General features: G+C 35.4%; 11 protein-coding genes across 13 annotated transcripts in view; 4 read left to right on the forward strand and 7 right to left on the reverse strand.

Moving 5' to 3' along the window:
- Positions 1-3,421, reverse strand: part of LOC132308505 (universal stress protein PHOS32-like) — a 7,544-nt gene extending 4,123 nt beyond the window's left edge. The window contains exon 1 of the mRNA XM_059806599.1: positions 2,564-3,421. Within this exon, the coding sequence (XP_059662582.1) occupies positions 2,564-3,269 (706 nt within the window). The 5' untranslated portion in view covers positions 3,270-3,421. The remainder of the gene's footprint in view (positions 1-2,563) is intronic.
- Positions 3,422-20,741: 17,320 nt separating this feature from the next.
- Positions 20,742-22,815, forward strand: LOC132308506 (cytochrome b6-f complex iron-sulfur subunit, chloroplastic-like). Its single transcript, XM_059806600.1, has 5 exons — positions 20,742-20,900; positions 21,016-21,266; positions 22,014-22,131; positions 22,241-22,423; positions 22,552-22,815. The coding sequence occupies exons 1-5, from the start codon at positions 20,862-20,864 to the stop codon at positions 22,651-22,653; spliced, it is 693 nt and encodes a 230-aa protein (XP_059662583.1). The 5' UTR covers positions 20,742-20,861; the 3' UTR covers positions 22,654-22,815.
- A 2,195-nt stretch (positions 22,816-25,010) lies between these two features.
- Positions 25,011-39,577, reverse strand: LOC132308507 (uncharacterized). 2 transcript variants are annotated; one of them, XM_059806602.1, is made up of 6 exons: positions 39,333-39,577; positions 36,439-37,774; positions 34,999-35,268; positions 27,852-28,007; positions 25,261-25,383; positions 25,011-25,072 (listed from the first exon to the last, which is right to left on the reverse strand). In XM_059806602.1, the coding sequence occupies exons 1-5, from the start codon at positions 39,344-39,346 to the stop codon at positions 25,264-25,266; spliced, it is 1,896 nt and encodes a 631-aa protein (XP_059662585.1). In that variant the 5' UTR covers positions 39,347-39,577; the 3' UTR covers positions 25,011-25,072; positions 25,261-25,263. The 2 variants fall into 2 exon arrangements, with proteins under 2 accessions (XP_059662585.1, XP_059662584.1); XM_059806601.1 differs by having other exon boundaries at positions 25,011-25,383; positions 39,333-39,576.
- Positions 39,578-43,707: 4,130 nt separating this feature from the next.
- LOC132308509 (transcription factor MYB102-like) lies at positions 43,708-45,784 on the reverse strand. Its single transcript, XM_059806603.1, has 3 exons — positions 45,649-45,784; positions 45,350-45,479; positions 43,708-44,841 (listed from the first exon to the last, which is right to left on the reverse strand). Exons 1-3 carry the CDS (start codon positions 45,782-45,784, stop codon positions 44,025-44,027), a joined length of 1,083 nt encoding a protein of 360 aa, XP_059662586.1. The 3' UTR covers positions 43,708-44,024.
- A 13,803-nt stretch (positions 45,785-59,587) lies between these two features.
- On the forward strand, positions 59,588-72,044 carry LOC132308510 (diacylglycerol kinase 5-like). 2 transcript variants are annotated; one of them, XM_059806605.1, is made up of 14 exons: positions 59,588-60,076; positions 60,181-60,240; positions 61,103-61,313; positions 62,134-62,256; positions 62,335-62,463; positions 62,944-63,029; positions 63,628-63,751; positions 64,305-64,353; positions 64,956-65,038; positions 65,701-65,768; positions 67,374-67,448; positions 69,362-69,443; positions 69,580-69,696; positions 71,272-72,044. In XM_059806605.1, the coding sequence occupies exons 2-14, from the start codon at positions 60,203-60,205 to the stop codon at positions 71,590-71,592; spliced, it is 1,506 nt and encodes a 501-aa protein (XP_059662588.1). In that variant the 5' UTR covers positions 59,588-60,076; positions 60,181-60,202; the 3' UTR covers positions 71,593-72,044. The 2 variants fall into 2 exon arrangements, with proteins under 2 accessions (XP_059662588.1, XP_059662587.1); XM_059806604.1 differs by having other exon boundaries at positions 59,589-60,076; positions 69,356-69,443.
- A 620-nt stretch (positions 72,045-72,664) lies between these two features.
- Positions 72,665-73,294, forward strand: LOC132310476 (uncharacterized). Its single transcript, XM_059808647.1, has one exon. It carries the CDS (start codon positions 72,863-72,865, stop codon positions 73,121-73,123), a length of 261 nt encoding a protein of 86 aa, XP_059664630.1. The 5' UTR covers positions 72,665-72,862; the 3' UTR covers positions 73,124-73,294.
- A 16,678-nt stretch (positions 73,295-89,972) lies between these two features.
- LOC132308511 (vesicle-associated protein 4-1-like) lies at positions 89,973-94,588 on the forward strand. The gene is made up of 7 exons (XM_059806607.1): positions 89,973-90,596; positions 91,060-91,130; positions 91,620-91,701; positions 91,839-91,957; positions 93,811-93,888; positions 93,976-94,095; positions 94,199-94,588. The coding sequence occupies exons 1-7, from the start codon at positions 90,347-90,349 to the stop codon at positions 94,256-94,258; spliced, it is 780 nt and encodes a 259-aa protein (XP_059662590.1). The 5' UTR covers positions 89,973-90,346; the 3' UTR covers positions 94,259-94,588.
- A 2,570-nt stretch (positions 94,589-97,158) lies between these two features.
- Positions 97,159-99,961, reverse strand: LOC132308512 (uncharacterized). The gene is made up of 2 exons (XM_059806608.1): positions 99,098-99,961; positions 97,159-97,773 (listed from the first exon to the last, which is right to left on the reverse strand). The coding sequence occupies exons 1-2, from the start codon at positions 99,551-99,553 to the stop codon at positions 97,414-97,416; spliced, it is 816 nt and encodes a 271-aa protein (XP_059662591.1). The 5' UTR covers positions 99,554-99,961; the 3' UTR covers positions 97,159-97,413.
- Positions 99,962-104,094: 4,133 nt separating this feature from the next.
- Positions 104,095-110,724, reverse strand: LOC132308513 (cyclic nucleotide-gated ion channel 4). The gene is made up of 7 exons (XM_059806609.1): positions 110,051-110,724; positions 107,942-108,157; positions 105,947-106,263; positions 105,720-105,828; positions 105,231-105,467; positions 104,941-105,027; positions 104,095-104,767 (listed from the first exon to the last, which is right to left on the reverse strand). The coding sequence occupies exons 1-7, from the start codon at positions 110,579-110,581 to the stop codon at positions 104,252-104,254; spliced, it is 2,013 nt and encodes a 670-aa protein (XP_059662592.1). The 5' UTR covers positions 110,582-110,724; the 3' UTR covers positions 104,095-104,251.
- A 2,138-nt stretch (positions 110,725-112,862) lies between these two features.
- LOC132309953 (uncharacterized) lies at positions 112,863-114,341 on the reverse strand. Its single transcript, XM_059808202.1, has 3 exons — positions 114,020-114,341; positions 113,699-113,896; positions 112,863-113,548 (listed from the first exon to the last, which is right to left on the reverse strand). Exons 1-3 carry the CDS (start codon positions 114,339-114,341, stop codon positions 112,863-112,865), a joined length of 1,206 nt encoding a protein of 401 aa, XP_059664185.1.
- Positions 114,342-117,645: 3,304 nt separating this feature from the next.
- LOC132308514 (uncharacterized) lies at positions 117,646-123,237 on the reverse strand. The gene is made up of 6 exons (XM_059806610.1): positions 122,757-123,237; positions 122,071-122,135; positions 121,928-121,957; positions 120,943-121,810; positions 120,333-120,605; positions 117,646-117,913 (listed from the first exon to the last, which is right to left on the reverse strand). Exons 1-6 carry the CDS (start codon positions 122,865-122,867, stop codon positions 117,845-117,847), a joined length of 1,416 nt encoding a protein of 471 aa, XP_059662593.1. The 5' UTR covers positions 122,868-123,237; the 3' UTR covers positions 117,646-117,844.
- Positions 123,238-144,179: the final 20,942 nt, after the last annotated feature.

Genomic DNA, 144,179 nt, shown 5'->3' on the forward strand with positions numbered 1-144,179 from the left:
TGAAGTATTTGAGACATGTCGGTGAAGTGACCAAAATGAATTATGAATATGTTTATAAGGTGTCAAACATGTGTTTAAGACAGCACATTCGCCTCTATTGTATTCCTACAAAATGGAATTTTTAAGTTGAGAGCCCCTAACCTTCGATTCGATCCCACACAGAAACAGAACCTTAAAAGAAGGGTTTATAAATTTTAGAGTCTATATAAACCACCCCTTACATGCATTTCTTTTATAAATACTACAATATGCTTTTTCTATAATAGGAAGCCCGTCACTTTAATGAAATTTTACTTACTAGAAAAAATAAAATAAAAAAGAAAGCCCGTCACATTAACTGACAAGTCAATTGCATCTTGATGACCGCTAGAGAAGTGTTGGCTACAGGTCCTAAATTAGGGATGTTTTTTTAAACTATAGACGTGTCTTAAAAGTGGTCAGATATACATCCACGTGTGTCCATAAAGTGTCAATGGCCACTATAAGTATAAATATAAATAGCACATACACAAATCCAAGAGATGAACATAATACAAGGATATGCTGACACAAAAATAAAAAGAAAATAAAAAATATGAAAAGGGCCATGGACATGGCATAGACATGGCAATACATAAATGTAATATTTTTACAAGATACATCTACTATACAAGATGATTATCCAAATTTGGTAATTTTCTTTCTATAGCAGGAATTGTACAATGTGGAAGATGACACTAAACAAATATCATAAAAATAGTAACAATATAAACTATTATTCTCCTACAAACTTCCATTCTTATAATTATATTCTTATTATAAACTAAAATGTTTATTGCATACTAGACTGTTGGCGATCCATCAAATGTCGTATTTCTCAAAAAATAAAAATAAAAATAAAAATAAAGAAGAAAGGTTGGATACTTCTGGGCAAGTCCATTTTTGTTTTCAAAATTGTTGTATATGAAACCTTCTACAGATGTGCATGTGCTACATAAATTGTTTGTTAGGAATGTTTAACATGTGACATTCAAGAGGTTTCAGACACATGCCTAGGGGTGTTCACAAACCATCAGTGTACAACACGAGTGCAAAACCTTACTGTGTTCGTGCTTATTAAATACAACTCCTCCATAGAACTATTCATATGCAAGTCATATATTGATGCACAGCCACCGTGACATGAATAATACTCGCTAGGCAATTACTGAAGCTTATCCATTCAAGCATCCAGCAAAAAAGTTACTTTGGAAAAATTACAACTTAAAAGCATTTCTTTACTGCTATAAGAAGGGCAATTACTGAAGCTTATCCATTCAAGCATCCAGCAAAAAAGTTACTTTGGAAAAATTACAACTTAAAAGCATTTCTTTACTGCTATAAGAAGGGGAGTCCACATCTCTATCACATAAGATTCAACATTCATGGCAATCTGGGTAAAATTGGCCTGACTGCAGATTAGCAGCAATCAAATTCATCGAGTTCTCAAGAAAACAACTAACAATTTTACATCAAAGTGAACTGCAGATTAAAAGCATTTCTTTACAGCTATAGGAAGGGGAATCCACAATTCTATCACATAAGATTCAGCATTCATGGCAATCTGGGGAAAATTGGCCTGACTGCAGATTAGCAGCAATCAAACTCATCAAGTTCTCAAGAAAACAACTAAAAATTTTACATCCAAGTGAACTGCAGATTAAAAGCATTTCTTTACAGCTATAGGAAGGGGAATCCACAATTCAATCAAATAAGATTCAGCATTCATGGCAATCTGGGGAATATTGGCCTGACTGCAGATTAGCAGCAATCAAATTCATCTAGTTCTCAAGAATACAACTAAATTTTTTACATCCAAGTGAATTTCACCATGTATATTTGCCATCGCAACTGCTGAAATTGAATCTTATTGAATTTTCTAAAGGATTTTGAATCTCTCATCAACACAACTGATGAACTTTAATCTTATTGAATATTCTAAAGGATTTTGACTCTCTCATCAACCACCACCCACACTCTCTCGCAATAATTTTAGAGATGGATGTGGCACTCATCAAGCAGCAAACACCAAAGTATAGGACAATAGGCACAATTTAAATCAACTATCATTATGTTCCAAAGCCACTTTCTCTTTCCTCTTAAGCCTGATTAATTTTCTTTTATATCTTGGTTCCAAGCAATATAAATGTGAGATTTTCTTGCCGAAGCACTATACTCTTCTCACTTGCATTAAAATCACCACAACCTACTCATATGAAAAGGTCAATATATCAATGTCCTTCCCACCATGAACATAACAGAAGCTGTCCGTGCACACTATTGTCACAACTACGGATATAGTATTAATCATTTCTGAAGTAACAAAAAGAACAAACTGAGTGTGTTTCAATTTAATAGATCACTTGTAGAAAACATAAATATTTGACCTCCTAATCACTAGGAGAAAGTAATGCATTCAATTTAAGCCAAATATATATATATATATATATGAGAAACCACAATTACCAATAATTTTCAACTATACCAATGCAAACTAGAATAACAGCAACAGTTTTTTTTTATCAAAGTGTGACAACAATCTAACCTTTCCTATCATCAGTGGCATCATGATACACGAGTTCCTCCTCATCCTCCGCAGCGGATGCTACCGAGACAACAGGATCACCACCAGCATTATCCGCGTCTCTGTCCTCCGGATACCTCACAACCACCACCGGACACACACAGTGACGCACGCAGTAGTCGCTAACACTCCCGAGCCGCCTACTGTTTTCACCCCTTGTCGCCCCAAACCCACGGCTCCCCATGATCACAGCGCTCAACCCAAGCCTCTCAACCTCCAAGCAAAGCCTCTCCTTCATGTCGTGGTCCTTCACGATATGGATCTTGAAAGGTATATGTGCCTCCACCAATGGTTGTGAGAGATCGGAGGCTTTGGTGGCGGTGAAGGCGTCAAAGTCATCTTCCAGCTTTTGCTTCTCCGTTGTGTCGTCGACCATGGTTAGGTCGACAGATCCCCAGTCGGCGCCGTAGAGGACGGAAGTGGGGCGGACGTGAACGAGAATCACAGCGTCTCCTGGGCGGAGATAGTGATGGACCGCCCATTTGACGGCGAAGGCACTTTCGTCGCTTAGGTCGACTGCTATTCCGATCCGGCGTTGGGCGTTAGCCGTAGGGGTGTTGGTGGCAGAAGTGGTGGTGGGTTGGGGAAAGCGTGGAGAGGATGTTCTGATTTTGATGGCAGCGATTGGCGGGAAGTCAGATTCCGGCGGGGTTTGTTGAGGTTGCATCGTGTGGAACAAAAAATTAGGGTTTGTTCTTCACCTTCCTCCGATCGTTGACTGCGTAAGTTAGGGCTTTCTTTGGGGTGGCTTTTCTTCTCCTAGTGAGTAGTAAGAGTAGTAAACATGAGAATTTAGTTGTGGCGACGACTCAGTGGCGTAATGGCGTTGTCTACGTCTTCTTTCTTTTTCTGCAATTTTGGGCCTAAAAATAATTCTTTGGGCTGAAACTGACATAAGAGATGATGGTTTGGGCCACCTCCATAACACAGTAAAGCCCATGTAAAAATTGGCCATGGATATTGTCCTGTTTTGTTTGGTATGGTATGTAATAGTGCCCAGTTCATGCTTTGTCAGCCATTAAAAAATAATAATAATAATAATAAATTATTCAATGATTTATTATTATTATTATTATAATTATAATTATTATTTTTTACCATCTTTCAGTTCTCTGGTCTGTATTGTGTGTCTATATATTCCATCTTCTCCCTGTGATGGCACGCTTGAATTAAACCACTCCATACAGGAACAATGCAGTCAGTGGATTTACTCTTCCAACATGGTCATCTATACCAATTACTAGACTCTCATTTGAATATTCGAAGAAAGTCAAAAGATAAACATCTTAAAACGAAATACAATGAAAACACTGGATCTCCATTTTAGGCTAAGCAAGATAAGTTTTGTATTCCTCAACAAAAAATTCCCAATACTCCAAGGCTTTTAGTATACACTTTGATAGAATTCAAAAGCGAAAGTGTGTTTGGGAGATCTGTAATGCAAGTTTTGATCAGCATTTTTAGTGGATAAAAAAGCACTGCTACAAACTGCTAGTATCTGAGGTCTTGTGATTTGGGTCACATTTCTTGGCTTAGTCAACGTGGCATTCTTGCCTTACAAGTTTGATGGAGAGACTAGGACGGGAAGCAAAGAGAAGTAGGAGAAATTCTTTGTAGGAAAGAAGTGAAATGATTCTGCATATATGTCTATCATTCATAAATCATGTAAAAGATCTTTGCCTTTCCAGCATTGCATCACAGAGCCTTCACATCACCCAAACGTTATGTACTATCTCTTACAATATTTGCACCTTCAGAACTCCAGCTAGCAGTGACAGCAGCAACAGTTGCTGGATCTCTCTCTCGACAACACCCATGACAGACCTTCCTTCTAACCATTCCCATAATTGGTTTCCAATCTATCTTTCCGGAGTTGAGATTCACCGCCAAGTTTCTCGATCCCATGATTCAAAAACTCCACCAGAATGGAGAATGGGCTGAAAAGAATGCCAGCATGCAACGCTCTCACTATCTGTGGCTGATATATCCCACTATATCCATCAACCGGGCCATTACAAATGATTTCTCCCAAACTCTCTCTTGGGGATCGAAGGGTAAGAGTCTCAGAAATAATCTTTAATTTTCCATAAAACAATATACCACCCAAGTCTATTGGTCTTGGTCCGTACCTAATCCCATTAGTTCTACCCACCTCCTTTTCAATTTTCTCAAGTACTCCCAATAGTTAATGAGGCCCAAGTTTTGTAACACCTGCAGACTTGAGTTTTTATACACTGATTATCATGTTGACAATACATATATGCACAAATTAAAATTATAGGAAAAATAAATTATTAATAATAATGAAAAGGAAGAATGTGTGACTTTTAGAATCTGGACTCAATGAATCAATTTGAATATATATGAAAAGAATAAAAAACGAAACAGACACAGTCAGAAAAATGAAAACACTTTTTGTCCGCTTAAAGTTCATTTCATTGTATGCTCTCTCCAATGGCTAAAAGTTCATTTCATTGTATGCTGTCTCCAATGGCTAAAAGTTCATTTCAATATTTGCTCTCTTTCAATTGTTTCTCCTCAATATTTACACCTGATTGAGAACAACCGTTTCAATTCTTTCAATTGTTCCAAGTATGAGAACACCCATTTTTTTGCCAAATACTAGGTTTTCTGTAGTCTTAAACTCCCAACACACTGCAAAATGGGGAAAATACACTCGTTACATTATTCTAACCGCCTAAGTTAATTATTTAAATACAAAATTGGCACAAGTGATTTCATATCCAGTATGACCAATTGAGGTGTTCATAGACAAATTTTAGGATTAAATTTCTCTCTTTGAGTAAATTCACGAGCTCTTTTAGGCCTATATGTCTAATCTGACAACTCTTTTGTGGTATAATATGACTTTAAAAGTAAAGAAACTTAAAATTAGATTTTGAATTCGGATACAATATTGCTTCCAATTTATGGAATATCAGCAAATAAATTCTAGCTGGAGCTGAGTTTCCCGATTAGATAAAAACACAAATCAGAGTCATTATGGTAATCAAATTGTCAAAGTTGAATAAAGGTTACTCTACAAGAATTCATCAAACCTCTAAACCCACATTTTGTGGGCGCCAGCTGCTTGAAGATCTTCATGTCTAAAGTGGCCTTTCAACAACAAAACGTTGAAATTGATACGCAGCTGCCTTTTCACACACTGATCGAACACTTCAATCGCAAAATGCACAAATAGAAGTATTGTATGTATTAATTGATTCAAAAAAATTTCACATACCAACACTAAGATTCAAAAAACCATCTTGAAATCCTAATTCTTAGATTTGAAAAGGCCGAAACAAACACAAAAATTGAAAAACAAAGCTAGTACTAACCATAAATATATATGTTCAGCATATCCAAGATTCAAGAAGATCAACAAGAGACCCCAACAAAACAGCTCTGTAAAACAAGAAAAATGAATTCAGTATAATAATGCACATTGCGTTTTGCAAGGAACTAGAGAGAGAGAGGGGGGGAGGGCGAGTAGCTTTCCGGCCGGCGGTTTCAGGCTGTAAAAGTACAGCACAACGGCACCTCTGAAGATGTTGGATTTTTTGTTCCCGGGAAAAGAGACACCTAGTGGAATTGTTGTTACCACGGTAAATTGAGTGGCATTCATTAGTCAAGTACCTAAAATGCCCTTCATCCCCATGCAAAAAGATACTTGTAAATTGAGTGGCAGAATAGGGATGCAAAATTTGTTCACGTTGAAAGCCCGTGTCCCTGTAATTATCTTGAAAAACTCTATTTTAGAATAAACTTATATTTTTTACTCCATATCGGAGTAATTACAAGGACAAAACTCCATGTCAGAATAAATGTCCCCTTAAAATAAATTAAATTAAATTAAATTAAAAATTAAAAATCAACGTAGTGTCAACTACACATGAGCTGGAATCCTCAGCATTGGCCCAACCCAAAAACAAAATGTATGAGAGAGTGCGGTTTTTAGTGAGGAATTACTAAAAATAGTGTAGGAACATTTTAAAAATTTTAACAAAATTTGTAAGTAATACAAATTTTGTAAATTAAAAAAAAAAAAAATTCAATAGGGTGAGGCCCCCACCAGGCCATTAATGAGTCCGTGCCTAGTTGGGGCCTAATAGAATTGTACAACAAATACAATGGTCTCAACTCATAAGTACGAGTGTTGAGATTTATCCATACAACAATACTATCACTTCCTAAGAATGTTCCATCCTCTCCTCTCTCTTGAGCTCTCAAATTGACATCTCATGTACTCATCAAACCAACTTCACAGGTCTCCCTCATGAATACAAATTTAGTAAGTTTCTCTTTTATTTTCAATTTTTTGTGGCATATTTTGTACCATTTTTATTATTAAAAAAATAATTAAGTTGGGATTATTAAATTTTGATATCAATTGGATAGGAAGTCCAATTATTTGATAATGGAGTGTAAGTGAAGTTTTTCTCTTCTGTGTTTTTTTTTTTTTTTTTTTTGATAAATTAGGGGAGTTAGGCACTCTACCAATTAGGACATTAAATGAGCAATGCGGAGTTGAAGTGAAGTTAACTTTGTAAAGTGGATTAGGACTGGGTCTCGAACTGCAACTTTTTCCAATCCAAGAGAGAATCCCAAATATGTATATATATATATATATATATATATATTGTACGTAATTGATACTCACACACAGTTGTCTTTTCTATATCGCTAGGCCACTGACCCGTTGGTGTTTATATGAATATATATAGTTCTAAAATAAATTTGTTTTTAAAAAAGAAAAAACACAAAAGTCATGGGTTGTTAAGCGTTTATTCATTATTATGTCAACATTAAAATTTTATTAAAGGTTTCATTATTTTATTCAAAAGTTTTAATCGGGAGAACAGGCAGCAGGGCTCTGTGTTTTGTCAATCCGTAACTGATCAACTCGAGAAGAATAGGAGGACTCCTTTTTTTCTTTTTTGGGTAAGTCACAGAACTCTTATTTTAATGGTTTGATATAGTCATTTTACGTATTTATTTATTTTGTGAAATTTTAAATTGTTTATTGAACAGTAAAAAGAAAAGAAAATTGATCTGAATTTAAATAATGCTTATGATTTGCGAGCAATCATTCTATCCATCTTAAATATTCATTTTCTTTTCCTAAATCCCATTTTAACTCTTTGAATTAAGACAACGTACTCATGCAACTTAATTTTCTTTGCTAAAAATTAAAAAAAAAATAAAAAAGAGAGAGAAAAAATTCCTTGAGAAATCCGACCGATGGTTCATTTGAATGTTTAATTGGATATCAGTACTTATGGTTCATTTGGATGTATGATTACGTAAATAATTGGTTATTGGTGTTAGATTTGGAGTAAAAGTGAAGGTAGAGCTACATTTGAAAGGTATATTTTATATAAGATCATTGTGTAGTTATAAATAGAATTTTACATTGAGATGGATTTGAATAATATTTTCTATATTACGATTTGAAATCCACATAATAAGACGCTAAAATCATTCCAATTGAAAGTTAAATGAAAATGATTAAACTAAACCAAAAATATTTCTTGGAAGATTAAATCAAAACCAGCTCATTTAAAGTATTTTGATGTTATGTTTGATAACACCGAATCGGCCTCTTGAATTTAGAATTAAAAAATATTTGTATCAAATTTAAACTAACTCTTCTAATTTCAAATTTAAGACACCAATTAGAACCTCTCAAACTTAACATAAGCCATGATGTAACTTTAGGATTTGACACAAAATGAGATCACACCTCGTAAATTATCGGATTAATAGTTTGAAAAAAAAAATAAAAAATCAGGAGAATGGTGATCACACAATAATAGTTTTTATTGTACCTTCCGGGAAAAAATAATATTAATAATATTATTGTAGAAAAAAGATCAGGACACAAAATTTATTAAGTAAAGTATATATGTTAATGATCGCCAAATTAAACAAGTTCATCTACCATATGTGTATAGCTATATATATATATATATATTTATATATATGTCTGACGTTGATCTAGCAGAAAGATATCTCAGCCATTACATGAAATGTAGAAAATATTAATGAAAGAGTATAAAAAAAGAACAAAAGAAAAGAAAAAGATAAGCTGGTCAGTAGTAGGGACTGGTGATGACTGAGCATCCAATCAAAACGGAGTTGGAAAAGCTTCCATAGCTTTAGTTCTACTGAAACTACACACTACCAGTCTCCTGCACATTTATATACTAATTACATATTGTACTACTGTATAAAATTTGTACGTGTATATATATATATATATATATATATATATATATATATATATATATTATAGTAGCTGATAGAAGCCTGGTGCCAAGCAGCAGTAGTAGCAGGGAGAAAGAGCAGCCACTCAGTCTGGTGGTTATATATGCTACACTGAGTGTTAGGCTTCCTTTTATTAATCTTTTCACGTATTTTGAAGCACTACTAAAGGGGTTTGTTGACTCCCATAAAAAGAAAGTGCAGAGAGGCATTCCTTGTGTTTCAGGCTTTCAGCACATACAACATATATATAACCCAACTCTCTGTAACTGCAAATCTCGATCCCCTGCCCCTATATTACTTTTCAAACCAACAAATTCAATTAAGAGAGAGAATGTGAGTGAGTTAGAGAGAGAGAGATAGAGAGAGAGTGCTACCTAGGGTTTTGAGGGTTGCAGGTTTTTACTGTACGTCCAATTCTGTTTTCCAGCTAGCTCTTCCAACCATTTCTTTTTTTTTCTTTTTGTTAATTAATTTCATTAGTTTTTAAGAAGTACCATAAAACTAGACAGATAAAAATGTAATATATGCTAGCTTAATTACATATACCTATATAAAGTACATATAATGCGAATACAATATTATAAATATTATGGCTAGACTACTGAACACATGTTACACACATAAAAATGGTTTAGATGTACTTGGTTCTCAAGACCAAACAAATAGTAAGTACTTTTGGTACCTTACAACCCCAGAAGATGTTGAATAATAGATTAAGTTGATTTCAATAGTATTTCCACAACTTGCACTGAGCCCTAACTTACAGAGTCACACACACACACACACACACCATAGCTCAAGAGAATCATCAACATGCCATTTTGAGACAATTAACGGCCTCATGCATGAGGATTAGCAACTCACTGACACAATCTGGGAGAGAGAGAGAGAGAGAGAGATTTTTGTCATATCAAATTAAAAAAGTACTTCTGTTTTAAATTCACTTGATTAATATGGCTCACAACTGATCCTATATAGGAAACAATGAAGATCAAGTACTAATCGAAGACCAATTTTAATTAACATCACAATATATATATAGCTGAGAAAAGTAAAAGCAACTCACTGACACAATCTTGGAGAGAGAGAATATGTGTAACTCTATTCTGGAGGTGATAATACTTTTAACAGACAAAAGGGTAAGTAGAAAGCTGTGTTTGGGTTGTTCAATCAGATTCAATACACAGAAATATGATAAGACAAAAAAACCAAAACAGGCCAATTTTGGGTAATGCTAATAAGAAAGCTTGAGAGACAAATCAATGGAATTAGAGGGATCAACACCAGCAGCATATGTTGTAGGGAAACAAGAAGCTTCCCCAGCAACTGAAGCTTCTGAAAACCCCAGTTTCAAGTCCTCGTGACAAGTGCTTCTTCTACTGCCATCTTTCCCAGCTGGAAAGAACTCATACTCCATGAAAACACTTTCTTTCCCTGCACTTGAACAACTTCCCTTCCTGTGAACCGCCACAACCTCTGCCTCCTATATATATCTCACCCATTAAACACAACCCATCAAAATTTCTTTCATATATATAAATACTAACTACACCAATCTAAACATCCATTTATATATGTGTGTGTGTGTGTGTGTGTGTTTATTGCATATATATATAAGTGAAAGTTGCAGTTATATATATATATGTGTGGGATTTTGAAATATATTCGTGACTGCTATGTGATCTGTTTTTAGGGGCCGGCTATGTATACCTTGTCAACATTGTGACCGGAGTAACCAGCAAGACCAGGTGCTCTTCTAGTACTCTCTCCATTGATGTTTTGGCTGTTTCTAGGGCTGAATCCGAAAACATTACAGCCATTCATTGGAGATATGTCTCTGTGCATGTCTCTCATCACTCCATTACACACTAAATTTTCACCATTCATGCGCTTTTTCTACAACAAATAACAATAACATCAAAAACCCAAAAATCAAAATCAACCAATAAAATCTAACATATGTAATTTAGAATAAGATGTAACGTTTATCAGGGTTTAGAAGACCTTATGGCAAACACCACAACGCTCAGAGTAGCAGCCTCGCATGTTTGGCATTGAAGAGAGCTCCGTCGAGGTCTCAATGCCATTTCCAACCCTGAAACTCCGAGTCGAAGCTCCAACTCCAAATGGATCTACAACCAGCGAATCAGTATACACACCACTAACGCCAGAACTACCGGAAAATCCATGAAAACCACCATTTCCGAATCTTTGGATCAACAAAGCCTGGTTCAAACCTGACTGATCACCGACGCCGTTTGTAGACGAATAGGGACTGTACTTTGCGAGCTGTACTGGAACACCGATCCGAGTCGGATCAGGGAACGAGGATGGGAGAAGATGAAGTGGGTTGATCTCAGTCATCTTCTTCCACCTCTCTTGCAATCTCAGCCGTTCAAGCTGAGCCACACCCATACCTCTCTGAGGCTGCTTCTTCTTCTGAGTCGACTCGTTCAGCTTCGATTTTCTCCTTCCACTCAGTTTCCCGCTTTCAGACCTTGCTTCTTCAGACCCATTAAAGCCATTTGTGTTCTCATCATCACAAGCCATAAGAATAGAAGTAGCCATCAACAACCGACGATGAAAATGGTTTTTAAGAGAGAGACAGATGGGTTTAGAGAGAGAAAGGGAGAGGGAGTATTTTCTGTGCAGAGAACCAACCAGATCAAAGTACCGATGAGAAATGCGGAAGGACATAGGCATCCTCTGCTTCTTGTGTGTACTGTGTATATACATAGATATATATACACACTAGAAGTTGATATTCTCACCCCTATTTTGACTAATTCCAGGAAAAATACATTTTTGTCATTCTCTTAAAAGCAATATTGGCCCAAACGCCTTTAACCAAAAAAAATATTGGCCCAAGCGGTTCTAAAATAAAAATACAAATATAGGTGCATTGTAGCAGTGTTAGTTTAGCCAAAACTAGTAACAAATCATTACTTCCAATTTTATATATAATTTTATTGACTGATAATTATAATATCTCAGCCAGCAATATTACTTTCTGGATGTGAGAGGAAAGTGTGACCTACAAGTTCAAACATAGACCTAGACCTAGATCTAGTTGCGCACAATCATCAGTTCATGCACTACACTCAACGGCTCTGATCTATGCTCTCTGATCATGGGAGGTTTGTGTCCATCGGATGGGACGAAGGTGCTCAGTTACAGTTATGATTTACTGAATAACTTTATAGCAGTATATCACATAAAAATCGGCTTTTGGTCTACACTGGTAGTCTGGTAATAATACATTGTTTACCCATCTTCCGAATTAGTATAATAAAAATGATGTGCATTTGAAAAATGAAAATGAAACAAGCTTTACTCAAAAAGTAATACGGAGTAATTAAAATATAATTACAGCTTCTCCTATTTTTGTTACAAATTGCATTCACTAATAATAGCTTAAATGTGAATTTCCCACCAATGAAATTTTAAATTGAGTAATTAAATTTGAATTATATGAAGTACTAGAAATTTTTTTGCTACAGTTCTGAAAACATAATCACTTTATTGAGTTTGTATGAGTGGAAGACCAAAGTTAAAGGATATGGCTTTGAATAGATGGGACAAGAAACATAAGATTCATGTGGTCTATTCTAATTAGCAATTGAGAAAAAATTTGATTGTTTTAATTATTGAAATTCATGTTAAGTAGAAATAATAATTTGAATAAACAAAATAATAAATTAAATTTGTACTAAAAAAAGTTTTCAAAAAAAATTATACTACTTAATAAATTTAGTTCTTTTGTCTCTTCAAATTAATAAAGTGTATACGGACAAAGTCCCGGGACCAGAGACTTGGTGATGGTGGCAAGGAAAGGGGCTGGGTTCTGATATGTTTCGATTTTGAACTCCAACACCTTATTATAATTTCTGATTTAACTAATGTTTATCATTGTGAAGCCGGTTACAACACACTCGGTTTGCAGTTTGAAATGGATCCAAATTCTCAATTTGTAACTTGGTGTAGGGCCTTGACCAAGGGAGTAACAAGTTGGAAAAAAAAAAAGTGTATATGAACGAGAAGAAAGATGAGTCGGCATAAGTTTTTTTTTTTTTTTTTTTTTTCGGATTAAAATTCGCAAAAGTTTTGTTGCTTGAATTCATTAGACCTTAAATTAACAATACTTGTTGAATGATACGTAGTACAATCTTTGGGATTGATAAAAATGTTGAAGAATTGGATGGAACAGCAAATTCAAATCGCGTGACCCAACAACGCGTGTTGAAACGATTCGGGTGAGATCTCTCGAAGATCGGAGCGGAGGGTAGGGAGTACGGTACAGCGCCGTCCTCACCAGTCCCACCCACGCCATAACCATGAAAACAGTGGGAACACTAACTAATAACAGACTGCCACATAAGCAGTTGTAGGTCCCACTTTCCAAATATAGTTCTTCTCATCCTGTAGATCTCAGGCGAAGCAAGGAAAGGATCGGTCTTGATGCAATCTCATCATATCCTGCAAAAGGGAGGCGTTGTTCTAGGTAGAGAATCTGTGGTCCCCATTTGCTATGGTGGGGCCCACATAAAGAGTGAGGTGCGGTGTAGGTGATTCTGCCCGTACGAGGAGGAAGCTGTGGGTATATCTATACGGAACATAAGCGGCTGGGAAGGGGACACGTGGAGGTCATCAGGAGGTGTTTTGGCACGAGTGGAGATGGCAATATGGGGTTTGATGGAGGTGACACGTGTAAGGGTCGAGGAGGTGTGATGTTTGGTTGCTGGTTTTGGGCAGACATGGTGGATTCTGGGTTTCTGGGACGCGGATATGGCTCTGCATGGAATGATTGGGATTTGTGCCAACTGAAACGGCGCGGCTAAAGTGTGATTCCTATGGCTTGGAGGACCACTTCACACGTGCCAGCTCAGCTAATCTGCATTGAGAGCTTTTCTGCCCCCAAACAGCCTTTCTTCCACTCTTTCCAGAATTACCTGATCATCTCTCTCTATAGATTGTATACAGTACTAGATTATATAATATATATATATATATATATATATATATTATATTTAAAATAATTGCTATATAGTAATCATGGTTATTGTACTGTAATAACTTAAATGTAAGTAACATTGCTAGACAATAATTATCTTTTGTGTTTGGGCAGTAAATTATCTAATTTTTACCTTGATCCTAATTGCAAAGATGACGTAAGATGGACGAGGGTGATTGAGTGCATGACTGAAATGGCTTTTCATTGAGCCTAAAGAGCTTTTTGGAAGTGAAGAAGGAAAGAAGCTTTTAGGTGGACATCTTTTTCCTTTCCCTTTGTAAGGAACCATAGAAACAATTCATTCCTTATTTCTCCAAGAATATGAGTTTAGCCTAATAAAATTACTCCTCCCTATCCCCTTCCCTCTTCCTTCCAATATTCATTCTTCCCCCTCGTACCAATCACAACTTAAGACCTTAGCTTTTGATTATTTACAGTTTTAATGAAGTTACTAATTTTAGTTTCAAAATAAATGTATCTCCATCATTTATTCAACAATTAGGTACAAGGACGTGAGAAACCCTATATATAGAAGCAATAAAAGTTGCTCTAACAAATAATAGCATTACCTTAAATTAAACTTGGCATCTAATATAGTTATATATGTTAGCGTCAAAGTTGGAAAAAGGCTTAAAACCTAATGCCTCATAAATAAAGAAAGTATCAGGTCCTACTATCGATTCTTCTTAGGCGTAAACAATTCCTTATATAACGTATGTAACAAAATGTTTTATACAATTAACACATGTAACTGGGGTATTCCCGTGATTCGGACTTGTAATTTATTGAGAAAAATTCTCTTTTATGGTATTTCATGAAAATGTGAAAGATATATTAACGAGTAGAATTGAAGAAATTCCAAAAGTAAAAACCATAAAAGGAAGGAGCAGAAGTCCCTTTTGAAGTTAGTAAATAATATATAGGCAAGTTGATGTAGGGTGTGTGAAGCCAAAACTGTGATACATATACATATGGTGGTGGTACATTAATGTTGGAAATGAGAGAGTCGGTGAGAGCATTGTAGTTTCCTAGTGGGTTGCTATAAGGAAACCAGTAGTTAGAGTAACTGTTAGTTGGGGCTTTATGCAACTTGTGTGAAACCTAATCTGTTTCTGGTAAACATCCCCCCATCCTGTTGTTTGTTTGTCTAGAGGGAGAGAGTGAGCATATCTCACTTCAGATTTCATATCTATACCATTATCTCACTCTGCCACTCCTGCAATATTAATACTCTCTCTCTCTCTCTCTCTCTCTCACACACACACACATGCATGTATATAAGTTATATAACTGCATGTATCTCTCAAGCATATATCATGACTACTACTCACACCACATGGACCATTTGTTGTGACCCTACCCCACACACACACACACACACACACATATACATACTGGAATAGTGTATCTGAGTTGGGCAGAGTAGAAACACCTACATCTCGTACATGTCTCACACTGACATTTTATCATTTTATGGATGGATGGATGAGATCAATGCCAAACAAATTAGGGAGAACCAATCTGGACCACCCGATCAAGAAAAATCAGTGTATCATATCAAATAAGTATTAATCAATGGATATATTGTTTCTTGAACGTAGCTATTTCATACATAAACAATTAGTCACCATCACACCTGTTGGTTGTGTTTGTACCATATAACACTAAATAACAAACTCCCTGGCAGAAAAAGCAAGATATGTACAGGACATGTCTGGGTTTTATATAAGAAACTTGGGCTGCATTTCTGTAGTACATGTTCATGTTCATACACACAAACACATAATTGACATGTATCAATATATATATTAATGACCATAAAAAAAACAATAAGCATTTATTACATGTTTATTTATTTATTTATTTATCTGGTTCTCTGATTTATTATTTCATTAATTTCTTGAAGCAACAACAAATACAAATAAAGCAATACAGAACTAAAGTGGAGGGGACTAAATTAACTGGAGCCTAAACAAGAACAGAGAAGTCAAAATTAGCTGATACAAGAGCTACGGAGCGAGCACATGTCTAGCCTGATTTACAAAATGTAAAGGAGAAACACAGAATATGGGACGGATTGGAGTCCAGGCATGAACAATGTGTGTAGTACTTACCTCATTAAAAAATTATAAAAATTAGTAATATGGGTTAATTTCAGTATTTCACAAAAGCCTCCTAAAATACCTGAACCGTAAACAGCTGTCAACTTACTAAGGGACCACGCCCATGTGGGAGAGGTATGGGTCCCAAAGATTAGTGACGGCAAATCCTGAGATACCCTAGTTAATCCATTTAAAAAAAAAAAAAACCTGGGAATAGTTCCATTTTTATGTCCAAAATAAAAAATAAAAAACTATTGAGTACTAGCTAGAGATTAGCTAGTGATTACCAGAAACTCTTGTTTGCTACTGGGGACTTTGACCTAACCGTAGAACCAACGGTTATATGAAGAACGGGCCTGTAGTGGGTATTTTAGCTGTGGTTCACTTCCCCGCCATGTTAGATCTTTCGTTCTGTTTACTAAGCTATTGGGCCACTCCACATGTCCTCATTTCCTCTTGTAATTTCCCAATGGGCTATATGCCCAATCAATGTTGTACGGATAACTTTACCCAAAAAAACAAAAAAAACAAAAAAAAATGTTGTACAGATAACTACTTACCCAAAAAAAAAGAAAAAAGAAAAAAAAAAAAATGTTGTACAGATAACTACTTACCCAAAAAAAACAAAAAAGAAAAAAGAAAAAAGAAAAAAATGTTGTACAGATAACAACACTTTACACTTGTATATAAAAATTGCTTGAATTTTCAGAAAACAAAAATATTAAAAATTAAAAATAATTCAAGTACTCCTTAAATCCATATTTACGATTATACGAAGTACAAGGAAGCCAGTCATGTCTTCCTTAATTCCACAATTATTTTTAAAGCTCTTGACTCTAGTCTTGGGTCACTAATTAAGGGCATGTTTGGCTAGTATTAATTGGACTTCACGAGAAAAAACATTTTGAGGGAGGATTCTGAGTTCTAACTAATGAGAGCAGGGGGCTGTTAATTGGATTTGCCAGGAAAAACCAGTTAGAGAGTGTAAATAAATAATGACCGTTGGATTGTTTGACCGTGTAATCTAGTGTATGTCGCGGGAAGAATATATTAACTCAACCATTTCCATTGAAACCTATAATATATTAAATTAAATAAAGAATTAAAAATCATCCTCTCTCTTAATATGGTTATTCCTTTTTTCACTTGAGGAGAAAAACGCTCTACCAACTAAATTAGTAGGTTGCCCTATTCCTTCAATTCTCAGGGTCCATTAAATTGCACTAAATCATGGTCAATAAAAAAGATATGCTAATGTATTACTACAATCCATGGCAAACCGTTCTTATTTGATCTAATGTGCAGAAAATCATATTGATAACAATAGATGGATCATAACATGAACTTAATTTGTTCAAATCTGACTAAATGTTTTAAGTGTAGGTAGATCTAAAACAAAAAATGAACATGCTGATCGATATGAAACAAAGTTTTCTACACTTATTTGGCTTAATATTTGCAAATCCGATAGAAAGTTTGACAGTGATAAAATGTTTGAAGGAAATGGAACCAAAATGGACTGTGCGACTGTTTTGAGTTACCAAATGTCAACCTTAGGGCAAAAACGTTGACAAAACGAGGTCGTTTGACTAGAGTTTACCTTGTCCAAGACTCCAAGTTCTTCTACCAAACGACGGATAACGATTCCTCTCCAACACTCCTTCCATAATGACCCTCTCCTTATGCTCCTCCGAATCTATCTCCGGCCAATCAACCTCGTTTTTCGGCGAGTAAAAACAGTTGTTGAGACAAGGAGCACAGAAAAACGACGTCGTAGTGCAGAATATAGCACAAATCCTACCCCAAAAGATCAAGGCCCATAGAGATATACTGAGAAGCAAACACAATCCAATATCTGAATAGAAGTGTCCGCCAACTTTGTTGATTGGAATCATCTGCTCATGCACTTGTTTTGATTGTATTGAATTTGCTCCAAATGATCCGTTTCTTTCGGTTTCAGACGAGGAACATGAGTTGGAAGTTGAGGAAGATGTACATGAAGAACTAAACGATGTCCCACCAATTGTGGAATTGGTTGATGATTCTCCATTCAGATTACTTTCATCAACTGAGGTTACAATTTTCTTGTTTTTGGCAGATAGCTCCGCTATTCCAGCCTTTCTCTTGCGAATCTTCTTAGCCTGTCAATTTCAATGGAAGATAATTTTGTTAATTTAATTAATTTTAAGGAGCGTATTTCATATTTGGAAAGGCAGTAAAAATGAATGAAACTGAAAATCAAGCAGTTCATCACAAGACAAGACTGAAAACAAAATATATTATCACACCCTGATGAATTTGATCTAAAAAACAAGAATCACGTGATCAGACATATATAAAATTGAAGATTAGAAAATGAGACAACAAATTAAGACATCAAAACAATGAGATTGATACTGAAAAATTACCATACAAAAATGAAAAATAAGATTACTAATACCTCAAAAAACACGGCCTTGAGAAGAGAAAAACGTCGGCAAAGCCCTTCCTTGGGACGAAGAACATCTCCGGCGGAAACCGTGGACTTATCTTGAGAAAGAGGTGTCAAAATATTGGGAATCACCATACACTCTTTGCCTCTTACAGAGTTAATAGCCGTACGGTGTGGTTTGAGCGAACTGTCCTTTTTAGAGACCGGTTGATAACACAAAAACAACTTCAACTTGATTCTATGCTTCTGTCTCTTCTCTACAGGCTCCATTGTAAGAATTCACTCAAAAGGTTTCTTGAGAGAGAAAGAGATCGAGAGAAATGCTCAGTGTGTGTGAGAGAGACACAGAGACAGAGAGTGTCTGAGAAACCGAAAGAACGTGTGTTGTATGGTTTTGAGATGGCCGGCTAAGCTGCTCTTAGTCTGCTCCGCTATTTAACCGGATGTGTACTAAATTTGATAATAATAATTAAGACAGATTGCATAAATACAGAGTAAATTATTGTAATAATAATTGTTTCACATTTTCAAAAATACCACTCCCTACTTTTAATACATATTAGAGGATTGTATAAGAGGAACGACTTTGAATAATAAAAATCTATAGCCAAGTTTTCTAAAAAATGAAGTGAGGACATTTTAAAAATTTTAATAAAAATTATAGGTAATTTTATAAATAAATAAAAAATAGAAGCCCCCATTGAGCAATGAGCCCTTCCTGATTGTTACTTATCAGCTTGTTGCCATTGATCAACAGTCCATCTCATATCAAAACACACACACACACACAATAAAAATTATAGGTATTTAACCGGATGTGTACTAAATTTGATAATAATAATTAAGACAGATTGCATAAATACAGAGTAAATTATTGTAATAATAATTGTTTCACATTTTCAAAAATACCACTACCTCCTCTTAATACATAATAGAGGATTGTATAAGAGGAACGACTTTGAATAATAAAAATCTATAGCCAAGTATTCTAAAAAATGAAGTGAGGACATTTTAAAAAATTTAATAAAAATTATAGGTAATTTTATAAGTAAATAAAAAATAGAAGCCCCCATTGAGCAATGAGCCCTTCCTGATTGTTACTTATCAGCTTGTTGCCATTGATCAACAGTCCATCTCATATCAAAACACACACACACACAATAAAAAGAGTTTGACAGTATTATAATTTGAAAAATAATGTAATAATTAGGAGCACTTCAAACGTAACACATTTATATAAAAAATATAGTATAAGATATTAAATTGAAAATATTTGTTACATTCTCAATTTAAGGAAGAGAAAAGTGCAAAAAATCTCTTTGAATTATGTCCAAATTTACAAATAACTCCCATAAGTATTTTATTGTGCAAAAACTCGCGGCATTATCACATTTAGTTGCAAAATGTCATATTACCTTTATTTTTTTTCATTAAATGACCATAGTACCATTTCTTTATTAAATTACACTTTGATAATAATGAAGACAAATTACATAAATACAAAGTAAATATATAGGAAATTGTAATAATAATTGTTTCACATTTTAAAAAACACCACTGACCTCCTTTTAAAGTTTTGATGCAGTTGTTACAAGCAACATATACTAGAGGATTGTATAAGAGGGACGATTTTGAATACCAAAAATCTATAGTGAGGTATTTTAAAAAATTGAGTGGGAACATTTTAAAAATTTTAATAAAAATTATAGATAATTTTATAAATAAAATTCAGTAATCCCCCATTGAGCCTCAGTTAAGAAATACCTAATTGTTACTTACCTGCTTGTTACTATTGATCAACACACGCAAAAAAAATAATAATAATAATAAAATAAAAATAAGAATTTGAAAGTATTATAATTTGAAAAATAATATAATAAGAGCACTTCAAACGTAACACGTTTATTTAAAAAATATAATACTTGTGTAATATATTATATCAAAAATATTTGTTACATCCTTATTGTGCAATGTTGCATGCACAATCTTTTATGTGGTGAACATAAATCATTCTTTTGACAACCTATTATCCTTGAGTACATACATATATTATTTTATGCCCCCAAATGTTATTTTTATATAATTTTTATTTTAGGGACAATTAAACAATACTTGGAGAGGAGCTTGACTTGAGATTATGATAGAAAAACATGAATCAATTGTGAATTTTATAAATAAGAAGGAAAATTTTGGAATTTAATTCGTATCATATTTCAAATTTTAAAAATGTCACATGTCACACGAGTGAACTGGAGGAGTTGTGCTCACACGTGTGAAAACAAGTAACAAATCTGCACAATTGGTAATGCCCAATCTCTAACATGTGGCTCTGTAATCATCTTCCATCAACCACTCATCTAAACTTATCCACATTCCCAATTGTTTACATTCTCTCTCACATAATCAGACAGAGCCAACACTCTTTGTTTCCCAATTCTATGCTCCATGGCTGCCTCTACTCTCTCTCCTGTCACCCCTTCTCAGGTAAACCACTCTCTCACCTCCAAAACTCTCTTTCCAACTACATAACATAACATAAAAATGGGTATTTCTTCTTCTCTTTATGATGTTAATATATTAATTGGGTTGTGGATTTCAGCTGTGTTCGAGTAAGAATGGGATGTTCTCACCATGTCAAGCTCTAATGGTGAAGTCCACAAGGACTCATCATCAATTGGGTGCTGGAAAGGAAAGAAGCATGAAGGTCACGTGCCAGGCCACCAGCATCCCGGCCGACCGTGTCCCGGACATGGGTAAGAGGGAGACCATGAATTTGCTTCTTCTCGGTGCCATTTCTCTCCCCACCGGCTTCATGTTGGTCCCTTACGCCACCTTCTTTGCTCCACCCGGGTCAGTACAATATTATTATTGTGAACTACTAGGTTTTTTTTATTTTTAAATTAACAAGAAACACACACTACTCACACGCTCATTCTGCCCTTTTAAAAACTATAATCATCACCACTCAAAGTGGGTAGAGAAGACACCACAAGGCCCTTTCTAAGTACTAGTATATGTAGTAGTACCCTTGTAGTTGTATGTATATGAATATATTTTTTGAATCAACTCTTATAACAGTGCAAAATATAGGGATTTTCTGTTATTTGAGGTAGATATGTTCTCCTAATCTTTATTAAAGATGCTGTTGATGTTGAAGCGTCTTGTGAATTATAGCGGACTCTTTTTCGTTCATATTGTACGCACTACGATATCAAATTTATATGTTGTATTCCTTGAAAATCATTGCAAATTTTATTAACTTTGTTCCTGAAATTTCATATATTTTCAATTTGATTGATTAAAAATTGTCAGTCTCCTATTCATTGCTTTTCTTAGTTTAAATTCTAGATGGAAGAAACGTGAAAATGGGTCTTTTGTTAATGCTATTCAAGGTGCTAATTGTGCAAAGTGAGCATGGCACACGATGAGATGGCCTCACTAAATCAGAGTCTTTCAATTTTAAACAACTTTACGTAACAATTTTAAATTTGCAAGGGTGTAAAAGTTCATCATTATCAATCAAATTTACAAAACTAGACAACTTATTTATAGGTGTTTGATGGGCATCCATGTGATGGAAATTTTTTATTTCAACAGGTCAGGAGGTGAAGGAGGTGGTATCGTGGCAAAGGATGCTCTTGGAAATGATGTGATTGCAGATGAATGGCTCAAGACTCATGGACCTGGTGACAGAACCCTTACTCAAGGCTTGAAGGTGCTCTCATTTCTTACCATCTTTTTTTTTTTTTTTTTTTGATACCTTCTCTTTTTTAAGAAAATTGTAATCTGATATCTCTGTATTGTGTTGAAATGAATGGCTGCAGGGAGATCCAACCTACCTTGTGGTAGAGAATGACAGAACCCTAGCCACCTATGGCATTAACGCAGTCTGCACACATCTTGGCTGTGTGGTGCCTTTTAATAGTGCCGAGAACAAGTTCATCTGCCCATGCCATGGATCTCAATACAACAACCAAGGCAGGGTTGTTAGAGGTCCTGCTCCTCTGGTAACCAACATACTACTCTCTCTCTCTCTCTCTCTCTCTCTCTCTCTCCATGTGTGTGTGTGTGTGTGTGTGTGTGTGTGTGTGTCTTAAAATGCTAATTACTGACTTTTGATCCTACTTTGGAACAGTCATTGGCTCTGGCACATGCAGATATTGATGATGGAAAAGTGTTGTTTGTTCCATGGGTTGAAACAGATTTCAGAACCGGCGAAGATCCATGGTGGGCGTGAAGTCCCTCCTTAATATTCATTTTACTCATGGCCATGTACTCATTCCAACTGAGTCCACCCTAAATCATTTGTAAAACCGAAAGGCTTAAGAACTGAAAAATATATTCACATAAAATTTCTCTTTGTTGATCTTTAAGAATCAGATTATGATGTTTATGTCTAGTTTTCCTTTGTCTAGAATTTTGGATGAAACAATATGTGCATATTAGAAATTTGGAAAAGCTATAATGAAAGCAATCTCCTCAAAGCAAGTAATTATAGACCTGCTTTTGGAAAAAATTTAGTACATCATAATCTCATCATGCATATGAACATTTTTAGCAATTCCCTACTTCTTTGGGTCCTACTGCTAAATTTATATCAGGAATAGAGTGCAAAACCTTAGCAAGATTAGATAAACAGCGATCTTCGGATATAAATATGCTCATATAAAGGTAGTTATTTCATCTGTAATGTCTCCCATATTCTGGAGAACATCAACTCTTTTTTTAATCAGCTCCGTCAACCTATAAAGATTTACATTAAGGAGCCTGTATTTCACAAAATATAAGGCCGCCTTTCTCTATACCTGCATCGCCCTGAACTTCCAATCAATAGCCTTCTTCTTGTTATACTGAAAATTAAAAATCTACACAGGTGGCTAAAGTACTCAACCTCATTCAATGAATCAACTGGCCTTGATGCCCATAAGTTTGTATTTATACTTGTGTTTGACCATATAGATGGTACTGTCTAGTGGTGTTTTCTTAAACAAGACATATGACAGTCCTCAATTTTTACAAACAAGATCAGACAAAAGCTCTACCATGGAGATGACATTCTTCCCTTAAACACAGCTATTTTCCAATACAAACACTTTGAAAAGATCAGCCTACAGTACCATACTGTAAATCATTCACAAAAGCCCTGAAAAGAGGCATCATTGGCTGGTTTCTAGCCTGCCTTTAAACTGTCCGCTTTCTATCAGGAACTGTTCCACCAATATTATGATGAATCTCCACAGTTCTGTTTTTAAAGACAGTCTTGAAACATAATTTTTCTGCATCTTTTAACAAAATGCTGTATAGAGCCCAGTACGTAATTATCTAATCATAGAATTGACATATTTTAAGTGGTCATCAATAGCATGGAAGTGATCAAATTTTTTAGAAAGGAGGTAAGCCATGTTGATATCATAACCTTAGGAGGACAAGTACATGTACTACATATTTGTATTACTCTGGCTTTCAATCTGCTAATGGATCTTCAACCCATCCAACAAATTCGAAAATGATTCAAAACCATCACCGAGTACTCAATTGTTTCAACACTTCTTTACTATGGGTTGATAACACTCAATTTAGCAATCTTTAACAAAAATGTATGTCTTCGACTCAATAAGAGTGACCACAATCATCAAAGAGAAATGAAACGATTAAGAAGCAGAGGCTGAATATTCTCACCCAAAACTTTTCTTACAAAATCCTACCATATACAAAACAACAAGCCTTTTTCCCAACTACTTGGGGTCCACCACTTGAATTTTACGTTTCCATTCCGCTCTATCTAAGGCCATAGTATTACTCAAACCACATGCTATCATATCCTTTTTTACCAACTCTACCCACGTTAACTTTGGCCTTCCTCTTCCCTAGTATTACCCTCAATGTGGATTATGTCACACTTTCTAACCGGTGCATTTAAAGTAACAAGCTATTGTACTTATTTGTCCAGAAAGTATACTTTCTTCAACTAACAAGGGAAAGCTACTGACAGAGAAGAGTTGCAACCACCACAATGTAACACCAGCCAATTAGTTGTACACACTAACTTCTCTCTCCCCTCTTCCTCCTTTTCCTCTTCTTTTTCTTCCAACGAAACCCTAGCATCTTTTTTGTCCCCTCTGAATTTCTTTTTTCTTATTTCCTTGTTCTGTTACTAGTTTCTCAAAAGGAAAAATGGGAAGAAAGTCCAATGCCAAATTTGGCTAGTGATATTACAAAATATGTGTTCGAAAATAATGTTGTCTCAGAGTATTAGGTGTACTTTTATATGAAGAGTATATATATTAAGACTTGTGTTGTAAAGACACACACACATATATATCAATACTAATTTATTAATTTTAAAAGTGTCCCCCACCCCACCACCCCCACCCCCTCTCTCTCTTTCTTTCCTTCCAAACCACAACTCTCAGAGAAAGGGAAGAGAAAAAAACGGGCTTGACCCTGTTAAGAAGAGAGTATTATCATAATATCTGATCCATTAACTAAATGAACCCCATGTAAATAATTGCAGTACCACAGTCATTCAGGGAAGTACGTTACAAACCTTGAACATTGCAACATCACATGAACAAAAGGAACACGACAATAAAATCACAAAGAAAAAGAATGCCACTTTTTACTCTTCCAACAAACAACTTCATATTGATGGGTTCCTAGAGACAATTAAAGACAAAAACTATAAGAGGTGTGTGAAAAAGGAGAAAAAAGAATAAATTTGACACACTTTTTCTCTCAGGACAGCTATATGTATCATTATTTCTCGAGATTGCATTTGGTATCATTTTGTTCTAACAATAACCTTGCGAAAATTGGTCAAGAATAAAAAGGAACAAATGGGCACCTTCTATGGGGCCATGAGCCCTTCAATTGTGTAGAAGAGAGACTCCGCCCAGTCAACTTTGAATAACATTGTTTGCAGTGTCTGCATCACATCATACTCTGGATCAAGCTTTCGCTGCCACCCCTACGAGAGAAGAAAATAAAAAGATAAAAGCAATGGGAAAAACATAATTTAGAATGTGATTAAATCAGATGTCTAACCTTTCTATTTTTTAAATTATAATATAGTTTTTTCCAAGGCAAAAGGATAAAAAAAGAAAAAAGGTAAGAAAGAAAAAATTATGTGCGAATTCTGCAGCTAAAAGAAATTCTACCAGATCATGGAAAGTAAAAAATTTCAAGCATTCTTTTTCAAGGAAGATAAACACCTACTGTAACCTAAAAAGATAACTCGTGGCAGCAATTTTCTTAGAATTCTATTGTTAGAAAGGCAGGCAGCAAAACTAAGAGCTCTTGTGTTCAACGAATGAATATCAATAATGTCGTTTAACATTTCTAAATATTTAGTTCAAAAAACTGCTAAGATTTTCTTCCACCAAGTATTGTCAAGAGTATAGTGCTATTGCCACAGCATAATTTGATGCTTAAGGCATCTTCAAATTAATAACTGTTAAAGGACAATGCTGTCCCTTCAAGTCAAAATCCTTGCTACATCTTTTCCTAGGCTCTGAAACTGCCCAATTCTATTTATGAGAAAACACATTCTGTTCCCGAGAGCCACAAACTGTAGACGGATTTGCAGATCTTGCATATTGGTTCACAGCCTCAGGCAAGCATGCGAGCACAGAGAGAGAGAGAGAGAGAGAGGGTGTGAGGGGAGGGAAAGTATGTTTGTGAGGGTGCATATACAGGTTCTAAAGGGAAATGTTGCTGAAGCTAAATTTACAAGAGAACCCAAGTTGGAAACCAATCCCCTTGAAAGGAGAATTCTGCATTGCTGTTACAGTAATAATAGGATCCCTTTTCCTTTCCTCTATTAAACACATGCACCCACATACACGACATAATATATTGAAAAAGATGAAAGTTGAGCTAAATGGCTCTGAATGATCTATTGCAACTAGTTGCAAAAGAAATTCATGGATAACATAAAAATATAGTACTATTGCTAATACAGTTGTTTTCCTTTCTTTCTTTCTTTTTTTTTTATTTTTTATTTTTTATGTTGTTTGTATGTATAATCTAGAAAACTTTGGAAGACAAGACTGAGAGGACTTATAGTCAATGCTTGATGGACTCTCCTATTTCCCCCAACGTACCAGCATCAACAGCATGACATTGGTGGGAGATTGGAATACCTGTCCAGCATATGAACCTCAACATGTAATTTTTTTTTTTTTTATATAAGTAAGATTTCATTAAAGATGCCTAAAAGGGGAGCGCTCTCAAAGAAACAAAAGACGATTACACCAACACTATAAAATATCAACATGTTACTATGGAAGAAGAGAAAATTCTCAATTTTCATTGAGAAGGATCTCAGGAACAGAGTGCGTCAACACTTTGGGAGCAACATAAATCAGTGCTAGATAGACTCCCGACTCTCCTATTTTATTAAAATTATCTAATTAATATAGATATATATTTTGGGGGGCGGGGGAAGAAAGGGAGCAGTCTGTTTTGCTTAAATATTCATTAGTCAAAATTATGGATCTCCCGTAAGTGTTGACACCTTAGATTGTTAACTGTAGCTCCAATATGAATATTAAGTGTTAAAAGAATGGCACTAAAGTTTACTCAGATGTCAAATGGGTGTCAGCATTTCATGGACCCCAATACCCAAAGAAGAGGAAAAACTAAGAGTCTGACTTGCAATGACCCACCATTAGTGTGCCTCGTTTCACGCCCAAAGGGGAAGATGCTGCTTCCTAGTCACACTTTGAAAAGAGTGCCTATGTCACATGGAAGAAGTGAGACTTCCAACAAATGAAGGAGTTCACTCCCAGTCTCTCACGACCCAATTGCACTAGATAAAAAATTAATGTTTCACTGGCCAATAGGTTCTAATAGGGAATCAGACAAAATATATAGAAATGGTAACCAGTTGATTTATGATCCAGTTTTGGAGATTGACAAATTAAGCAACACAAATTACTAAAAGGAGAGATATATCTACTTGCTATAACATTGTAAATCCCAAAGAAACTTGATGACATGGCAAGATACTTCAGTTGATTTATGATACCAAACTTGCAATACAAGAAAGTATTACTGATAATGATTTTATCGAGCATAGTGTTGCAGATTCCACAATTAGTCCACCACAAGTTGGAAAGTGATGCAATGGCACTAGAAAGCCATTAAATAAAATCAACAAGCCAAATTGTGGGAAGACAAAGGGGAATATAAGAGCCTTTAAGGGTTGCAGAAGAACGTTGCATAAAAACATATCATAAAAGTTAGCAGTCATAGAGCAACCAAATAGTTAAAATTTGAACTTTTTGAGTCATTAAATATGATAAAAACTTCCCACAAAGGAATACTGTAAAACAAAAGTCAAGTGTAAATTCTAAGTTTCCTTTTTTTCATTAATTTTTCTTTTTGGTAGGTATGAAAGCCAATAGTGGTACTTTAATGAAGGCCAGAAGATACCTCTAGGATCAAAGTGGTTACCATCACAGTGCAAACATTGCCATTAATATTAACTTTATGACGTCTAACTTGCTCAAGCAATTGTTGCATACACTCAGCAGCATGAATGCCATCACCATCTACAGAATCCCAGAAATTAAAAGATTTCTCCATTTCCTGTTAAACCAGTAAAATCTCTTTTCAGAAGAGAGAGAGAGAGAGACTAAAAAGAAGACAACTACAGAGAATTGATTTTTTAGAGCTATTCTTTAAGCAGAGATAACAAAAAAGACAACAAAATAAATTGAACAATCAAACTGCCCACTTTGAAAGGAAGAACCTGCGCTCAGTTTGAGATTGGTTAGTTAAGTCAATTATATAGATATTAATTGGGTCTAGTATTGTATACTAACAAAACATTATAGTTTCCTGATCTGGTTAAGGGTTTAGATTTATTAAGATTTTATAATTTTTTTTTTAAGAAAACATTATAAAATAGACTCTCCACTCTCGAACCCTAATCACTCCACTCTCAAACCCTAATATTAGGGTTTGAGAGTGGAGTGATTAGGGTTCGAGAGTGAAGAGTTTATTTTACACGAACTCATAATTCTATTTCTGTTTTTTATTAAGAAAAAAAAAAAATACTAATTCTAAACCCTTAACCACATCAGGAAACTATAATGTTTTGTTATTATACATTAATAGACCCAATTAATATCCAGATAATTGACAGAGACACTCAAGGTCCCCATAGGACCCTAATTATGGCTTCATGTAAACTTGATCACAAGAAAAAATGTTTGGATGGCAATATAACACAAATGCGTGCATAACATAGTGTACAATCATTTCAAGAAAGACAGCCAAAGCTGCAAAACTAGAGTTGTGAAGGAAAAATTAGTGTGCCTAAAGATGGTAAGAGCCTAAATACATCTATTAGTTGAAGGATGGGCCGACATAACAGCATTGGTTGACAAAAAACCCAAGTCACAAAATTGGGAGCGAAGCTCACTCCACTCTCCCTGACACAAATTGACATCTAAGAAAGGGTGGGTATACACAAATCTTTATGGGAAGCACCATCCCATATAAAGCAAAATAATTATAATCCGGAGTCTCAGATTTTAAATTTGCTGGTGCATATTCTATAAACAGTGGATATCCATATTCATATAAGTTACTGTTAAGTACACCAACTTATATTCAATAACGATTTTCTTCCCCTGTTAATGCAAACATGAGATCTATTGATCTATGCATGGTATATGTTGAAACACTTATATGTATATATGTATTTATGCTGGGGTCTTATTGTAATTAGATATAGGGTTTGTGGCCATTATGTAATTAGGCCTTTATTGTATTGTATATATCTCCCTTTATGTTTTAGGGTTAAAGATATATGAGAAAATGGGCTGAGCAATTTAGTCTCTCTCTCTCGCTGTCTCTCCTTCTCTCTGTATCTCTATATTCAATATATACAAATCTTCATTTCTACATCGTATCAGAGCGGATCGAAATTGTGAGTGTGGGAAATTGCAATTGCATTGTTCTTGTATAGATCTAATCTGTAGATCTATTCAGAGCTCGTGACGGTGGTGTTGCTGCCGTTTTTTGGTTGTCGACGAACTCGCAGCCTTCTCTTGTCGTCGCTGCTCGTTGCTCGTTGCTTGGTCTCAGATCTGAAACCCAGTTTGGTTACTCGCGTTGTTGCCGTTTCAGTTGTCAATGAATTCACCGCTTTCTCTTGCCGTCGATGCTTGCTGGCTTGCTGCTGCTCACCGGCGGCTGTCGTCGTCGTTGCTGCTGGTTGTTTGGTCACCGACGGCTATCGCGAGGTGCATCGCTGCTTGTGATTCCATCGTCGCTGCTGCTGCGTACTTGCCGGAGAGCTGAGAGACGAATGGTGTTTGGCTACAGGGTGCTCGCTACCCTAATCCAGATTAATATAATCCGGATTTGTTCCGACCCGGTTTAAGGTCCGGCCCGTTTGACCCGATCCAAGATCCAGACCGTCCGATCCAAGATCCGGGCCGTTTGACCGGCTCAAGATCCGACCCGTTTAACCCGATTCAAGATCCGGCCCGATTTACTTACCGGGTCTATTCTGCTCCGAGTCTTCTTTTGTTCCCGGTTCAACTCTGGTCTGGCCTTCTCAGGTGCAACAACTTTTTTGGTTCCTCGCTACAGATTTGGCATCTTAACTTGGCGGAGATAAGTTTTTTTTTCTTTCCATATTCATATCTCCATGTCGGACGATTCAAATGTTGCTTCTGGGTCTACTGGAGTTAAATCTTCTGCAACATATGTTGATCCTGTTGGGCTGCAAATTACATCTATGAAATTAAGTAATTCCAATTACTTACTATGGGCTCAAGCAGTAAAGATTTCTTTAGGTGCCCGACGAAAGCTGAAGCTTATTACAACTGATCCTCCATCAAAAACATCAGCAACATATGAGGAGTGGGAAACTGATAACTATATGGTTATGTCCTGGTTGTGGAACAGTATGGAACCTTCAATTGCATCCACTTTTATGTTTGTCAACACTGCCAAGGCAATCTGGGATGCAGTTAAAGAAACTTACTCTATGGACACAAATGTTTCTCGCATATATTCATTATATGAAAAGATATTTCATTCTCGTCAATCTGACTTCACTGGTCAAGGCCTTGGTGAGTATTACAGTAATTTCAAAAGCCTGTTAGATGAATTAAATCAGTACCACCCCTTGACTACTGATCCTGATGTTCTCAAGCGACAACGTGAGGAATTTTCTGTTTCTATTTTTCTTGCTGGTTTACACCCGAACCTTCATAATATTCGGGACCAGATTCTTGCGGGTGATGGAGGACTCCCATCTTTGGGTAACATTTATTCCCGTTTACTTAGGGTTTCAGAACAATCACATGTGACGCCCACTGGAGTGAAAGAAAATTAAGCTATGATGATTCCTTCTATTTTTCCACAGTCCTCTAGAGGTCGTGATAGTCCTAGTGGCAACAGAGGGTATGGTGGAAATTCAGGTAGTTCTCGTGGCGGTAGTGGCCGTGATAGAAGTCGCAATCGCCGTGGTCGTGGACATAGTGACACTCGTATGTGCAGCCACTGTAAGGGTACTAACCATTCTGTTGAGAACTGTTGGACTCTTCATAGGAAACCAGCATGGGCAAATCAAGCAGTGTCTTCCTCTGACCTTGCAGGGTCTCATCCCTCTCTCGGTCAGACTTCTGGATTACCATCACCTGCATCTACTAGTGACACTGTGACACTATCACTATCACAAGTTGAGTTCAGTGCATTGGTCAACCGGACACATCCCAACTCTATTGATGTAGTTAATTTTGTGCAATCAGGTAATATTGCATGCTTGTCCGATTTACAGACTTCAGCATCCCCTTGGGTTATTGACTCTGGGGCTTCTACCCATCTCACAGGTGATGCCTCTCTATTTTCTAATTTTCAGAAGTCTAGTTCCTCATCTTTTGTTACTCTAGCTGATGGTAGAACATGTTCCATTATTGGCCAAGGAACAATTAAATTAACCCCATCCATTTCTTTATCCTCTGTGCAATTAGTTCCAAATTTTCCCTTTAATTTATTATCTGTAAGTAAATTGACTCAAGCTCTGAACTGTTTTGTCACATTTTATCCTTCGTCTTGTGTCTTTCAGGACCTCAACACGAAACATACGATTGGTGGGGGCAGTAACAGAAATGGCCTTTACTATTTGGATTGCAAACCTTCCACTGTTGCTTTACATTCCTAGATGTCTGTGTACCAGTGGCATTATCGGTTAGGTCATCCCTCGTTGCGGTATTTGAAGTATGCTTTGCCTTACCTTGAGTCGGTGTCTATTTTAAATTGTGAATCTTGTCAGTTGGGTAAGCACCATAGAGTGCCTTTCCCTCCTCGTATTGTTAATCGTCGGTCTTCTTTATTTGAATTAGTACATACGGACATTTGGGATCCCGCTCGTCACACTAGTCACTCAGGTTTTTCTTATTTTGTTACCTTTGTTGATGATTATTTAAGGATGACTTGGTTGTTTTTAATAAAAGACCGTTCTGAACTGTTTTCCATATTTCAAATATTTTTAAAAGAAATTGAGGTCCAATTTGGGTGTGTTATACGTACTTTACAATCTGATAATGCTATGGAGTATGTCAAAGGTGATATTTCTAGTTTTTGCGACTCTCGTGGTATTTTGCACCAAACTTCTTGTTCTTATACTTCTCAACAAAATGACATAGCTGAACGGAAAAATAGGCATTTAATTGAAATAGCTCGTACATTGATGATACATATGCATCTACCAAAAGCATTTTGGGACGATGCTGCTTTAACTGCTTGCTATTTAATTAATCGTATGCCATCTTCCGTTCTTAATTGGAAATGTCCTTATTCCTTTGTTTTTCCTACTCAACCATTATTTGCATTGCCGCCTCGTGTTTTTGGGTGTGTGTGTTTTGCTCACATATTACGCCCTGGCGCTGATAAATTGTCTCCTCGTGCCATCAAGTGTTTCTTTATTGGATACTCTCGGACTCAAAAAGGTTATAAATGTTGGGATCCTAGCACTCGTAAGGCTTTTGTGTGCATGGACGTTACCTTTTTTGAGGATACTCCTTATTTTTCTTCACATAGTTCGTCTTTAGAAACCGAGCTACTGCTTCCGTTGCCTGTTGTGTCACATTCATTACCCTGTGACCCACCACAATCACCTCATGTGCCACCGCCACTTCAAGTGTATAGCCGTCGATCACGAGTAGCCCCCCCCCCCCCCCCCCCCCAATTGTCTACTTCCATTGAGGCTCCTCCTGCTACTGATGATCTTCCTATTGCATTACGTAAGGGTGTTCGCTCATGTGTCACTGCACACCCCATATCTAACTTTGTTTCCTATAAAAAGGTATCGCCCTCATTTTCTTGTTTTTTATCCACGTTATCTGCTACTGCTGTTCCCACAATTGTGCAGGATGCTCTATCTGATACAGCTTGGCGCAATGCCATGATAGATGAAATTGATGCTCTTCATCATAATGGGACATGGGATTTTGTTTCCTTACCCCCCGGTTCCAAAACGGTTGGTTGTAAGTGGGTCTACACTGTCAAATATCTCCATGATGGATCTGTTGAGCGATTGAAGGCTCGCCTTGTTGCAAAGGGATACACACAAACCTATGGTATTGATTATGATGAGACTTTTTCTCCTGTTGCGAAGATTTCTTCTATCCGAATTCTTATCTCTATTGCCGCCAATCGCAATTGGCCATTGTTTCAATTAGATGTGAAAAATGCTTTCTTACATGGTGACTTACATGAAGAGGTTTACACGGAGCAACCACCTGGATTTGTTGCTCAGGGGGAGTCTCGTTATGCTGTATGTCGGCTTAAAAAGGCCCTGTACGGATTGAAACAATCTCCAAGGGCTTGGTTTGAAAAATTCTCCGAGGTGGTACTTTCCTTTGGCCTTAACAGATGCGAGACAGATCATTCGGTATTTTACCAACATACTAAGACTGGCTTTATATTTCTTGTGGTATATGTAGATGATATTGTTATAACAGGTGATAATTCTGACGGCATTGCAAAGTTAAAATTGTTCTTACAGAATCGGTTTCACACAAAGGATCTAGGCAAACTCAAATATTTCTTGGGTATTGAAGTTGCTAGATCCAAGGAAGGTATAAGTCTATCTCAAAGAAAATATGTGTTGGACTTGTTAAAAGAAACAGGTATGTTAGGTACTCGCCCTGCTGATGCTCCTATGGACCCAAATATAAAATTATTACCTGATGAGGGTGATTTATTTGACGATCATGGCAGATATTGACGCCTAGTTGAGAAACTAATTTATCTCACTATCACCCGACCTGACATTTCATATGCAGTTAGTGTTGTAAGTCAGTTCATGAGTGTTCCGAGAGTACCACATTGGAATGCTGTTCTTCGAATTATTCGATATCTCAAACAAGCTCCAGGTTTTGGATTACTATATAAATCTAATGGTAATCTTAATGTGACAGGTTTCATAGATGCTGACTGGGCTGGTTCTCCCTCAGATAGGAAATCTACTACAGGCTATTGTACACTTGTTGGTGGAAACCTTGTTACATGGAAAAGTAAGAAGCAAACAGTTGTAGCACTGTCTAGCGCTGAAGCAGAGTACAGGGCGATGGCCCATACCTCTAGTGAGTTAACGTTGATACAACATTTTCTTGAAGAACTTGGGTTACTAGTCAAGACTCCTATTCCACTGTTCTGTGATAACCAAGCAGCTATTCACATCGCATCCAATCCGGTTTTTCATGAAAGAACCAAGCACATTGAAGTTGATTGTCACTTCACTCGAGAGAAAATATTGAGTGGAAACATTTCTACTCCATTCGTGAAGTTTGAAGATCAATTAGCTGATATGTTTACTAAAGCTCTTGGTCATAATCGGTTACAAATAATTTGTTCCAAGCTGGGATTATATGTTATACATTCTCCAACTTGAGGGGGAGTGTTGAAACACTTATATGTATATATGTATTTATGCTGGGGTCTTATTGTAATTAGATATAGGGTTTGTGGCCATTATGTAATTAGGCCTTTATTGTATTGTATATATCTCCCTTTATGTTTTAGGGTTAAAGATATATGAGAAAATGGGCTGAGCAATTTAGTCTCTCTCTCTCGCTGTCTCTCCTTCTCTCTGTATCTCTATATTCAATATATACAAATCTTCATTTCTACATGATACAAGCTTCAAAGAAAACAGAGATGGTCAACGAGGTGGCTTGTTTCTTATTATCTCTAGCAATTTGCAGAAATTCCTCTACCACATAACTGTTTCAGATGTACATAGTACAATTTATTTATTTATTTTTATTTATTTATTTTTAATTTTTTTTATAAGTAAAGATGTAACATAGTACATTTTTCCAGACACTAGAACAAATATTTAGTTTTCAAGTTCAAATTATCAAGACATGTTTTCTAGAAATGTAAACAATAATGCTTTTAAGAGTATAGGCAACAAAATTGCTACAAATGAAGTACAAAGCACAAAATGGTCTTTGGAGAATGATGAATGCAAAGAAGTTCAGTAATGTGGCAGAAGTCACCAGGATTAGCTTCCATTTCTTAAATGAAAAAATATAGAAGGCTTGCGAATCACCTCAATGAAAGCCTTGGGGTCTGGGCAGTTCTGTTTTTCAGATAATTTAAGAGTGCATTCTGCCGCAGAGCGACCATCTCGAAGCGCCACAGCCTTAAAGAACTCCAGTAAATTGACTCGATCCTTCCTAGAAAGTTCAGCAGTCATGCCTACATCAAGGAAAACAACATGAGGTCTTGATTTAAGCAGCGGTTTGTGTGATTCCTTGGTTTGAGATACTCTAACGAGAATATTTCCAGGATGCATATCCGCATGGACAAAATTGTCTACCTGAAAAATAAAATAAAATGTCAGAACAATCATTGAATTATTTGAGTAGGAGAAATTAACTATTAATCCACAATGGAAATTTTCAAATTGATGAGTTAAATTCAAAATCACGTGGATTGAAGTTGAGCTCTAAAAATAAAAAATAAGAATATAAGAGATCACTTTATGCCAACTATCTGGGTTTGAGTTTTACCAAAAACTTTGGAATTTTCTCTAGCTTAATAGTTAATACTCCGTAATAAAAAACTGAATAACTTGACAAACATATCGGTATAGTCTAGAAAGCACATAAAGCATGGACACTTCTATGAAGGAACTGTATCCATGTCAGAACACTTTACGAACACTCCTCGGACACATATCCGACACTTCATTTCCATGTCCATAATTAAAAATTAAATTTTATTATTTTCGACACTTAGCCGATGCTTCCCCTACACTTCCTAGACACTTGGCCGACACTTTCCGTCATTTCTAACACTAGTCTTATATACACAAATACATGTAGAGAAGTCATGCCCGGTAATCTTTAAAATAGTACGAACACATTCTAAATTGTTCAACTTTTTTCTCTAAGAAAATTGGTATTACATACATGGTCACTAGTGAAGCATAAAAAGATCCTTAATAATTTAAAACAAAAACATTGTAATAACAAAGTAGTGTAATAATGGTTTATATGATATAAAAATCATTACAATAATGGCATAACTCCAATTTCTAAATCATGTCAGAGCAACTCTTCGTATAGAAATTAGAAATGATTTAAAAGTTTTATAATACTCTTACTCAATAGATGTATATAAATAAAAACTCATATTTGCATATAGCCGTGTCCACACCGTACCCATGTCCTACTTTTTTAGAATTTAGCGTGTCGACGTATTCGTGTTGTATCGTGTGCGTGTCCGTGTCTATGCTACCTAGGGTATAATAGCTCTTTAATTAATTTCAAAAAGTTGATAAAAGAATCAGGCTCCATTTGCTAAAACTCTAATGTGAACATTATGCTGACAAGTGGCTTCTTGCTGCTGAATGAAAACAACAGTATTGCTCAACAGGGGAAGCCGCAGTTCAACAACTATAAGATCATCATTATTTTAACAAAAGGAAAATAATAGAGAAGAAAAACAAGAAAAAGAAATCCAACAAAAACATAAGAAATTGTACCAGAAGCATCTTTAAAAGTGCATGAGACCCAATGTGAGCAAGTGCACTTTTAATGTGCTCATGTCCCTGAAGCTCGTCAACATAGTGCAAAACACTGTCACCGTGCTCGTAAGATTCCACTAGAACAGCTGGATGCACCAGGGGATATAGCGGTTTCGGGAATGACACATCCTTCCAGCTGCGGAAATTGTAAATAAAACGACTCAAATTAGCTGCTTCCCTGGCAAGATCAACTTGAGACATCATGAAAACAGCAAACTGTTGAATGCTTTCATCCAGTCTCAACCATTTCAGCGCAGGGATGAACTTCGAAACTTTTGCAACCAAATTGATTAATATAAAATCCCTTCTAATTGCTTCGCCGACACCTGGATGTCTAACCTTTACAGCTACAAGGAAGGGCCTAATCTGTTGCCCAGGATGTCGGAATTTTAAAGTAGCTCGATGAACTTGGGCGACACTTCCAGATGCTACAGGTTCCTCTTCAAATTTTTCAAAAATTTCAGGCAACTTGCGGCCGAACGCTTTCTCAATGGTTCTTTTTGTGTAGGCATAGTTATGAGTTGGTGCTTTGGTGTGAAGTTCTGCAAGCTCAGCACACATATCTCTGGGGAAGAGATCTGGCCTTGTTGCTGCCCATTGACCCCATTTAATAAATGCTGGGCCGGCTTTTTCTAATGTAAGATGTATGACACGAAGCCATGTCTTTCTAAACTCAATACCAAAGGAATCCACAAAAGGAGCCATAGCTATACAGGGTGTGAACAAAATTGCTAAATATATTGCTCTGAGAAACAATATCAAGCCCTCTAAAAGTGTGAACACAAATGAAGTTAAGTAAACATGCCCATCTTGTGCATGCATGTATACAGTATTCCCTGTTGAGAAGTGTGCTGCCTCTGCCCATGTTCTTTGTGTCCAAGCTAGCTCTCCGATGATGAAAGCAAAAACACCAGGAGCTACCAGTTGTGATCTAATCAAAGCAAGGCTCACTGCACAAGCAATCCTATTTATTGGCGATAAAATAGGTCCGCTGTAGGAGCAAATATGAGACAGCCTTTTCCAGGCAATCTCAGCATGGCGTGAAATCATATTACTTGGTGAAATGACATAGAAGTTCTTAGAACCAATACTCTTCCACAAGTTCTCCTTCGATTTGCATAATGTACATGAAATTCCTTTATTTGAAAGTTTATATAGCGAATACAATCTGCATAGGGTGTAAGGAAGCCCAACAGTAAATTGTGTCCCATTACTATTTATTCTAAAGTAGCTGGTCTTCTGGCTTGGGAGAAGAGAATGCACAAGCCTCCTAACATTTCCAAACGCCAAATGTCTGCATTTAACAAAATGAATTAGCTATTGGTTTTTTTTCCTGAATAAATGAATTTTCTATTATATCATGTAGATTATGAGAATTTGATAATAGCAACATTTTGAACGTGAAAATATAGGCAATAGTTATACTCATCATTTTGATAAAATAAAAAATAAAAAAAAGATTGAGCAACTACTGGTATTTGGAATTTAAAAGTATCATTGTCATGTAACTAGTACCCATTTGTATTTGAGAATAAACCTTAGATATGGCAACTAAACCCTTTGTAGTGTCGTTATTACAAACGGACAATATAGAGCCCTCAATGAAAACATCTCTACATGCTATCACAAGGATGAAAATAATTTCCTCTTTATTCCTGGAATGCCATTTTCCAGAAGCCCAGAAGAACTCAGATCATGTTGTGGACATTCCTCAATGTTACCGACAAATGTTGTAATATTCACAATGGCATGCAACCTCATCCACTTGCATGAACACACTTCTCGTCCTCATTATGTTTCTCATAAAAAAATATTAAAAAATAATAATAAGAAGAAAGTTCGGTTGGAATAGTCAAAAATACGTTACTGAAAAAATTACTGTTGTTCTTGGTTGTAGGAAAATAGGTACTTTGTCTTATGGTGTTAGAAGTCTTTAATATCAAAAGAGGCCTCTTTGATATTTGGATTGGATTCTATTTTAAAGAAGGAGCCAATGATGTCACCTTCGAAACCAGAACTCTATGAAAAGCAAACTCATTCAATTGTATGAATGACTTATGTTTTCTTAATCCTTTCGCTACTGAAATTTGAGACAAACAAAGCCCATAACTTGGCTACTTTTCTTTTATAACCAGACATATGCAAAATTTTATGCCACTATTTGAACATATACATGTGCATTCAGCCACATGGATGACTAATGTATATCCATGAAACTTGAACGCATTTGTCGGAGACAAAGGGAGCCTTTGCAGCAGTACCAATTCCAGAATGACTTCTTATTAGTTGATGTTACACCATCTTCTTCAATTTCCTATCAAGATGTAATTTTTTTCAGTTTCTACTTCTTTAAGTAAGCAAGCTCCACTTCCATGTTTTAAGTTGTTGATCAGGCTTTGATCACGAAAGAGAAAGTAGCTTAACAGCATAATTTTTCTCTCCATCTGAATTTCCTCAAAATTATTTGTTAAAGAATTTATGCCTGCATCACTCCCTATTTCCAACTTTTCTATCTCTATCTCTGAAGTCTCACTGTGCGTGTGCATACATATAAATGAAACAGAAAGAAATCCATTCCATTTGCAAATGCCTGCTTAAATTAAAACTTTTTCATCTTCACATTTTGACAACAAATTAGTGCGAATTTCAGTGCTATAAAAGTCTGTACCTTTTAGATTTTCCGGTTGCTAATATCTAATTGTAAATATAAACCCTAATTCAGAGCAATCCAAAACATGTTCAGGTGCAAATCAATACAGAAATTGAAAATTTATGACAAACTCAAAATTAAGCATTGAGAACGAAATCTAACACCCAGCAAATGAAACGCGAAAGTTGTTGGAGCTACAAACCTTGCAACGGCCATAGCTAGCAGGTGCAATTCGATCTACGATGGGAAGGTGGCGTACGATACCCGCCGGCATTTTCACCCGAGGGTGCTTGAATCATCCTCGTCGTCGCTCCAAAACCCTGGCCACCATGGGTGAGCGATGGTGTGTCTGTGTGTATCAGATTTCCGGCGATTGAAGGGGGCTAGATAAGATTAGAAAAACAAACCAACCGATTAGATTTTAACATTTGGTATGTAATTTTTGACGTAGACTCGTAAGCAGCTACTTGTACTGTGACTGTAATTTATTGCATCGTCCCAAAATAACCGTCTTCTAATCTACTCCATCTGTCCCAATTCACAAAAAGAAACAGACATTTATTTTAAGACAGAAAAAAAAATAATTTTTTTATTTATTAATAGTGATACTATAATTTAATTTTTATAAGTTAAATTTGTATATTATAAAAAGTACTACATTAATGTTTTAAATAAATAAACAAATATTTTGGACCGAATAATTGTTAAACGATAATACGTCATCAAAACACATCAGACAATGTGGGTGATGACCACCGACCAATAAATGGAAATTCGGATTGGGGAATAATGGGAATCGGTAGCAGCCCGTGCATGCAGGATCAAAATTCAGTCCAAAACCTCAAGCTGGCAGTAGTATTCAATTTGAATTTTTCAATCCAAGCATAAATGAATAAATCCGGCCAAAACAATGCTGAGATTTTAAACTTGACAAGGAAATTTCAGTTTAGATATAATTCACCTCAGGCTTCATTATTTTTCTGAGTCATAGACTTATGTTAGTTTTAATTATTTATCTAATACAGAGAATGAGTAAATGACTAGATTATTGGCTGAGGCCAGTAATGACTAAATTTTGATTTCAGTTGGGAGGTGTGGCCTCTCTTATTCTCACAGGCGGTTGAGAAGGATCTCCATTATCTTCCTGGCTGAGGTAGGTGGTTTTTGTTTTGTTGTTTTTGTTTCTCATGTTGCTTTGTTTTTTTAAAAAAAATAAAAATAAATTGACTAAACTGTAGTATATCGTGAAAATATAGAATTTAATACGTATATATGTATGTGTATATATAATTTAGAGATGGAACTTGAGTCAGCGATTTCGGGTTAAATATGGATTAGATTGCTCAATCTTATCTTAGTTTTGAGTTTCTTCATAAAAAAAATACTGAAAAATAAATATAAAAAAATCATGGCTCAAATTTAAATGATTTTAAGAGTTTTTTCAATGGGATCCCATAAATTTGGGAGATAGTGAGATGGTCCATCCCAATCGTAAAAAGTGGGCTCGAAAATTAGGCTCAGGGAATGAATAGTGGTTTTTAAAGAGTAGGCTCGTAAATGAGGGCCGTGATTTTTTTTTTTTTTTTTTTTTTAACCGTCCAAAATTTTAAACAAGGCAAGGTCTTGAGGGTGTGCTTTGCGAGACGGAAACCCAAAAACTGCTTTTTGGGCTTTATTTGGCTGAGGCAAATAATGTCTAAACGGTTTTATTGGCTAAAAAAATTGAATTTCAAATTTTGATTTTATTTATTTTCCCTCCAGTTGATTGAAATAAGACCTTTAGGTACTGTTTGGCCAACAATGACTTTATTGGCCAAAAACAAAATTAAATATAAAAAAATTAAAATATTATTATTTTTGGAGAGCAAGGTACGATTGTGATACCTGTGATACCTTCTCTAACCAATATTTGAAAATTTCAAAATAGATGCAACTCTTGAAATTGTTAATGTAACTTTTCAAAAATAATGACATGACAAATTTTAACAACTCATAGGCAAGAGTTCTTACTTTTTATAAGCACGTGAAAATTGAGTTGGTAATAGGGATGACAACGGGGCGGGTTTGGAGCGGATTTCTCTAAATCCCGCCCCGCCCCTTTTAATTTTTGTCAAGTCCATGCCCGTCCCAAGACCCGCGACGGGTTGGATTTTCATATCCAGCCCCGCCTCGTTAGGAAATACTGTGCCCCCGTGCCCGCCCCACTAACAAATTTTTTTCCCCCACTTTTTGGAACTTAAACTCCTGCTATTTAAATGTGCAAAGCCTAGGAATGACACAACATAAATAAAATTATGTATCCTAACAAAAATAAAAAAAAATAACATGCACATAACATAATTCAGAGAACATAATAAACAAAAATAAAAATTTAATACAACCAAATTACAAGAAGTTCTAAGCTCCAACTTCCACCATAACCAAAACAAAAGCAAATTTAATATCAAGTTTACACCCCAAATTAGGATGGTAAGAGATGAGTAATTGGATAAGCTGCTAAAATACCTTATATATATATATATATATATATATATATATATATATATATATATATATTAAATATAGTTATATGCGGGGCGGGGCGGGGCGGGGCCCCTAGGATATGTATATTGAACCCTTACCCGCCCCATGACCCTCGACGGGTACAAAATTTATATCCATGTCCGCCCCAACGGTATAACAAGTGTTCCCATATCCGTTATTAACAGGTCGGGACGGGGCGGGGCCCCGGCGGGGCGGTAAAAATTGACATCCCTAGTTGGTAAGATGTCTTTGCCAAATTGTACTCACCATCGAATTGATTATGTTCCCTTGTTTTTCTTTTTTTTAAAAAATAAACGAAAAAATTACTTAGAGGGAGACGAAATCACAAATTCACAACTCACAAGCATATATGTGGGATTTACAATTAAAAAAAAAAATTATTAAAAATTGACAAGAATAAAAAGCAAATATATTAGAGACCGAGGAAAAGCAACCTAATCAAATAAAATTGCCTAACATGATGGTAATATATTCCCAAATAAATTCCAGTAGAAATTGGAAATCTAAAATCGAAATTGTAAATTTAAAATCGACCAATGTAATTAAAACTTTTTGTATATAAAAAACAATGAGATGACTACAAATTAGGCGCATGAATGCCCCGTTCAATCCAAGCTGATTGGCTTCTAGGCTACAAAGTTAAAATGAGACTTAAAAGGCTCTTCAATATGAGTAGTACTTAGGTTCTCACTAATGAAGATTTATATTATCCTCGTTAGTAATGTGGATCAATAATAAATAAAAATATTATCTTTAATTACTATATTTAATTGATAGATAAATACTCACTTATCAATTCACAGAGATAATAATTTATTATTAATTAACATCACTAATTAGGACCTAGTCCCTTCAATATTACTGGTATAACATTTCAACTTGAATCCAAATGCATGCATGAATGTCACGTTCTAAAAGTCATGTGAGCCAAAGTCCAGCCCCGAAGTACTGCAAAGTATCCAGTATTGTTAGCCCACGTGTCATAGTTGGTGACATTAGCTTTTACGGGAGGGTTTGACCATATGCCAACACAATTATGAAGGTGAAAATGACGTGTTCGCCTAGAATTTCAATAAAGGAATTCTTTTTTAGTGGTCCCCACTTCCTTGCCAACAAAGGTTGACAGGTGTCCCTCAGACACTCATCGACAGCCAATTCAGAGGACCAAATGATCCGGGGCGCTCTTATGCAGTTAAGTGAGACTCGATTGGCCCGATGGGCTTGGAATCATTCGGCTCTGTAGTTTGACATTTCAGGATAATTATCATTTTTCAATTAAAAAAAAACATATGATAGTAATTCAAAAGTCTAACAAATTTGACTGTTTTAAGCCAACAATTCATACTGTCATGATAATTTAATCTCTTAGTCGCATGTATCAAATTTTCATACCAAATTTATTTTTTTAATCAATGTAACTGATAGATTCAATTACCTCGTCAATATTATACTCAATAATTAAAACCTCAAATTATCGTAATACGAGTGCTCAATTGTGATAACAGTTTATTTAAAAATAAGAAAGTTAAATATTTTAGTCCAAATTTGCATACCTGTGATAGAACTATCATATATTTTTTTGGTTATCATTTTATCATGTATATTCGTTTTTACACTTAAATATCAGCTCCATATATTATAGATTTATAAAGAAAAATAAAAGGATATAAGGTACCTAGTGTGGTGTGAACGTATGCGAGAGGCATGCATGCTTCAATGAAAATCACAATTCCCAACCGAATTGAATTTCAAAGCGCAAACAAGTTAAAGTCAACCCTGATTAGCTAATATTTTATAAAATATTGATAAGTTGGAGAAATTGTTGCAAAAATTATATATTATATTGGATAATGATTTAGAGTTTAAAGGACAAAAAATTTGTCTAATTTATGTGAGTAATGATTGACATCATGATTTCATTAATATGAAAAATGTTACGATGACATCAATTCTCCTCACATAAAATTAACGAGATGTGTACATTTGTTGAATTTCCTGTCATTATTCATATATATTACTGTGTATATTTAGTTGTCATGATAATAATTGCACTTATATATATATGCTGCTTATATATCTTGTGCCTACACACACATACGCAAATAACAGAACTAATTCTCCAAGTCACACGACTTGTCTAATTAATTAAGACATCATTTTAAACTCAGGACTGAATTGTGGATCCAACACAATTCACGGAAAAACAAAAAAAAAAAAGTTAAAATAATAAATCTGCATAGACTTCCATAAAATTGGATCATAAAAAAAGTTCCAAGCCAAACTAAAAATAAAATAAAAACTCTAATTTTGAATATGAATATCAACATGTTGCTCCACTGCCTAAGTACTTCTAATTTAACATAAATCCACCAGCAACCATGGTGTTTGTGATGTTGAATATGACGTCGCTGCCATAGCTGTCTCTCTCATCTTCGGGGCTGCCATATGTCACAGACGATGAGTTTAATGGAGTATGGGTAGATGAAGATGTAGGTGGAGGTCTTGAGCCAAAACCGAAGTGTTGCATATTATTATTATTCATATTCTCCAATTGAAATATTTGGTTTTGGGATAGATTAATTCCATTGAAGGATTGATCATTAGAGTTATTAAGATAGGTGGCATCCATTAACGCCGGAGCAATGCCCTGAGATAAATTTGAAGACTCTCCATTACTTTGATACAAATTTGGTAACGAACTGGGGCACTTAAAGTTGGTGGTGGTGGTGGTGGTGTTCGGAGAAGTACTTGTGCAAGCTTGAAACTCTTGATGAAGTGTGTTTTGGAGCTGGTTTTCTTGGAAGGATTGAAATTGGTTTTGAATTTGAGGAATATTGTGAAGTAAGCTACCTTGAAAATGTTGTGGAATAAGTTGTAGATTTTTGTATTGGGAAGATAAGAGAGTGGTTGCTAGATCTAGAAGGTTTGGATTATTGATCAATGCAGCTGCAGGTTGAATATTCTCAATCAAGGTTTGGGCATCTAGTGTAGAAAAGTTGTATGCAGAGGAGCTGAGAAATGAGGAGAGTTGATCAAGATCGAAGCGTGGACCGTGAGTCACCGGATCAATACCCATTCTCATAAGCTTCTTTCTTATATGGGTGTTCCAATAGTTCTTGATCTCATTATCTGTTCTCCCCGGTAAGCGAGCAGCGATCATAGACCACCTAATTAAGATGGATACAATTAGCAACCTTATTTTTAGAAGTCAACAAAGAAAAGTTAAAAAACAGTAAATTTAGTAGAAAAAAAAATATAATTGTTTTGACATAAATGAAATTGACTTTTAAGCCCAAGAAGTTGTCAAAGGTTGTAAATGAAGTATAGGGTACTTCTGTTTGGCTGTCACTCACAGTAAGTAATTTTTATCAATATGCCTGTGACCTAGCGGTATAAGATTCTTATTTTCTAAAAAGAGGTTAAAGGTTCGAACTTCAGTAGAGGCAGTACGTGTGAGTCCCAATTAGGAGAAAAAAAAAAAAGGTAACCTTAGTTAGGCCTATTTTTCGGATCAATAGTTTGACCTAATTGATCTTACTAAACACCTACTTTAATGCATTTAGTATTTGATCTGACTAATTACTTTGAAAATCATTTTTCATACTGTTTTTTAGCTTTGAGAAAACGAAAATCAATGAAGAGAAAAATATAATTGAGAATAAAACCGCAGCTTACTTGTTTCCCAAAATGCTATGCCAGTGTATTATGGTCTCTTCCTCTTCCAATGAAAATCTCCCTCTCTTGATGTCTGGTCTCAAGTAGTTTGTCCAGCGAAGTCTGCAGCTCTTTCCACACCTTTTAAGTCCTATATATTCAGATTAATATATAAATTAAGAAAAAATGAAATTAAACCAACTCTTTAAACTAGCTTTGAATTGAAACACATACATTGAAAATAAATTTAATCAATTCTACCAATAAATGAAAACACATTCAGTTGAAAAGAGTAACCAGAGAGATGAGTATCTATGTACCAGCATTCTTTGGAATGGTTCGCCATCTCCCGTGCCCATGTTTCTGAATGTAATCGATCAATATTTGATCTTCCTCTGCCGTCCATGGACCCTTCTTCACTTCTCCATTTTTATCACAGCAAGGTGTTCTTCCCATAGTAGTACTAGTTCGTGTGTGTGTACGTATAGAAGTAGTGAAGCACTAAAAGGGTGGAGAGACAAGGGTTGGAGCTTTCGAAATAAAAGTAATGCTATTTTTAGTTAAGTTTAGGAATTAAGCACATACCTATACATACATACATATGTATATATGCATGTATGTATATATATATATATATATATAGAAACCCACAAAAGAGAAGGACGGACGGACGGATTAGCAAAGAGAAGTCAAACGGATTCGGTACCGGCCTTTTTTAATCGACAGCCAGACGCAGACGTGTCTTCTCTGGCTATACTCACACACGGTTAAAAGGCGAAATCGCTGAAACAATTCAACCCAAATTAAATGAGACACGTGTTAGCCCACTTTTGCCAAACAAAGAGCATGGGGGTAATTATAGTAATTCAAGCACCGTGTATATGACGTGGCCTGTTTTGAGTGGGTATTTTTGGAGCTAATCACACGCTATCCTGTCCGGGTTGTCTGAAACCCTAAAGCAGTCAAAGCACACAAATTGTTTTCCCGCCGATAAGCAATCGCTTTCGGGACTTCCGTAATAGCGGTCGCCAGCATTATGTCGCCACTCGCCACGTCTGGTCATGCGTGGCTCCAAGCTGAGCTTGAGCCAATGTATTACATGGCTTGGTTTCCAAAGCCAATAGTATTACACCACATCTTTATATAACAATAACTTCTTCTTCCTTTTTTAAAATATGTTGCACTAAGATGTAAGTATATTGCAAGAACAATCTACATGCCAAATTAAGATACCACTAAATTACTGTTTTGGGAGACTTGTCAATACTTAGGGTTTTTGATTCGTTCGGGATTTGTCACAGTAGCCATAGGTGACTATTTTGCAGTGACATCTCTTTTTGGTTCTCTCGTGGAGAGATTTTGGACCGTTTGACATGTAATATGTTTTAGGATAATATCAAAACAATCATTTTGTTGCATAAGGCTTTTGGGTAGCAATCAAAATCATATTTGGTAAAGAAAATTTGTCTTGAAAAATTCAAAAATTTGCTTTAGTTCCTCAATTACATAACCAAAACACACAATATCACTAACTTGGTGATGGATTTGGACTAAAAAATCTGATATGTTATGAATTATTTCAAACCAATATCAATTGTCCCAAATTTGAAGACTAATATCAGAAAAACAATATTATAATATATTCCAAAAGTTGATGTTGTTGGTCTATAACTTTCTCACTTTAAAAAGTCATGCTTTGCATTCTTAAAAAAAAAAAATCTTAATATTTTAATCAATTAAGGATGCAATAAACTCATAAAATACGTGTGGACAAATTAAATAGTATTTTGAAAAATGTGTTTTCTGTTGGGGGAAAAAAAATTTGTATAGTTTATTAGGTAAATGTTAAATTATGTAATTAAGGTATGCCAATCATGGCACAAATATAAGAGTAGTCTCCTTATTGATTTTTTTGGAGCATGAACATGTATAACAAAATAAACCAAAAGTAAATATTATTTACCGTAAAGTCAGCATTGGAAGTGCTTTATACCATGTTAAACAAAGAAAAAATCTTTCAAGTGGCACTAAACGTGTCGATAAACGTAAAGAGTGTCCACTTGTTCTTGAAAATCATCTATCACCGTCCGTTTCTTTCAACTCGTATAAATATTGTCTACTCTATGCACTCTCTTTTTAGTAATCATAATTTTCTTTAAAATGCCTATGCAGTTACAAAGAGTCCACACATCATCATACATCTCTTCTCAAACGATTTGGAACTGTCATAATAGTAGATCATGATCATATCGCCACACAAGAAGATAAATCACCATTCTTTCTATTGATTTACTTTACTGGAAAAGTTTAAAAAGGGAGCTTGTCCCATATCCAGTGGGGGACACAGAGGGGGCTTGGGTGGGCTTGACCCCCCCTCAAAAAAAAAAAAAATTTTAGTATAATATGTTCAGTCTAATTTTTTTTTTTAAAAAAATTTAATAGTAGTATTAGCCCCCCTTTTAACCCATTCAAAAAAAATTTACTTATGAAATTGTGTAATTAAATTTATGTTCAATACTAGCCCTTTATTAACAATTCTTGAATTCACCCTTGCCCATATCGGATCTGAATGGGAAGTGTAATGGGTATAAATGGATTGGTAGTTCATTTCATCTAATAACTTAATCTTTTAGGTTGAATTGAGAAGCACTCAATCCATTACAGTTGGTCTCAGAACTAGATTCAATCTTTAATCCGGTGTCCCGCCAATCATTCGATTCGAATACATTCAAATGTGCCACCTCGAATAAATAAAGTGACCCGTTGTGAATTCGAGTGAGAAAGAATATTACGAAGTCACATTAGAATATATACATCTAGTCTAAAAAAAAAAATATTCCCGCATGGCTAGCTCCAACGAACGGCTCTAAGAAGTCTTGTATCAAAAGATGATCATTTCTTCCAAAAGGTGGGTAGACTCATTAATATCATTTCTTAACTTTAGTGATTTATCAAGTATTAATACATTTATCTATCTATCAATTGATGTGGATTATAGACTAAAGGTATAGCTGTGTATGACTTTTTTTCATTTTTCTTGAATGTTACCAACTTCTTCTGTCCCATGCATCTTTGTTTCCACCCAAATGACAGAATTGACAGCGTAATTTGAAATATTAACCCTTTTCCACCCATATAATTGTTTAATATATGTTCCAACTTTTGTTTCACGTTGTTAGTCCATTTTAATTACTTTGGGGCTGCTTGATATGACCTTTTTTATTCTAAAATTATTGAAAGTAAAAAACATATACTTCAAAATTTTATCTGATTGACAGTGTTCTCAACATTGTCGTATGAAAATTGATTTTGAAAAAGGCCTAATTTTAAAGAATTGCCTTTTATAATTTACTAAATAATTTCGGTTTCAAAAGTAGGCCGGACTTGATAGACGTGAATGGCTGCACTACTGTTGAGCTCGTTGCGGGCATCATAACTCCAACCAGATTGAAAGTTACGTTGGTTTGAAGTTTGAACTAATTTTTGTATACAGATTTGACTGGTCTTTTGTATTGTAGAACAGCTCCTAGTAATCAAAACAGCACATGCATGTTGTTGATCATTTACACACATGATGCTAGTCCACTCATAAAACTGTTAGAGCCAATTTATTCCACTACTATAGTGTGGCATGATGGAACGGGACTCAGGTCCGCCTCAAAGTTCTATTAATTATATCGTCGGTTTATGATGTTCTTCTTCCCTAGTCGCATCCAATAATCCAATCAAATTATGGGTCAAAATCTTAGTCAAAAGCTTTCTTGTCAAAAAAAGTTTGGGGAGATTTGAATCGATTTGCAGTGTCGAAACCTTGTTGCGTCATTGATATATATGTTCAATATCAATAAAGCTTGTACCATATTAATTTATTGAGACTAATTTCAGTAAGTAGAAAAGAATAATTTTATTATATGGTGTATTTTCATTGAGAAGTCGCACCAATAACATGATATACTCAACTTTATCAAATGTCTTTTGTTCTCTTCCGCCTGCTCACTTAAATAAATGTCTATTACCATGGGCGTTATATGAGGCTGTTTTTTAATCTATACTTGGTTAGACCATAACCAATACCAAATAAAATAAAAATTCTTTGAGAAATAACACAGTCCCAGTTTTAGAATGGATTTCGCTTTCACTATCCAATGGATGGGTAGCTGTTCGGCTTTCCCATGCTTTTGAAATTTTGAAAAAGTTAATCATTTCGCTTATTAGAAAGAAAGAAATCCATTAATTAGCAGACAAAGTTATTATAATCCAAGAAACAGCAAATCACTTCCATTTATATGTATAATTCAGTACAGGAAATTACATTACATTCAATCCGATGAATTAAGGAAGATGAAAGTTCATACGATAGCATTCTCAGTGTGTATATATATATATATATATATATATATATATATATATATATATATTTCATGCTAATCACAAAGGACTAAAGGAGGAAGAAAACGTAACCGTCCTTCTCACTTCTTAGCCATCTCAATTAATTAGGTATTGCATTAATTAAATAAACCAAACGTCCTTGATGACGTGCGTGAAAATGGTGGTTACAGTACTATATGTAAGCTTTGACAATATTGGTTTACCAAATATATATATATATATATATGTGTGTGTGTATATATTAATATAATACGCCATAATCTCAGCTAAATGTCTCCATATTTGATGCAATGGAGGTTTAGAGAATCCCTTCTTAATTAAGGTTTCGTGTTTAGACTTAAACATGCAGTCATTGAATACTCCTTACAAGTGACAATTCGGGTAATCGCTGGTCTAAACCTAGGATTGCTTGTTGTCTGGATCGAATTATCCTAATTATTCAATATTTCCTTGACATCTTCTTTAGATTGACTTCTCAAATTAATTTGTTAAGGATTCGAGATCTCTGCACATGTCCAAAAGCTAGCTAGGAATAGTCCTCCATATTTTCTGATCTTTTCATGAAGCTGCACATCAATGCAGCCATTATTAGTCTATTGAGAGATTATATCAGAAGATATAATTTTACAAGGAAATATTTCTAAATTTTTATACCAAATTATTATAGACTTATGTGTTGTTTAGTAATTAATGAGTCACTCAGCTGTAACATACTCAAACTTCTTAAAAAGAGATAAATGTTTTAAGCTTCAGTGAAAGCAGAACAAGTAATTGAAATTTTTTTTATTTACCAGGTAAAAAAAAAAAAAGGCACATTGATTAATTTTTAAACTTTAAATTAGTTGCGCGTATATACCATACTATAAGCCTCATCTCGATCAATATGTTGGTGCCAAGGAGACACCAATTTTTATGGCACTAATGATATAATTTTGTGAAAGACTGTCTACAATTTATACTTGTTTAGGCAATCACTTATCCGAATCTAAAAGTTGCTAGAGCTACCTAAATAAGTTGAATATGCTAAGTTGCTGACATATGCAAGTTTGGTGGGATATATATATAAACATATGGTAATCTTTTGTTGAGGTGTTCTGCAGATTCAACAAACATTGGATACGATGAAATTTTATATTATCTGCAAGGTATACTCAGTACTATTATTTATGTTAATTAAGCAAATAATTTATCACAAAATCATGTACGGAGTCCATAAATACAATATGAAGGAGACCAATATTTCTAAAGAAAATGCATTAAATGAACGCGTATAGGACTTCCTGAATATTCTTATTATAATTAATTTTAATATCCTATTATATAATATATATATATATATATATATATGTAAGAATTAAAGACGTAGTGGTATGTAAATGGGAGGCCGAGAGTTTAAAGGCCTATCTATATACTAATGCGTGTAATGTGGCAAGTTTATATATATATATATATATATAAATGTATCATCATCACAATAATAAGTATGCCCTGTTCAGAAAACTTAGTAGAAGAACAAGAAATAGTGTGTAGTGTGAGAAACAATCAAACTCATCCACCACGTTTGTCAACAAGCTTTGGTCAAATGTTAGTAATTAGAATATTTTGTCCATAGTCCACTGAGATATATGGTCCAGGTACGTTTCACGATGCTCAAAGATTATGACAACCTCTGTACCCAACCTCATGCAAATAAAATAATTTCCCTGTGAAAACTAAGAATTTGGCATTGTGTGATCCAAATCTATGGTCCTTTTTTATTGTACTATCCCTGCCCAATATAGCAATTGACCATCTGACTAACCCCAAATTACTTTGACCGCTTATCTTCCTAACCCATTACATTAAATTATAAGTACCGTTAGAACAACCACTTTGAATTTAAAATTAAAAGAAATAAATAAACGAATTATTATACTATGAATTCCACACAAAAGAAATTATCACTTTTTTTTTTTTTTTTTTTTTTGTCATTATTAATCAATCAAACACAATAAAATATTAACACTATCTTCCACTTTCCTTGTAACTAAAAAGAGGCCCAAAACAAACAAAAAAGAGGCCCAAAACAAACAAAGCTTACATATGGCACGAAACTCACTACCAAGCCCAGAGCAAAATGATGAAACAGCGGCATACCCAAATTTGGTATTTTTCCCAAACACAAAATGACTCCTTTTAATTAGCATAAAGCAAAAGTTGAATAACATTCTGGCAATGTGATTTGAAATGACTCTGATACAATGATATATTACTATCTTAGGTTTTACTAATATATTTTGAAAAATTATGGAGACTTATAACCAAATTACTGGTATAGCAATAATTATATGGGTTGACTATTCCACAATTGTGGTTAGACACATCACAGATTAGGCTGATGTGGCTACTTACAATATGTGGTTATTCCAGTTGCACATTATGCTGTTAACTCCGCTAACCATTTTTTATTATTTTTTTATATTTTTAATTTCTACTTACAATATGTGGTTATTCCAGTTGCACATTCTGCTGTTCACTCCCCTAACCATTTATTATTATTTTTTTATATTTTTAATTTTTTTTAAAACAAAAGTTTTAAAATATATATGTTTAAATGGTCGTTCGTGTTTTCTTCAACGGATATTTTTCCAATCAATCACCCAATCAGCTATATGCACGACTACATGAAGATCACGTCCATATTTATATATATCTCTCTCTTCTTTCTACGATCTCAGGCTATTGTTCATAAACTTGTAAAGTAGCATACACAGAATATAGAGATGTAGGTTAGAAAAAACTTAGGTGGGAATATATGTTTCAATATGGGTTAAGTGTAGAAAATAATGTTAAGGTAAGCTCACATTACTCACGTACAAAAAAAAATCCTTATAAAATTTTAATTTGGTACAAATAAGTTTATCTGACAAATTTAAATCATAAGTTGACTAAATGACCATTATTGAACCATTTTATAAAATATATAAAAATAAATAATTTTGTAAAATGATCAGAAATGACACTATTGGAGGACTCCACTCACGTGCAAAAAACACCCCTCAAGTTTTAATTTGGTGCAAATAGATCCCTTTAACAAATTTAAACCATAAGTTAACTAAATTACCCTTACCAAACTATTTTATAATATATATAAAAATAAATAGTTTTGTAAAATAATTGAAAATGACAATATTGGAGGTCGCCAGCAATTGACAAGTAAAGATAAAAATAAAAATATAAAAGAAGAGTAAAGATAAAAATAAAAAATAAAAAACGAAAAGAAAGTGCAAAACTAAAGAAAACAAATTTGTTTCAAACCTCAAAACCAGTGCACACTGATATTGTATTTTTTTTTCCTTTTTTTATTTTTATTTTTTAACATTGTTGGTACCAAAAAAAATAAAGAATTTTTTTTTTATAGTAGAAAACAGTAAATTGAAATTTTAAAAAATTTAAATCCTTATTCTACAAATTCTCAAAGTTTCAAATATATATATATATAAGGTAATGTGAACATAACACCTTTAATACTATGAGATTAGTAGCATATATACTTCCTTCGGCATTTTCAGAAGAGTAAAAGGGTAAAACGGATATTACAACACTAATTTATGTCAGATTTTTTTATTGAAGGGTATCTTTGCATAATGTGAAAAAGATTAAGAATATTTTTGCACACTTTTTAAAATTGGAAATTAAAAGACTACATAGAGTATACTTTAAGAATATTTTTTGTCCTTAGTCCTTTCAATATATATTAGGGTTAAGTGCAAAAAATTCCCCTAAATTGTGGAGAAACTTGCAACTAACTCCTTAAACTTCTAAAAATAAAAATAAAAATCCCTTGAACTATGCAAAAAAAAGTTTCAGATCACCTCATTCGGCTGAGGTCCGGTGAGAAATAACAGTTAAATTTGAATGAATTTTTTTAAAAAACAATACTGCCTTTAGAACTATGAAAGGACAAGAGTGCCCTTAATTTCCAACAATTAAGACCCAAATATCCCTTCCTTATAATGACCAACAAAGCCAAACATGGCTTTAACCAAATTTCCCCAAATCACGCAGTGACTGCGAGAATGTCGGCGAGCTCGTGAGGATGCCCAATAAGGCAGCAAAGAGGGCTTACGGCGAGCTCAAAACGGCGGGGAAGCAAGGATTTAACGGACTTCAAGCAGCAGGTCTAGAGGCGCCTTAACCATTTTGATCCACTGAAACCCCCTATTTTTCATTAAAATAGAACAATCGAAATGGAATCCTCTGGTCACTGGAGGCCTAGAATAGCGAAAATGGGGATCTCCACATCTATTTCAATTCTAAGTCGGCGAACTCTCCAAGCCATGACCGCCACTGGGCATCTACAGAGCAAATGGTCCACTCATACATATTGTATTACACACATACACACATACACGCCTTTCTCTTTCTAGATTTAATGGATCATAACGCAAACCCTAGCAATTCAATTACAGCAACTTCGATGGTGGCTCTTCTTCCAAATTGCTGGAATGTGTGATGGCCGTCAATTCAAGGGTTTCCAAAGCCAACTAAATAAAATAGAGAGATAAAAGAAAGCTTAAAGAGAGAGAGAAAGAAAAGATCAGAGAGAGAAAACAAAAGAAACGGTCGTCGGCGTCCATGGCAATTGGCAGAAGTAAAAGAACCACAAAGAGACAGAAAGGAGAGAGGAAGCACATCAATGAATTGTTGAACGCCGCCACGAGATTTTGCATCAACAAACGTTAGAACAGTCGATGTTCTCGATTTGGGTTTTGCCGAAACAAGCAATTGAGTCTCAATCTGAACCATCAAATTCGGCGTTCCGATGAAGAGTATGAGAGTGTCAGCGGAAAGGTTCTATTTGGGTTTCAAACCCTGTGTTTCATTCAAACCCTAAGCAGACGACATATATATACACACACATACACACAGAGATAGAGATAGTATATACACACACACACACAGAGATAGAGAAAGGGAGATAGAAAGATAAGGTGGGCAAGATTTTTAATTTTTTTTTTTTTTTTGTTTTAATTTAGGAGAAAGTCGTGAAGAAGAAGATGAATAATAGTATATTGATTATTGACAGAAGGGAAACGGGCTGGGTTTGGGTGTATTAGTTACTTGGTTAAGGTTGTGTCGGTCGTGTCGATATAAGATATAAAAAAAAGAGACGTGTCGCAATTTTACTGGTTGGTTAGATTTTGTTTGCGACGTCAATAAGTGAAATTCAGATTATCAGCGAATTGTGTCCTTTAATAGGAAGGGCATCTTCGTCTTTTTTCTTTTCCATTGGCTTGAGTGGGCAAATTGCAACAAATTAAAAATTTAAGAGAGTTTCTTGCAGTTCCAAGAGATAAGTTACAAAACCCCAATAATTTATGAGTCTTTTTTGCACTTAACCTTATATATTATGAATACACAGCTCTTCTTTTTGTACTAAGAATGTAACCTTTTCATAAACTTTAATAATGGAATTTAAAAGATATAAATCATACTATTTAGTATATTAAATACAATATTAATATTTAAATAGAATATCATATTAAATACTATTTATGTTTTTATTAAAAAATCAATAACACTCCTTTCATAGATTATTGACTTTGCATGTCTCAAAGTAATAATCATGGACCCTAGAAGAGGAAACGCTTTAACCATATACTTGTTCATGTGATGTGTTACATTCTAAGTGCTTTGATCGTTGATTTTGTCAAACCATGAAATGGTTCAAACATGCACTCCTTTAATTCCCTGCATGTGATGTGTCACTTTCACCTGCTCATTATTTATCTTCCACCAAAATTCTTGTAGAATGAGTTCACACCTTCTAATTTTTTAAAAGTTTAAAGCTAACACACACACACACACAAATATATATATATATATATATATATATATATAATAACATGAACCATGCTCAAAAATATAATTTTTCTTATAATAATATTTCTATCGGATTGAAATACTCAACCTTATATCATCTAAACTAATCCTCATTAATAAAATGAATTCAAACTTAATATAGAATGTTAGCAACTTCTGATTGACAGACTACGTTTGAAAATTTCAAAATTCGGGTGCCAGGTTGCCATCTCACAGTAACCAATTTTTTCTTGATAAGTACTACACTTTTCTTTTGACCAAGGCTGTGATGAAAGCGCTGTTATTGCGAGCCATTACTATTTGAAAAACTGTAAAGCGGTGCTAGAGAAATGGAACATTTTTATCGAAATAAACACTTAATCTTATGTGATTTTGTCCGCTTTAAATAATTTCATTACCTAATTCTTTGTCATCGATATTTTCTTTCTTAATTTTTCCTTTTTCTCTCTTCTTCTTCATTTCTCTCTCCTCCTCTCTGGGTTTGATTCTTCACTAATTCTTTTTATACATTCCCTCTCTTAATATACACATATCCAAAGTATTCTAGAAACAAAATCTAAAATTCTTTAATCTTGCTCCTTTTTCAAGATCACCTAGTTTTCTCTATTCATAAATCTTTCCAATCCCAGATGAAAAATATGCAGAAGATTTTTTTTTTTTTGAGTAAGTAAATATCCACAGAAGAGTTGCCTTTACAAAACACATTGTTTGATTTTTATGATACAAAATCTGAAGGAGAGAAACAACAGTTGTAACTTTTATTTTCTTTTACTTTTTTGTTCTTTTCTGATTTTGTGCTTCTGTATTTGCAAATCATTAAGAAATTTATTTATTTATTTATTTTATCTTCAATTTTGCGAAATCAAAAAGAGAGACAAAACCAAAATCAAAGATAAAATTGAATATAAAAGAAAAATCGAGAATGAGAGGAAGAGAGGAGAGAGAAGGGAAGAGGTAGGAGTTATATTTTTAAAAAATAATCTTTTATTTAGTTGTTTGGTTCGGTTCTCTTATCATTTTCTAAAAGTGTATTTTTTTGATGAAAAATAATATGTATTTTTGACTTAGACAACTAGGGCTGTTTATACTCATGACGAGCTTGAAAAGTTAAGCTGGAGTTTGGACTTGCCATGGTATTAAAGAGCTCGGGTTCGGTTCGACTTGTTTAAAAAATTAAATTAAACTTATATTTAAAATATGTTGAGACTCGTTTTCAAGCTTGCTAGACTCGTTTGATAAATCATTACATTTTTATTTTATACTTGTAAAAACTAAATAATTCCAATAAAAAACAAAAAACAAATGTTAAATGAACTATTGTTCATGAAGATATACAAGTCATATGTGAGCCTATATTCACAAATATAAACGAGTCTATACGAGCTCATGTTCACGAGTCTGTACGAACCGAGCCTAACACTATTCGGGATCAGCTTGTTTACTAAACGAGCCTAAAAATCAAGCTCGATCTCGATTTATTTACTTAACAAACGAGCACAAACCAAGTCCTAAACAAATCGAGCCCGAACTGTTTATAAACATCTCGATTCATTTGTAATACTAGACATAACATACTTTAAATCATAAAAATATTTTAAGTAGTCACCAAACATACGATTCAATTCAATTAAAACTCCTCAATTAAAAGTTCACTCAGAATGTTCTATAAAATATGATATAAAAACTTGAATATAGATTTTGATTGAACTAAACTACTACTGATGGTTATAATTTAATTACCCGTGAATAGGGGAAGATCGTTAAAGTAACGCGCTATCTCATAAGATTGAGATAGGCTCTACAAACTAAGATAAGGACTGCGACTAAGATAAGAGTTACAGATTACGATAAGAATTGCAGAATACGATAAGGATTAGGCCAACAGATTATGATAAGGATTAAGGACGACGTGGACACTACGTAACATCCTGACCCAAGTTCTATAAATAGGGAGGGCTAATCGACGTTTGGAGGTAGGCAAAAAACCATAACTCAATATCTCGATTTCTCCAGAGAGATTATCATTTACACTGACTTGTTCGTCGGAGCCTACTCCACCGGTAACACACCAGTGTTTGTAGGATCACTTTTTCTTCTCTTTATTCAGGAAGTCAGATCAGATCCGGGTTACGCAGAATCCATCTTCAACAACTACTATCATTTATAAATTTTAATAATTTATAGATTTTAAACATTTTTCATGAATTGTCTATTGATTGAAAGAGGTGGTCACTTCCTCACTCTGTCACCTAATAGAAGTCCCGTTCATAAAGTCGGTCACTTCCTAACACCGTCACCTGATAGAGGTGGTGACTTCCATTCAAGTCACTCTGTCAAAATAAATATGTTTCCATTCATTATATTTATTTTGAGTAGTGATATGAAACCGAATGATTATTCTCGAATTGTTATTGAGCCTTATGGGGCTAAGCCACGTCAAGTTTATTAAGACATTTTTAAAGTGTAAGAATTCCACGTCTTCTCTTGCTGCACGTAACTTGAGTGGGTCCTCCATCAATTATTATTCGTCTTCAACTTCATTGTTCTGAAGTCTGTTCAATCATTGACTTTGAACGAAAAATAAATAATGAAATGTAGAAAATATAAAGGAAATTGGAAAAAAATCCTGAAAGGTACTAGGATGGTTTCTTCAAGAACTTTAATTGATCAGAAAACACAAATATCAAATCAGCAAAGAGAATATTTAATAAAAGCAAAAAATATATATATATATATACACACACACACATATAAATATAGGTATGATTGTATCAATATCCATTTGAAAATGAATTTGTATTCTTACCAGCAAATTGGAACTTTTAGATACCACTAACGGGAACGTCTTCAATGTTGTAACGAGGGGCTTCTTATCAATTTGTTTAATCTTTTATTTGTTTCGATCTATCGATTTTGTCCATGAGTTATAATTTGGCATTTCTAGATTTGCCGCGATCAACGCTGAGCAAAACTTGTGAGTTTGATACAATTTATAAAAATTTAAGAACTCTCCATCAAATTCCCAAAGGCGTAAGTAAAGAACACTTTTTGAGACTAGGCACATGATCTGATTTAGCATCTGCAGTTTCTTGTTTGAATCTGATTTATGCAGGATGTGAGGTTGAAGATGAAACCTACCCAATTACTCAATACTCAAGTCACGTAAAGTGAGAGAAGATGTTGAATAGTTACCTCTCAAAGATTTTAATGAATCGTGGCTTGGCCACGTCAGGTTCGGTAAAAGATTAGAGATAATTATTCGGGTTTTCTATCATTATTCATTTATTTTTCAACACATTACATCCGAATGAAAAATAAATAAATATAATGTGTTAAAAATACATGTAATGGTGTAGAAACCTGAAATGGAAAAGATTTAGATTGAAGTAGAAGGAAGGAAAATAAATGGAAAAGATTTAAAATTTTTGTATGTTTGTTTAGCATGAAGAGGAAAATGTTCACAAAATTAAGATTCTCGAAAGTTGTCAATTTTTCTCAAATAATTCCCGCATAAAATGCTAGAAAAATTTATTTTTGGCAAAGAATTTATACGATTATATTTTAAATTCCTATTATACCATATTTCAACTAGTTGTTTATACTGTAATTATAATGATTTCAAAATGGAAACCACTTTGTTATATAGCATGTGTAAAATTATACTTGCTATTATAATTTAAACAAACTTCTAGTGGAACAATTCTAATCCTATTTTATTTCATCAAAGTTGTTACAAACAAAAATAAAAAATAAAAAGTATGACAATATTTTTATTAAAGAAATAAATTCAGAACAATTATGACCAGCAACAACAACACAACAACAAAATTTGATGCACGTTCTTTTCCAACACAAATTCATTTATTAATTTTATATTTAAAATCATAATTATTTAATTTTCTACTTCTTGTCATTAAAATTAACATTTATTTTCTTTTATTTCCCTTCACTCTCAATTTAAGCACCACTCCAGCCAGTGAGCAACCCACCCCTATAATAGAGCATCCAGCAGATTTGCTATGTACGAATCTCTGTGTCAGATTCCGGCAAAAAAACCTGCTAAAATCGACAACGAATCCAATTAATTTACTGATTTGCCCATGCCTATATTTAAAGCCGAGGAATGGTAAATAGAAACGAACAGACAACTCAACATTGTAATTGCTTCCCTACTTTGGCAAAACCGGCGCCTTGGGGTTTTATATTACGACGACGTCTCTATCATTCTTTAGTTTTCCAGTGAAAATGATAGCAATCTCTCTACATATATATATAGTCACTATTTTGTATTCACCTGTAATTCTTAATTCTCGAGGATCACGGTTTTGCTTTGATCTATACAAATACAAACACACACATATATATATACTCATGTATATATGTATTTGTATGTATCTTCTTCAGAAAAAAAAAACCATGAATCTACAGTTCCTTCGAAACAACTCTTCGCTTTGGAATATCTGCATTTGAATATCTTGTGAAATCCTTTCTCAGGTAAAGCACCTCTCTCCGTCTCTCCACTTTTGAAATTACCTCCTAAATTATTAGTATGGGGTTTCTGATCAATTCTCTTTTCTTTCTGTGAATCGTATGGACAGGGTAGCATTGCGTTCTCAAATTATGGCCAGCGGCTCCATACACAAATTCCTTACAAAGAGGTGCCACTGTTACGGCTGTTAATGTATCAAAATCTAAATTATTGATTGATGCTTAAACTTAGTTCTGTTGCAATTTTCACATGTATTCTCAAATCCGTGTTTCTTTTCTTATTTTATTTTTATTTTTTATGGAATTGAAGCACATTGGATTTTTTTATTGGTAAATGGTGAAAAGGCTATCTAGTTCTTGTAATGCTTTACGCCCGCTTTGTTCATTATTTTTATTTTTATTTTTTGGAAAATTTACTGGTTGTTAGGTGACATGTGCCTCATATCCAATCCTACTATTCTGAGTTATATCAACATGTTTGATAAAAAATTTACTTTGAGGGTTTTTGGTTGAAATCTGCATGATACTCTCTCTCCCTTTTTCTTTTACTGTTTTGACAAAAAATGAGAAATGCAATTATTGTTGACCACTCTAATTGTGTCAATCACTGTAGTTTACTTTTCACGTTGGAGACTTTCTCAAGAGGATAAAATTTGGATCATAATTGATATGGATTGCATTATTTGTGCTATCCATAATCATCTCCTACTCTTCCTATTATATTCTAGTATATAAGATTCTTATTCAATTGAATTTTTGCATCTATAGACATAATTCATCTGTGTGTAACAAAGATTTATGGTTATAAAATCGTCTCAAGAAGTCTTCTCTATATATGCTAGAATTATGTAATGCTGGTGGTTCTGTGCATTAGGAGTTAATGGGTTGTTAAATTAAGACTTCAAATTTTTTTAATATTTTTTGATGGGTTACTTAATAGTTATCTGTGCTGCACATTCTCTATGCTCTTTAAAATGGCACCAACATATTTCTAGATGCCAAAACTTAATGGTCACTTTTATTAATTTGCAGTCGAATTGTAACAGCTGATTCTGATTCTGGATCTGTGAACAATTTGAAGGAGTTCTACATTCCTGATTACATACTAGTACATGAAGCAGAGGTCGAAGAATCCTCCGATATACCCTCTTGTCCTGTGATAGTATTCATCAATTCCAGAAGTGGAGGCCAGCTGGGAGGAGAACTTCTTGTAACTTATCGTTCTCTTCTTAATAAAAATCAGGTAATTTTTTTTGTCTATGCCAACTGTGTAGATACAGACTATGAAGCATGGATGCAGACCTGTGACTCTGCATATATTAGAGTACCTTAAGGATATGACGAGACTTGGCGACAATTTTTTTTTATTTATTAAAATGTATATAAAATTGTTTACATATGACAAGTTCCACCATAAAATCTATATAATCTTATTCTGATATGAAGTTTATAACTTATCAATCACAATTATTCGTAATTACCTTTATGGTTTTTTTACTCAAAAACAAACACGACAAATGCCCGAAAGTTCATTAATGAATGCATATTTTGTGTGTGCTTGGACTGTTGGACATACATGTAATTATGATATCTCCTACCCTCTTCCCTTCAATCCCCATCTCCACCCCCCCCCCCCCCCCCCCCCCCCAACTTCTTTAATAAAATGTTCAGGTGTGTTTCTTCATTTTTCTATATAGTTAGTTCATAATTAATTTACTAAATTTCATTTTTATTTACTATTATACTTTATTTTTCTATATTAAAGAAAGTTTTCTCCAACATGGAAAGTTTGTCGGTCATTCTTTAGTGTCCATGAAGGTCTGCTCAATGTCCCAAATTATGAATTTTAATTTAGATTATGGACGTGGACAATATGCTTATGAGCATGTTCCATGAGTGCAAGGAATGTCGGTGTCCAATGTCTAAGTAGGCAAGGATCCTTTCTGAAGTGCTGTGCTCCTAGATACATATAAATACATCTTTAGAAATAGGATTTACTGATTTGTATATTTGGATGCAGTTATTTCTCGGTGAGTTTGACAGTTGTATGACTAATTCTTTAGGTTTTTGATTTGGGCGAAAAGGCTCCTGACAAGGTGCTACACCAGCTTTATTACAATTTAGAAAAGCACAAGCAGATAGGGGATAGCCTGGCCTCTGAAATTGAGAAAAGATTGAGAATAATTGTGAGTTGACACTAATAATTTATCAACATTGTTTGGATTTTGTCCTTTCTTTTAAATCTAACATACTTAAGTCACTAGGTTGCAGGTGGGGATGGTACAGCTGGCTGGCTCCTTGGAGTAGTTTGCGATCTCAAACTACCTCGGCCGCCACCAATTGCTACAGTGCCATTGGGAACTGGAAATAACCTACCGTTTTCATTTGGCTGGGTAGGATGCAATGTTTTATATTTTTTCTTAATGGTTTTATTTAGCAGCTTGGAAGCATTGAGATACTCAAAATATTGATTTCATTCAGTGGATGATTCCACAGAGGTTTTGTTGTTCTTTTTTTGCGTTGCCCTCACCATGTAGCTTGCAATATATCCACATATGTATTTATAGATATCGTGCATTGCCATGATTCTCGCCATTCACTTTTTTCCATAATGTTTTGTTACTTTTAGTAGTAATTTCCATTTGTAGGACATCTGTAGACAGTAGCTTCGGCCCTAGATGTTAATGCCAAATTAGATTTCTTTCTCATGCATGAAAATATACTATCTCAAAGTTAAATATACTATTTAAAGTTAGTTCGTTATATATTCAACTACGTATTGGTGACACCTAGCGTGAAAAATAATGTTTTTGTTGTTGGTATTCAGTCAGAACAGGGACTGTGGTTTGTAAATTGCATTTTAAAATTTGCAGGGTAAGAGAAATCCTGGTACAGACCGTCAAACTGTAGCTGCATTCTTGGATCAAGTGCGGAATGGAAAAGAAATGAAAATTGATAGGTAAAACATATTTTCTTTTTCGTGATTCCGAGTAGTGTTTTAAAAATTATTTTAAATAATCCCAAAAATTATTTTTTGATTCCTATATAGATATTTTTCTTGCATTACCTAACTGTAGATGTGTGTGCACTTATGGTTGCATGATTTTTATTATTAAATCTTTTATTTACATATACTTATTTCAAATTTTAGTCACATTGGGTTTGCATATATCTTATTGAAAATTCATACTTTTTAGTATCTTTTGCTGTGTGCTCCCTTTTCCCCTGCCTCCCAATTTAACATTACTGGTAGATAAAAGTATTTTTATGGTTTATTAGATAGTACTGTAGTAGTGAGTGTGTCGGGTATGTGGTTAGACATCATTTACAAGCTTAGGGCATGAGTATTAAAAATGTATGCTACTACTAATGTTGACATCAAAATTTACATTAGACCATAATTCAGACTCTATTATTTCATTTCTGGAATTTTCATCTCTCCTTGCAGTTGTACACACTTTTATTTGGCTCAGCTATAATTGAAATGGATAATAGCATATTTTCTTTTAGTTATATTTTTCTGAAATTTGATTACCATGTTATTCGTTATGTTTCAGCTGGCATATTATTATGCGAATGAGAGCTCCCAAAGAAGGTTCGTGTGATCCTATTGGGCCTCTTGAACTACCACATTCTTTGCATGCATTTCACCGTGTGTCCCCAACAGACACATCGAACAGGGTACATATTTCTGTCTTTCCTTTTTACCTGTGTGAGTGTGAATGTCTGTGCATGTCTTTACTTTCTTGAAGTACATATTTCCCGCCAATTTTTTAGGAAGTGACGTTATGTAGAACTGTAGCTTGTGGAATGTGGGAAGAAATACCTTCTTCCCCTCCCTCCTCTCAAGTCTTTTATAGAAAGTCAAGATCCAACACTAAAGTAATTCTTAGAAATATATATAAATAAAATTCTACCTATTGAATCGACCTTCATTTAGGGAAAATGCTTTGACCTTCCAAATCCCATATCTTGGGATTGTCTCTACCTTGAAGCCTCATTGCATAAAGCTGCAGATGGTAACATCCAATCTGAATACCTCATTGTCAGTTCTGGCTCTAAATTTTTCTGCCAACTGATGCTAACAACTAAAATTTTACGGAGAAGAAAGGTATTAGATTCTTAAATGTAGAAAACTTCTACAATTTTTATTTCCTTTTACTTGATTCCCTTTAGACATATTTTTCCTTTATATGAACGTGACTTCATGCAAATTATTTTTGGCTGTTCCTAGGAGGGTTGCCACACATTTCGTGGAGGATTTTGGAACTACTTCAGCATGGGTAAGAGGTGCTTAATTGAGTTTTTCCCCATTAATTTAGTGTGAAGCTATTTGATTATTTTTGTATCCTTTTTTTTTTTTTTTTTTTTTTTTTTTTTTGGTTATTTAAGAATGCAATTAGAACTCTCCAGTATTGTTGGAACTTGTTCCATACTTGTTTATTTAGTTATTGCTGGTTCTTTCTAGCACAGAATGCACATCATTTTTATATCACTTTTTGTCTCAAGCAATTGAAAGTACCATATATGGGTAATAAGATGGATTAGGATGCACATTGGTCTTTAAGCATTTGCAGTGATAATTCTTTTCTATGATTGTGGCTGTTAATAAAAATGAGACTTCACCATATCTCATGGTATGAAATTGTGGGGTCAACCACATACGATAAATAATAAAGGGAAGCAAAGACTTAGAAGTAAATTCGGCTGAAATACCCAAGTATGAAGTACCTAATTTATTTACATTGAAGTAGCCTTTTTTTTTCTACAAGATAATAAGGAGCATGACGTCCCTTTTCACTTATTTTCTTTTATCTTGTTGGTGCCTTTTTTGAGTTTATTAAGTAATTTTATTTATTTATTTAATTATTATTATTATTTGCAGGAATGGATGCCCAAGTATCATATGCATTTCATGCTGAGAGGAAGTTGCATCCAGAAAAATTCAAAAATCAGTTAGTTAATCAGGTGTTGTTTTATTATCTGCTGTTTGGAGGTCCAGACCTATATAAGCAGTGTACTTGATTTGGTTCTAACTACTATTACTTCAAGTGACTCTCCTTCTGGCTGCAACAGTTGTTGCATTCAGATCAATGTTCATTTGGTCCCCTGACTGTGATCGGATTGGAGAGAGTTGACTTCTGATTTTTCTTGACTCCTACCATATTTGAATAAGGTGTAAAAGTGTCACAAATTACCTGTCTTGATTAATGGTAACACTGTCAAAAACCTGAAAGTCATTATGTTTATCTCAATTTGTTATACTGAGTTGCGACTATTGTTATTATGCTGTACCCTCGTACATATGTATATATTTTTTCCTTGTGATGAACGGTTAAAACTGGTCTTCAACTTGTGTAGAATTGTTTTAGCATATACTATAAAGATTAAGGATTTAAAGATGTTATCAATCTCATGAATTATGAATCTACACCTTGGATTGAATATTATATGTTTTCTTGGGTACTTGGTCGATTTCGCTCTATAGACCTGTTTATCAAAGCACAGAAACTCAATTTTTTGTTTTTGAATGTGCTGGGATAACTTGTCGTTATGCTTTATCATTATTATTATTATTTTTTAAAATGGCAGCTATTTATCATTTTTATATATTTTTTGGGTCTGATCAGAGTTCTTATGCAAGGCTTGGGTGTACTCAAGGATGGTTTTTTGCTTCTCTTTGTCATCCATCTTCACGGTAAGTATGCTGGTGGGGGTTTTAATTATATGCCATTCTAGCATGTATTTGCTCTCATTATAAGTTAAGGTGTTGTTAAAAATCTTCAACTGCATTGACCATTGCTTGGTGCACCGCTAAACACTCAGGTTGACAAGTGTGAGCACACATGTTCAAGTTTGAGAGTGGCCACTTGGTGCAAAATAATGTCAAAAGTTTAGTCTACCTCCAATCTTTCCCTCATAGCATCTTACATAGGCAAAACCAGCACTATGTAATGGCCTTTTGCATTGATCAGACAGCAGAACGTTGTCGTTTGATTTGACAATCATGGGGCTAGAGCTCCCTATTGCAGAGACATTAAATTGTAAAGATTGTTGGACTCTTGCTTTCAGTGCCAATTCTCTTTTTACTTTATCTAGTTATGCTTTAGTACTCCATATAATTGGGAACTGACTTGTTTAAGGCACATGGTATGTCAAACATGGGTGTTGGTCACGTATGATAAAATATCTCACGTCTTGATTCATGGTTTGCTGGGACTTAGAATTTACCACATTGCTTAATAAATAGTTAAATAGTTACGACTTTGCCCTTGTTGACGGTTGCCTTTGAAGTTTCCTTGTTGAATTATAGTAGTATATTAGAACCAAAACTATAGTTTTATGTCGTTACATAGTTGCCTTGATTAATGAATGGATAGTTGCCTGTATCGTAGGTTGCTTTAGTTGATGATTACTTTACTCTGACACTGCTAAATTATGTTGATATATGGTTGCAGGACCTTAAACCATATTTCTTGGTAAATAGTTTGCCAAGTTTTTGTTTATAATCTGATGGGACAATAATATACTATATTCCCTCAAAACTTGGTTTGATGGGACCTTGAAGCATGCTGCCAAGATTGTTAGCTGTGGAGATTATCATGTCCCCTTAATAAATATATATTTTTAATATATGGTAATTTAGGAACTTAAATAACCAGGTTGCCTCAATTGATAGTAGTCTTGGTGCCTTGTTAACTAAGTTTCTATAAAATAGTGATAATAGTGAAACAATATAATAGGGGTAATCAACAAGTGCTCTATTGTGATGACTGCAAATATTGATGTTAGTTTACTCAATTTAGGCAAGCAATCAGAATCAAGGTCCGGTTAGTGGATTTGCTAGTTTCTGCACGTTGTTCAAGCTGAAAATCTATGTGCAGTCATGCATCTTATTTATTATCTTACATTGATAAATTTTAAATTGCATCTTTATATCATAATAGGTACTTTATGTGCATGAACATAGTCTCCAAGCTGAATACTGTGATTTCATTCTGCTCATTTTGTCTATCCAAAACGGAAAAAGATTTTTTGCCTAATTACCATGGAAGTAACTTTCAGATGTTTCATAGGATGTTTGAGTATAAAGGCTATTAACAGTGCTGGTCCTGCCCCATGTGGCATTTTGGGAGGATAGATTGGGTAAAAACTTGACCCTTGGCATTATTTGAAGGATTAGTCATCTTCAAATTGTATTATTGTTCATGAAGTTTATGGTATAAATAGTTACTTGATTTTCTGGTATTCTATTCAGTAGTTCATGTTAATGTTTTAATGAAAATGGGTTGGTCTCACACAGGAATATTGCACAACTGGCAAAGGTTAGGATCATGAAAAGACTGGGTGAGTGGGAAGACCTCCAAGTCCCTCGCAGGTGCTATCAATGGTTCTATCTCACTTTTATTTTGCTGACAATGTTTCTTTTGAAATCTGATGTGAAGTTAATAGTGTGGAACTATTTCATGTTTCACATTGTTTCATGAAACTATAATCTTTATGCACATGTGGTGTTCCTTTTGTAACCTGAGTTTCATGCTTAGCAAAAATATTTATGTTATTCCATTCTTTTCTTTCCGAAGTAAGACAAATGGTTTGATGATGCTCTGTTCCTCAGTTATTTAGTCAGGACACTGTTGTGTAAACTAACATATCCGTTGGACAGTTTAATTTAAAATCAAGATATTCCTGGGGGGAAATAATACTTGATTATGTGTGGAAATCCTATGGGTTTCAATTGATGTAGGTTTTTGTTGACTTTAGTTCATGCATGCAACATGCACTCCAAGTTTGTATAAGAAGAGAGCATAACCCAAAGGTTTCAGTAGCTGGATGGATCATACAATAGCCAAGAAATTTATATAGGAATATAATATTCATGTAGATGGGTATATAAAAATTAGTGTGCAAAAAAATAGAGTAAAGATTTGTTAAAAAACAGAGGGGACAGGATTATGTAATTTAAGTGCAGAAAATTTGTGATTATGGACATTGTGAAGGTATCAAAAAAAAAAAAAATTTAAGAAGCATGCTTTCCTGAAAGGAAGAGCTAGTTTTTCATGACTGAAAAGAGTTTTTTCCCCCTAAATGAATTTTAGTTTTGACAAAGAATGAGTTATCTGTATCAGGGGACTTTGAAGTATTTGCGAAGAGGGAGTGTGGGAAAACAACAATAATAAGTTTTCAGGGATGTTCGCTTTAGTGTTGGTAATGAACGAAGTAACATAGATAAAGACTATTAGCTGTGGTAACTTAAAAAACAGTTTATATTATTCCAATTTTTAAATAGTAGCAGAAAATAGAAACCTAAGAATAATGACATTATATAATAACGAAACCTTATGTCAAAGTCCTATGATCATGACAGCTCCCTAACGTTGTAACAATTTCTTTAGGATATTTTTGACTAGGTACATCTCATAATAAGATTTTTTAACCTATGAGCATCAGCAGAAGGCATAGTAGCCCATTTGCTTTTAGTAATTTGAGTCAGAATAGAAGCTTTTTTATTCAAACCTACTGTTATCTCTTAATTTAGATGTTGTACTTAAAAGATTCAAATTTGGGTTGTCCTATTAAAAGCTCTCCCTCCTTATTCACCTCTCCCTTATACTAGTTTTCCCTTGCTTTAGTGATAAGAGGCTCTGGGAAGATCTTTTTGCCTTGCTCTTTGGATGTTGCCTCGTTGCAAGTTACATAAAAAAATTTCTTGGAAAACTTGGCGGTGAATTGACAAGGACTCTGCCCATTAGATAAAAGTAATTTAACGTGATCTAAGAAGACTTAGAAGCAGGGAAGACGCTAAAAATCAAGTAGGACAAGTATCACTACCAAGCAAAATCATTGTTTGGGAAGACCTAAACAATGAATTTATATGTGTCATAGGCTCATAGCAACATTGCTCATATACATGTGTATTTATATGTGTCATAGCAACATTGCTCTTCAAGTCTTTGTAGAATATGAGTTCTCTCCGAGAAATACAGGATCACTGGAAAAGAAAGGAAGAAAAGAAGGGACAAACCCTACGCAAAAATGCACTATAAAGTGTCTTTTTCAGCCCCTGCTGTCTTCCAATACCATGGCCTTGGCAATAGTGATGTCGTTGTCTTTTGTGGCTAGTAAAATGACATGGTTAAATCTCAATTATGTTCTTTATCCATTATAGTCTTTGTTTTCATTTGACCTGTTATTTCATCTAATTCTTTCAATAAATAATATAAACTTTTGATAATTCCAAATAATTTGATGGCAGTTATTACTAAAACTGTCTTTGGTATGCAGTATCAGGTCTATTGTTTGCCTCAACTTGCCCAGTTTTTCTGGCGGATTCAATCCTTGGGGAACACCAAATAGGAAGAAACAGATATATGTTAGTTCTGATTTGTCCATTTTATATTTTGCTGTTGTGATATGAACTAAGTGTAGAGGCTGTTTAGTCTCTCGTCGCTAAAACATATTTAACCAAAGCGTTTTTTGTTTTTTCATTTTTATTTTTTTAATAACAGAGGGACTTCACTCCTCCATATGTTGATGATGGCCTTATTGAGATCGTAGGTTTTAGAGATGCTTGGCATGGGCTTATTTTGCTTGCTCCAAATGGGCATGGTACTCGTCTTGCACAGGTAACTGATAACTTTTCCTTTGAGACAGACTGGTCATGGTTCAAACTTTTGTTGGTATCCTTCTGATTCCATCAAACTAATTTAGTATCGGCCTCTGGTGGACATACTGCATAAACATTTTCAGATAAGAAGTTACAAATTATTGTGCATGCAGAAAACAAAAACTACATCTCAAATGGTAAATCTCAGATATTTATGCAAGGATTGGATCTTTGTCTAGAATTTATATGAAAAAAACAAATGTTGCCCTGCATATAGAAGTTGTACTGATTCTTCTTGTGAATTACTTGATGATACACTGTTTACCATTATAAGATTTTAGTATCTCGTCACTTTGTTCAAGAGAAAAATGGCAGAAGATCAATTTACAAGAAAATGACAGAAGGCCAATCACAAGAAAAAATTACTCTACGCAATTGAAAGGCCGCATGGTATCAGCTATCTAGGGTTCAGTTGTCAAATTTGGAGTATTGGACATCAAAAGTTTACTGAAATGTTTTAAACTTTAGGTGGGAAGTAATGAGTGTCTAAAATTAGTGTTATATTGTTTAGTAGAAGCCTTGTTATCACTACTTTGAGTCAGCTCCATGTTCATGAAGGTGCGGTTAAATGTTGCATGTTGATCGTTCTATTGCAATTTCTTGCTTGTTAGTATGATGATATAGCTTTAGATTAGGGGTAGGTGTGGAACTGGTTATCACAAAGGGGATGAGAAAAAAGGACGAGAAATTGACAAAGGGGATGAGAAAATAGACCGAAAAGATGAGGCTATACAGACAAAGGGGTTGGAAAGAGCAACAACAATGGAGGGAGAAGAACAAATGAGGAATTCTGAAACCGCCAATATTATTCAGTAATCAAAGTCTGAATTGTTTGGTTACAATAAGGGCAGCAAAATATAATAGGCAAACTCTAAGAAGCTCTAAATTAATAAAGCACTGAAATAACCCTAAAACTAAAAAATAAAATGAATATGCGAATCCTAATTCAATCAATTATCTAATTGTATCTATCCTTGTCCCTTCTTGAAAAGTAGAGGCGAAACGTGTGTGGGATATGTGTGCGAGTCATATCTCTATCTCTATCACCTGTTCTGCACAGCACAATTGTAAGAGAGATGGTACGTTTATCACTGGGGTGAGAGTGGGGATGAGTTTTATCTACGGATGCTTTAGGATGGGATATGGTTTGGTCACTTCACCCTGCCATGGAAATTTACTTCAATGCATCTTCTATTGTGTTGGTCATATTTTGTTTATCCATTGAACATTTGTGTTTTCAATGTTCACGGGGTCGTTCAAAGTTCAAACACAGGTGGAGTCCAAATATTCCTTTTTGTAATTAATGTATCTGGGAACGGATAAAAAGTTTATGGGGTGAGTTCTGATTAATTTGCATTGCGGGATTCAAGTCACTACGAAGGATTCGTTTTCACTAGGCTTCTCTTCTGTGTACAAGAACTCCTTGTTCCTGCACCCCGTGTAGTACCAAATCAAGACTATTTTGAATCAATCACTCTCTTTGAGACTGTTGTATCTTTTCTTTTCTAAATTCGATTTTGATTTCTGCGTGTAGGCAAACAGAATTCGATTCGAGTTTCACAAGGGTGCTGCTGACCACACGTTCATGAGGATTGATGGGGAGCCATGGAAACAACCTCTCCCTGTAGATGATGATGCTGTTGTTGTTGAAATCTCTCACCTCCAACAAGTGACAATGCTTGCCAACGAAAATTGCATATCCAAAAGTATCCTTGACCCTTCTTCTGACGTGGATGAGGATGACTATGACAGTCATGAAGAAGAAGTTGCAGAAATTTCCGAGGCGAGGAGAAAGTTTGGCGCGGCTGACACTTTCCGGTTAAGCAATGAAATTGACATAACTCATCTTAGTTAGCTATCCCAGATTTTGCTATATGGCTTGTATAGTCTCTGAGTCTCAGATTGTCCATAATGACAGAAAGTACTCCAGTATCAATTAGCAGTTTGGACGGAGCAGTCAGCTGCAGTGAGTTGTCGATTATAATTTGCATTCACAAAGTTAAATCTTGCTTGCTCCTGAACTTTGCACCAAGCTCATCCACAGCAATCCATCTCAGCTATTTTACCTTTGGCTCATAAATTTCCTTTGTTCATTTACCATCACGTTTTAGCACATCTGAGTTGACTGTTGTAATTGTGATGCAAGTTCAGTTTTTCAATGGCCCAAGACATGTTCACTCCTTTAGATAAGTTTTCTTTAACTCATGTAAGGGATCAAAAAATTGTTGTGATGATACATATATGTATCTCTCTGTGTGTATATATATATATATATGCTAACATCTCAATCAATATCAGTCAGTATCACTTGTGCTTTTGAAGCCAGCTTTGATTTCTGTTGTTAAATTTGCCAAGGGCCATTATCGTTCATACATTTAATTGATGTCTTAGATTTGGTATTCTTTAAGTAACACAAATTAGCAAATAAGGTCACAAGAAGAAGGCTGCTCATTTTGAACTCTAATTGATTGAATTAGTCATCCATGTACCCGAGCAACTACACCAACCTTTTGTAATAATTATCCATGGTTGATCGTTCGTTTCGAAAACTTCTCTTAAATAGCATAACTTTTCATTTTATTATTTTGCCATTAAATTATTTTATTAACTTATAGTAAAATAATAATAATAATAATAATAGTTAAAAAATACATTTGCAGAATTTGTCACAAACTTTACTTGATACTTGAATGTGAGAATATTTTAAAATTTTAAAACTTAATATAAAGTTTGTTTTAATATGACAAATGAAACTGACGAGGATGACACGTCACATAACGGTTACATTTTCGAAGCAGTTTCCGGGTCCAAATACACGGAAATGAGGTGGGGTTTGGCTCGTGGTTTTAATATTGATAAACCATGGGACCAGGACACAGAAAATGACTCAAAGTAGGTGGTTTTAAGACCTTTTAACATCCACAAACTATGGGTGTATTTCATAAACAATAGGTTAAACCGCGTCTGGTTTTGTCACATACTCTCTCTCTAATCGCTCTCTATATATACTATATATAACAAAGAATTGTTCATCAGTACTCACATCTGAACACAACCATCAAAGATCTCAAATTCTGAATTATTGATTTCAATTGTTGTGAAACCCTTTTACCCAAATAGCAAACATGAGTGCCACAAGAAAAGCTTGGGTTGTTGCAGTTAGTATTGGAGCAGTTGAAGCATTGAAAGATCAAGGGTTCTGTCGATGGAACTACGCCCTCAGGTGTGCAAAGACCAATCTAAGGTCTTATTACCAGGCTCGGAGACTCTCTGCTGCGGTCATTTCTAACTATGGGGACAGAAAAGAGAAGATGAAGAAAACAGAGGAGAAGATGAAGAAAGTCATGGACTTGAACTGTTGGGGTCCTCATACTATTAGATTTTAGTACCAGCTCTTGTATACGTATTTTGAAATATATTAGAAAAGATTTTTGAAATGTCTTCTCTCTTGTGTTGGAGTGATCACAAATGATTTACCATAATGTTATCACATTATTAAACTTGTTGGTCTCTTCATTATTATTATTATTATTTTATGGAGAAAATGACCAATAATAAACAAAGTGCTTCTTAGAGCAAGAAGTAAAAATATATAATATAAATTAATAATATGCAAAACCTGAAATCTATTCCTGACCCACCATAAACTTTATGGTTATTTCTATATGCATGTGTTGTCTTCATCCATTTTTCATTGCTCAACTATATGGTTATATGTGTTATGTCATTTATGTCCTAACTCCTATAAATCATCTATCATCTATTTTTCATTTATTTTTTAAGCAACCCTTGCATGATTAAATCATACAGCCAAGCACGGCAATTATTTATATAATTGACTGCAGCAATAATATAGAGCAATATTTTGTTTTATATAATACAAGGGACGGCAACAATGATATAGCACAATACTTTGTTTTATATAATTTTAAAGCATTTTCTTAGTAACTTTTATATTGAAATGTCTGTGAAATTTGTTTTGATTAGGTATAAAATTTTGGCAGCAGTTTAACTTAGATATTAGAGGATATTAAAATAAAATTAGGGATTTTTACAAAAAAGTGTATTTATGGACCCATATTCACTATATCATGCAGTCAAAGTATTGAAATCTCAGAAAAATGAAGTTGAATGAAATAGTGACGTGGCAATGAACTTTCAATGTTCATTATATTTTGTTGCCTAAATACCCCTCGTTCTGGTTGAATCAATTTACCTTATTATCCCCATTTCATTTATTTATTAACACAAATCCCATAAACCACTTTCTGGCCATTACATCCGCATCCAAAATATCCCAAAAGGAATCACTTTGTTCTCTCTCTGAAGTCTTTCTGCCTATGCACAGAACTTTGAAGACCAAAATGTTCCCAAAACTTCACAAACCCAGGAGAAAATATTTAAGCTTCAATATTCAGCTAGCTGTGTGGTGAGATGCAGCAGGGGGAGAGTTAATTTGTGTGCCTGATAAATGAAGGGGGTATTGAAGTAATTTGATTTAAACAGTATAAGGGGTATTTTAGGTAACAAAATATAATGGGTAGTAAAAGTTCATTGCCACATCAACAATTCAGTCAACTTCATTTTTAAGAAATTTCGAGACTTTAACTTCATCATATAGTTAATATGGGTTCATAAGTAGTGTAAAAATCCCTAAAATTATTACTATGAGTTTGAAGTTGACAATGAGAGCATTTGGACAAAACTATGATAAATGAGAATACAAGGTTCAAATATTTTTGGCATTAACAAACACAACTTTGAATTTGACTGTTATATATAATATAGTTTTGAATTCAACTAAATTATAATCAAACTTACCATTTTAATTGAAAAAAATCCCAAAAAACACATTTGAAGTATATTTTTCGTAACAATTTTATTCCCTATTTAAAAAAGTATGTAATAAACACACGCGAATATTTTGACATTGTGCAAAATTACCTATTTGTCATAAATCTAATATAAATTAGTGCTGTAATATCCATTTTACTCTTTTATTCTTTCAAAAATGCCCAGGGGTATATATGCAATCATCATTTTCATTGCAATCATCCTCTGTCGTCCCGTGCTCGCCGTTGACCAAGCAGTTGCCGGTGGTTTATTCAGAGCTCTCTGCCGCCGCCTCTTCATTGCCACCGTTCATATAATGCTGCTGACCTCAGATCCACAACCGTCACCGAGGTTTTCCTCACTGCCAGTGACACCAACTAACAGTCGGCCGTTGTGATACCCCTCGGATCCAAGACACGGGTTGATCAGGCCCAGGCCCAAACCCGAGGGAATATCTAACAATTAATATTTTATAATGAATACGGAATACAAAATGAATTAAGAAATGAAATTAAAGCTGAAATGAACTAAAAATAGAATCCGCAAAATATTATAATTATTAAAATCCATCAAACCCAAACTCCAAAACTCCATCAGTTTACAACTCGGGAATCCATCTCTAGTGGACCCCTATTAAACATCCAAACGGAAGATAGAACAACTGTAATAAACATCCAGAAATAAAACTATAGAGAGAGCCCTACATCGTCGGAAGAGTGAATAGAGACCTCTGCTTAGCACGAACACGTCTAAGCCTGGAACTGTCGTGTACCTGAAAAATAGAAGTGGGTCAGGCCCACGCGCAAGTTCTATACTACTACTACCCAGGCAGAGACCTGATACGCATGTACATCTTAACCAATCCAACAATAGCTAATAATCCATAGACAAATATATATATATATAATCACACTACAGGACTCTCACTGGACTACAGGCCCGTCTCAACCTGACTAGTAGGCACTATGCGAAAAGTGCACCCAAAGGTGGGCATGACTACCTAGTCCTAGCAGGGTACACATCCAACCATCATAGCCAGCTATGCATCCCAATGCATATACGCTCCCTAACCAACGACTCTGAGACTCAGGCTCATATCGTGGTATCATAAAAATATATTTAAATTCCATTCCAAACCAAAGTGTCACTCAATTATTTATTAATCTGACACAGAAGACAGGTAGGACTTAACTTTTGTAGTTAATCCATCCCTTATTCCAGAGTAGGTAGGACTTAGCATTTTTAAGCTAATCCCCCTGGTATGTCACCGTCCCATACTGGTGCATACAAAAATATCCATCCAGAATTGATAATATATATATATATATATAAAATACAACTATTCCAGAAAGTCCACAATTGATAATAATACATCAAGTATAAACATCAATGATTCCATAATAAGTATGTTAAAATTCTATAACTTAACAGGCTTATAACTACTACTTTCCAAGATCCAATAATTGATAATTTATCACATACATGCAAACATCAATTATCCCCACAAAACATGCTAGAGCAAAGTACATATATAGAAACATACCGATTTAAGTCTACTCTAACAACCTCTCATAATTGACAACACATCTAATGTATGCAACTGTCAATCTATCCACAGCAAGCAAAATTAAATATTTATAACCTTGCATGCTTATATAGAATTTCTTAACCATAATATCTGTATTCAATTCTCAAGAATTGTCATAAAAAGACTTAGCAATTTAACACCTTTTACATCCGAAAACTGTAATCTAGTTTAGTTAAACTTTACCCATTATTCAAGAATGAACCTCAACTTGTTTAATTTGTTTTAGTTTGTTCCCTGAAGTTTTTATAAGCTTTTAGAACATCACTAAACACTCCATTACAGCCTCCAACAGAATCTGAAATTACCAAAATCCAAGTCTCGTAGCCCAAACGGTTGCCCAAAACTTAGAAAAATGGAAAAAACTGGAAACCCACAAAGGAGCCGGCTCCACCCAAAGTGGAGCCGCCTCCACTACCAAGTAGAGCCAGATCTACTACAAAGTAGAGCCTGCTCCACTTTTTAATTGAGCCTGCTCTACTTGAAATAGAGCAGGCTCCTTCCCCTGTGCGTCGTTTTTCCAATTCCGGCGGTGTCCGGCTGTGTTGATCCTCCAAACCAAATTCCTTGCTGATTAAAATTAAGTCCTTGGGTGTTCAAAAGTTAATTAACTTCCTTGATTAATAATCACATTCAGTGGGAACAAGAATTAAACAAAATAATTTAAAAACGGTTAACATGTACCTAAGAAAACATGCTGTTCAACTTCTTCTCCAACTCCGGCAACTTTGTTCCTCCAACCCACGTTTCCTATGGATTAAAACTAAGTCCCAAAGGCTTTAAAGTTATTTAAGTTCATTACTTGTTAATCAAATTCAATTTAAACAAAAACAAGCACAAACAGTTTCATCACGAACGAAAAATTCACATAGAACCCATACTGTTTGAAACAAATAATTACAACCAAATTAATTTGGCTTTATTTCTTCCTGGAACTGAATTAGAGATGTAAAGAACACAGGCCAAAGAGATAGAGTTAGTTATAGAACTTGCCTGTGAGATTCAGTTCAAAAATCTCAACGTCTTTCTTCTAAGTTTTCCGGCGAACTACCTTCTCCTAACTCCCCTGATACTTCTGCCTCCAATACGTGTGGTTAGGGTTCTAAACCCTTGGCAGTCTTATACAGATATATATATATATATAGGTTTATAAGTTTACACAAAACCCTAGTTTAATTTAAACCCTAAACTAAATCCTTAGTCGGCCCATATGAAACCTAATTAATGCTTAATTATGTCGGCTACATACGTGACTTCTAAAACCAAGACCCATAATTAATCCTACTAACATAAAACTCTAATTATAGAAAATCCATTTATACTAAATTAAATCATTTAACACTTAAATCAATTTCAAGAAAAATAATTAATTCTATTTAAAGAAAACAATTACATCCAATAATTAAAACGCAATTAAATAAACAATTAAATAAAATAATCAATAAAATAAAATAAAATGCAATTAAACAAATAGATAAATACCAATTAAATACATGTCACATAGGTAAACAATTAAATAAAATAATTAAACCAAATAATCACGCAAAAATACAATAAAAATAATAAATAAATGCCGAGACTATCCTTTTAAAATCAGGGGTATTACATTCTTCCCCCCTAACAAAAGGAATTCCGTCCTCGGAATTCGCTCTTACCTTCTTCCAATATTTCAGGAAACTGCGAGCGAATGACATCCTCCCGTTCCCAAGTGGACTCAGCCTCATTGTGATGACTCCACTGCACACGAACTAAAGAGATAACCTTATTGCGAAGGATTTGATCCCGACGGTCAACAATACGACATGGTGGCTCTAAATAAGTTGCATCCGGCTGTAACTCAATCTCCCCAACATCGATATGCTGATATTGATCCTCATCGCGCAGAAATTTTCGCAACATGGAAACATGAAACATGTTGTGGACACGATCCAAAGTATCCGGAAGTGCCAACTGATAAGCAACAGCTCCAACTCGATCCGTAATCATGAATGGACCGACAAACTGCGGAGACAACTTCCCTTTCTTCCCAAAGCGCATAACACCTTTCATAGGTGACACTTTGAGTAGAACCTGATCTCCAACTCGAAACTCTAAAGCACGAGTACGCCGATCAGTATAACTCTTCTGCCTACTTTGGGCAGTACGCATGCGATCTCGAATAAGAGCAATCTTTTCAGAGGTATCCTTAATGAACTCAGGACCCAAGAATCGATTCTCTCCAACCTCCATCCAACAAACAGGTAATCGACACGGTCGACCGTATAACGCCTCAAAAGGTGCCATCCCAATAGTCTTCTGGAAACTATTGTTATAAGCAAACTCCACAAGTGGCAAATATTCCTCCCAGTGGCCCTTGAAATCCAAAACACACGACCGAAGCATATCTTCCATAATCTGATTCACCCTCTCAGTCTGTCCGTCAGTTTGAGGATGATAAGCAGTACTAAGGTGTAACTCTGTACCTAAAGCCTGCTGAAAACTCTTCCAAAATCCAGATACAAAACTCGAATCCCTGTCCGATATAATAGACAATGGAATGCCATGTAGCTTCACAATCTCTGAAATGTAAAGCCTCGCCAACTGCTCCGAAGTGTAGTCAGTGCAAATAGGCAAGAAATGAGTTGACTTGGTCAACCTATCCACAATGACTCATATGGAATTATGCCCATTGAAAGAATTTGGCAACCCTTCCACAAAATCTATATATATGCTCTCCCATTTCCACTCCGGAATTGGTAGTGACTGTAGAGCTCCTGGTGGCCTCTGATGATCAATCTTAACCATCTGACAAGTACTACACTGAGAAACAAAAAGAGCAATGTCCCTCTTCATACCTGCCCACCAAAACTGCCGCTTCATATCTTGATACATCTTATCGCCTCCTGGATGAACAGAGAACTCAGAGTGGTGAGTCTCAGTCATCACATCCTTCCTCAAACCATCAGCAGAAGGTACCACTAACCGTCCCTTGTACCTTAAACCTCCATCAGCCCCAACATAGTAGAATGGAACCTCTCCGGAAGCTATCTCTGCAACTTTGTCGACGCACTGCTGATCGGTGAGTTATGCTTGTAAAACCTTGCGAATAATGGAAGGTGTAACCACCATGCAAGCTATAAAAGCATCCGATAACTCATCCACACTCTTCAAAGCATTCCACTCAGTAGTGAATAGAGCAGAAAGACTACCAACAGGTCGGCGACTGAGTGCATCCGCTACTACATTCGCTTTCCCTGGATGGTACTGTATAGAAAAATGATAGTCTTTTACAAACTCCAACCATCTGCGCTGTCTCATATTCAGCTCCCGCTGAGTGAACAAGTACTGCAGACTCTTGTGATCACTGAATAATCTGAAGGACTCACCCAACAGATAATGCCTCCAAATACGCAAGGCAAAGACCACTGCTGCCAACTCCAAATCATGTGTTGGATAATTAAGCTCATGAGGCTTAAGTTTCCGAGATCCATAAGAAATCGGTCGCTCCTCCTGCATCAATACACATCCAAGACCCTGCAACGAAGCATCCGTGTAAACAAGATACTCTATCCCGCCCTGCGGAGTAGCCAGAACCGGTGCAGAAGTCAGCTTCCTTTTTAGCTCATCAAAAGCTCGCTGACAGTGTTCATCCCACACGAACTGTACACCCTTCTTGGTCAGATGAGTGAGTGGTCCTGCTATCTTGGAGAACCCTTGGATGAATCTCCTGTAATATCCTGCCAGACCGAGAAAACTCCGAATCTCAGTAGGTGATGTAGGCTGTCCCCACTCAACCACCGCTGAAACCTTGGCCGGATCCACTGCTATCCCCTTTTCTGACACCACGTGACCCAGAAATTTCACCTCCCGCTACCAAAATTCACACTTCTCGAACTTGGCATATAACTGGTGCTCACGAAGCGTCTGCAAGACTATATGAAGATGTCTAGCATGATAGTCCTCCAACTGAGAATAGATCAAGATGTCATCAATAAAGACAATAACAAACTGATCCAAATAAGCCCGGAAGACTCTATTCATTAAATCCATGAATACTGCAGGTGCATTAGTCGTCCCAAACGGCATAACACGAAACTCATAAGAACCATATCTCGTGAGAAATGCTGTCTTAGGAACATCCTACTCCCTAACCCTCAGCTGATGATACCCAGAACGCAGATCAATCTTGGAGAAGTATGTGACTCTCCTTAACTGATCAAACAAGTCATCAATCCTGGGTAAATGATACTTGTTACGAATCGTAACCTTGTTCAACTCCCTGTAATCTATACACAAACGAAGCGAACCATCATTCTTCTTCACAAACAGAACCGGTGCTCCCCAAGGTGATGTACTCCTACAAATAAAACCCTGGCTGAGTAACTGCTGAATCTGATCCCTCAGCTCTCTCATCTCCACCGGTGCCATCCTATAGGGTGCCCTAGCAATAGGCGCAGTGCCTGGAGCTAAGTCTATCACAAAATCAATCTCTCGACTAGGTGGCAACCCTGGAATCTCCTGAAATACATCCGGGAAATCCTGTACAATCGGTATGTTATCCAATGACACAGTAATCCCCTCCTCATTTTCCTCCTCCACATGGAATAAATAGGTGCTACCGCCCCCTTTAGAACGTGGCATAGCTACTACATACATATCCTGACCAGGTATGGTAAAAATAATAGATCTATCAAAACAATCAACTTGGGCATGGTAGTGAGACAACCAATCCATCCCAAGTATCACATCATAAGTGTGCATGTCCAGGACCAATAGATTGGCTAGAAATCTGAGTCTGCCAATATCTAATGTCACAGGCCCATCACTCTCATGTAAAATAGCTGTATCACCCAATGGTGTAGTAATACCCTGAGGTCTAGTGCATACCCTCGTCCTCATTCCAGATAAAGCAACAAAAGTCCTAGCTACAAATGAGTGTGTAGCACCTGTATCAAATAAAACACGTCCATGTAAACCATGAATAAGAAACTTACCCTCAATAGTCTGAGGTGCCTGAACATCCTGTGGCATGGGGTTATACACCCTGCCATAGTGCAACTGCTGTGGTGCCTGTCCCTGAGTCTGCGGTGGTGCGGGTAGAGCCAGATGTGTCTGTCCCTGAATCCGTGGAACCTGTGGAGCTGGTAGAGGCACTGGCACCCTCTGTCCCTGCTGCACATACTGTCCCTGTCCCTATCCTGCTTTAGGACACTGCCTGGTGGTATGACCATACTCTCTACAAGTGTAACAACTACCTTGGAAAGTACCAAATGGCCTCCTCTGTCGGTTAGCCCGTGGCTGACCCTGTCCTGCCTGTGGTCCCCCATTCTGTTGCCTCTGAATAGGTGCCCCATTCCGGTGAGCATCTGAACCACCCTTGTGCTTCTTCCAAGGCTGTTGTCCTTGGAACTTGCCTTTGTCATTCTGCCGGTGACCATTGCCATTCCCCTTTTTAGCTGACTGATTAGCAGAGTCTTTATCACCCCGCTTCTTACCACGAACCTGTCTAATGTCCACAGTCAACTGATACTGTTGTAGAGCGACGTCTACCACCTGAGCATAGGTAGTATAGGCTGGACTACCTGTAATAGCTCTCTTGATAGACCACATCAGTCCCTTGACGAAATTGTTACGCTTCTTCTCCTCTGTATCCACCTCCTCCGGTGCAAAGAGAGACAAGCGTGTGAACTGCTGCTCATACTCCGCCACTGTCATGTTTCCCTGCTGCAGATTTAGAAACTCGGTCTTCATAGCTGCCCTGACTGCATAGGGAAAATATTTCTCATCAAAGCGAGCACTGAACTCATCATAAATCAATGTCATCCTCTCCTCTGGGGTGGTAACTGACTCCCACCACTGTAGTACATCCCCAACTAGCTTGAAAGTAGCAAGCATCTGCTTTTGAACCTCCGTGCACTGAACCAAACGAAGATGACGCTCAATGTCATGTTTCCATTGGTGAGCTGCTCTCGCATCGGTTGAGCCTGAGAACACAGGTGGACTCCCTTTTGTGAAAGAGCTCCTAACCTTTCCCCAAGAATCCGTCTGAACCACTGGTGCTGGTACAAGTGCCTGCTGACCCTGTGGTTGGCTCCGGAGTGTAGCTGTTACCCCAGCCTCTATAGCCCGAGCAACAAAGTCATTGAGGTGTGGAGGAATCTCTGGATCTCTGACCCGACCCTGAGTCTGTTGAACTTCCTCCTGTTCCTCCTGAAACCCTAGCATTTGCTGCTCTTCTTCCATTTGCCGACGTTGTAGACGTTCCTGCTGTCTACGTGCCGCTCTCCTCTGTCGACTGTTCATATTCTGTCCTCTTCCAGTGTTAACCATGCTGTTAACACAGAAAGACAGACATCAGTACGAGTTTAAACGAACTGTTAAAGAATTCAACGAATCCGAAACATAAGCTCTATATATAAAAAAAAAAAATGCTACGCGGAAGTCTTAATACGAAACGTCCTAGAGACACTTGAACCTGGAGTGCTCTGATACCAACTGTGATACCCCTCGGATCCGAGACACGGGTTGATCAGGCCCAGGCCCAAACCCGAAGGATATTTAACAATTAATATTTTATAATGAACACAAAATACAAACCGAAATAAGAAATGAAGTTTTAAGCTGATAGAAACTAAAACAAAATCCTCAAAAAATTCAATAATCCAGCTCAAAAACCTCTAAGGTTACAACTCGGGAATCCATCTCTAGTGGACCCCTATTAAACATTCAAACGGAAGATAGAATAACTGTAATAAACATCCAGAAATAAAACTATAGAGAGAGCCCTACATCGTCGGAAGAGTGAATAGAGACCTCTGCTCAGCACGAACACGTCTAAGCCTGGAACTGTCGTGTACCTGAAAAATAGAAGTGGGTCAGGCCCACGCGCAAGTTCTATACTACTACTACCCAAGCAGAGACCTGATATGCATGTACATCTTAACCAATCCAACAATAGTTAATAATCCATAGACAAATATATATATATATATATATATATATATATAATCACACTACAGGACTCTCACTGGACTACAGGCCCGTCTCAACCTGACTAGTAGGCACCATGCAAAAGCGCACCCAAAGGTGGGCATGACTACCTAGTCCTAGCAGGGTACACATCCAACTATCATAGCCAGCTATGCATCCCAATGCATATACGCTCCCTAACCAACGACTCTGAGACTCAAGCTCATATCGTGGCATCATAAAAATATATTTAAATTCCATTCCAAACCAAAGTGTCACTCAATTATTTATTAATCTGACACATAAGACAGGTAGGACTTAACTTTTGTAGTTAATCCATCCCTTATTCCAGAGTAGGTAGGACTTAGCATTTTTAAGCTAATCCCCCTGGTATGTCACCGTCCCATACCGGTGCATACAAAAACATCCATCCAGAATTGATAATATATATATATGTAAAATACAACTATTTCAGAAAGTCCACAATTGATAATAATACATCAAGTATAAACATCAATGATTCCATAATAAGCATGTTAAAATTCTATAACTTAACAGGCTTATAACTACTACTTTCCAAGATCCAATAATTGATAATTTATCACATACATGCAAACATCAATTATCCCCACAAAACATGCTAGAGCAAAGTACATATATAGAAACATACCGATTTAAGTCTACTCTAACAACCTCTCATAATTGACAACACATCTAATGTATACAACTGTCAATCTATCCACAACAAGCAAAATTAAATATTTGTAACCTTGCATGCTTATATAGAATTTCTGAACCATAATATCTGTATTCAATTCTCAAGAATTGCCATAAAAAGACTTAGCAATTTAACACCTTTTACATCCGAAAACTGTAATCTAGTTTAGTTAAACTTTACCCATTATTCAAGAATGAACCTCAACTTGTTTAATTTGTTTTAGTTTGTTCCCTGAAGTTTTTATAAGCTTTTAGAACATCACTAAACACTCCATTACAGCCTCCAACAGAATCTGAAATTACCAAAATCCAAGTCTCGTAGCCCAAACGGTTGCCCAAAACTTAGAAAAATGGAAAAAACTGGAAACCCACAAAGGAGCCGGCTCCACCCAAAGTGGAGCCGCCTCCACTACCAAGTAGAGTCGGCTCTACTACAAAGTAGAGCCTGCTCCACTTTTTAATTGAGCCTGCTCTACTTGAAATAGAGCAGGCTCCTTCCCTTGTGCGTCGTTTTTCCAATTCCAGCGGTGTCCGGCTGTGTTGATCGTCCAAACCAAATTTCTTGCTGATTAAAATTAAGTCCTTGGGTGTTCAAAAGTTAATTAACTTCCTTGATTAATAATCACATTCAGTGGGAACAAGAATTAAACAAAATAATTTAAAACGGTTAACATGTACCTAAGAAAACATGCTGTTCAACTTCTTCTCCAACTCCGGCAATTTTGTTCCTCCAACCCACGTTTCCTATGGATTAAAACTAAGTCCCAAAGGCTCTAAAGTTATTTAAGTTCATTACTTGTTAATCAAATTCAATTTAAACAAGAACAAGCACAAACAGTTTCATCACGAACGGAAAATACATACAGAACCCATACTGTTTGAAACAAATAATTACAACCAAATTAATTTAGCTTTATTTATTCCTGGAACTGAATTAGAGATGCAAAGAACACAGGCCAAAGAGATAGAGTTAGTTATAGAACTTGCCTGTGAGATTCGGTTCAAAAATCTCAACATCTTTCTTTTAAGTTTTCCGGCGAACTACCTTCTCCTAACTCCCCTGATACTTCTGCCTCCAATACGTGTGCTTAGGGTTCCAAACCCTTGGCAGTCTTATACAGATATATATATATAGGTTTATAAGTTTACACAAAACCCTAGTTTAATTTAAACCCTAAACTAAATCCTTAGTCGGCCCATATGAAACCTAATTAATGCTTAATTATGTCGGCTACATACGTGACTTCTAAAACCAAGACCCTTAATTAATCCTACTAACATAAAACTCTAATTATAGAAAATCCATTTATACTAAATTAAATCATTTAACACTTAAATCAATTTCAAGAAAAATAATTAATTCTATTTAAAGAAAACAATTACATCCAATAATTAAAACGCAATTAAATAAACAATTAAATGAAATAATCAATAAAATAAAATAAAATGCAATTAAACAAATAGATAAATACCAATTAAATACATGTCACATAGGTAAACAATTAAATAAAATAATTAAACCAAATAATCATGCAAAAATATAATAAAAATAATAAATAAATGCCGAGACTATCCTTTTAAAATTAGGGGTATTACAGCCGTCACATCCACATCACAAACGGACCACCACTTTCGCACCAGCAGCCACGCGTCATCAGCTTCTCACAGACGCAATCATCTCTTCGCCACTGGCCACCCGAACCAGAGAAGACCAACTGCTAGGGATGGCAACGGGGGCGGGTGTACCCTCCCCCGCCCCCGCAACCGTTTAAAAACTCCACCCCCGTCCCTGTCACCATTGCAACTTTCATTTTAATCAAATTCATTTGTTACTTTAATATTGTTATATATGATACTTAATATATATACCGGGAAATATATATACTAATGAAATAAAGGTATTTATGTAATTTGCCTATCTAAACGGGGCGGGGCAATGCGGGGCGACTTTCCCCAGCCCCCGCACCAAACCCGCGCGGGTTTTTATTACATCAAATCATCTCCGCCTAAATAAGCTAAACGGTCTTCCAAAACTACCAAAACGGGGAGGGGCAGTGCGGGTAACCGCGAGGGCGGATCAAATTACCATCCCTACCAACTGCAACTCGTCTTCCCCATCAAAACCACCGCCGATCGATTGTTCCATCTTCTTTACTCATCGTTCAAGCACATCATCACAAGCTTGTAGTCATGCTGGCTGCCGTTGGAGTTACAGCGATAGACATCACAATCTACACACACCGACAACAAATGCGCGTTAGATCTACTCGTACCAACAGTAAGGGCGCATCACGTTCACGCGTCACCCTAAGTATCACTCACGCTCGTCTGGTTTGATGCGCCACCATCCTCTCTGAGCACATCCATAAGTCTGCCGCCGAACCATCCTATTCCACCCTTCTTCATCATCGCCGCTGTCCCCGGTATGAACAAAGACCCATTTCTCTGCTGCCAGAACACAATCCATTCGCCGAGAGTTCACTGTCATTGTAGGGCATGTCTATGCTTCTTCTCCACAAAGGCCCTCTGATGATGCAAATGACTTGGGTAAATAGGGTGTGCAAAATGACGTCAATAAAGCACGTCTTTTTACAAAAAAAATTTATATTTATATATTTTATAAAATGGTTCAGTAAGGAAAATTTGGTCAATTTATATTTTTAATGTGTCAGTGGGACCTAATTGTACCAAATTAAAATTTGAGGGGTGTTTTTTGCATGTGAAGGGTGTGATATGCACTGTAAGTACTTTAGTAGTGTTTTGTGTACTTGATCCTTATTTTATTTTATTAGGTACAAAACAGGAAACAACAGAGAAAAAATACCATCTGATAAGGGTTAAATTAGTCTGACCTTCCATTTGATTTGTCATAATTACAAAAAATTTGAAAAATTACTTAGACCTCCCATAATTCGTTAGTAACTATTTGACCGTCGGTCACAGGATGATCTGTGTTACAACCTTTATCTGTGTATAATTTACCCATCTGTAAAAAGATAAACTGAGATGCTTTTACAACAACAATAATAATAATTAAATAGATAATAGTTAATTATTAAAATCTGAACAAATAACACACCAAAGCACCTTTCAAAAATATGTATCACTCATGTTATGAACATTTATTTCGATTTTACTCGAACCCCAAACATTACTTTTCAGTTGGGTCAGATTATGTTTTAATACAGTGGTTAGCTTATTTAATTTAAATGTATTACAAAACTATTTACAAAAAATTAAATTTTAGTTATCAAATATAAATAATTGGTCTAAAGTGATCCCAAATTTTTTTTAGCAAAAAATGAATAGTGACCAAATTTAAAGCATGAATGCTAACAAATAATCATTTCATGATTTATTAAGTGAATATCTTTTTGATAAAAAATTATTTTATAATTAGACAAATTTATTCTTGATTAAACACTTGCTTGTTTTTGTCACAAAGGCTTGTATATTGTCAAGCAGCTGACAAATAGAATGATCTTCTCATGTCACCTAACTTTAGGGGTGTAAGTGTAATATACAAGCCTAAATTACACTTAATGATATTGTTCAATTCACGATGAATTGATTTGGTAGTTCATGATATTAATCAGATTTAACTTTGATGGAGAAGGTAATTCCGGTAAATAAAGAAGTAAATACGCTAGTGTATTGACGTTGATGGAGGGGACGACCGTGATAAATCAGAGGCTGGCACCACCAGATTTGGACAAAACCACTGATAAAAATCAAACGGCTCAAAATCCTTTTTCTAGCTTTTCCCCCCAAAACATGCGAAACCTCCAGAAATACTTTTTCTCCTCTGCCTCTATATAAATCATTCAATCACCGAACAACCTCCTCTGCAAGTGATCAAACACACCATAGTCGATACAACTACTCTCTCCATACTTCTTTATAACTTTATTTACTACTCTCTCTGCATTTTCTCACTCATCATCAAGAAGTTAGATAGAGAAAGGAATGAGTACTGGTACCACTAATGACGGGGCATGTAAATTTGAGGTGGCATTCAAGACCACGCAGCAGCATAATAGAAATGCTGTGTCAGAATCCGGCAGGCCCAACCATGTAGGGATGAATTTTCCGGCGAAGAGTACGGCCGGCGATGACAAGAGGAGGAGAGAAGAAAAGGCTGAAATTCTCATGCACTTGATTTGTTGGGGACCCAACTAGATGAGGCAGTGTCCCGTTTTTCTTTTTCCTTTTAAGTGCAAAATTAATTATTAATATGTTTGTGCATGCCCCCCACTTAATGTTAACACTTATACGTCGTAAAATATGAGTATTATTAAATGTTACGAGTGTTTTGAAATGTTTTTGATTTGACTGCTTTATTAATTAAGGGGGTCTCTTTAATTTTTATTTGAATGACAAAATTGAAGGTGCAGTTATGAGGGTGGGTTTTGAACTTAACAAACCATGATAATATTAGGGTGCATCAATTATGGTGCCCCACAAATTTGGTAATGAAAGAAGATCGAGATAGATGATAATTGATACCACCAACCAACAGAGATATAAATTTTTATGTTTTAATTTAAATAAAAGAGGAAATTTTGGAAGGAGAGTTGGGTGGAATCCGTACATGAGGTGTTCTTAGACCTTAAGGAGGGATGCAGCTATGTACCATGATTAAACCATTTCATAATTTTACTTCGTTCTACTCACAAAAATGTGCATCTTTTCATTTTTTACTTTTGTAAAGTAATTGTTAAATTTAAAATCTAATGTATTATTTTCTAATATTTCTAATTTACTCGCTCTACATTGAATTCATAAAAAGGGATGTGGACCCACTATGAAAAGGTCTGTTTAAAAATTCATTACATGCCACTAAAAAAAAAAAAAAAAAAAACATTATATATTACACTCTTGAAAAATTAGATTCTTAAAAAGAGTGAAAACGGAGAAATTATAATCATCGGTTTGCCGTATTAGTCAGTTTATAATTTTTTTTTTCTAATTTATACTATAATTAAAAATCATGAACATAACTTAAAAAGATACAGGGTGAGCATGAGAGTTAGGAAATAAATTTGTTTAAACTTTATAAATAGCTCTTGAATTGAAGTTGAAAATCGGTTTAATATCTGGTTAAAAAACTCATTTTACCGTGAACTAAGTTGGGTAAAGCTTTGCCAAATATAAATAAAGTTAAAAATGATAGACCCCACAGCAATATGATGTCGGAATGTCATTGAATTTGGGTTGGATGAATGGATGATCATCTTACCAAGTACAAGTATAGTAATTTATATTTCTTGCACAGTATTAAATAAAAGTACTTGGATAAATTATAATTTTGACAATTGCATGGAATGGCAGAAATTAGAAAAAACCATCCAATAACCAAATAGAATAACTCCAATTGTTTAAAGATGAAAAGAGCAGACCCACCTAATACATAACAACCTCATTCACACTTTGTGTCACATTAATTTCAAATTCCAAATGACATGGACTCACATTAATTATCTAATTAATTCCTACCTACCAACTAAACCACACCAACAAACCTCGCCGATAAACGTAAATGCCGTGTATAAACCCCCCCATTAAAACTAGACCTAATTCTTCCACATTCTCATCCACGTGTCCTTTTTTGGCGCGTCAACACTACCTCCATTTCCATTCGCCCTTCCAAGCACCACCACTTTGTCCTCATTATTGGATATTTTTCATGACCACACCACACCACCCCTCCATATCTAGTAATTGCGGTGCAATTCCTTTAGTAAGAAGACTCTTCTTGTACTTTAAACTTGCATTCTGGGGTATTACTGAGACCGATTTGTTCCAAATTTTTATCTTATTTCTGGTCAAGGAACTTTTTCTATAATTGTCTAACATGTAAAATTGGAAATACACTATTGTTTTAAGTAGGTGAGACTGAGAAATACAAGCGTTTCATAATAAATTATGAAGTCCTTTTTAAAATTCGACACCATTAACATATTTTTTTTAAAAAATATTATAATTTTGAATAAGACATGAGAATAAATCATATACACACACATTTTAGCGGTTATAAATTTGGGTTAAATTCAAGAGTAAGGCATAAAACAGGTTGAATATGAAAGAAATCATAACCTTAAAATATACTTATAAATTAGCTTTGTGCTTAAGTTGATTAGAAAGCTGGGTCCAATGGCCGAGGGCGGAATTTGAGAACTTTTTTTTAATAGTTTTTTATATTTTAAAAATAATGGACCAAAGTGATCTCATGTACATCTATATAAGGCAGATGAATTGGAGTGATTGCATGAAGAACATGTGTGTATGTGTGAGTGTGAAAAACAGAAAAGTTTTTTCAGTGCTCGGTTGTTACAACGCATGAAGTAAAGTAAAATTACAGTTAAATCCTCTTCTGGAGTCCGTCAATCCGTTTCCGTGCACTTTCCCCTTCTAACTACTCCAGGGAGGGAGAGAGAGAGACGACCTGAACTCTGAAAACTCTGAAGACCTTTAACCCATAATTCAGAATCCATCCACCGGAAGTGGGTCAGATTCCGGCGAAACCATGGCGATAGCAGACCGCCACAAATCTAATTCGGACGGGAAGCTCTGGAAGCTCTGTCCGTTCTGGCAATCAGGAACGTCTTCTTCGTCCTCTTCTTCTACACAGAACCTTCACAACCTGAACCAGAGCCACCAAGACGGTGTCGGATCCAACACGCGTCCTTCAAATTCGGTTTCTTCAGTGGCCAGATCGATCCTTCCAGCTAGGCGTAGACTACGTCTCGATCCGTCGAACAACCTCTACTTTCCCTGTGCGTGCTGGTTATATGCGATTTTTTTTTCGTTTTCCTTTAATTTCGTTTTGGTTTGTTTTGTTTTCGTGCTGATTGTCGATAGATAAAGTTGATTGAAAGGACTAATCCTATTCTCAGTATCCATAAACTAGTATTGGTTTTTTTAGATTCTATTTTGTTGGTTCATTTGCTAAGGCACAATTAAAAATGATTAATTTGGTCGAATTGTATATCATTTATCCATTTGGTTGTTAATAGAATGTAGGAAAATAGAAAGAAACTAAAATTTGGAGTCTAAGAGGTCCATCAATGTCATCTTCTCCTTCAATTCAATTTTTATTATTATTATTATTATTATTATTTTTATCTCACCCTCCCAATTAAGAAACACGCAAGTGCAAACAAATATATATAGATGTGTACTCCTCCTGCTGCATATAAGGTTGGCTGATTGTTTGCATTGCCTTTGTGTATTTTGAAGATGAACCGGGTAAGCAGGTGAAGAGCGCTGTTAGGATAAAGAATAATAGCAAATCTCATGTTGCTTTCAAGGTATTGGATTTTATTTTGGTTAAACAAATTTGTTTATTAATTGTTCGTTAATGGGTTGCATATTAAGACACAGTGTTAGAATGTAATATAAACACATGTTTTATTTTTATGCCTAAAATTTGAAATTCTTTTTTATGAGCAAGTCTTTCGTGAGGAAGCTCTGACCCTGAGTACCCCTTTCAGTGTTCATTAGAGATGGTTTCATTTAGTCCAGCGACTGGGGAAGAGTGGCCGCCCATGATAGCTTTTTTTGCATTTTTACATGTAGATCATTTTAATTCAAGAGTCATTGATTTGACTATTTATGGACATTTGAATATCTATGAGATTTTTTTTTTTTTTTTCACAACATTTTTCTACATTTGATCCTCAACTGTCCCAATTATGTTGTATTTATACCATGGAAACCTGGCTGCTTAAAATGCATATTGGACCTGTTTGCTACACACCTGCTCTAATGTGATTCTAAGTCGTTGTTCATCATGTTAGTTTCAAACAACTGCACCAAAGAGCTGTTACATGCGACCTCCTGGTGGTATCCTTGCTCCTGGAGAGAGCATTATTGCAACTGGTAATGATCTCGTTCTTAAAGTTCCTAACTTTGTATTTTGATTGGGGGACATAGTAGGATGGCCGTGAGTTGAGTTGTATGTTCAGTTTCTTATTTTTGTTTGAAATTCCATATTTTTTTCTGAATCTGATTGGCAGTGTTTAAGTTCGTGGAAACACCGGAGAATAATGAGAAACAATTAGATCAGAAGAAAAAGGTTAAGTTTAAGATCATGAGTCTGAAGGTTAAAGCAGGAGTTGACTATGTACCGGAGTTGGTGAGTTGTACAGCTCATATAACTTTTAATTTTAAATTCTGCTTATAGTATTTGGTGAAAATGACCTTAGATTTTTTATTTTATTTTATTTTTACTTATCAAAAAAAAAAAAAAAAGATTTTTTATTTTTATTTTTTGACAAGTCAGATTTTTTATTTTATTTTTATGGGGTGTGTGTGTGGGGGTGGGGGGAGTTGTGGGGATGAATGCGGTATTGTTTTTGTATGTTGAAATCATTAACATATTAGATTGCAATTTAATAAGTCCTAAATATTGTAGTTCAATATCTAAAATACTAATTTAAGGTTTACTTATTTTGTTTAATATATAAATAATATGTTTGAAGATTCAAGAAACAATTCAGTAAATTTTCCTTAATTAGTTGATTTATATAATCAGAATGAGATTTTGTTATCATGATTCACGGTGAGCATTCTATTCACGGACTGATCAATTGATGAATTTTATTCAACTGTTTAATGCACATATGCATCCTGTATCATCAAATTCATCACAAAGTAATAATTGAGCCATTACATGAAATTGGGTTGTCAACAATGATGCTAATCAATATAGTCAGTTTAGGTCATGTGTAGTTCTGTCTTACCAATTTAGGTGATGCGTAGTTCTGCCCTAACACATTTCTAAACAAACAACACAAGTTCCCAGGTAGGACAGAACTATGCATCACCCAAAAAAACACGAGACCAAATGACTAATTGACTCAATCTTAAGTCACGGCTTAGGGCCTGGAAGGTCTTCTAAAGATGCCTTGGAAACCATAATTATCAGCGGTAAAATGGATTAAAATATTCTGCAGCCGAGTTGGAAATTGGGCTAGAAAGATAACTCTTCTCAGGTGCAGAATTCTTAGGCAGCTCTAACTCATTCACTGATTGAGTTTGCTTCGACCATATAGTGTTAGGCCATAATTGCATTCTGTACTTTCTGAAAACATTGACCAATGAATCTTGCTTGATTTGGCTTTAGCAAGAGATGCACTGACATCAATGTTTTCAAGGTTATTGAGCATGTATGAATAGTTTAGTTCCCTCTCTCTTACTCTCTCTTTGGACCATCAAGTTCTTCAACTTTTTAAAAAAAAAATCTGCTTATGAACCTATTACTACAAAATCTGAATCCAAGGCCTTCAGTTCGACTCTCAAAGCTACCATCAATCTCAAGTTCAGAGTCCACCGCCTCCACAGTGATACACTCCTAACCTCCACTCCAATTAGGTAGCAAAATAAATCTTCTTCACCCCAACATCAAAAAAACCAGCAACCACACCAGGTTGCTCCCACTGCTTTGACAGTCCAGAATGCTCCTGTTCAACAGTTAAATGTGAAAGGTCAAAGCAATGGTCAGTGCAGGCATCAACAATTGACTTCTTTTGCTGAGCTGATTAAACATGTTGTTTCCCTTATATACGCTACTTAATACACAACTTCTCAATTTTCAGCCCTAGAATTCAAGTCATTTAAGATGACTTGCATCATCACTTTTTGAAGAAATTGTTCTTAGCTAAATTAATAGTATTGTTCCTTTGAAAATTTCTAATTTTGAGATTATTCTACTTGTCTTTTCTATTTAATTTTTAATGTCTTTGCAAATCAAGTCTAATTTTGAGCTTATTTACTTTACAGTGCTTTTTCCCACTACTTTTTGGTCTTTTAACTTCATATTTCTCTGGATGTGATTAGATTGGTAACCTGTCGTAGGCATTTCCACCTTAATCATATGCTTGACTTGTAATTTGTGGTTGTGTGCAAGTTTTTCCTATTGCTGTGAAGTTGTGTAGCAATGCTGAATTACATTCTTGTTGCTTGATTTTTTTTTTTTTTTCCATACAGTTCGATGAGCAAAAGGATCAAGTGACTGTTGAGCGAATTTTGCGTGTTGTATTCTTGGACGCGGAGCGCCCCTGTCCTGTAAGTAGAAACCAAATAATTTTAATAGTTTGTATGGCAATGTATTCATTAATTTCTAATAATGGCATAATGATTGTCTTTATCTAGGCATTGGAAAAACTGAAGCGTCAGTTGGCTGAAGCTGAGGCTGCACTTGAAACTCGCAAAAAACCTCCACCAGACACTGGTCCACGAGTTGTTGGAGAAGGGCTTGTCATAGATGAATGGGTAATCTTCTTTATACAATATATCAGTCTTTACAGGCACAGTTAATGTTCACAACTCTCTTCATTTTCTTTTTTTCTAAACATCTTCTTCTTCTTTTTTATAGAAAGAGCGAAGGGAGAAATACCTGGCCCGGCAGCAGGTTGAGGCTGTAGATTCGGTGTAAAGTGTTGTTTGCTTTTGTTGCAAGTGCTCTGTATTTGGGTTCCTTACGAGGATGGAGGGGCAGGGGAAAGGGAGGGGGAGGGTGAGGGGGGTGGTCAAGTGCATAATGTAGAGAAGAAGAATAATATATCATTTTATGTCATTGGTCTTGAGTTGAAAAGGATGTTGATAAAGTTGCCTTTCTTTGAGCTATATGCCCTTCTACTTGTAAATAATGGATTTTGCTTTTCTATCAAAATGATATTGTAGTGACCATAGCATAAGCTAAATCCATGATTGTAATACTCTGTCGATTTTATGATTGTGAGCATCTGTCAGAATTTTTTGTTAATCAGCTCAAGCATCACATGAACAGCTTTGCTATCAATTTGGAAAACAGATGATCCTTGTGCTGAGTTGAATTGTACTGTGATGTGTTCTACCTCTACCTAAATGCATTATTAATGGCAGTGGTTGGGTTGGTTTGTCGTTGTTTCTCTCCTCTCAACACCTGCATAGGAGTACCTTTGGGTTATATACCTTGTACTGCTATTCTATGGTATTGGAGGTTTTGGTTTTGGTTCGGGTTCGGGTTCGGGTTCGGGTTCGGGTTCGGGTTCGGGTTCCTTTCAGCTTGCTTCTGAAAGTGGTATCGTCGTTGAGGAATGCGAATATCTTGAATTATATTGCCACCTGTGGCTGTTAGTCTAAATTATGGAGAAATTCTAAGATTGGATTAAATTTTAAGGGTGAAATACTTGCGTGAAGGGTTTGGCAGTTGGGACCTTTTCTGGGAGATGTGGGGATAACTATTCCAATAGTGAAATGACCCATGAGTCCCATCACACAAAATGATAAAGATGGCATGGGAATGAGAACAATGTACCTTAGGTTCTTGTTCACTGCATCACACTTATCCCCCAACTCAACTTTATAGGACATGAAGACAAAACTAAGGCCACCCAAAAGTAACGTCTCTCTTTCAATCTGAAGAGAACATGTAATCTTGAAAAACTAAAGCCACGCTTAAGTAGCTAATCTCTCTCTCTCTCTCTCTGAGTTCCTGGTTTTTGCTGGTGGTTTTGTTTTACAAAGCACCATTTTTGTCTCACCCTAATACCTTCACTCTTTTGCAACAAACATCTAATCATCTTCTACCTTTACATGCTAAATTGAGAGTTTTCATACTTTTAATTTGGGTGCATTTGGACTTGGAAATGAAGCTTCTCAAGAAGGCATGTGTTGTTGTTGCTCTTGGAGCTGCATTTGGACTCAAAGATCATACATTCGTGTCCAAATTATTCGCTATTAATCACAGTTGGAGTGAGGTATGGTCATCAACCACTCAAGCAAGCCTCCTTTCGGGTGCATTTGATGCATCAAAGAAAGTTAACAGAAGCAGTGTAAAGCATAGAGCTCCAGAAGAACCCTTAAGGGTTATATGCTTTTTGAGTTTCTGGGGACCCTATTGAGGGTCCCTACTCTCTAGAGACTCAACAAACTGCTTCTTGTCTGGCAGAGAAACCCTCTCTCTCTCTCTCTCTCTCTCATACACACACATACACACACCTACTGCATGAATGTGAATCTGTAAAAATGTATTGTGGCAGAACGCTATGACCCTGGAGGAACATGAATTTTCTTTCCGGCCAAACAACACTTGTGATTCAGATATCACAATGCATTTTTTGAGTTTGGATAAGATGCAACTTTTGGTAATAAATTATATTTGACTTTAGAATGACAACCCAGGAAATTGAAGCTGATTTCTATTATTATAATTGATGTGTCTGATTGCATGAATTTGAGCCTCAAATTCAATTTCGGAGTCTCAATTCAAATTTGTCAAAAATTGAATTTCAGTTTGAATTCCAATGTAAATATAGGGGCAAATGGATCGGTTTATTTATTTGTCTAAATATATAAGATGTTTAGCAATAATGCCAAGAATAAAAAAGGGTGAATTGCAAAAAAACTCCCTTGACTATCACTTGCTTGTAAAAAAACACCCCTTGTGAATATGTTTAACAAGAAACCCCTCTCAACTATATTGAGGGGGGCATTTTAACTAACATCCATCTTTATCTAAATTTTTTGAACGAAATTACCCTCTTTATCAATATATATATATATTTTTTACTCTCTCTAACCGCACACAGTTATTCCCATTCAGAGCCTTTGGCTAACAGATTCTCCCTCATTGATACTTGTATGACATCGCAGAAAAGTTCGGGATTTTAATGCTCGAGTGTTTCCCAATGGTGCTGGTGTGACACTCATAAATTTAGTGTCATTAGATATTTAGATGGGAGGTAGAAGCCGCAGAACTAGTAGAATATTATTTTGGAAGTGGAGAGCTTATTTGTTTAGAATTCTAGAGTGAGAAGGCTATCCCATGGAAAATTGGACATCTAAGAGCCACCTTGAAAACCATGTTTCTGGATCTTCATCTCATATGATTTGAGGGTAACCCCACGATCAGGTACAATCAGAAATGACATTTGGTAGATGTGACCGATATCTTTAACCAGCTACCTTAATAAAAGAAGCGATCTTCAACCAGCTACCTTGGGAAAAGAAGCTACGGATTTTTAAGCTTGCATATCTTCTTGTCTTCTTCTGCCTTTCCAAAGTAATGCGTTAAACTTTAAGGTAAATTTGATGGAATTTGTTGTGCACTTCTTCACATCTTAGAGAAAAAAAATTAAATAAAAATAACTGTTGACGAAGAGGGTAATTTCGTTCAAAAAAATTAGATAGGGATGGGTGTCAATTAAAATGCCCCTCAATATAGTTGAGAGAGTTCCTTGCTAAACATATTTAGGGTTTTTTGCAATTCGTCCAAATAAAAAACCAACTATGAAAATCGCCCATCCTCTTGCTCTCCCAACACAAGCATAGAGATTTCAAAGACACATACAGTTTAGTACCAAACCTCGAAAGCAACTCCATGTCATTAAAAATTCTTTCCAATCTCCTAAACATAAACTCAAAAACAAAGAGAAAAAAATAATATAAAAAAAAAGAAGAGAAAAACATTATGAACCTAAACCAGAACAAGCCATCTAAATAACAACCAGAAATATAGGCTGAAATTTGGTGATCAGAAAAATAACAAGCCATATACTAAATAATAGCAGCTACCATGAAAAACATACAATCTAGTAGTAGCAGTGCTTATAAATTGTCCGGCAACTGAAATTTCTGCGAACCGTAAATATGATGAGAGCTGTCTTGAACAAAGACAGCGACGCCACATTTGCTGTTATTGAAATTTTCCCATAGAGGAAAATTAACAGTTCCGTTTACAGTCTTCTTGGCAGAGATATCTTTGACAGAGCAGAGCTTTTCGAGCTTCCTAACCACGAAGTCATTGGCCAGGACTTTCCCTTTGTTCTCCCCCTTGGGGCAGTCAGTCACCAAACCATTCTCGTACAGAGCCACCATCACATTCGCACCCTGATTGTCCACCTTTGTCCTCAAAGCTCCTGTTAGGGATACTTGCAGGGACTCTGGTGTAGGCCTTTGAAACGTTGCCTGTTTTATATATAAAATGTTCATTATGGTTAGTTTTCTAACTCAATTAGGTAGAAATTAATCAATATTTATATAAAAAAAAATTAATTCAGTTCCATAGAATGTGAAATTAAATTTGTTTTATTCTAATTCCAAAATACTAATTTCTTGTAATGGAGTATAGGAACTTATCCCTTGTGCTAAATCATAAATGACAAGTAAATTTGGTGGGTAACTCTAATAATGAGAGCATTTCCAGCAGTCTAAAATATAACACTGTCACATATGATTTGTAAATATTTTTTTCATTTCTAGCAGTTTCCTTTCCTTAAGATATACTGTCACATCACCAATGTACAAAAGGATTGTGTATTTTACACAGTACTTTTACACTGCCATGTAAGCATATTTTTCTCTCCTCCTCCTTTCCCACTCACGGTTCTCTTAGTTCTCTCACATTCCTTTACTGTCACATATGATTTGTAAATATTTTTTTCATTTCTAGCAGTTTCCTTTCCTTAAGATATACTGTCACATCACCAATGTACAAAAGGATTGTGTATTTTACACAGTACTTTTACACTGCCATGTAAGCATATTTTTCTCTCCTCCTCCTTTCCCACTCACGGTTCTCTTAGTTCTCTCACATTCCTTTACGCCTCTTTCTTTCCTACTTTTCTAGGGTGCAATAGAGAAGAATTTGTAACTGGCTGCAAGGTAAGAATGGCTCGACCATCTTTTATTTATTTATATATATATTTTTAATAAACATAGTTTGATTAATCACTTTTAATCATACAGTAGATTCTAGGGTTTTTTAAGATTTTTTATCCTTTTACATTCTATTATAATGAGATAAATATGTACTAATTAGATATATATTTTAATCATGTAGTTTTTACATACTTAAATCTTATTTTTATTATTTATTATAAGTTCTCGGTGGGGCGTGAAAGTTTTGTTTTGTTATTGACGGGATGGAAAAGTGAAATATAGGGAAAAATTATTATTTTTTTTCTAATTGAGGAAGATTGGGCCGTGAGGTTTAATTGTCATGATTGTCACAAAGTAAACTTAATAAAGTAGATTTGTAAAAGTTGTCATGATTGTCACAAAGTAAACTTAATAAAGTAGATTTGTAAAAGTTATACAGGACATTAGGTATGACATATAATTGATTGTTATTAGGGGATACGTTTTTAGAGTTAAAAATAATTAGTATAAAATTTTTGTGTAAATCTATTACTTCATATTAATGCCATAACCAATTTAAGATGGACTACTTCAGATTAATAAAAAATTAACATTAAAAATAAATCTAAAAAAAAAAAATTAATTTACTAACCTGGAAAGTGGGAGCAGGGAGTCTGGGTGCAGATGCAATGCAGGAGAGGACAGCGTCCTGATCGGTGCCAACACATTGGGCCTTACCCTGGACCACCACTTGAGGTGTAAACATGGTGTCCAAATTCAGGGCCTCCACGTAAGCCTTTTGCCTGACCGTCCATTGACTGGACCCAAATGGGTCCTTCCACCCCGTGTAATCCCAGTAGTCCACGTGGTATGCCAACACGATCAATGGCACCTCCAGCTCAAAATCACCCCTCCCAATTCTCGACAACAGCAGCTCCGCCTCAGGCGAGGTGGCGCAGCCCTGCGACGAGAACAGCTCCACCACCACCGTCCCACCCCTCCTCTGCTCCTCCGCAGAGATGTCCGCAGTGGCAGTGGTGGCTTCTAAAGAATCGTTCTTGGACGAGGACGAGCCTCTGCCAAAGCAGGCAAAGAGACCACGCCCCATTAATTCGCACGTATGATCAGTCTATCCTAATTATTAAAATTAATCCTAGGCAGAGATCCTTTTCTTTTTAGATTCGAGAATGAGAGAGAAATTATGAAACAAAATATATTGTAGAGAGAGAGAGAAAGAGAGGTTCGTGTAGTATGAAATATGTGAAAGGAGCTAGCTAGGGATTGAGGGGGAGAGAGAGAGAGAGAGAGAGAGAGAGAGAGAAAGAGGGTGGATGGTAGGGAGAGAAAGGTGGCGAAGGAGAAGTTTAAATTGGGTTTCTGGTTTTTTGATGGATTTGTTTTAATGTGTCGTTTGTTTCTGTTTTTTGATGTGTGTGTGAAGAAAAATGAATGAATAATAGAATGGGCGGTGAAAGATGGTAATCAAATCAAAGTAATATAGGTAGGTATTGGGAAGATTTCGTTGCCGACACGAATGTGTCGGTGACACGTTGCTTTTCTTAGTTGGGTTGGATGTCAGTATGTCAGATTGTCAGGCCACCACCCTGTTCTGACTAACAAAACCTTGACATACAATCTAAACTACATACAATCAAATATATATAATACGAGGTGGGATGCTCTGGCATGGGGTTGTTATATTAGGGACGGGCTTGAAGGCAATCATAATACTAATATAGTAATATGCATACATGATCATAATTTTCTTAATTTAAAAAATATATATATTTATATATTATGTAAATTTATGGTAATAAATAATTTAAATTTTTTTTATGGTAATAAATATACCTACTTATAATATATATATATATATATACACATACAATCAAATATATATAATACGAGGTGGGATGCTCTGGCATGGGGTTGTTATATTAGGGACGGGCTTGAAGGCAATCATAATACTAATATAGTAATATGCATACATGATCATAATTTTCTTAATTTAAAAAATATATATATTTATATATTATGTAAATTTATGGTAATAAATAATTTAAATTTTTTTTATGGTAATAAATATACCTACTTATAATATATATTATACAAATGGTTGTATTATATATATATATATATATATAAATATACCTACTTATAATATATATTATACAAATGGTTGTATTATAAATATACCTACTTATAATATATATTATACAAATGGTTGTATTATATATATATATATAATACAACCATTTGTATAATAACAATAATTTGTTTCTGTCCCCTTCTATCAAAATTAAAAAATTCTATATTTAAACTCATAAATTTTTTTATTATATTATTTTTGGACTCATGTGCATGCATGGTAGGCTCCGATTAAACCTAGTCTAAAACAACCAAAATTTTTAACTTGTGAATGCAATTAACTGTCACATTCTCCAAAAAACACCTTGAAAATTTCTGAAAACATTACATGATTTCTGATATTGATGGGACAAAATTATTTCAAAGTTACAAGTCTTGAGATATTAAATGTTATAAAAAGGTTAGGTTATTGTTTTCCAAATATTTGGATTGCATATAGAGCAGGGGCGGAGCCAATGTATACCCAGGGGACACGTGCCTCCCTGTCCTGACCCCGTTTACTATAATATATATACTAAATTTATATAATTTTACATGTATATGCGATTAAATTCATATAACCCACCTAAAAATTTTATTTTCTAAAATTATCTCTTAAATTTTGTATTTCTTTCTTTTTTTACTCTTTAAATTCATTCGTTTAATTTCTTTTTAAAAAGTCAAAATTTCCTTTTTGAATCAAACTACAAATTTTTTCCCCTTTCAAAATTCTATCATTTTTCTTTTCTTTTTAATTTTTTTGTTAATTATTTATCTTTCTTAAATTACTCATTGATTGACATATTATATTGAGTAATTTTTCTTCTTTGTCTCTTAATTTATAGAATCTCTATTTATTGTTGTGATTATTGAATTTATTTTATTTTATTATTTTATTTTATTATTATTTATTTTATTTTTTATACTGTGCCCCATTGAATTTAATTTCTGGTTCCGCCCCTGATATAGAGTATTATTGACTATCCCAGTTACAGTTGCATTTGCTTAGATAAGTTAAAGTTGATTAAATCAATCTACGTAGACCATATATGTTGGAGAAACTTAATTGGAGTACTTTAATTCACAATTTTGCAGCTCAAAATGTAAGACGATCACATTTATTGTAATATTAATTAAGTTGAATTTTGATTTTTGTGACTAACTTGTGTAGAATATTTTTAATTTTTTTTTTTTTATTTTTTATGTAAATTAGATTGTGCTCTTTATAAAACACAAAAATCGGATTTTATTTCTTGTGTTTTCAACATTAATACATTTTGTGTTTATTATCTCATTTTAATAAAAATTTCAATACAAAACCTTATGTATAAAGGACCTTGCATTTGAAAGTTCGTCTAAAATTTTTCAAAATTTTGAAAATGTTGGGGGCCACACTGTTATCAAACATGTAAATAATTCTAAATGTTCATTCTAAATTATCAGCATGGGTTATTAAACTCTTAATAGCATGAAAGATGCATATAAGCATTGTGTTGTTCCGTAAACTCATACATGTCAAATTTGATACTACCAAAGGGACGTGCAGCGGGCAATGTAATAGTATTATTACATTCTTAACTGATAAGTATAATATTGTTACCGATGCAGAATAAAGTACAAATATTTGTATAGAAGAGAATTCAATTCTCATTTAGAAGATCCATAGCGTGACCTACGGGGTGTCTGTGAATAAACCCTCCGTGTAAGGAAGCCTTGACAAGGAATCTCAATTTTAAAGAATGAAAAATTACTATACGTGCACATATACATATATAATAAAATATACATGTACATGTCTGTGAAGTGTATGCATGTGTTACATCATTTTCAAAAGCAAATTTTCTGTCACAATGAGGTGCAAGTGTAACCCACCTTCCTTCCTTGTTACGGAACGGACACCAAATGTCTAGCAACGTCCCACGTATCGATCCCAACAGACACCAAATGTATCGATCCCAACGGACCACCACATATTGCATTCACTGCCTTAATTGTGAGGGCAGTGTGAATGTGAATTTATATATATATATATATTGCGTTTGAAAGCACATATATAAGAATTTAAAATTTAAAAAAAAAAAAATTAGTATAAAGATAGAATTATTTTTTTTTTTAATTTTTAATTCAAGTCATCAATTCAATACGAACAAACATAGCATACAGCTAGTTGAATATTAATTTATTATTATTATTATTATTTTCCAAAGGTGAGGAAGCTTGTTGGAAATTGATTGTGTAAGCTATTGGTCTTTTCTTTCTTTAGGTACTCCCTGCAAAAAATGAGATGAGTTTCATTGGTTCCCTTTTGCAAAACGAACGTACTGTACATACCGTTAATTTTTATTTTATTATTATTATTATTATTTTTTTCTCTAGTCTCATACCAAGTATTTTCATTTTTGTTCATCATAATCATGTGACTCAGGCTTTGAGGAGACATCTTAAACTAAAATCCAAATTAGTATTTTCTTGTTTGGTGGACTAGATGGGTGAAACTAATCCTCTTTCAACACGTGGCACACAATCAACAAAATAAACAAACTCGCTACTTTCACATTAATTTATAACGTAGTTTATTAACAAACCCTTCTAGCTTTTGGGGCATAAACAGTTAAATCCATATTGTAATTTTTTTTTTCTTTTAAATGAAAATTTTATAAACAAGAAAGATAACTACATAAAGACAGGCTGAAGTCCATAAAGGCAACGGAACACACACAGGGAAACAAATTTAAAGCTAAACTTGAAAAAACAAGTTAGCTTAGAAAACATGAAACAATTGTTACAACGACTGGAATTCAAACTGAATATAAATCATCTCACAATTGAGGGAGAAAAATTTAATTGACTCTGTTGTAGTGATAACATGGTATCACTAAAGCATTACGAAACCCAGAATCAAAAGCACCTATGAAAACTTCAATAGGAAAAAAAACAAAGAGGCGAATACTCCATTTAGATGTTTAATTAAATCTCTGAATGTATACGAGTCTTTGAGATGAATTCAAAACTGACGAAATCTTATGGCAGCGGTTTTAGGGTGACAATACTTTCTTCTTCATTTTTTTTTTTTAAATAATTAAAGTTGTAATATGCTTTTTTTTAATAATTAAAGTTGTAATATGCTTTATATTTAGGAAGGGCCATATTAACAGTAACAAACTCTTCTACGGCTCTAATTTCTTTTGCTCTGACTTCTTTTTATCAGTAAAGAAATGACCGGTGTGCCATTTTCTCTGTTTGTTTAGGCGTTTCACCCTTTTATCTATTAAGTTTTCTAATTCGATTAATTTCTCATGCGCGCGCACAAACTTCTATTAAATTTCACTCGCACAAATAGGGCTTCACAGACAGACGAAGCAATTTGGTTAATCTGTAAAAGTGCCTTACATCTAATGAACTGAGCATAAATACAATTATTAAATACCCATTGCATTCGAGCTTCAAGATCCATGATTGAAGCATCACCCAACTACAAAAGTCAGAATTCACTATCAACTATCATTAACCATTCAATCCATGTAAACTGAAGGTTTGCAAATTTACTCTCATAATTCAGAACCAAGCCTGTGTCTCAACAAAAATGAAATAATGAAAGAACATGATACATAATACTAACACATGATTATTACTATTATAGTTTCACACACAAATCATACTGTACAGCTTTTGATTGATTTCAAAAATCAAAATCATCCTGATTTGGCTTTGGTGAAGTCAATAGAGCTGTGTAAAGCCTGAGTCTGTCCTCCCCAAGTGAAGAACACCGCGACAAGGGCCTTCTCGGCCTTATGAATGACAGCGAAGTGAGTGTCAGCCGGTGTTTGTACCTCCTCCAAGACAACTGAATCGCCACAGCTGCCCAAGTTCTCCACCCCGGAGAGTAGTACCTCGCACTTCTCTTAACTTTCTCATTAACAAATGTGTATCTGAAATGTTCAGTAACATATTTCACATCCTCGGCTTCTAGCCCAAATGCTTCTGTGGTTTCGAGGGTGACTAGTGTGGATGAAGATGGTGGTAGCCGTTCAACAAAAGGCCGTCTGAGGCACCATGACAAAAGCTCATCACCACTAAAGTTTCCAGGGCCTAGCATGCAGCAACTTTTTACACCATCTCTTAGTACTTGGCTACTTTGTAGATGGCCTCTTACTATGAACAACATTCTCTGAACTGGATCACCCTCTCTGGTTATCTAAATAAGACTCAAACATGATCAATAAGTGTTCGATGTACAATGTTCTCTAATTAAGCTTCTAAAATAAATTTACTAACTTAAATTATTTCCCAACTTTAGAATCATCTCATAGTAATACTTCAAGTATTGTAATTAACATTCAAACTTGAAGTTCTAAATTGGAAACTCACTGTTTCTCCCTTTGTGAAAATGAGTGACTTCACGCGGTCACAGATATTCTCTAGGACAAGGTTATCCATGTGTTGAAACAAGGGTACCTGAAACAGATCTAAAATAATTAGAACTTGCAAACACACTCAAGATTTTAAACCCCTTAATATTCAAATCTTGCAGATAAACTGTAATGAAGATGTCCATAACACTTTATGCCAACATAATATCAGCAATTATGTATAGTCACTCAAATGGTCCTTTTGGTCATGTCAGGGTACCAGCTGAAGTTGGTATCATATGTTTTTACCTGCCTCACCAAGTCCAAACAGAGATGGTACTTGATGTCCCTCCTAAGGCCTTCAGGGAGGTTCCGAATCATCTCACATTCGTCCACTCCACGCATTGCTGCCCAGCGTTGGCGCTCATAATTTCGCACTCTCTGCCTGAAACCTGTTGGCAAGTGTCTCCTCCTCATCCACCACTCTATATTCCTCATCTTCAACTGCATTGCCTGTTTCTTTGATGTGGTTGCATGCAGAAACACCTGAATTCCCATACACAAAAAATTAAAAATGATGACCACATCACCAAGTAAACATGACCTGATCATATATAAATGGAACAAAAATAAGCACTTCATATAAATAAATAAATCATCATTTGTTTTATATGAATTACATGCTGGATCTCTGTACTTATCATGGATTGTATTGATAGTCATCCACTAAGAAGCATAGTATGTTATGATCTCTGTGATTGTGTTTGTGATTCAAATTACATAATAAAGATTTCGTACCTTGATATTTCCAATCAACATAGTGACCAAAAGGAGCCCAGTGGTTAAAACAATGATAATGAAAACAACTTCTAAGCAATCTGTTGTGCTCTCCAGATTCCCAAATGTACTGTGTCAAACAACAAACACACAATATCAGACTGATACCAGCAAGAACAAGACATATAACTTTAGTACTGCAATAGTAGTAATAGTACACCAGAATAGGGGATAAAAGAATTACCTACCTCAAAGTCATTAGGCCCCAAAAAATGGGAAAGAGTATTTTCTCCAAACGGCTTTCGTTTGTAAAAAGTTGAACAGTCCATTTATAAGCTCCATAATCAAATTTATCGTCACCTTCTAGGCATTTAGACCTTGCTTCTTTGTTCTCCCCCCATGCCAGTCTTGTTCGGCCTCTCACCAAGTCGGTTGCTCCATAGTAAATGGGGTCTTGACAGGCCAATATTCTTGGTGAACAACCAATATTTGCTCCTCTGCATTGCTCCTTCAGGCATTTTGCAGCCCTTTGGATCCCTAGCAAATACCAGCATGCTCCCACCGCCTGCATGCACATTACTTAATTGGAAATTTGAATATTCTTCAAGCGCAAAGCACAGAGACTGAATGAGAGAGAGGAAATTCTAGACACGAGAGCTTTTGATTGTGTCCATGTTGAACTCTCACGTAAGTTTTACATCATTCTTAGCCAAATCATTTGTAATTTTTTTTTGTCTAAGTAATTATTAGAAGATGAGCGCGGAATCACCAGAACATCCTGTATGGTCAAATTGTGGGGTGGGTCGCCAATGGCTGGTCCACACACTGGCCGGCCAACGAACTCCCCACAGCCACAGGTACCAAGTGTAAATGGGCCCAACATTCTTTTTTTGATAGCAACGGACGAGTCTCAAGTCTCAACCGCTCTTTTCATAGATGGCCAATTAAAAACCTGACGTGTCTCTCTAGAGTTGAATGACTAACACAATACCTGATGCTATTACTAATGCTTTCTCACTCATCATTAATATTAGACCCTATCAAGTGTGAAAAAGAATGACAAAAAGAAAACATGTACACATTGTAAAGAAGCTTTTTTTTTTTTCTTTTTCTTTTTATGAGAAAGTTGGACAAGAATTAAGTTGGATCAGTTTCATTCATCTTCTCCTAATCATAAGACCATGAGAGCTACATTGTAGAAAAGACTTTAGAAGTCATTTTGATGATCCCGAAAGTAATTCTCTGCAAAAAATAAAAAAAAAAAACAAAAAATGCTTCCACAACATACACGCGCGCAGACACAAACGCGCACATTATTAAACAAATTAATTATGTAAAAATATTTCTCCAAAAATTTATTATCTTTGAAATCAAAAAGTAAATTCAGGTCGGATGGTAGGTTCCACGTGTTTGTGAGTTAGTTGAACAGAATACAAAACAACCAATCTTAACAATCTCAATTCACGTGGGGCTTGGATAAAATTGCAGGGTAAGCTTTAAGTCACATTAGAACGAATCAAAAACTTATGTAGTTATGCCAGTGAAGGAAATATTGAATTTTTTAATAATTTCAATAAGATAATAGTGAAATTATATTAGTATATAATTCAATAAGAAAAAATTAACAGGAGTATAATACTAAAAAAGAAAAATTCCTTGAAAGCAAATGTCCTCAATGAACTAACTCTCGTTCTGTTCTGTGTGGACCAAAACTATATTATTATGATTATTATTATTTAATAAAGTTCTTATAGATAGGTCAAGTTGAATCATCTCTCTCTCTCTCTCTCTCTCTCTCTCTATATATATATATATAATCGAGTTGTATGTAGACCTATATATTCTACAAAATTGGTAACAAAATTATTTGGTTATCAAGTAGTACACGTGTATCACGATCATGCACAGCGCCCGTCGCAAATTTTTCTGCCTCTTCTTTTTATGCTTTGTTCATATTTTTTGTCAGTTAAGTTATTCCACTTTTTACGATTGGTCACAAACTCAGGAAATTCACGAGCACATTAGTGCTTGATTTGAAGATAAAAGATAACTTTAATGCATCAAATCCTAAATATTCCTACTTTTACAGACAAAAAAAACCACTAGTGAAGATTTTGTTCTCACCAACACAATATAGATATATATCAATATATATGATATATCGCATCAATTAACTTTAATTTAAAGTGAAGTTCATTCATATATATGCATGAAAAAGGAAGACAGCTGAGAGATGGACTTACATGTGATGCAACAAAATATGCAATGAGGTTGAGAGCGATTCCCCACCAAACGGTGCCGAAAATGTAGCCGGAGAGGTTCTGCATTCGGCGTAAGAGGCAAACAGAGTGATAGATTTTTGGGAGGTATTGGACCAGAAACATTATTAACAACACTGTCATCACTGCTGTCGTTAAACCCTTTTCCAACAATGCAGGGATTGCTACCCATAGTACAACCTGAATTATTTCAATTCAGTTAGACCATTACAGTCATATTTTGTGTGTGCATATATATATATATATATATATATATACCACAAGTAGAAAGTAAATGATAACTTGAATTGTCAAAAGGAAAAATGCCACTTCGAATTCATATAAGCATTCTCCTCTGTTCATGTGCAACAGATAGTCTAAAGTTTCTTGAAAATTTGCCCCTGAAAATTTCTGAAAAATATATTCTACTTTGTGCTAAAAGTGCCTTAATCTAATACAGCTAGAGTTGATGACCACAATTTTATTTTATTTTATTTTTATTTTTATTTTTATTTTTATTTTTTCCTCTTTGGTTTAATTTTCAGACAGAAAATGTTACAATGAGTTTCACCGTGATCTCAGGTCTCATTTATTGAATATGGTAAATAGTGACATGATTAAGCAAAATTAATGGATGAGGACCTCCCTATTTACTCTTTTCTGATACAGGTACCTACTTTTCTTGTCTGGAATTCAACTCAATATTAATGAGAACCTCTGTCCTAGTAAGAGACAATATATCTGATTGAGTGAGGTATTTTATACTTCTATAGTAATCCACTTTTCCTCCCCTATCAAATTTTTATATAATGAAGGATGATATGTCATTTCTTTTCTTATATTATCTATGCCAAACAAAGAAAATTTGTTTATTCCTTTCTGTTTTCATTCCACACCCCTTTCTTCCTTCACTCCTACTAAACAAGTCATAAAAGTCTCCCACTAATTTGAGCATACAATAAATTTTTCCTTCTTTGAACCATAAAAGTTTTGTCTTTTAAAAATATGAATCTCTGTGCATAAGATGTCTCTCATATATGATGTAATTTTTCTTCTTTATATACTTGAATTCTGGTCAGTACACTTCTATTCCGTGGCGTTTATGGAAATCAATCCAACAACATCGTGAGGCTGTCAAAATTGATTTCAACTGTGCTGATGTATAGGTTACTAGTGAGACTTCGGCTTTTATATATATATATATATATATATATATATATATATATATATATATATATATCTTAGAAAATGACCGTTCATGCATAATTCACATTTCTACAGTCTTTTTTCTTTTACAATATCTTTTTGGTAACCTTTTTCCCCAATATCTTGTCATTACTTTTTTTTAAATATTTTTATTAAATTTCTTATATATATATATATATATATATATATATATATATATATATATATATTCTAATTGATGCTGACATACACCCCCTCAAAGAATTATTTGCTCTCGATCAAGATAAATCCAACCCTACCCGATGCTACTTACTCATTGGAGCAAACTCATATATTGGAATTACACATACTTGAAAATATACAACCTTGAATTCAATTATTTTAAATTCGTGGTTTCCTATCACTATACTTGATGGCCAAAATAATGAAGATGTCATTGTCTTCATTAAGGGCCATGTTCTATTTTGAGTTTCAAAAACAAAACACTGTCTTCATTAAGGACCACACTAATTATATGTATATATATATTCAGTTCTAGGAAAAGAGGATATTCCATGGAGTTCTTCGAAACTAATTCAATCCACAAAAGCCCAGCAGATTTACATCCGCAGTATACCCTTTCTACAGGTGAAGAAAAGACATAGTTATATCACATGTTCATCCAGAAATGTTAGCTAGCATGCATAAAACAAGTGATGACCATGCATGTATTTGTCGTCTCCTGTAATAGTACAAGTGTACAAAAAGCCCTCAGCCACAACAACAGCATCTCTAGCTTAGCTGTAACACCATAGCCCATGACAACGAAAACTCATGAACATCATATGATGGATCATTATGATGATGATGTGCTAAATTGATGAATGTGTATGTGCATGATAATTATATATCATTATCAAGAATTCTCACCTGGGGTAGAGGAAGGATGACAAAGAGATCAAAGAAGAAGCCCTTCTTGGCCTTGAGGTACCGGAGAGCCACTTTCCGGGCACTGGTGTCGTGTAGCCGGCTTCTATCCTCACCTCCGATGGCAAAAGTCCGCTTGGACATCTTGAGGTGCAGCCATATGTTCCATAGGTGTAAGGCGTCGGTCATGCACCGGAGAGCGGTGACAGTGATGGCAAACCAGCCATCCACGAAGAAGCACATGCAGTTTTCGCTTATGGAGAGCGCATAGAAGAAGAGAGGATCCAGGAAAAGGCCGGTGGCGCACACCAGGAGGAAAACCCTGTTCCACTCTTGAATCCATGGAGTTCCAGGGTCCAAAACCCTCCCTAGTGAGCATCCCCTTCGACGAGGAAAGCACGCCGAGTACATGGTTTCGCAGCCATGCTGGGAGCTCTCTTCCTCTTCACATTCTCCTAATTCTTGTTCTGCTTCTTCTTCCTCATCCTCGTCGGTGTCATGGTAAGCATGTGAATTTTCTTGCTCGCTTGCCATGTCTGCTTAGAGAGAGAGAGAGAGAGAGAGAGAGAAGGGTTTGCTCTGGGAGATATGGGAGTATATGCACAGATTAGAAGGAGAGGTTGGTCTGAAACATGTTAAAAAGTGGACACAAACAATTATAGAGGTGCTACAGAGAGTGATGGGGAGAGAGAACAGACATATCCCATGAGTTTACCAGTTTGCCCCCTTTATTTCTATGATACTATGGTCCATTTGTCCTTTTAGTTCTTCATTTGAAAATCCATATATTTGTGTGGTTATGATTACATGTGCTAGACATGTCCTAGGGAGAGTGACGAAGCATTTTATCCGTTTTTCACTTGGATTTGTAATAAGTTACAATTCATAAAATAATGTTTTTGGCTCCCTTGTTCCATGTTAGTTGCGATAATTGGTTAGCGTTATTCATTTATTTAAAAATTTAAGTCTAAATTCACAGTGCCTTTGTTGCGGTATGAGTCACCCGGCCTACACGGGCTGCAAATCCGAACTCTATGTAATTAATGTATTATTTATTTTTAAATTATCTAAGTTATTTTTTAAGGTTTGAATATATATAAAATTAAATTAAATTTTTTTTTTAAAGATGAATTTAAAATATTTTGATATAACTCAAAAAGAAAATATGAAGAACTAATATGAACTTTATTTTAAAAGTTAACCCATAATTAAATGGATCAAGTGCAGAAAATAACTTTATAGTATACTTATTGTGTGCATATCGCACCTCTTATGTACAGAAAATACCCTAAAGTTTCAATTTAGTGCAAAGAGTCTCTTTTGACATATTTAAGTTATAGTTTAACTAAATTGCCCTTATATTTATATACATATTTTACTGAATATGACAAAAATGATCATTTAGTACACGAGGGGTGTGATATGCACTGTAAATATATTATAGGAGTGTTTTCTGCATTTTATAAACTATTATTGTTTTTAATCTTTTTATCTTAATGGTTAGATTTAATCGGTAGGTGATTAAATACCTATTTATTATTATTTTTTTCTTTCAATAAAGATTGAATGCCCATTTATTGCTATGTAAGGAATTATATATATATATATATATATATATTTGTAAAAATTTATTGCAAATCATTCTAAAGTTTAAATTGAATTTCAATGAATGCACTGAGAACTAGATTTAATATCTTGCATGTTCCGATTCTAAATATAATACACCCTAAATCATGAGAATGTAAAAAATTGGAATATGTGGGACTCACACTCCCACTCTCACTCGAACAACTTTTAGTATTTAGTGGGCATTCTTCAAATTTTAAGAATACACCCCCTAAATGACTTGCACTTTCAAAGTCCGATCAAAAATCCAAAATGAGAGGAATTATATCAATGTAGTTAAAGAGTTCTAAAAAGGCAACTCGGATTCTTATTAAACCTTTTAACAGCATTTGCATAAAATTGTTTATTCTGTTATTCAAATTTGCATTTTCATGTTTGATAACTCAGTTTTTTTTTTTTTAACTACAGTAACTAATGTTTATTACCCACAAAAATTTTCTTAGAGCGTGGCTCCAACAAGCTACATCAATTCTAAAATAATGTAGTTGATCATGTGAAGATTTATTCCCTTGGCCTCACTCTTTTTTAATGGTCGATGATAAATTTGAAAAAAAAGAAGAAAAAAAGAAAGTTATAGCTAGCGGAAAAGATGTTTGTTTTTTTTCAGTCATGGCATCTCTCAATTAATGGTATTTGTTTGGTGTGAATGAGGACCCATCACTCATGCATGATTGGAGCAAGAAACAACTCTCCATGTGGACAATACCTTCTCTTCACGAATTTGTGAAGCTAAAGACCTTTTTTACCACCATTCTTTTACCTTTTTCTCCCTTTTACTTTTTTATTTTAACTTAATTCTTTCACAGGGACTTAACTTAACCGTAATAGCTAGTACATTAATATTACAAAATCTAATAATTAATAGTAGGAACACATCATACATTAACAAGACGTCTTACTTGCCAATAAAATTAAAAATTATTCATCTCAAATTAAATGTCTTTTTTCGAGAATTTTTTTTTTTTTTTTTTCTTTAAATGAATGGAATTTTAATATTTCTTTTATTTTATTTTTATTTTTTCTGTAAATCTTTACATTAAAAAGGAAAAACAAACTGCACAAGGGGACTGGCTAAAGGCGCAAAGGCAACAAAACCCAACCAGCCACAAATGGCCCAACCAGGTAAATCGAAACCTGTTGCTACTGCAACTATAGAAACAGAGTTGCAGCAGCAACGAGCAAAACAACGTTATTGCCCCTCACCAAAAACTGAACTAGGAAGACTCCATGCAGCTGCAATGGTTCTCGCAGCCTTCGAATCACGCAGTTTGCAGGACATGAGACGATTCCTTACGTTGGTATAGATCAACTTAATAATCGAAGCAGTGGAAGCCACTGGATTCATGGCATTTCGCCTATTCCTCTCCCTCCATATGAAATACACAAATATAGTGAGACAAAGCTTGTACACATAACCATCTGGAGCTTTGATACACTTGAAAAAGAGGTGGTGACTCTCGGCAGCAGCAAGGCATAGAGAGCAGTAATTTGGAGCAATTTTCTTTGCCAGAGCCGGACTGTCCCTAGTCTTGAGATTGTGACTAAAAGTAACCCGAGCGATGAAAGAATACCGCGGAATATGGTTTGAAAACCAGATACTAGAATGCCATAAGATGGAAGGGGAAGAAGAGATAAGAGCTTTGTAGGTGGTAGCTAGGTGAAAGCTACCAATAGAGGAAAGGATCCAAGTGACAGAGTCATGTGATCCTGCAATCAACATAGGAAGCTGCTTTGTAGTTCCAATGAAGGGAATGATTTCTCTGAACAAACGTGGAATTCTCCACTGATCATGTCTAATAAAACATTGTACCTTTGCCCAATCTTCCCACTGGGAATAAGCAATGAGGTTATGATCGATTCTGGTGTCAAGGGGGCCTAATATTGAAAGTCAATAATCATGACAAATTGAAACATCCTTCCCATCCCCAATCATATGCTTGATAAAAGGTCTGGCTAACCCTCTAAGGTGGAGGAGCATCCTCCAGTTCCAAGAGCACACTTGTAGAAGCTTCAAGATCCAGAAACTTCGATTTTTGATGAGGTTCTTATGAGCCCATTCAAACCAAATGGATTGGTCTCTGTCTTTAAACAAGTTCCGGATATGTCTGAGCATGGAGATGCGGTTCAAAGCAGCTAATTGAGGTATGCCCACACCCCCAAAATCTTTTGGTTTGCACACATTCCACCAAGCAACCTGAGCTCCTGAAGTTCTCAAGTTGACCCCTGTCCATAGAAAGTTTCTAAGGACAATGTTGAGTTAATTAATCACCATCTTAGGAAGGATAGAAAGGTCACGCCAAAAGCCAATCATGTTGAGTAGGATGGACTTTATAAACTGCAATCTACCTGTATATGAAAGGAATCTAGCTGTCCAACAGGTAATTCTAACTGTGACCCTTTCAACTAGAATTCTACAGTCATTAACATTGTGCCTCATAGAGCTTAAAGGCATACCAAGGTACCTAATAGGAAGGTTCCCGAACTCAGAACCACACAAATTGATCATAAGTTGTTGGGTGTCCTCAGGTACATTAGCAATAAACAGAAGGCTTTTGGATAGGTTAGGGAAAAGTCCAGACAACTCTGAAAATGTAGTAATTAACTTGGTTATGATATAGAGGGACTGAATATCACCATGACAGTAAAACATGAGATCATCAGCAAACATAAGATGAGAGAGTTTGGTTTTCTTGCATTTCTAGTGGTAAATGAAGTGGGGATCATTGTAAATAGTCTCTTATGTAATAGAAGAAAAAACATCCATAACAATAACAAAGAGGAAGGGGGACAGAGGGTCACCTTGCCCCAATCCTCTAGTATCCTAGAAAAACCCATGTAGCTCACCATTTATAGAGATTGAAAACACTGGATAGGTAATACAAGCCTTAAACCAATTAACAAAAATAGGGGGAAAGTTGAGGATATGGAGTGTATCCAACAAGAATGACCAATTCACATTGTCATATTTCTTTTATTGTACAATTTCTTTTATTGTATTGGTAGTGAATAAATTATCTAATATGTCTATATGAGTTCATAGGGTGTGATGATTTACTTCTTTATAAGTTCAATGTAAGAAAATTAAATTAATAATGTTACCAAAAAAAAAAAAAAAAATACTTTGACTTTTTAAATGTAACATTTACTTTGAGACAATTAAAGATCAAAAAAATAAATATTTAATTTAAGACTGGAAGGAATATAAAGAAGTACAGCCACAAAATTTGTATAAGGCCTCAAATTACACATCTCATAGCTAGAATATTTATGGGTCACAACAAAATAAACAAACAAGGTACGGAAGCTCATTAATTAGCTAAATATTGGTATGGAAAAGTCGAGCACTCCTTCAAAACTTTTTTAACACATGCAAGGAATCAAGTTAACAGTACTGAAGATATATACATGGATCAATGATTGGATATGTTATAATGTGTGTGATATAAATAGAAAGGGTATTTTTGGAATTTAGAGAGAGAAGAGAACAAAATAGAGAAGCAATGGACCACAACATTGAGTATGGTAGGGTCGGGGTTGGGCAGAGAGAGAGAGGGAGAGAGAGAGAGAGAGAGAGAGATAGAGAGCTGCTACGTCTCTCATTCACAAATAAGTTCGAAAAACACAGGTTCTATGTAGCTTCGTCTCTTTGTTTTTTTGTTAATCAATTATAATCAATTATATATATCTGTATGTATACTCTAGTACGCATGACACATTTCAATGGGATTGGTGAAGAGCCGTTATCCTCTCTCCTTCTCTATCACACACACACACACACACACACACTACTAATATTGATAGAAACATCACCCAGCTAATAATTCATCATAGTTTTGTGCTTGTTTGTTCCCATAAGATCAGGGTATGGGTTCAAATCAATCCAGTGAGTCAAGCTATATTATTCAAAGTTTGATTTCTATACGTTTGGTTAATTAACGAACATAGCTTCGAAAAAAAAAAACTAGTAAGTAATAAGCTCGATTCATTTCTAGTGAGTTGGATTTGATTGATTGAAGCTCATATATATACTAACATGTCATTTTCCTTTTCGAATAAATAAAAACAGCGAGATCAAGAGTTTGATCTTGTAGTTGATTAGTACCATCAACAAAATCAAAAACCCGAAGAATGCGATGTATGATTATATAAAGAAATAGATTGGGCTCCACTCAATAACAAGATGCTCTTACGTTATTAGTGGGATTTGGATCTTCCTTCAAGTATTTTTTTTTTTTTCTCTTTCCAATCTTTCCAAACTTCCATCTATCAATCAAAATTATGTCGCATCACCATTTTTGTAATTATTCTTCACGTTTGGTATCATACAATTTATTCCAAGAAGTTTATAATCGTCAAATTTAGACCGGGAGAAATTGGAGATAAAAAATTTAATGGAAAGGATCAAATCCGAATATTCGAATATTTTAGGATATCCTCCTGTTTCCGACATTGAATTATTGGAAAAATTTAATGAAAATTTACGTGTTTTTACATTTTCAACAAAATGAGCCACAAAAATATAATTCAATTTCAAACAATAAACTCATTAATCATTTAAGATTTTTCCAATAATTCAATTTCCGAAACAGGAGGATATCCTAGAGATATTTATATAAAAACACGTGTACCATCTCTTTAATAATTTAAGATTTTTCCAGTAATCAAGGTATCACATGTGTGGTGGGAATATATGTAGCAGATGGGTCCGGAAGGGCACGTGTCAATGATAAAGTCGTTTGATTTTGCGATTTAAGCAAATGATCCTACGGCCAACAGTTCATCGTACAGTAGTTAGACAGCTACGGTGAATCTAACAACCACTCAAGGTGCTTGTTACTACTGCACCACAAAAGAAAAGAGAAGTGACCCCATTTTTAGTTCACGAGAAAATGCGCAGAAAAGGGCTGTTTGGATTTTCTCTTTCAATTTGGCTAATGTGTTTGGCTGCATCTACTTGATGTTATCCGTGGAAAAAAAAAGGTGGTTTCCTTTCACCTTTTTTGGGAGCTCCAACCGCAGGAGTCTTTGAATTCCTTCCAAAGTGACCTGTCAATTGGTCCGTACACCTTGCCTCTTAATAACATAATAGCTTAGCATGCATCAATTACTCAACAACCGACTGATCAATCTACCATTTTTTTTGTAGGACCTGTCACTTTATTGATTACGTGTACAGTCCAATATGACAGTGAGGAGACATTATTAAATCTCCCAAAAATAAATAGTAAATTCAATAATTTTCCCTCACCTACGCAGGGGAAAAAATGGCATCACATGGGTGCAACTTGCAACAAAAATGCAGATAACAATTGAGCCTTTTGCAAACTTTGTTCGAGTCTAATTGGCTTGGATTAAGCCATTTTACCAATAACAAATATGTTAAAGGTCAATTAATCTCACCTAGAACCACCCTGACAAGTGTTCAAGTAGAATCATGTCATGGTGTAAAGTCAGACCTCCAATAAAGTGGCTCAGCATTTGTGAGATTTAGAAGAGATGATCTGATGTATTTATTAAAAAGCCAGACGCCTAAGCGTTTTACATCCTCTGACTTGAGCTTCGTTAGGCATGTCATGTTTACCAGAATAAACAAGCCAAGCTTGAGCAACCTGAATACAGTTCTAACACTTTGGAGCAGTAAAGCCCTTAATGGTTCATCTAAAACTTTCAGCTGAGGCTTTAAAGGCATTCTATGCTTTATGGTAGACGAAAGACAATGGCATAAAGACTATCTGATGTTTAAATTTTGGATTAGGACCTTTTATTGTTGCTTTCTCCTTACTTTTTTTTCCCCTCCTTTCATCACAACTTACATTTTGCAGTTTCCATGCCCACTTCTAATTTTATTTTGCAAATCTATATATATTAAAGAGAACGGATGCTACTTCAAGCTTAAAAACATGGATAGAACAGACTGACCAGTTGATGGGGTGGGGGGAATTCCTCTCGGTCAGAGGACGATAAAAATAATATGCACCAAATTCACTCCGGGAATCCCAAAATAGAACCTTGCTACTGTTTTAATCCATCTTTACAGAAAAGGTTTCATTCTTTTAGCTTCTCATTGTTCCCACAATATTCAGTTCAGAAACCTCCAGCTTAGAAGGAAAAAAAGAGAGGGGGGAAGTAGGCTTACACAGTAGACTATACACACTGAGCTGCACTGCTCTCTTATCGAAAGTGGACCTTCTGACTTGCATTTGTTGAAGTTTTTACTGCACTTCGGCCACAGATTTTTCCCTGCTCACAGAGAGGACCACAAAAGTCAGATACTGAGTTCAAACTAACTATAGCACCGAGAGCCCTCTTAAAAAATTATAAAATAATGTGCAGTTGGTCAGTAACATTATCCTGAAGAGAATATGCACATACAAAATGAGAAAATTGGTGCGGTTTATCATGTTGTAACAGGGTTAAGGTAATATTATTCTACAGTCAAAGATACAAAATAAGATCCCAACAAGACAAATAAGAGACATCTGTCAAAACAAAGAACGAACAGGAAAGCTATGATTACAGTCTTATCTACTACAACAATGCACAGCACAACTTGTGAGGACCTCCATAGTAGTCTTTATTATTAAGAAACAGATGCTCTGAAAGCATAATTTAGCTTCTTTATTTCATTTTTTTTTCTTAATTGCTTTGTAGTGGGCTGCCTTGCCCCAGCTTCCCTCAGCAGATATCATATATATAACCTTTTGGGCTCATGTTGTAGCAAAAAGGTACCACATTGTATATAGGGTAAAACTTGGCAAACATTCACAATATTACTGAACAAAAGAAGAACAAGAAGAAAGAAGACAAACCAAGTCATCCAATAAACAATCATGCTCTAATAGATTATTATTATTTATTTTTTTTGATAAGTCATGCTCTAATTGATTATTGAGAAGTCGTGGGATAAGAAAGTGGGCCTTCAAGCATTACGTGATAACAGCCAATCCATTTGTAGTCCACATTAGTGTGATAAAATTTCATTTCTTTCCTATGTCTTCTGGGTTAATAAAAGTAGCACTAAGAAAAACAGTCAAGTCTCATCATAGAAGGAAGATGGAATTTTAATCTTTTACAGGATGAAATCTTCAGGCCTATTAAAGATTATTTACACACACTTTCTATTCATGCTAGACCAGACCGACTTTTGTGGAATGGAGGTGAGTTTAATTTTTAAAATGCTTGGAAGAGATGTAGAACATCTAACCCAGAGGCTATATGGTCCAAGATTTGTTGGGGGAAAGCTCGGCCTAGATGGTCATTCCTTGGAGTATGTTTGTTCCAAGATAGGTTACCTACAATGTTTAATCTGCAAAAGAGGAGTGTGCAGTTGGCTCCTAGATGCTCTAATTGTCAACAGCAGATAGATACCAGAGATCATGTTTTTGTCCAATGCCCTTTTGCTAAAAAGTTCTGGAACTGGTTGAAGGATACTCTTGGTTGGAATATGGACTTAAATTCTATTATTTCAGTGGATGATTTGTTGCTCTGGTTCTCATCTTGGACCAGCAAAATGTTACACACTATACTTGTAGCTGGCTTTTGGAGCATTTGGCAAGAAAGAAATCGAAGATTACACGGACACAGCTCTAGTACTACTTCAGAGGTGGCTAGGAAAATTTTGCTAGAAGTCCTTGATGTTTATAATGTCTCACTTAGAGACATTATATAATTTTCCACTCCCTTATTTTCTTTATTTTACTGGAACTGTTTCCATGTCTATTTTTTTTATTCTTTCCAGTAATGTTTACTAAGGGTATGCCCTCTGTGCACCTGTATATATTTCTTTTTCTTTTTTTTTTTAATACAAAACCAATTATGAAAAAAAAAAAAAAAAACAGTTATCTGTAATAGTGCAACATATATGGATCTTCACAAAGTGAAAAATAAAAACAATATAGATAACAGGATATCCAAGAGATGTTAATAAGTAATAATCCTCTAGGAGTTCCTACTATATTTGTTGTGACAAACCACGACAAAACACGAAATCAACCAAGAATTATCAATAAAAACAAAACGAAAACACACAGCACATTAAACACAAAGATTTAACGTGGTTTGGCTTATAAATTACGTCATGGGCGAAAGGCGACGAAGAGAGTTCATTATGTGAAAAAGAAAGGAGATGTACAAGTCTCGCAATCCCTAACCCCAAATACACCCTTTGTCTCTCTCTGTCTCTCTTCTGGATTTTCAAAATTCAACCTATACAATACAAAATCTATCACCCTTATATATACTGGGTTACCATAGAAACTAAGAAGTGGGTTAAAACCCATCCAAAACCAAGCGGGTGAGGAAAAAAAATATGCACAATTACCATGATTCGGGTTGGTTCAAGTCGGAACACAGCCTGGGCCAAAAAATCGGACCACAACCCAGCATCATTCATCGCACATTCCCAAACCCTTTTGTTTAAGTTGCTAATGTGGCAGCTTAATGATGTAGGAATAGTTGGTCACAAAAGCAAATTATCGCCGCAAATTAGGTCAATTCCTCTTCTTTGAATTTCTAACACTCAAACGAATTTGTTTAGCAGAACTTCTAGATTCAAAGATAAAGCATTGCTCAGTAAGCAAATAGTTTTCAAATTAAGGAAAATTAAGTTAAGAAATGACAATAACCAGACAAGAGCACGATTAATTAAATAATAACTAACCTTAGGACCAATCAATCCTGTTCCGTCACTCTTTTGTGGCACACTCGGCTTTGTCACTTTCTGGCCTTGAACCATTCCTCCAACAGCATTGTCTCTGGTGCTCAATTTCTGACCCACAGACATTCTACCTATTTTATTCTCTTTGCCACCACATGCCAGCTTATTATACCTGCCGACTCCCACTGTGTCCTTTGCTTTTATAGCCGCAGTCAGCGAGCCTCTAATGACTCTATCTTGCACCATCGCTTTTGCATTTACAGTCTGATATTGAACCTGCAAAATTAATGCATACCCTGGTTAATCATGCTCATGATGTGGCCATGATGCTTTCATAATAAAAAATTGTTGGCTAACATGATCTTATCAGAATAGAGAAATCAATCAGAAAAAGATGATTACTAGTAGTAAATCCAGAATGCAAGTGAAGCTGAAGTGATGCATATTATTCATAACCTAAGTTTAGATGATGAATTAATTCATAGATTTCTCAAAAATCTGAATTGTGTAAAGTTGTAAATGCATGTTTCATCAATAAGTCAGGAATAGTTGTTCAAATTTGAGAAAATTTTATCGTAAGGGTGTCTCAATCAAATTTCACACAGCTTCTCACCTTTGATTTTGCAGTTTCCTGACGGATGGTCCTCACAGCAATTATTTTATCTCCTGCACCAGATTTAGAACTCATATCCTGCACTTGAGCATTCGATGTCTTGGATGCATTTGACACTTTAACCTTGTTTTCAGTTGCTTGAGACATTCTCAAAACATTTCTACTATCAGGGGTTTTATCTTTGTTATGTCTCGTGTTCACTGCCGTGTTCTTGACATCATATCTAGGATTTGAAGAGGAACCTACGCTGGATTTTCCTGAAGAAGATTTACGGCCTTGTGATTGCCTCTCACCAATTGTCTCCATCCTTAATGCTTGTCCTGTAAAACAACTTTTTCTGAGAGTAATCCTTAGAGCCGCTGATAATAGTCCACTCGTGTGACCAAATGTTCCACTAGATACCTCCAAGACCTTCTGCTGCTCCTGTGCACTATTGTTGCAAGTAATGGTACTTGTTGAGTTGCTGTTACCTTCCTTTATACAGCCTGAACTAATTTTTGAATCCGCAAAACTATATATGGGTTTTGAATAATTTGATCCGGCAGTTTCAGTTAAACTGCTCTGACAAACCACACTTGCTTCTGATCCAGCATTTCCTTTTGGTTTCCTATAGTTTGATTTGAATTTAATTTCCTTACCAGGTGAAGATTTACTGATTAAACTCTTGACAGGGTGCTGCTTAATAGATATAAGTGCACAATTGCTCCTACCCCATTCCCTGCTTCTATAGTGCTTGCCTCTTGACTTTGAAACTGAGGACGGAAGCTTCGGGGAAGATGGCCCCTGTAACCCAAAGTCTAAGTAGTTGCTCCCCTCACCAGAATGAGAAAATGCAGAAATTAACTGGCGGGAAGAACGTTGATGGAACCTGGAAGTTTAGTCAAGTTAGACACCCATAACTGTTCTTAATTTAATTATAAAAAAAAAAAATCAAAAGTCAGTACTGAGGAGCTGAAAGGTTGGTTAGTGATTAGAATATGCTTACAAGTGACTTGTGTGGAACCAATCATCACCGCTGCAATGCAACAAAATAACACATTCAGAATCAATATATGGTGTTAGATTATTCACTTAAATGTAAAAACACAAAATCTAACATAGTCCGTAACCAGTTGTAAAGAGACTCACTTGTCTTGGTAAGTGGAGTTAGCTTCAAAAGTGAGATCTACCCACGTGGGGGCTTCGATTTCATCCTGTACACATCAATCAGCAGGGAGGAAACAAAGTGGTATGTATAAACAAGATAGTCTTGAATATTAGAACAATCAGAATGGCAACGAACAATATGAAACAGTGTAAATCTAATAAAACATGAAATCTCATAATGATTCTACTGAAACATGTTAATATTTAAACCCGAAATGAGAACAATCATCACAGGTCCACAACACAAAGAAAGATAGTAATACGACCATAATCAAGATGAAAAATAAAAGACGGAAAAGAAAGTCCTGGGAATATCAAAAACCAAGAAATCCATGTATTTATATGAAACTCGACAAACAATCAAAAACCCTCAAATACAACCACTATGAATCATTGATGCAAATTTATCGACGAATTGCACTATTCCCATACAAGAAGCAAACCAACAAACTAAATCAGAGAAACCCTATTGTTTATCCAATAAATGTTTCTCAATCTACCCCCCACACACACACACCAAAAAAAAAAAATTTTGAAACCCGCATATACATATACACATATATGCATACTACATTACATGAATCATGAATGTATGAAAGTATATCAAGATCGTGGAAGCAACATCAGAACACATGAAACCCTTGAAATCCTAAAGAAACGAAAATTACCAGAAAAGCCCAGTGGTCGACTGGTTCGATGCTTTTTCTCTGAGTAACTCCACCTCTGTCTTCGCCATTTTCTCCGGCAGAAAAATGGGGCTTTGTTTTCCTCTGCGCCATTTGTGTCTCCTTCCAACTTTTTCTTCTTCTTCTTCTTCTACATTAGCAATCTCCAGCACTTAAAAGTCTTTGATTTATTACTCGCCTGAATCAGAGATGTTTCATCTCTTTAGGTTATGGACGTCGTCGTATGACTTCATTTCGATTATGCGCTTCACCACCGTCGATTGAAAGACTTTCTCAAATATTATATCATTTTCGACGGAATCATGATCTAAGATGCATTAAGATTCAGTGTAAATTGTGTGATACTGGAAAAGTTTTTTTTTTTTTTTTTTTTGACTGTTGGGATTATTGGCAAAGTTTGAAAAAGGCAAAGGGATTAGAGTCACTAGTAGGTTATGTTATTCAATGACGGACCAATACATATATTTTAAACTGGTCAACAAAAATAGTGGACTATCTGTCTCCTTTTAAAAAAGGGATTTTTATATATAAATGGGTTTAGTGGCCCATATTTACATATCCATTGAGTCAAAGTACCATAGTTTCAAAAAAATGTGTTTGACTAAATTGCTTATGTGGCACATGAATTTTTACTGTTTAAAATTTGTGTTGCCTAAAATGTCCTTCTCCTTATTTTCTGTATTGCCTAAAATGTCCTTGTCCATTTTCTAATACATTTGACCTTTTGGAGCCCTAACCTCACGAAATCTCATTCGTGCAAGAGCACTATCTTTCTCTACCCTAACCCTCAGTTAAATCTCATTCTTGAAGAGCCCCCCCTCTCTCTCCCCCCCCCCCCCCCCCCTTCTCTGTCTAACCAGTCAGTCATCCACAAAGGAATGGACAGGCTAAAATAACTAACCGAACCATTTTTAGTTGTTTAAAGAAGAAGCTGGAGAAACTCAAAACAAAATGGTACGAGAATCTCCCTCTGGTGCTTTGGGCGTACCGAACCACTCCACGGCGGCCCACGGGGGAAAGTCCCTTTGCCATGGTTTATGGATCCAGAGCTGTGATCCCAACCGAAGCGGCAGTTCCAACCCTTTGGACATTCTTATTGCTTGAAGGAAACAATAGTCAGCAGCTCGAACATAGTCTCGATCTCCTGGACGAAAAAGGGGATGCTGCAGTAATTAGGCTTGCTTCATATCAGCAACAGTTACGCAACAGTTATAACAAACGCGTCAGATTCACGAGTTTTGTGATAGGCGATTGGGTTTTGAAGCAAGAGACAGCTCATGTAAATAAACTGAAACCTAATTGGACCGGACCCTACTGGGTTACCGAAGTAGTAGGGAAGGGAGCATATCGTTTGGCCGAAACTGACGGACGTCCCATTACGCGTCCTTGGAATGCAATACACCTTAAAAGGTATTTCCATTAGATAAGTTTGTCAATTTTGCTAAGAATTCTTCACAAATAAGGCTGCGTATGCCCACAGTCAGTCAAGTTTTTCTTTATTTTGCTTCTATCATATTCAGTACAATTCTACTCCATTTATTTATTTCCATAAAAATGGGGGCCATACTACTCTATGATTATGCGATTTTTATGCATGCCAAGTCGCATTATGCAATTTTTATGCAAAGAAATTTTTATGCAAAGCAATGTTAGAACCAAGTTATTAAAAAGCATTCATCACAATGATTTTTAAAGCATGAGTTATGTAATACCCCGATAATTTTAAAAGATTTATTAATTAGAATTAATTATTTTATTTTATTTTTCAATGATTTATTTTATTTTATTGAGTGCTAGATTAATTATCTTATTTTAATTAAGTTATATTTCGTGATTATGTATGATGATTGATTGTTTGTGTGGTTGATTATTGATTGAATTATTGGTGTGTTGATTTTATTGGTATTATATGACTTAATTGTAAATTCTTGTTTGTTTATGTGCTTCATGTAATTAGTTATTTTAATTTCGGTATTTAATTAATTATCTTATTTATTTAAATTAATTGGATTGGGCTTAAGGAAAGTTGGACCAAAAGATGTGGTCTTGGGCTTGTATGAAACCTTATTGGGTTAATTAATGAAGGTCCGTGGTTATTTAATTATTTAAATGATCACTTTCGTATCAATTATATTTATATATATATATATATATATAATTATATATAAATATAATTAATTAATAATTGTTATGGAAAGATATAAATATAGATATATATTTATTGATATTTATAAGTATATATGATTTAATTAACTAATGAGTTAATTATGGAAGGAATATATATTTATATATATATATGTTTATAGATATAAATTATTTAAAGATTATTATTTTAATTCATAATACTAGTTGGAATAGGATTTGGAATTTAAGGTGTATAAAAATACACATAAGGCTTTAGGGTTAAAGGTTTTACACGTTAGAAAAATAAAACAGACAGAGAGAGAGGAAGAAGAAGGGCTGACAAGGAGGAGGTCGGATCTGAAAAGGAGGACGTCGGAATTGGAAGAGATAATTAAAGCTTAAAGCGTCGGTTTCGTTTCGAAACCTTCAGGCGAGTTTTCTCTAACTTTCCTCTTAGAACTCATAAGGATTTCACCTTGAGTATCAAGGCTTTAATTAAATTTATTTGTTTAAAAATTATGGTTAGATCGGAATAATTAAAAAGTATAAACTATTATATTTGATTTTTAGATTATTGGATTTTAATTGATATATATAGGTGTTATGTATATTTTAAAATCAATCTATAGGTGGATTTGTGACCCAAGAGAGTTAATTATGGTTTCTTTATTTTCTAGAATTGTTCTGTAATTTTCTGCAATTTTTCTGATATTTTTAGGAATTTATTAGGATTTATTTTCCTATTATTTGTTAGGAAAATAATTATATATATATATATATATATATATATATATATATATATATACTAGGTAACTGGCGCATGTGGAGCGGCGGCACAATAAAGAATTGATCCAGTGCGGTGCGGTGTAGGATAATAAGGTGTATACGCCAATTAGGGCCATTTGATTAATTAAACTTATGTGAATTGATATGGTGCATCGCGGCGCATAAAACTTTAGTGCGCATGTGTATCTAGACCATAGAAGTGGTCTGGTCAACTATGGGATTATTTGGTGTATTGCAGACCATGAGAAGATGGTGCACTCGCTGATCTGGACCTTAGATCTATTATAGTTAATAGAAAATAATCTAGTGTGAGCGTGTTCATTTGCGCACTCATTTATGACCATTGGATGCGGCATAAAGGAAATGATGAATTCAGTGTGGTGAGCTCACGGTAGCTGAAAGAGCTTAGCCAATACCAGCACACAAGGAGGCTTGAATCCAGCGCGTGCAAGTGCATAGTAAGCACGTGGGCGCGCGTGGGAAACTATGTTGGCCTAATTCGACACTAGAAATTAAAACGGTCATAACTTAGTCATTTTAAATCGAAATTGGGTCATTCTTGAGCTCAAATTCAAGGATTTTTCGTCTTCTTTCCAATGGTACCAATTTCATTATCAGATTCCCATCCTACTAGGAGATATTTATGTTTTAGTGAGAAAGTGTCGGAAAACTATTTAAACCAATATGGAGTATTTAAAGGAAACTATTTCTGACATATTTAGTTGCACTAATTTGTGTAAATATAATAAATTAATAATTTGTTATGGAAGGAAGTGTATATATATATATATATATGGGTATATATAGTTTAATTTGTCTATGAATTGTATGGAAGGATGAATATATATATATATATATATATATATATATATGTATGTATGTATGTATGTATATTGATTTTAAATAATCAAGGAGTATTAAAGAAGGTGTTAAACACATATATACATTAAATAACATATGTGTAGGTATATATATATATATAAATCATTTAAGATGATTAATATTATCATTCTTATTTGGCATATCTTAATAGGCTGGTTGTTAAATTAATGATATGCGTATAATATGCATGTGATGGCTATGTATGATTTAGCGTATTGTTAATTTTAAAGTTAATTCATGGTTAAAGTGTGGGCATGGATGAATTGTCAAATGATTAAATATATTACCTAAATATTTGTATGAATAGAATACATATATGGAAAGCATGGATGAATTGCTAATTAAATGTATGAATAAATATACCTGTGGAGGCATGGTTGAATTGCCAATGTATAAATATACATACACGGAGGCGTGGTTGAATTGCCAATGTATAAATAAATATACTTATGGAGGCATGGTTGAATTGCCAATATATAAATAAAAATATTTACAATGGCATGGTTGATTTGCCAAAGCATAATTACGTTGTTATGTGTTAGATGATTAAAATATTATCTATGGTTGTTGTATGTATGGATTGGATTAGGGTTAGATATTCTTAAATGAGAATAGTTTAGTACTTACTGGTTAGTGTATTATTTTACATTAATAAAATAATATTGGGGAAGACGTGGATGATTTGTCAAAACTTGGATTTTGGATATGTGATTTAAACAATTTAAATCATTATCGGGTTGGGATTAAATAGAGTATTTCTTTTATTATAATTTGTTGTTTAAATGATTAGACAACTGACTAGGATGGGATTAAGGTCAAAGGAGTTTTTATAAAATGAAATGGTAGATTGGTCTAGGTATGAATATTATTTTAATAATTATTTAATAGGTATGGAAATTTAATAAACCTTTTAATGGATGTAATTAGTATAGTATATATAATTATATATAGACATGTATATCGTGCTTTATTAAAGTTAAAACTTTATTAGGTTTGGTTTTGATCAGAGATGATCTGCTTATTGGTTTTCAGAGGCCTGGTAGAGTGAACTTGCTCGTAGGGTTTAACCCACGATTTATTTTTCAGGTTATTAGAGGTTCCAGTCTTGAGGTTGAGGATCCGCAGCTGGGAGACTGTCATTCGTCTATTCATCTTGTGTACTTTTAAATAGTATTGGATTATTGGATAATGTTTTAAGGGGTCCTTGAGTTATGGGATTTCCGAATTGTAATTGTTGGAGAATCATTAAGTAATATTTATTTATTAGTTTTCTTCAGCGGTTTATTTATTCTTTATTATTCATCTTTGTATTCTGTGCTTGTTAAATACTTAAATTGTTTTGATATCCCTTGATTTTGTGCGCGGACTTGATCAATCCGTGTTCCGAAATTAGGGGGTATCACAAGTTATGGCCTATGGTTAAAACTCTCTGTCCCACATCGATAAAAAAGTATGTATTACATTCTGTTATATATGGGAATATTCAAATAGTTGATTGCGATGTAAGGAGGGCCAACTGGTATTAAAGGCCGCCAAGCCCAATACTAGAGGCATTCCTTATACCGACCTTTTTGACAAAGTTTAGTCTATGTCCCACATCGGATAAAAATATAAAAGCAATGTGGTTAATATATGCGTAGTCCACTACATTTGGTTGCCAAGAAGGGAGTCTCAGTGGAGGAAAGTCTCCAAAGTAAACAAATAGGAAACTTCCCAGCCATTGTTACTCGCTTTCTTGGCCTCCTATCATTTTTAAGTCTCCAGCCTCATGATAAGTTGTTTGAAAAAATATATACAAACCTCTCCTCAGGCTCAGCGCCGGGGAGTAATTTATTCGCTTCGGACCCTAAGTGTCCGGCTCAGCAAACCTCCCCCCAGGCTCAAAGCCGGGGAGTAAATTATTTGCCTCTGACCCTAAGTGTCCGGCTCGGCAAACCTCCCCTCAGGCTCAGCGCCGGGGAGTAATTTATTCGCTTCGGACCCTAAGTGTCCAGCTCGGCAAACCTCCCCTCAGGCTCAGCACCGGGGAGTAATTTATTCGTTTCGGACCCTAAGTGTCCAGCTCGGCAAACCTCGCCTCGGACCCTAAGTGTTCGGCTTGGCAAATCTCCCCTCAGGCTCAGCGCCGGGGAGTAATTTATTCGTTTCGAACCCTAAGTGTCCGGCTCGGCAAACCTCACCTCGAACCCTAAATGTCCGGCTCAGCAAACCTCCCATCAGGCTCAGCGCCGAGGAGTAATTTATTCGTTTTGGACCCTAAGTGTCCGGCTTGGCAAACCTCCCCTCAGGCTCAGCGCCGGGGAGTAATTTATTCGCTTCGGACCCTAAGTGTCCGGCTCGGCAAACCTCGCCTCGGACCCTAAGTGTCCGGCTCAGCAAACCTCCCCTCAGGCTCAGTGCCGGGGAGTAATTTATTCACTTTGGACCCTAAGTGTCCGGCTTGGCAAACCACCCCCTAGGCTCAGCGGCGGGGAGTAATTTATTCGTTTCGGACCCTAAGTGTCCGGCTCAGCAAACCTCCCCTCAGGCTCAATGCCAGGGAGTAATTTATTCGCTTCGGACCCTAAGTGTCCGGCTCAGCAAACCTCCCCTCAGGCTCAGCGCCGGGGAGTAATTTATTCGCTTTGGACCCTAAGTGTCCGGCTCAACAAACTTTACTCTTACGCTCATATTCACTGATTCTAAGTTCGGCAATATAAGCCACGAGATTGTCCCACATCGAAAAATTATAAAAAGAAACAAGTATAAATATACTTACTTCACACAAATTCATTTCAAGAAGGGTTCCCTTGACGGTTAAATCACCAAAGGAAAAACAATCCTCTATTATCAGATAAACTGTTAAAGGAGATCTCTTCTTCACATCTTATTTATTTTGTTTCGGATTAGAACAGATAAGGAACCCTCAAGCAAGGTACTTTCCTTAAAAATAAACCCATCCAACAAAGTGTGTGCAATATTAAAAGCATACAAGCATACTGAGTCGAAGCAGAATAAAAGCGACACAGTTTAAGAAACATGGTTATATCATTCATATCTATCATTCCCAATATTGTTTCATTACAAAAAAAAAAAAAAAAAAAAAAAAAAAAAAAAAAAAAAAAGTTACTTGATCTTACTTCCTCTTCTGATCAAACGGGGTAGATTCAAAAGTATTTACCACAGCTGGACTTGCAGGTGGAGGATTTGATGGGCCAGTTGCAAGAGTGGAGACACTTGGAGCTGAAGGGACCTCAGGATGGGCCTTGTAATACCCCTAATTTTAAAAGGATAGTCTCGGTATTTATTTATTTGTTTTAATTGTATTTTTAATAATTTAATTGATTATTTGACTAATTGCTTATGTGTTTAATTGAATTAGGTATTACTTAATTATTTGATTATGTGTCTATGTATTATTTGTATTTGTCTATGTGTAAATTGTTTAATTAGATTATGTGCTTAAATGGTATTTTGATTAATTATAAATTAAATATTTTCTTTTCTTTTATTATTTTATTTTATTTTTCTTTTATGGTTATGGTTAGTAGTAATGGGCCAACCAATTGGGTCACATGGACTACTTGGATAGGAGGTTGGATGTGTATGGATTATTACCCATGAATAGTTGTGTATGTATATATATAGATATATATTATATACATATATAAAAATGAAAATAATTTATTAATTACTTTTATGGTAACTTGGGTAGTAATATTTAATCTGATGTATATGTTTTATATTTAAATAATAAAAATATACATAGATTTGATACGTGTTATGTTTTAAGTTACTTTATAATATTATGGTAACTTAAGTATTACTGGATAATCCATTAATGAATAATGGAATGTTTATAATTTATTTATTTAATAAACGTATACATAAATTATATACGTAACATATTTTACTTACCTTTTTAATATATATAAAAGGGAAAGTAATTTATTAATTACTTTTATGGTAACTTGGGTAGTAATATTTAATCTAATGTATATGTTTTATATTTAAATAATAAAAATATACATAGATTTGATACGTGTTATGTTTTAAGTTACTTTATAATATTATGGTAACTTAAGTATTACTTGATAATCCATTAATAAATAATAGAATGTTTATAATTTATTTATTTAATAAACATATACATAATTTATATACGTAACATATTTTACTTACCTTTTTAATATATATAAAAGGGAAAGTAATTTATTAATTACTTTTATGGTAACTTGGGTAATAATATTTAATCTGATGTATATGTTTTATATTTAAATAATAAAAATATACATAGATTTGATATGTGTTATGTTTTAAGTTACTTTATAATATTATGGTAATTTAAGTATTATTGGATAATCTATTAACAAATAATGGGATGTGTATAATTTATTTATCTAATAAAGATATACATAAATTATATGCGTAACATATTTTACTTACCTTTTTAATATTTTTTTTTTTTTTAAGTTGACTTGGATTGGGAAAAAGGGTTAGGGTTATTTTATTTAACCTATAAATATATAGTTATAGGTTGTAAAAAATGGTTAGAAATATTCACGTGATATATTATAGAGAGAGAAAGTTAGAGAGGAAAGGAGGAAAAAAATCATGTAGAGAGAAGATCAAGGAAGAATAAGTTTAACTTTCAATCCGAAAGTTTAAGGCAAGTTCTACTTCTATCTCTTTCCCTTTAATTCCAGGATTTATTAAACACATAAAATTAAAAAATTATGCAACACATAAAATTAAATAATTATGCATGTTTAATTGGATTAGAATATAGGTTTTATGAATTTGGTTCATATCTGTTCTTGTGTTATGAATTGATAAATGCATGATTTTGATTTGATTTCCGGTGTGAATTTTTACATGTTTATATTATGTATTTTTCATATTTATGGAATAATGGAACGTAGAAACATGCCTAGGATTCCTGAACATTAATTAGGAACTAGGTTTGGGTTTAAATAAATTTAAATAGACTCAATCATAATGATGCTTGCTATTTGAATGTTTTAAAAAAACGAATGGATTTAATCTTTTAAAATGTTGTAGCAATTGAGATTAAATATGTAAGATGAATTGGACATGGAGAATGCTTATTCGACAGTATAATAAAATATTATCATGTATAAGATTCAGTTTGTGTAGGACATATGATATAGGAAGCTTAAATAAATAATAAGTCATTCCTATTTTGTAATAACTTGATATCATATTATTATAGTTATTTCTGAATTGTTTGATGTATTTCTTTAATCGTTACATCAATTGTTGTTGGATTGTGTGGTTTAATGCACCAGTATGGGACGGCGGCATTCTAAGGACAGATTAACTTATCAGTTAAGTCCTACATATTTTATATAAATGAATGGATTAACTAAAATATTAAGTCCTACTTATATTCAAGTCAGGTCAGCTGAACAAGTTGAATGACTTATGAATGATTAATTTATTATATAAGGGAATGGATTAACTAAAATGTTAAGTCCTACTTATATTCAAGTCAGGTCAGCTGAACAAGTTGAATGACTTATAGATGATTAATTTATACTAGATAGGATGGTTACTAGACTTTATATATATAAGTGTGGTGTTATGATATGAGCTTGAGTCTCAGGATCAGTGGTTAGGGTGCGTATATCGCCAGGGATGTGTAGTTAGATATAGTGTAGTTGTGTACCCTGGTAGGTCTAGGTACTCACACCCACTATATGTGCGTTTTGCATGTTGCCTACTATTCAGGTTGAGACAACCCTATAGTCTAGTGAGGTTCCTTTAGTGTGTGTATATATATATATATACGGACTACTAGTTACTATTGGATTGACTAGGATGTATACGTGTATCGGATCTCTGCTTGGACTGTAGTAGAGTAGAACTTGTTTGTGGGCCTGACCCACCATTATTTTTTAGGTGTTCGTCAGGAGTAGAGGTTATTCGTGCTGACTGGGGATCAATCTACTTCATTCTTCCGATGCTACATAGGAGTTCCTTTATGATTCAGTTTTCTGATTTAGACAGTTATTGCTGTCATTTGTTTAGTTTGGATTTTATAGGGGTCCATACAGTATGGATTCCCGAGTTGTATTTTGGAGGATCCGTTGTATCAGAAGAGTTTATTAATTAATGGAAATATATTTTGAGGTTTATTATTAGATTATCATTTTAGTTTCTTGTCAGCATTTTATTTATTCTTCTTTATTCTTTTGTACTCTGTGTTCATTTGTTATCAATTTGTTTTGATATCCTCGGGTATTCGGGCGTGGGCCTGGCCAACCTGCATTCGGAAATCCGGGGGTATCACAAGCCTTCACCATCTCGGCGAAAATAACTTCAGCTTCCTGAGCTTTCGGACCCTCATCATAAGGGAAAGACACCCCATATGAGTATCAAAAGCCTCGGGATTTGTTGTTTTTTCCCCTGAACCCTGATTGAAGCCGGACCTAAAGGCCTTGGCGTTAGATAAGCGCACCAAATTGGAGTAACGCCCTTTGCATCTGCCTCCCTGCAATGATGCAGGTGCTAAGGGCATTATTCAAACGCTGGACTTCAGCCTCCAGCGACTCCACTTTTGCATCAGAAGCAGCCAGACGCTTCTTATAAACATCCCTAGCCTCATATGCAATTTGCGCATTTGCAATGGCATGGGATGCCTTCTTCTCAGAATTGCTAAGGTCTTTCTCCAGCTTCTGAATGGAGAGAGATTGAGCCTCAGCAGTGGCACAAAGAGCCATGGTGTGATACAGACCCTGTGTTATCAGATAAAGACAATAACGATATAAGAAAATTAGTGAGATAATTATGACAATGGAAGAAGAGTGAATGAGCAAACCTCTATGGCTCGAACAGGGGCAGATGGGAGTAGTTGTTCCAATCCCATTCTACCAATAATTTCTTCATCCTTGGGGAGCCACATTCACTGAGCAACAGTCAGCGCTGCAGGTGGATCAGTGATCATAGAATCACCGATATAGAGGATGAACTTGTCAGCCCTCGAGAAAGAAGGAGTCCAAGGTGCTCCAGCCTCAGCAAGGACGTAAGCTCTGACTTGATCTTCAGGGTTAGTCTCTTCATCTTTCTTTCCTTTACTTTTTAGGTTGGAAGCACCCTTGGGTTTCGTGGTTGAAAAAGAAGTCAACCTCGCCTTCTTGTTTAAAGGAATTTCGTCAATCTCCTTCTCCTGTTCGTTTGAGCGCAATATAGTTAATGGGGCACTCTCTGCAGCCTTCCTCTTAAAGGCTTCAGCCTTTTGTTTTTCTTCCTCAGTCATGGGGAAGCTGTCAAACGATGGAAATGAGAGGTCCATGAGATCAGCGGCTACGGCTCTAGAAGCAACTGCTTTGAGGTTTGCAGAGGTAAGCAAGTCCTCAACCGAAGGAGGGTCTTTCCAAACCTGCCTTTTAAGGAAGGAAAGCCTCTTCTTGGCAACAGAAGAAGAAAATGTCACTGAAAAAATACCAAGAAACTGATAAATATATCGAAAGAATAAAACTCGACATGGGAAACAGCCAGAACAATCTTCATGAAGAGAAGGGGGACGTTCTATACCTAACTTTCCGAACTTGTATAGGATTGGGAGTTTGCTCGATTGGGGCACGACCCATCTCCCTTTAATAATTATCATCATCTCTTTCTACTTCTTCTCAAAAGTAGGGAGGTCTGTACATATCCTTTGGTGCAAGGGGGAGGTGAAAAAGAAACGACCAGGTTCGGTCCCGTGCTTAGAAATGGAATAAGTAATCAGCAAGTCAGCCAGAGTTAGGTCAAGACTCTCCAGCCATCGGCGAATAAGGAGTGTCGAGATTACTCGGAGGAAGTTAGGGTTTACTTGTAGGGGTGCAATCCCCAATTTGTTAAAGACTAAGTGATAGAAAGGATGAAGGGGGAACCTAAAAGCGTTGAGATGCCCAACAGAGAGGAGTAACTCGTCTACTCTGACGCCCTCGCCGGCGCAAAAATTGGTGCCCTTGGGGTATTCTGCAATTTCTACCCTCTCGGGAATCTCGAACTCTTCCATTACGGATTCAATGGAAAACGGGATACGACGAATAAATAATTTTGCATTCCTTTCTTCCTTAGTGAAGATATTATCTGACCCAGAGGTGGATGTTTCAGCATGGATTGGGGAAACATCTGGCTGATTAATCGAGTCATTTGCGGGCTTAAGGAAGTTCGAAACCCTAGGAGGAGGGACCCTAATGAGATTAGGGGAAGACGAGGGCGTGGACTCAGAATCTACAATTTCTATGTGCTTGGGAGTAGTCGAAGTACTCATAATGCAAGATTGGAAGAAGAGAAAGAAGAACTAACCTGGAGATATAAGAATATGAAGAACGCAGTAGACAGAACGAGCACACTGAGAACAAAAGCGAGTCTTGAAGAAGCCCTTGAGTCAGAATAACAATTGACACAAATGGAAATGCCTCGTGAGAGAATGGCAACTGCTAGACTTCAATTCCCCTTTAATTAGGAGCCATAACCCAATTAAAGTGGAATTGGGGGCAAAGTGTGGAGGGAAAATTCTCCCTCCAATAAGAATAGAACACGTCACCATTATATAAATCTGCATTTGGGAGATTTCAGAAGCCCATCCGGATCAAACCCAAGTTACGTTGTGCTTTAACCCATTATCATTTATGTTGGGCTTCCAAGGCCAGGTAAGAGTATCGATCAGCCCAACGTCACTGCTGTTGAAGTTTTGGCCCCCATTGGTCAAGTCACTTACACCAAACCACATCCAGCCCAAGTATAATTAAATATGGCTCAGTCTTATTAAGCAAATGAGTCAACTCGGAAGGAAAGTTTTTATACAAAGCAAGTTCTACGTAGGAAATATCATACAATGAAAGAACTCTATTTGTAAATAAAGTAAAGTCATGTATGGGAAGAATTGGAGGACAAGCAACGCGAGTCCTACCATAATTCTACTAACATTTTTGTATAAATAGAGGCCTAGACCTCCAATAAAGGGGCAAACAATTCAATTTTTCTCTAAACACTGTTCTTGTTTATTCTTTATTATTCTTGAGTGTGTTGTATTATTTTTTCTCAATCGTTATTGGTTGAGCGAAATTTTGTACCTACACTTTGGCGTCGTCTGTGGGAAAGTGTGCAAATATATTCCCACTCTTGTTTCACAGGTGAATCCTGCAACTACCATCCGGAATGTCAAACGGAGGATTTTCAATGGATCAACAGGCGGAGTTGATGCAGAAGATGCGTGAAGAGTTTCTACACCAATTTGACGTACTTCGTCAGGCAAATGAAGCAAGCGTGGCTCAAATCGCCTTGCTTCAGCAGCAGAATAACACTCTGCAAACAGCGATGGCTCAGTTGGCACCACCGCCACCAATGGGTGACATAGCAGCACCTCCTAATCAGAATATTCCTTCGGTTGCCGGGCTTCCACCTAATGGGGCACGACCCAACGAGGCTTAGCCAAATGAGGTTTAACAACAAAAGAGGGCAAGATCCGAGGCTGTGGCTTCAGACAACGTCCCTCGTCGCATGCAGGATGAGCAAGTCGAGTCTAACCATAAGCTCACGGTGTGGTCCAATGGAATTCCAGATGGTGCAGGTGTTCAGGATGCCTTTGATGAGAAAAGACTCCTGAAGGTTCAGACACTTGCTGAGATGGCTAGAGAGCACAAAAACTCCTTGGTCAAAATTCCTTTCACTGACGATGTGTATATGGTTGAGAGGCCCAAGAAATTTATCATGCCTTCTTTTACTCAGTTTGATGGAACGGGGGATCCTTCTCGACACCTAGATCATTACGCCTAAAAGATGGCTTTGGATGATCGTAATGACCCTTGGATGTGCAGAGTTTTTCTTACCAACTTGGCAGGAGCAGCACTAGAGTGGTTCAGGAATAGGCCGCATAAGTCCATCCCGGATTACGTAACTCTGTGCACCATGTTCCTGGCACAATATTGCGGAAATAAGAAGTAAAAGAAGAGTATTGCCAGCTTCTTCACCGTAAGGCAAAAGAAGAGGGAAACATTGCAGGATTTCTTATCTAGATTCAACATGGAAGCCTCAGAAATAGCAGATTGTCATCCCGCGACTGCTATAGAAACATTTAAACTCGCGATGATTTAGGGGACGAAGTTCCACACTTCCTTGGTCAAATATTCTCCTCCCGACATGCAGACTTTCAATGCCAAGGCCCAGATCTACATTCGGCTCGAGGAAAATATAGCCCACCGAGCGCAACACGCCATGTGATACCCCTCGGATCCGAGACACAGGTTGATCAGGCCCAGGCCCAGGCCCAAACCTGAGGGAATACCAAACAATTAAAGTATTTTAAAGCGAACACAGATGACAAAATGAAATAATAAAAATGGAATAAAACTGAAAGAAACATTAATTATAAAACCCTCCATGTATAACTGAAATAATAAAACTCCAATCCTCCAAAACTTCAAGGTTACAACTTGGGAATCCACTGGTGGACCCCTAACCAAAAGTTCAACTAAAACTGAAAACTTAAAATAGAAAATGCTAGAAACATCGAGAAAAATCTCACGTAATCAGATGAATGTGAGACTGTCCTCGACAAGCACGATCAAGCTCTAAGGCTGGAACCATCCTGTACCTGAAAAGAATAATAAAGGAGTGGGCCAGACCCACGAGCAAGTTCTAATCTAACTGCAATCCATACAATGACCCGATACGCAGATACACCGTAGACACCTCACAATATCTATCTAGTCCATACGTATAAATATATCCACACTAAAGGACATTCACTAGTCTATAATAGGGGTCTCAACCTGAATAGAAGGCAACATGCGAATACGCGCCCAAAAGTGGGCATGAGTACCTAGACCTAACAGGGTACACCTCAACTTATTATAACCAGCTACGCATCCACCGCATATACGCACCCTAACCAAAGAGTCTGAGACTCAAGCTCAGCTCGTGGTACCATAAACATATATACATAATCCATCCAAATCCAAGGTATGTAGTTCAAATATTTAATAAACTGACATACAACAAACCAACTGGTTAGTCACTCAACTTGTTCAGTTGATGTGACTTAACCTCCATCCCTTAATCTAGGAAGCCACTCAACTTAGTTGCAGTTGACATGTCTTAACCAAAATTAGGATTTAATATTTATAAATCCACTCCTTAAATCCGTTAGGTTAGGTTTAGGTGTTTGGAGCTAAACCGTCACCAGTATGTCATCGTCCCATACCGGTGCATACAATCCTCCATATCCAGGTAAATTACAATGTATACATAATGAACAAGTAATTTACAGTTCAAAACTACCATCCAAATAATTGCAGAAAAGTATTTAAGATTTTAGCAATTTAAATCCCAGAATTAAACCATGTAATTGCAGGAAACAGTTTAATAGTTTACACAACTAGCATCCAAAGCATGCATAGACCCAATCCAATATATCAATGACTCTATCATGCATTTAGAACAAATTCTATAATCCTATTATAGTCCAACAAATTGCTAAATTAACCTAAACAATTTATTTCGTCCCATCCGATAACAGTGTACTAAGTCATACGCTTTTATACTGTTTTATCCTTTATCTTAGAGACTTAAACCATGCATCAATTAGTTTAATCACACTTAGAATCAAGTTATTAGATCCTCTGTAAAGTTCCCATAATCCATTAGAAACATCCCAAGGCTCAAACAGTGTCCAGAATACCAAACAATGCCTTAAAAACTAAAAAAAAATAAAATTAATCGTATATTGAAGAGGGAGCCTGCTCCAAATTTTGGGAGCATGCTCTTTCAGCCTAGAGCCAGCTCTAGGAGTCCTTAGAGCCGGCTCTACTTGTTGTGGGAGCCAGCTCCCACATCCATGGAGCCGGCTCTCACCTCCTTTGAGAGCCTCTGTTCCCGTTGCTTCGTTTCAGTCAGTCTGCTCCCTATCTGATCAATTCCTACCACTCTGTTGGTTTCTAAAATAGATCTTAAGCATCTTATTAACACCCAAGAGCATCCCAAAGGTTTGATAACAACCATTAGAATCAATTACAGAGGTTAAATTTGCTACCGAACTAACACGCGTTAGGAACAAATCTGAAACTATTTTGCAATAACAGTTCTAGTCCAACACCTCTGTTCTTCTTCACTACTGATCTTAAGAGTCCTATAACACCCCATAATCATCCCCATGATTTATTTACAGAGGTTAAAAATAATTACAGAAACTAAAATTGCTAACAACAAAACATGCTTAAAACAGAGAACTGAAACAAGACTTGTAAGCATTAAACAGAATTGATTTTAACACGCAACGATCATCAATATATTATATGGTAAGTATTTAATTTCTGATTTAATAATTAATTAAACCCTAGAGATTATCTAGGTGCACAGAACACAAGCCAGATGGAAGGAGGAAGAGAAGAACTTGCCTTTGAGTTTCAGACTTGAAACTCTAAATTCCCAGTTTCTGTATTACCCGTTCAATTCCCCACTGCTGTTCCACAAACCCACGTTCCTTCTACCTTGCTCCCACCTATCCTTCCTCTCCTATCTCTCTCTATTCTCCCTCTGTATCCCACGGTCTCTGTTTTTACAAAAATTACGTTTAATTATTCTAAAACCCTAAACCAACGTGACACACATACTTATAGGCGTAGTGATTAAACCCTAATCTTATAGGCTTAGTGATTAAACCCTAATCTATGTATAACTCGGCCCATAAAAACCTAGGTTATACTTACTGTCGGCACATAAAGCTATAAGACAGTCATGATGAACAATAATTTAAATTAACTAACCAGTCACTTAAAACAATTAACTTAAGACAATTAAATTAGTAAATCCCCTAAAATTAACACAATTAAAAAAAAAATTAAATTAAAATAATTAAATCCGCAATTAAGACAACTAATTAAACAAAACAATTAATCAATTAAGTAAAACAAAACCCAAATTTAATATAACCATGAAATAGCACACAATAAAAATAACCAAGTTAAATTAATTAAATCAAATAAAAACCAATTAAACAATTAAATAAAGGATTAAACAATTAAATAAATGTCAGGACTATCCTTTTAAAATTAGGGGTATTACACGTCACCCTCGTGACAGTGGAGAACAAGCCTCAAGAAAGAATTCCAAATTCAAAGATTCAGAAAAGCCAACGCACTTCAACGCCAATCACCCAGGCACCTGAGAAGAGGCAAAGGATAGAGGAAGGGTTTACACCTCTCCGAACTACCTTGGCTCGGCTCTTCCAAGAGAATAAGTTGAAGTTCACAGCCCCGCAGCCAATAAAGCAACCCCTGGAGCAAAGGGACAAAAGCAAGCATTGCGCTTATCATCGAGATTATGGGTATTCAACCAATGATTGCAGATCCCTTAGGCGACAAGTGGAAAATATGATAGCCAGAGATGAGTTGGCAGACTACCTCATAACAAAGGAGTATGTAAAGCCCCGCGAGGTCTATCCTTGCAAGGTAGAAGGTATGCAAGTAAAGGTCATTCATGCAATACATGGCAAGTTTGAAGATGATCAAGAGTCCGAGGGGGTATACAGATCCAGATTGAGGGCAGCCCACAAGCTCAGGAAGATATCCTCAGTCAATGCTATCGCTTCGGGTAGCATCAGTATTAGATTCGGAGATGGCGACCTATCCAGAGTTCAACTCTCCCACGAGGATCCATTGGTCATCAGTCTTTTAGTGGCCAATTGTATGATCAAGAGGGTTTTGATAGACCCAGGAAGTAGCGCCAACATCATTACAAAGACGGTCTTTGAGCAGCTAGAAATCCCGTCATCATCTATTCGACCTACCTTCAGCCCATTGATGGGATTCAATGGCACAAAAGTAGATCCCCTTGGAGTAATAGACTTATCCGTAACTACGGCGAAGAGGACTCCGAATGAGAACTTTGTTTTAACAGAGATCCATATTTCTTATAATCTCATCATGGGAAGAGGCTGGATACACCGGATCCATGAGAGGAGTTCCGTCCACCCTTTACCAGGTGATGTGCTGCTTGTCTCTGGACGGAAAAGAAATGATTAATCTATGGGGCGATTAAGTTACTGTGAAGGAATACTATATGTTGACACAGGCTGAAGCAAAGAAGGTGTCTACTCATCAGTAACCAGGTGTGGCTTCCAAAAATATACCCAAATAGCAATTACAGAGCCCTCTGCCCAAGTATCTTAAGGTACAGGAGGAAGAGGAAATTGCGAAGCCTACCGAGGAGACCCTTGAAGCCATAGAAGTTATCATCGGCGACCCTCAGAAGATCACTTATTTAGGCTCTTCCTCCACGTCCAAAGAAAATGAGGCATTAATTGATGTCATTTGGAACAATACAGATGCTTTTGCATGGGATCACTCAGACATGGTAGGTATCGATCCTTTAGTCTCCTGCTATAGCCTGAAGGTAGATCCGGAATTCAAACCGGTTAAGCAGAAACACCGAAGGTTTGCTCCCGAACGCAATCGCATTATAGCTGAAGAAGTGAACAAGTTGTTGCAAGCAGGTTTCATTCGAGAAGTGCAATATCCACAATGGCTGTCAAACGTGGTGGTCGTATAAAAGAAGAATGGGAAATGGAGGGTTTGTGTAGACTATACCAACCTTAATAAAGCCTACCCTAAAGATAGCTTCCCTCTGCCCAAGATAGATTAGATGGTTAATGCTACTGCCGGCTACGAGAGGCTAACATTCCTTAATGCGTACTCGGGATACAATCAAATTCCTATGAACCCTGAAGATGAAGAAAAAACGGCTTGCATTACAGAAAAAGGGACTTATTGTTACAAGGTCATGCCCTTCGGGCTGAAGAACGTTGGGGCTACTTATCAACGCCTTGTCAATAAGATCTTTGACAATTTGTTGGGAAAAATAGTTGAAGCATATATAGATGACATGGTGATAAAAAGTGTGAAGAAGGAAGACCATCCGAAGCACCTCCAGGAAGTTTTCAATACCTTGAAGAAGTACAACATGAAGCTGAATCCATCTAAGTGCTCCTTTATGGTATCATCAAGTCAATTCCTCGGCCACATAGTGAATAAAAGAGGGATAGAGGTAAGTCTAGCTCAGGCTAAGGCCCTCATACAGAACCAGGAACCAAAAAATCATAGGGAGGTACAAGTTCTTACCGGTCGGATTGCAGCCCTCAGCCGGTTTATATCCCGATTATCAGATAAATACAAACCATTCTTCGATTCTATAAGATCTAAGAATAAAGATATATGGGGACCTCAGCAGCACGAGGCCCTCCATCAGTTGAAAGGTTATATGGCCGAACCACCAATTCTATCCGCTCCAAAACCCGGGGAGGTTCTTATTATATATTTAGCAATTTTTAGCATAGCGACAAGTGCAGCATTGATTAGAGAGGAATGAAAGAGGCAATATCCAGTCTTTTACACAAGTAAGACAATGACAGATGCGAAGACACGGTATACCAAAGCAGAGAAAATCATCCTAGCCTTGGTCTATGCCAAAAAGAAGCTTCAGCATTATTTTGAATCTCACAGCATTGTGGTACTCATTAACTATCTTATACGGGGTATACTCTCTAAGCCCGATCTATCTGGGAGAATTACCAAATGGGCTATCGAGCTCAGTTCCTTCGACATAACTTATGAGCTGAAGGTGTTGCACAAGGGACAAGCCATAGTGGACTTTCTTTTAGAATATGAAGACACTCCCGAAAAGCGGGAACCCTCTGAACCACAGTGGGAGCTTCGGGTCGATGGCTCCTCGAATCAAACAAGTGCAGGAGTAGGGGTTGTTATGTCAACACCCGAAGGCACCAAGTTGCAGCAGTCTATTTGCTTGAATTTCCCTGCTACGAACAATGAGGCCGAATATAAGGCGTTACTTGCTGGTCTTCGATAGGCCAGCAGCCTCCAAGTACGTTGTTGAAAGGTTTTTAGTGACTCACAGCTTGTTATAAATCAAGTGACAGGTCAGTATCATCCCAAAGAGGAAAGGATGAAAGCATATAAAGAAGCTGTGGAGAATGTTGTATGAGGATTCGATCAAGTCGAATTCTACCAGGTACCTCGTGTTGAGAATACCGAAGCAGATCAATTGGCCACAGCAGTGTCATCCTCAAATGAAGATCTGACTTGGATTGTGCCGACTGAAGTCTTGGACGAACCCAGCATTAACCCTCAGCAAGAAGTAATGGTGATTCCAGTTATTCCTCGAGAGCCATGCTGGATTGATCCATTGGAAGCCTACCTCAAGCATGGAATTCTTCCAAACCAGAAACCTGAGGCACGGAAGCTCCGACTCACCGCAGCTAAATATGCCATCATTAACAACCAGTTATACCGCCACCACGAAATCACAGCCCTTTTTCAGAAGAAGAAGAAAAGAGCTATCAGTGAACCAGCAGCAAGAAAATCTCTCTCTAAACATGGCGATACGCCTCAACATCTGCAACGAGACCTATTTCCCTAGGGCACCTGCCCACAAGTAAATGTAGAAGCCAAATGAGTCATTCTTTTCCTTCAGAACGCCCCCATTTTCTAGTAATGGTAAGTACTCTCTCTTTGTCATTTATTTTGTAGATGATTAGTGTTATAAATTTTTTTTTTTTCCCAATTGGATGTCTGATTTTCATCTAGGTTTTTTTTTTTTTTTTTTTTTTTTTTTTTTTTTTTTTTCATTTATAAAGAGACATGAGCTATATTATACCCTCTAATTCTATATGTTTTTACCGTTTCTATACCAAATTTTTGATTCCACCACTCAATATGCAGGTATTCTTTTAGCATTGGTACCACAACAAAAATTCAATTTTTTAATAATTTTTAATTAGTAAACATACAGCTTTGTTGTCAAGGCCTTGATTCTCCTTTATACTATATTCATCTGAACTTATGTCAACAAACTTGATTGATCCGTAGCGCTCATTCCACTCCCTTAACATGTTGACCTGGTAATATAATTATATAAACATTTTTTCAAATTAACACCAATTCATGAATAACAGTACGTTGGAATCAAATTAAAAACTTGAAAATAAAATGTAAAATGCAAACCTCGCACATGCAAAGCTGGCAATCACCATCATAAAAACATCTTAACCTTCCAATTTGGAGACGATTGTTCATCATCATCTTTTTTCTTGGGAGCTACAGCTTCCACGGTTGGTTCATGTATTGCGCGAATTGAATATTTATATCCTGCAACAAGGAAACAAAAAACTCAATAGCCCCAATATAAAGCAAAATTCATGTTATTCTTTCCCTACTAGAATTAAAAGCTAATTTGAAAAATATTAATGGCATGATACCAAATACAATTATCAAAACCACAAAACAACATATCTAATACCAAATCACAAAAACCCATTTGGAATTAGAGTGAGTAATGTAGAGAAAATATAGAAATGAAAATATATATATATATATGACACAATTGTAACCTAAAATGAAAATTATAGGTGTAGTATATATGTGTGTGTGTGTGTATTACCTGTTTGGAAATTGAGATTATATGAAAGGGTTCTATGAAGAAGAGGGTGTGAAGAAGAGGCATGGTGTCTAGTTCTGAGATAGCGAGGGATAGAGAGAAGAATTGGGTTTGCTTGTCTTCCACCTCTAAAATCAAACTTCCACTTCCATTTTGCAAATAGAGAACCCT

This window comes from Cornus florida, unplaced genomic scaffold, assembly GCF_030987335.1.
Source record: "Cornus florida cultivar Cherokee Brave unplaced genomic scaffold, ASM3098733v1 CherokeeBrave_3.0.0_Hap2_Chr05, whole genome shotgun sequence".
NCBI classification, from domain to species: domain Eukaryota; kingdom Viridiplantae; phylum Streptophyta; class Magnoliopsida; order Cornales; family Cornaceae; genus Cornus; species Cornus florida.

Coding starts and splice junctions, on each gene's coding strand:
- LOC132308506 (XM_059806600.1), top strand. CDS start 20,862: ATGGCTGCCTCTACTCTCTCTCCTGTCACCCCTTCTCAG. Junction 20,901..21,015: donor CTCCTGTCACCCCTTCTCAG/GTAAACCACTCT, acceptor TGTGGATTTCAG/CTGTGTTCGAGTAAGAATGG. Junction 21,267..22,013: donor ACCTTCTTTGCTCCACCCGG/GTCAGTACAATA, acceptor TTATTTCAACAG/GTCAGGAGGTGAAGGAGGTG.
- LOC132308507 (XM_059806602.1), bottom strand. Junction 35,269..36,438: donor CACTTTTAAAGATGCTTCTG/GTACAATTTCTT, acceptor TTTATTTTTCAG/GTAGACAATTTTGTCCATGC. Junction 28,008..34,998: donor ACCCCAAGGCTTTCATTGAG/GTGATTCGCAAG, acceptor CTGGTTTAACAG/GAAATGGAGAAATCTTTTAA.
- LOC132308509 (XM_059806603.1), bottom strand. CDS start 45,784: ATGGGAAGAACACCTTGCTGTGATAAAAATGGAGAAGTGAAGAAGGGT. Junction 45,480..45,648: donor AACCATTCCAAAGAATGCTG/GTACATAGATAC, acceptor CTGAATATATAG/GACTTAAAAGGTGTGGAAAG. Junction 44,842..45,349: donor CATAGCATTTTGGGAAACAA/GTAAGCTGCGGT, acceptor CATCTTAATTAG/GTGGTCTATGATCGCTGCTC.
- LOC132308510 (XM_059806604.1), top strand. CDS start 60,203: ATGGCCAGCGGCTCCATACACAAATTCCTTACAAAGAG. Junction 64,354..64,955: donor TTGGAACTACTTCAGCATGG/GTAAGAGGTGCT, acceptor TATTATTTGCAG/GAATGGATGCCCAAGTATCA. Junction 65,769..67,373: donor CTTTGTCATCCATCTTCACG/GTAAGTATGCTG, acceptor GGTCTCACACAG/GAATATTGCACAACTGGCAA.
- LOC132310476 (XM_059808647.1), top strand. CDS start 72,863: ATGAGTGCCACAAGAAAAGCTTGGGTTGTTGCAGTTAGTATTGGAGCA.
- LOC132308511 (XM_059806607.1), top strand. CDS start 90,347: ATGGCGATAGCAGACCGCCACAAATCTAATTCGGACGGGAAGCTCTGG. Junction 91,702..91,838: donor AGAGAGCATTATTGCAACTG/GTAATGATCTCG, acceptor TCTGATTGGCAG/TGTTTAAGTTCGTGGAAACA. Junction 94,096..94,198: donor GGCTTGTCATAGATGAATGG/GTAATCTTCTTT, acceptor TCTTTTTTATAG/AAAGAGCGAAGGGAGAAATA.
- LOC132308512 (XM_059806608.1), bottom strand. CDS start 99,553: ATGGGGCGTGGTCTCTTTGCCTGCTTTGGCAGAGGCTCGTCCTCGTCC. Junction 97,774..99,097: donor TCCCTGCTCCCACTTTCCAG/GTTAGTAAATTA, acceptor TATATAAAACAG/GCAACGTTTCAAAGGCCTAC.
- LOC132308513 (XM_059806609.1), bottom strand. CDS start 110,581: ATGGCAAGCGAGCAAGAAAATTCACATGCTTACCATGACACCGACGAG. Junction 108,158..110,050: donor TCATCCTTCCTCTACCCCAG/GTGAGAATTCTT, acceptor GAAATAATTCAG/GTTGTACTATGGGTAGCAAT. Junction 106,264..107,941: donor CATATTTTGTTGCATCACAT/GTAAGTCCATCT, acceptor ATGTGCATGCAG/GCGGTGGGAGCATGCTGGTA.
- LOC132309953 (XM_059808202.1), bottom strand. CDS start 114,341: ATGTTTGCTGATGATCTCATGTTTTACTGTCATGGTGATATTCAGTCC. Junction 113,897..114,019: donor TAGATTCCTTTCATATACAG/GTAGATTGCAGT, acceptor TTCTATGGACAG/GGGTCAACTTGAGAACTTCA. Junction 113,549..113,698: donor GAACCTCATCAAAAATCGAA/GTTTCTGGATCT, acceptor TTTCAATATTAG/GCCCCCTTGACACCAGAATC.
- LOC132308514 (XM_059806610.1), bottom strand. CDS start 122,867: ATGGCGCAGAGGAAAACAAAGCCCCATTTTTCTGCCGGAGAAAATGGC. Junction 122,136..122,756: donor TCGACCACTGGGCTTTTCTG/GTAATTTTCGTT, acceptor TGATGTGTACAG/GATGAAATCGAAGCCCCCAC. Junction 117,914..120,332: donor CAGGATTGATTGGTCCTAAG/GTTAGTTATTAT, acceptor CTCTGTGAGCAG/GGAAAAATCTGTGGCCGAAG.